At 35.7% G+C, this 144179-nt stretch overlaps 2 protein-coding genes across 4 annotated transcripts; one reads left to right on the top strand and one right to left on the bottom strand.

Annotated features, from left to right (window-relative positions):
* The first annotated feature begins 4857 nt into the window (after nt 1-4857).
* Nucleotides 4858-6030, top strand: LOC145689448 (uncharacterized). The gene has a single exon (XM_081763605.1). It carries the CDS (start codon nt 4858-4860, stop codon nt 6028-6030), a length of 1173 nt encoding a protein of 390 aa, XP_081619731.1.
* A 69382-nt stretch (nt 6031-75412) lies between these two features.
* LOC145688985 (uncharacterized) lies at nt 75413-131875 on the bottom strand. Of its 3 annotated transcripts, none has more exons than XR_014132048.1 (4): nt 131744-131875; nt 105504-105749; nt 88647-88892; nt 75413-75811 (listed from the first exon to the last, which is right to left on the bottom strand). XR_014132048.1 is itself a non-coding variant. In XM_081763137.1 (3 exons), the coding sequence occupies exons 2-3, from the start codon at nt 105746-105748 to the stop codon at nt 75718-75720; spliced, it is 339 nt and encodes a 112-aa protein (XP_081619263.1). In that variant the 5' UTR covers nt 105749; nt 131744-131875; the 3' UTR covers nt 75413-75717. The 3 variants fall into 3 exon arrangements, 1 of the variants encoding a protein (XP_081619263.1); XR_014132047.1 differs by having other exon boundaries at nt 88647-88845; XM_081763137.1 differs by lacking the exon at nt 88647-88892.
* Between the last annotated feature and the right edge of the window lie 12304 nt (nt 131876-144179).

Raw genomic sequence — 144179 nt, 5'->3', positions numbered from 1 at the left:
AATGCCCACCGTCTTCGACGCGTCCAACAAGACGATTAAAGTAGCTTCTTAAATAAAGATAGGACATGAAAGTACTTCGAGGACTAATGTGACTCTTTCCTTGCGTGTCAACTTCAATTTCAGATCATAAACTATGGGTTATAACAAACAATACGGATTGCCCACTAACGAAACGAACATGAGCTAGCTGTCGCTAAATAAACCTTAACTTTACCAAGACATGACAACTATAGAATAAACAATACGGAACGCCCACTAATGGGTCGGACATGAACTAGTCATAGACTAAATGGTATATTATACTTCTGCTCGACTTAAGAAACTAATTTCGCTTAATACAAGAGAGAAATGGTATAGACATCGGACTACCCCGTCGGCGTATGAATTGACTTACTGGATGGAGAACTCACTTCGGTTTACTCAGGCATGTTTCAGACGGAACTTATGATAATAGACTACATTTTATCAATTTATACTGTTTTGGTTTTAAGTGAATACACTAAGTAGCAAAGCAATGGATGAGTGGTATATTGTCTTTCTCTAGGTAAGATGATTCTGGACAACAGAGTAAATGCATGATATTGATAACACTTAACCAATTAGTTACGGACAGACTTAATATCAAACTGGAACAGAAGGACGGATCCTAGTGTCACTGCAGAATGTCTACACCGATAATATCATGATGAAACAATTAGAAAGCAGCGAATAAGACCAAACGGTAACAGGAAGAGACAGTTCCTGACGTCCTCCCAAGGAACGTCAACACTACGGACAAAATTACGGATGAGCTTTATAGTTTATCACACATTATGTGGATTTTACAATATCACTTCAATACACCATCCTCTATACAGAATTTCTTGACAAAAACTGGTTACATCACTACGCCGGTACAGAGAAACTTCGTCCTCAATTGATGGAACGGCGCACTATGAACTACATTTCGACGCCATAATTTCAGTACAGAGAGCTAGAACAAAGAGAATGCGCTTAGAGATCCCGCTCACTCTCTGATTGGCTGCTCCTAACTACGCAGCATAACCTTAAAACTAAATAAAGATTTTAACATAGACTTGAATATAATGAAACGAAAATTAAATTAAGATAGATCGTTATATAACAAATATACTTACAAACAAATTTCTCAGGCTAAATAAAACTACAAAACTACAATTTTCAAACCACAAACGCCATCTCGTGGTAAATTTAGAAAGTTCAAATCGATGCGGGCCATAGACTAACAAAGGAAGTAGCGTATTTCAACTACACATACTAGCCCAGTTGTCGAAAATTTGAATCCTTCAAAAGGGTCGAGAATTGGGGAAAATAAAAATGGAAAGAAAATAACACTAAATAAGAGCTAATTAAATGATTCTATAAAATAATCTCTTTGAGAAAATGTAACGAAGAGAACAACAAAAGAGGTCATTCCATTTAGAAAGTCATAATTTTATATTGGGTTGGCAACACTGTTCACACTGTTACCCAATACATGGAAAGATGTGCCCCTTCCTGTAGCTGCATTGTGCAAAGTTTCGCTTTCCCGTCTCTCTTAGTTCCTCTGTTATAAAAGTGGGGACATTATAAATGGCTCACCTAGTATGTATATATATATATATATATATATATATTAGATAGATAGGTAGAGAGATATAGATATTTATAAATCAAAGATACTATTTTTATAATTTAATAACTCTTGAACCACTTCACCAACCTCGATAAAATTTTCAACATACATAATACTCTGGTCTGGGATGCTTTTCATCATTTCACTTTCAAGATTTAACTTGGAGGGAGGAAGGGGGATATATATTGACAATAACCGATATTAGTGCCGAATACATAGTTTTGGGATTCCTGAGGTGAAAAGTGACACTTCTGATGAGGCTTAAACCTAAATTTAGCACTCCAACGTGGGGCAAAAAGGACATATATAAAAATGATAGCTAGTGATCGATCTTAGTGTCGAACCCATAGTTTTCGAGGTCGCTGAGATGAACAGTGGCACTTTCGATGCCGTTTAAATACAAATTCAGGCCAGTAACGTAGAAGCGGGTAGATATATAAAATGGTTGAAAATGATCTATATTGGTGTCGAACTCATAGTTTTTGGGGTGGCTGAGATGAACAGTGACATTTCGGATGCGCTGTAAATTAAAACTCATCCCTGTAACTTGGGGGCGGGGAAGAAGGGATATATATAAAAATGATCGAAAACGACCGATATTGTTGTCGCTCAAATTAACAGTGACACTTCTGATATCGTTCAAATCCAAATTCAGCACGCCAGTTTGTGGGAAGGGGTTGATATATAAAAATGATCGAAAATGGGCTGTATTAGTGTAGAATTCATAGTTTTCGGGGATGATGAGGTGAACAGTGACACTTCCGATGCCGTTTAATTCCAAATTCAGTCCCCATTAGTACTTATTAAGGGGAAAGTGACATTTAAAAGTAATTGAAAATGACCGATATAAGTGACGAATTCATACTTTATGAAAGTAGTTTGCAAAATGGCTTTCGAATGTCCATTGGATTCAAGACGTGTCGTGTCGTTTCGTCCCAAGTAGCATTTCGTCCCAGTAGCGTTTCGTCTCAATCTCGCCACATGTATCGTTTCGTCCCTAGCAGCATTTCGTCTCAATAGCCTTTTGTCCCAATTTCACGACCACAAAGTTTATATTTCCAGCCGCCACCTGATCGAGTAGCTCTTCGTCCAGTAGTTATCATACACACATACATACACACCCCCTCTCTCTCTCTTACACACACACACACACATTGATTATATTTACCGTGAATTTGTAATGCCCCACACGTTATGTTATGGCATTCCAAACGCTGATCGTTTATCTATTCAATATTTTTATGATTTTGTTGTTCTTATTCTGTTCGGGCCGATCGCCCTTCCTTGAAGATCTGGTCCTAAAATAGTATTTTTTCCTCCTGCAGAAGACTCCGGGCTTCACTTTTGTCAACCCTTGGAATTTCTTTCTTTTGGGCGGACAAGGGTATTTTTTAAAAAGTGTTATTAGACCAGTTGCTTTTGTATGTGTGTGTGTATCGGTGTGTGTGTAGCTATGATGTGAGCGTGTGGTCCTCAAGTGAGAGAGACACGCGACAAGTGTTTGTTCTTTGTGAGTGTTCTACATCTTTTGAGTGGAAAAATATCTATCTAAAACATAAAGAAACTTGCGTACAATTCAAAATTGAGAAGAGAATACAATAGAACATGTCGTTTTACATATTCAACTTGTATTCTTTCTTTAGCTGTATAATTTTGCTTCTATTTATAATTAAAGCTTTAAAATGACAAACTGTCGTTTGGTGAGAAGCTTAAACATAGTCCTCCTTTACTGTCGGATGAAGCAAAAAGTTCAGCTTCGGTGAACCTTTGTGAGTTTTAGTTTTCTTTAGTGTGAGTGACATTCAAAAGCAATTTAGAACTTAAACATAAAAACGTACTTTGAAAATCAAAAATTACACGACAGGAAAAGGCAGTGAGCCTGCTGTGTCAGAACAATGAGAACGTCATATTGGTTCATAGTGGGAAGGTCAATAAGCTACAACAAGACTCTTCTCAACTTTTGAACGAAATAGCTGCAGTTTCCAATGATGAAGAGTTTATCAAAGAAGAAGAAGAGCTCGCAGAAATGGAAGGCAGACTTGTAGCCCTAAGTGTGTCCCTAATGGATTTGCAAGCAACGACACAATAATGAACCTGAAGTGTGTAGTGAAATGAAATTACCGAAATTACAGTTGCCAACTTTTGGCGGGAACTTATTCGAGTGGCTATCATTTAAGGACTTGTTTACTGCATCGGTGCGCAACAACGAGAAGCTCTCGGGAGCTCAAAAGCTGCAGTACTTGAAAACAAGTTTAAAAGGTGAACCCACGCAACTAATCCACGCTATGCAGATTACTGACACTAATAATCTGGAAGCGTGGAACATTCTGAACTCTCGCTATCAAAACAAACGCGAAATCGTGAACTCGATTTTAAAGCTGTTAATCACGCAACCGGTCATTCACCAAGAATCGGCTAGCGCGCTGCTGAAATTAATAGATAGTCCAGTGTACGCGTTCATTAAAAGTGATGGAGCAACCCGTAGAGTATTGGGACGCTATTCTCGTGTATCACACTACCGAAAAACTCGATAGGAATCGCGTCGGCAGTGGGAACTAGCGCAAAAATCAACTGAGCAATCCTCATTTAAAGACTTAACGGACTTCTTGGATTATCATGCGCGCGCGCTCGCAGTCTTCAGTGTCAGCAGAGGGATGGCTACATCATCGAGTGATACAATGAAGCAGCGGGGAAAGAAACATGCAGTGACACATCATACAGTGACCCAGAGTGAACAGAGCCCCTGTGAGTTATGCAATGCTAAACACTCTCTCCATAAGTGCCCTGATTTTCAAAAACGCTCTGCAGCAGATCGTGTGTCGTTTCTGAAGAGTAAAGAGCTATGTTTTAATTGTTTACGCTGATCCCATAAAAGTACCCAGTGTTCTTCATCTAGTTGCCGTGTGTGCCATAAGCGACAGCACACATTACTCCACTATGATCACAGTAAGACTCAAAGCGCGCCGGATTCATCTGACGGAGAACAAACTCTTTCTTCACATGTTGCAGCCGAAAGAAAAGCTTCGCATATGTTGTTATCAACAGCAGTTGTAAAGGTGAAAGATAGAAACGATGTTTGGCGCCTATTTTGTGCAATACTCGATTCCGCTTCCGAGACGTCATTCGTCACGGAAAATTGTGTGCAGAAGGTAGGACTAGCAAAACATAAGACAAAAATAGTGATTTCCGGAATAACGGGTGCAGGTGTTGGCACCTCTCGTGCAATGACGGATTTAGAATTTCAAGCAGTAGGTGACGACAGCGAAACTTTCAGCACCAGGGCAGTGGTTGTGCCGAAGGTTACATCTAATCTACCTAAGACACCGGTTCCTGACCCAAGCTCATGGAATCACTTAAGCGATATCAAACTCGCAGATCCAACGTTCAATGTTGTGGGCCCTGTGGACTTACTGGTAAGTGGAGACGTGTTTCCTTTATTATTGTGTAGTGGAAAACGAGTGGGACCCATTGGGGCGTCCGTAGCGATAGAAACTGCCCTCGGTCGGATCGTCGCAGGGAGCATCGCTACCACTGGACGTAGGGTTACCGTTGCTTCACACCATGTATCTTGTGAGGTTGAAACCAGTCTGCAGAGGTTTTGGGAAATAGAAGAGCTTCCGCCCCAGAAATATCTCACACAAGAGGAGAAAAGGTGTGAGCAACATTTCAAAGATACACACTACAGGGACGAACACGGAAGATTCACAGTAAGTCTACCCTTCAACGCTAGTGCAAGGACTCTTGGTGCATCTAGAGACATTGCTTTTAGGAGGCTTTTGCACAGCAAACGCAAGCTTGCAAAGTCACCCGCCCTCCAAGAACAATATCGGGATTTTGTGAGGGAATATCTCGAGCTAGGTTACACGGAAATTGTGCCAACAAATGAAACAAACGTTCCCTCAGAGAATAGCTGCTACTTGCCTCACCATGGAGTGATGAAGCCAAGTAGTTCAACAACAAAATTAAGAGTTGTGTTTGACGCGATTGCCAAAACGTCATCTGGTGTATCATTGAACGATAAACTTATGATCGGGCCCAAACTCCAAGATGACATATTCCCACTATTAGTGCGATTTCGAGGCCACAATATTCCCATGTGTGCTGATATAGCGAAAATGTATCGTGCTGCGTTAGTAAACAATGTGGACAGAGATTACATGAGAATTGTGTGGCGTGAATCGTCCGATTTGCTCATTCAGAACTTTCGTTTACGAACTGTAACTTATGGTACTGTAAGTGCGTCTTTCCTGGCCACATGGTGTCTACAACAGCTGGCACAAGATGAGGGTGAGCACTTTCCCCTGGCTGCTCCAGTGGTCAAGCAAGATTTTTTCATGGATGACCTCTTTCAGGGGCGGCCTCGGTGTCTGAAGCCATCGAACTTCAACAACAACTGATCGAGCTATTAAGAACAGGAGGCTTCGAATTGCGAAAATGGGCATCCAGTGAAGCGGAAGTGTTAGAAGCCGTACCGTCGCATATGCGCGAAGTGTCCTGAAGTGAGAGAGAGACGCGACAAGTGTTTGTTCTTTGTGAGTGTTCTACATTTTTGAGTGGAAAAATATCTATCTAAAACATAAAGAAGCTTGCGAACAATTCAAAATTGAGAAGAGAAGACAATAGAACATATCGTTTTACATATTCAACTTGTATTCTTTCTTTAGCTGTATAATTTTGCTTCTATTATTAATTAAAGCTTTAAAATGATAAACTGTCGTTTGGTGAGAGGCTTAAACATATTCATTCAATTAATTATTCAATAATTTGTCGTTAATTTTATTTTGCATTTCAATGCAAAGCATATGTTGGTTAAATGGTTCAATTTCTTCGTGAAAAGGAAAAGAAGTCATCTTATATACTTTAAAACAAACATATGTTATTAAGTATAAAAGAACTAAACAAATGGAAGTAAATAGTATTCTTTAGATTGTTAATTATCAATTTGAAAAGTAGTTTGGAAATGTACGATATTGCGAGCTATCAGCACAAATCTTTCGTTAATTATTATTTTATTTATCGTCCCACAAATAAGGAATTGAAAACTATGGAATGCTAATAAGTGGACCCACTCCGGGTTCTCACACACAACTTCCGATGACCATTTTTATGTAGTAAGGTTATTTTATATACCTTGCGTAGTAAGGCTATTGAAACCAATCAAAAATCTCAGTGTCAACAACATGTTATCTGCTCTATTGGTATCTGAGGCTGTTATACATTTGGAGAGTATCTGGTTTTAGAAGTCTGTGGATGCTTTATCAGGATATGCTACCTACATAAGCCTGCTGCTGACAACAAGTATCAGATATTGATATCCGTAGAATGCGTTGATTTATAAGATTGGTTACAATGTGTTACTAGGCGTAATTCAGGTATGTTGTATGTATAAAGAATAAGGAAAACGTCAAGAAAATTAATAAAGTAATAAATAATAAGAAATAAGATATGAAATAAATGGAACTTTATTATCGATAAAATAGTACAAAGTATATAACATTTAATTAAAGATAAAATATGAAATACAAGTATAAAATAGTTATAAAACAAAGGAAGACTGAAATACGTCTAAGACATTAAAAGCATATAAAACAGTACTGCTTATAAACTAAGTACTACAGCTATTATGAAATACTCTTAAGTATAGTCAACGAAAACTAATAACATATACAGGGGTGCCCACAAAGGGGGGCTATGACGCAAACTGCGTCATTGAAATATTTGGTGGGGGTTAAAAATCTGTATGTTTGACGGGATGTAAAAATTAATCGAAAGGTTTTTTTTTTTTCATGGAAGAACACCTACGGATAGACAATTTGGGGAGGTGCGTCATGGACATAAGAAGGGGCACCACTCACATATAAACAAATCTATTAACTACGGAATACACGAAGAAAATGATATAGAGGAAATCTAACATAACTACTAAATGATGCTAGCATATACCTAGATTTACTTGATTGAAAATATTTACAAATATAATAACTATAATTTCGAGCTCTATGGGTAAACTGTATACTAATTATACAACAATTACTGTTCTAAAATTTAAAATGACAGTAGAGCTTCTTGTGATGCAGACTGTCGTCCCACTTTCATGATGCGTTGGATGAATCACTGGAATAAGTTCAATATCTAAACGCAGATAACAAGTGTCTTGATAATATCTTTGCATGTGATTTTATGTATGTATTATTTATTTGAATGTTCTGCACTCATTTGTTTTGTTTCAGAGTATTGTTTTGTAATAATAACTTGAATTGTGAACTGTTTGCTGGTCATTGTAATATTATTATTTTCTCTAGGCCTATTATGATTATTCTTTGTTCGATTCCTTGGGTACAGTCTCTCCCCATTCCGTATCTGGAAGCGTTTGTTTGTGTTTTCTTGCTTGGGATTTATCCTAAGCTGGCGACTCGGGCCGTTCGCGTCGCCTATATCTGAGTGCTTCCGCGTTCACGTAGTGTGACGTGTCCTATTCTTTTCCGTTGCGTTGATTTGACTACTTACCCCACTCTTCATCTTGTGCTGCTTTGAAGAAAGTCCATTCTGTAATGACAATAGAAGATGCATAGAAAGAAGAACATGTGACTACATCGAAGTGGTGTCGAAAGAAGGGACGTGTCAAGTTAAGGCCCATTATCAGCACCAACTAGAACTGCGTGCTCTCTTTTATTGGCTCTTTTCTGACAGAGGTAGGGTTGCCATAAAATCTTCGCACTTAGCAAATACGAAAGGGAGTAGTAAGTAACTCACGGGCGCCAAGGACCCGCACGGTTAATTTATGGATTATTGTTTTAATTATAAACTAAAAAATCCATGGAATTGCCGTACTCGGTCTTGAAACTTAAGACCTAGTCCCAAAAATAAAATTGCAACCAGCATTTTGTCATTTATTAAATGGTATCCAAATATTCCTAACTTCCTTCAATATTTTCATCTATCACTCCTAACGGCTTTCACAAAAGTAAAATTGCAGCCAGCGTTTTGCACTTATTAAATGGCATTCAAATATTCCTAACTATCAATAACTTAGTCCAATATTTACATCTGTCAATCTTAACGGTTTTCCCAAAAATAATGGTTGATCGACGTGTGAGTCATCACTTGTATGTCGTGAAACTCTACTCATTAGCCTGTTCACTAATCAATAAAGGTAGCTCGAGACGAACTGTCACGGATTTGCATTGAGATGAAAGGCTAGTGGGACGAACCACTACTACACCGGGACGAAATGATACAGATTTTAACTTGGGACGAAACGCGACGAGACACTACGAAACCGATTCAAGATGGCATTTGGCTCCAATAAGTGAGATTTTATCGGAGTTGTGCACACGTATGCACAATGTTTACTCAATTTGTCATCTGGGGGCGGGTTAAATTTTAGTTGCAAAATTTTATTCCTATTTCGGAACACTGATGCTGATAATAATAATAATAATAATAATAATAATAATAATAATAATAATAATAATAATAATAATAATAATAATAATACATAATTGCAAAAATAATGATGGAGGATCTATCCCTCAAAACACGCAACGGAAGTCAAGTACAAATGCACTGCATATGTCACCTACATACAGAATTTGTGCTAAGTAGTAGAAAATGGATCGATCTGGCTCATACTTGCTCAATTCAGGAGCCCCTGGGAAATCGAGCACCTTGAACCGTCAACCCACGGTCTTTTACGACCTCCATTTTAGGGGTGTATTTGTTCCCTTTTATGAGCACTTTTTAGGGGGTGTATTCGTTCTCTTTTACGACCTCCATTTTAAGGGGTGATCTCGTTCCCTTTTATGAGCATATTTTTCAACCCTTATTTTAACATAGCAGAAATTACGAACACATAGAAGAACAGATAACACATAACACTACGTAACACACAGCAGAACAGATAACAGATAAGAATATGAAACATAGAAGGGGTGTATTCGTTCTCTTTTATGACCTCCATTTTAGGGGGTGAACTCGTTTTCCAACCCCTATTTGAACATAGCAGAATATGAACATACAACAGAACAGATTCGTTCCCATTTATGAACACTCTTTCAGGGGTGAACTCGTTCTCTTTTATGACCACTTTTAAGGGGTGAACTCGTTCCCTTTTTCAACCCCTATTTTAACATAGCACAGCTAATAAAAGAACATGGTTTATTTCAGAAATTACACTGAGACTACGTAACACACAACATCCTCCATTTTAAGGGGTGTACTCGTTTTCAACCCCTACGAACACATAACACTACGTAACACACAGCAGAACATGAAACATAGAAGGGGTGTGTACCCTTATTTTAACATAGCAGAAATCGAGCACCTTGAACCGTCAACCCACGGTCTTTTACGACCTCCATTTTAGGGGTGAATTTATTCCCTTTTATGACCACTTTTTAGGGGGTGTATTCGTTCTCTTTTACGAGCACATTTTTAAGGGGTGAACTCGTTCCCTTTTACGAGCATATTTTTCAACCCCTATTTTAACATAGCAGAAATTACACTGAGACTATGAACAGATAATACATAAGAATACATAACTCATTCCAACCCTTATTTTAACATAACGAGCAAGGATTACAGTCGAACACCCACGGTCTACAGATAATCATTTTAGAGGGTGTATTCATTCATTCTCTTTGATGACCATTTTTTCCACTCCTAATGAAATTACATAGGAGAGCAGATAATACATAAGATTCGTTCCCTTTTATGAACATTTTTTAGGGGGGTGAACTCGTTCCCTTTTATGATTACTTTTTCAACCCCTATTTTGAAAATTTTAACATAGCAGAAATGACATAAGCATGTCCTCAAACTACTGACCATCGTGAACAAAGGTCAAACTCGAAAACGAAACAACATATCGAGGTGCTGTTTCCACATTTAGCAATAGGTCATCAGGTACTACATGTCCCAAAATTAGTGGTCATCGAGGTCAAAAGCCAAAATACTTAAAACCAAATAACTCTTAAATGGATCCACGTATTGAAGTGCTGTTTCCACATTTTAGCAATTGGTCATCAGGTACTACAAGTTCCAAAATAATGACCATCGAGGTCAAAGGTCACAGTACTTAAAACCTAATTACTCGAAAACGGAGCCACATTTAGTAATCGGTCATCAACTACTGCATGTCCCAAAATTAGTGGCCATCGAGGTCAAAGCTCAAAGTACTTAAAACCTAATAACTCGAAAACGGAGCCACATATTGAGATGGTGTTTCCAAATCTAGTAATTGGTCATCAGGTACTACAAGTTCCAAAATAGTGGCCATCGAGGTCAAAGGTCAAAATACTTAAAACCTAATAACTCGAAAACGAAGCAACGTATTGAGGTGCTGTTTCCAAATCTAGTAATAGGTCATCAACTACTACAAGTTCCAAAATACTGATCATCGAGGTCAAAGGTCAACATACTTAAAAACTAATAACTCGACAACTGAGACACATATTGAGATGGTGTTTCCAAATTTAGTAATTGGTCATCAACTACTACAAGTTCCAAAATAATAACCTTCCAGGTCAAAGGTCAAATATTTAAACGCAAATAACTCTTAAACAGAGCAACGTATTGAGGTGCTGTTTCCAAATCTAGTAATACGTCATCAACTATTACATGTTCCAAAAGTACTGACTATCGAGGTCAATGGTTAAATATTTAAGCCTTAATAACTTTAAGCAAAACCTGTGTGACCTATTCAATTTTGTACCAAGCAGAGAAAAGTGAAGAATGAATAAATATGATTGGCTTACTTCGAGAAAGAAAGCAAAGATATTTCATTTTAACTATTTCAACAAACGAAAGGATAAATTTTATACCAACGAGAAATGCCATTTTATACCATTTTGTATTACTCCAATAAACGAAGGAATACCAGAAAAAAAATAAGTGAAGAATGAATAAAATTTAGGTGGATTATTTTCTTTTGTACCAACTGAAAAAGAGAAGAAGAGCTACTTTAACTAGCTCATTATGTACTGTTTAAACAAACGAAAATTGACCATTATGTAACTTTTGAACTACTGAAATGTTCTATTTTTGTATCAATCAGAAAAAACCCGAAGAAGGATCATTTTAACAAGTTCATAATTTCGATGTTCTACTTTTTATACCAACGAGAAAAAATGAACTAGCTGAATATACGAAATAATAAATTTAAGTGACCTACTCAATTTTCTATCAACGAGAAATGCCATATTTCACCTACCTCAGAATTTATGTCTTCTTGTACTAATTAAATAAACGAAGGAATATTGTACCAATGAAAAATGCCATTTTTTCTAGACCATGTTCTAATATTTAAACAAACGAAGGGGTGAATTTGAGTGACCTATTCAATTTTGCACCAATGAGAAATGACGTATTTTAAATCATTTTGTACTATTTAAATAAACAAACAATCGGATAAATTTAACCGGCTCAGAAGTGTACTATTTAAACAAACGAAGGTCTCTTGAGTGAGCTTTCCAATTTTGGAGCAACAAGGACTTTTCTAACTAACTCAGAATTTAATTTCATTTTTGTAATACTCAAATTTGGATGGAGTGTTTAGTTTTGTACGAACCAGAAACATTTGATTGGATTATTTCCTTAGGCACCAACTGGAAAAAGTGAAGGGCCATTATTCAAATAAACGAAGGAATAGAGTATTTAGTTTTGTACCAACTAGAAAAAAAAAGAAGTGAAGTATGAATAAAATTTAGGTGGACTATTTTCTTTTGTACCAACTGGAATGTTCTATTTTTGTATCAATCAGAAAAAACGAAGAAGAGCCATTTTAACAAGTTCATAATTTCTGTAACGAAAGAATAATTTCGATGTTCTACTTTTTATACCAACGAGAAAAAAATGAACTAGCTGAATATTTAAATATACGAAAGAATAAATTTAAGTGACCTATTCAATTTTGTACCAATGAGAAATGGCTCAGAAAAAGGGGAAGAAGGACTATTTTATATAATTTTACTACTCAAATAAACAATGGAGTATTTAGTTTTGCACCATTTTGGAGTATTCATATATATATATATATATATATATATATATATATGAACTTTCGAGGTAGACTATGCTGTCACTTTTTGGTTGAAATTGAGTTAACAATACTTTTTTAATAGACTATGTTCTTTCTAGTGGTGTAATAATGTAAGTTTGAAAGCATCTTACTACTTTGTAACTACAGTAAGTTTCAAAAACAGTACTATAGGTCTTAGTTGAGAAACCGGTTTTTCGCTTCTCTAAAATTACGAAATTATGACTTGGTTTAGTTTACCTCCGAGGTCCAGATATAATAAAACCATCACCATCATCATAATAAACCATTATCAATCCATTGCTGGATGAAGGTCTTTCCAAGTCTTCTCCAACAACTATCTAACTTGGGCAATTCTTTTCCAGGTTACTCCTAAGTGGTGCTTTATTTCGTCACACCTTGTATGCGGAAGTTTCCTAGACTTTTTGTCTCGTGGTATCCAGTCTAGAATTGTTTTCGTCCGTCGATCATAATTTCTTCTTGCAATACGTCCAGCACATCTTCCAGCTCATATTAAATTATTTCATTAGCACCATCAGTATTCATTTCTATATATTTGGGCTTCAAATAGTTCGAATTCGCTACTTTCGGAGTACAGACACTCTACTTTTTAATCTTCGGATCTGGCAACACTGAATGATTTAAATCAACACAATGTGAGGACCTCCATTTGGTCTAGCGGCTAGCACGCTTGATTTCGGTTCGCCTGGTCCCAAGTTCGATTTCCGGTAGGGGTAAAGTTGAACGACCGAAGTGGTCCGGATTCTACTATAATCATTCGCTCCACGCCTCCTTTAGCCGCCCTAGCATAACTGTGGGACGTTAAACTAAAACAAAACAAAACAAGAATGAACACTGTGTATTACTAACTGTAAGTTTTTGAATAATTGCATATAGGTATATGGTATGGATCGAGTTTGAGGTCGGTGGTCAAACTAAAACAAGTGAAATATAATTAGGGTGTAATTAGAACCTTTAATTGAGCACGGTCTTAATATAAAATGTACACCAGGCCTAAGGCTTAGGGGGAACAGCTAGTGTTACTGAAAATGTATCAGTTACATTTAATAAGTAGCCCAAAGACTATGAAAATCGTCGTCTCTTGAAAGTATTCTTGCACCATAAAACAAATTACGAGTAATTCTAAAATATTTTGCAGTTTATCTACGTTATTTGCACATATTTAGAATAATATTTAGCAATTTATTCAAGTGGGTAACTCTGCTTAAAATAATGTAACTGCGACTTCTTGTAATTAAAACCACCAAAAAGTATTGTTGTAATGTTATAGAAGCAAAGGAAAGCAATAATCATTATAAAAATTTAATACAAATACGTCATTTTAAGCAGTATAACAATCACTACCAATGTGTTTGGTATCTCTGAAACGATTTGAAATAATTGTTGTAAATGGCGTTATAAGCATTTAAGTCTTTTGGAAGCATCTACATGATGAGAAGTGATATATCAGCGCGTTTTCGGAAGTGAAGTCTTTAGAAACATTTAAATTTTCCATTTCTTGAAGTTTTGTTTCTTCATTCATTCGAAATGTATTATTCCATGATCATAGTATTTGACGCTAAGATACAGTTGATGCGCATTGCACCGGCCATGCCATTTGAGTTATTAGAGATCTCCAAAATGTTGTTGTTAGTGATACTGTGTTGTCCTTTGTTACACTAAATAATGTATGGGCTATTGTGGTTTTGTTAAATAACTAAATTAGAAATATGTAATACTTTGTGTAGCGCAATTTGAGAAAATACAACTTTATTTTGCTTTAGCAACATTGCTTGTTTATCTAATATTGCAGAGTATTTAGAAGAATTTCCCAACTTGGTACAAAATTTCAGCATTTTTAATATATATATATATATATTGGTAATTAGAGTTATCAACTGATATATATACAGAATGGCCCATTTTAATCTTTCCACGGAGATATCTCGTAAACGGTTGAATATAAATGAACCGAACAAAAACTCAAATAGGAAATGCCATGGGGCACACTGAATGGTGTTGTCGCGCCGCCTCCCGAAATTATGAACTTGTTAAAATGGCTCTTCTTCGTTTTTTTCTGATTGATACAAAAATAGAACATTCCAGTTGGTACAAAAGAAAATAGTCCACCTAAATTTTATTCATACTTCACTTCTTTTTTTTTCTAGTTGGTACAAAACTAAATACTCTATTCCTTCGTTTATTTGAATAATGGCCCTTCACTTTTTCCAGTTGGTGCCTAAGGAAATAATCCAATCAAATGTTTCTGGTTCGTACAAAACTAAACACTCCATCCAAATTTGAGTATTACAAAAATGAAATTAAATTCTGAGTTAGTTAGAAAAGTCCTTGTTGCTCCAAAATTGGAAAGCTCACTCAAGAGACCTTCGTTTGTTTAAATAGTACACTTCTGAGCCGGTTAAATTTATCCGATTGTTTGTTTATTTAAATAGTACAAAATGATTTAAAATACGTCATTTCTCATTGGTGCAAAATTGAATAGGTCACTCAAATTCACCCCTTCGTTTGTTTAAATATTAGAACATGGTCTAGAAAAAATGGCATTTTTCATTGGTACAATATTCCTTCGTTTATTTAATTAGTACAAGAAGACATAAATTCTGAGGTAGGTGAAATATGGCATTTCTCGTTGATAGAAAATTGAGTAGGTCACTTAAATTTATTATTTCGTATATTCAGCTAGTTCATTTTTTCTCGTTGGTATAAAAAGTAGAACATCGAAATTATGAACTTGTTAAAATGATCCTTCTTCGGGTTTTTTCTGATTGATACAAAAATAGAACATTTCAGTAGTTCAAAAGTTACATAATGGTCAATTTTCGTTTGTTTAAACAGTACATAATGAGCTAGTTAAAGTAGCTCTTCTTCTCTTTTTCAGTTGGTACAAAAGAAAATAATCCACCTAAATTTTATTCATTCTTCACTTATTTTTTTTCTGGTATTCCTTCGTTTATTTTAGTAATACAAAATGGTATAAAATGGCATTTCTCGTTGGTATAAAATTTATCCTTTCGTTTGTTGAAATAGTTAAAATGAAATATCTTTGCTTTCTTTCTCGAAGTAAGCCAATCATATTTATTCATTCTTCACTTTTCTCTGCTTGGTACAAAATTGAATAGGTCACACAGGTTTTGCTTAAAGTTATTAAGGCTTAAATATTTAACCATTGACCTCGATAGTCAGTACTTTTGGAACATGTAATAGTTGATGACGTATTACTAGATTTGGAAACAGCACCTCAATACGTTGCTCTGTTTAAGAGTTATTTGCGTTTAAATATTTGACCTTTGACCTGGAAGGTTATTATTTTGGAACTTGTAGTAGTTGATGACCAATTACTAAATTTGGAAACACCATCTCAATATGTGTCTCAGTTGTCGAGTTATTAGTTTTTAAGTATGTTGACCTTTGACCTCGATGATCAGTATTTTGGAACTTGTAGTAGTTGATGACCTATTACTAGATTTGGAAACAGCACCTCAATACGTTGCTTCGTTTTCGAGTTATTAGGTTTTAAGTATTTTGACCTTTGACCTCGATGGCCACTATTTTGGAACTTGTAGTACCTGATGACCAATTACTAGATTTGGAAACACCATCTCAATATGTGGCTCCGTTTTCGAGTTATTAGGTTTTAAGTACTTTGAGCTTTGACCTCGATGGCCACTAATTTTGGGACATGTAGTAGTTGGTGACCGATTACTAAATGTGGCTCCGTTTTCGAGTAATTAGGTTTTAAGTACTGTGACCTTTGACCTCGATGGTCATTATTTTGGAACTTGTAGTACCTGATGACCAATTGCTAAAATGTGGAAACAGCACTTCAATACGTGGATCCATTTAAGAGTTATTTGGTTTTAAGTATTTTGGCTTTTGACCTCGATGACCACTAATTTTGGGACATGTAGTACCTGATGACCTATTGCTAAATGTGGAAACAGAACCTCGATATGTTGTTTCGTTTTCGAGTTTGACCTTTGTTCACGATGGTCAGTAGTTTGAGGACATGCTTATGTCATTTCTGCTATGTTAAAATTTTCAAAATAGGGGTTGAAAAAGTAATCATAAAAGGGAACGAGTTCACCCCCCTAAAAAATGTTCATAAAAGGGAACGAATCTTATGTATTATCTGCTCTCCTATGTAATTTCATTAGGGGTGGAAAAAATGGTCATCAAAGAGAATGAATGAATACACCCTCTAAAATGATTATCTGTAGACCGTGGGTGTTCGACTGTAATCCTTGCTCGTTATGTTAAAATAAGGGTTGGAATGAGTTATGTATTCTTATGTATTATCTGTTCATAGTCTCAGTGTAATTTCTGCTATGTTAAAATAGGGGTTGAAAAATATGCTCGTAAAAGGGAACGAGTTCACCCCTTAAAAATGTGCTCGTAAAAGAGAACGAATACACCCCCTAAAAAGTGGTCATAAAAGGGAATAAATTCACCCCTAAAATGGAGGTCGTAAAAGACCGTGGGTTGACGGTTCAAGGTGCTCGATTTCTGCTATGTTAAAATAAGGGTACACACCCCTTCTATGTTTCATGTTCTGCTGTGTGTTACGTAGTGTTATGTGTTCGTAGGGGTTGAAAACGAGTACACCCCTTAAAATGGAGGATGTTGTGTGTTACGTAGTCTCAGTGTAATTTCTGAAATAAACCATGTTCTTTTATTAGCTGTGCTATGTTAAAATAGGGGTTGAAAAAGGGAACGAGTTCACCCCTTAAAAGTGGTCATAAAAGAGAACGAGTTCACCCCTGAAAGAGTGTTCATAAATGGGAACGAATCTGTTCTGTTGTATGTTCATATTCTGCTATATTCAAATAGGGGTTGGAAAACGAGTTCACCCCCTAAAATGGAGGTCATAAAAGAGAACGAATACACCCCTTCTATGTTTCATATTCTTATCTGTTATCTGTTCTGCTGTGTGTTACGTAGTGTTATGTGTTATCTGTTCTTCTATGTGTTCGTAATTTCTGCTATGTTAAAATAAGGGTTGAAAAATATGCTCATAAAAGGGAACGAGATCACCCCTTAAAATGGAGGTCGTAAAAGAGAACGAATACACCCCCTAAAAAGTGCTCATAAAAGGGAACAAATACACCCCTAAAATGGAGGTCGTAAAAGACCGTGGGTTGACGGTTCAAGGTGCTCGATTTCCCAGGGGCTCCTGAATTGAGCAAGTATGAGCCAGATCGATCCATTTTCTACTACTGTGCTACATATAATAAAATCATTAGGAGTCATGAAGATGTAGATATCTTGCATTGCTGTGAAAAGTCATTCAAAAAACTAATATTGAGTGTTCTGTAAGAAAACAGTTTAAGTAAAATGTATCATTTTAATTTAATATTCTATATTCAAGCATATCATCATCATTATCATAGGTATTCTGCCTTTATTGACAGGTCACTTGCCGCAGCTGAGAAGCTTCCATGCTCCACGGTCCTCCGCTAACTTCTTCGTCTTCTAAGTCTTCTAAGTATTCAAGCATAAGGTTCGTATAATTTAATTTTAGTATTCAAGTTTTTACGTTATACTCTAACATTATGTATTCAAGTTCATGCCTAACATTATGTATTCAAGTCTAACATATGTAGTCACTGTAATTCGGAGATAATGCCTATTGTGTCGATAAATAAATAAATGTAACGCACTATAAAGATAAAGTATGGTAACTGAGGTAAAAATTCATTATCGAAATGAAATATCATATAACAGAATCATGCTCGGAATATTTCTACTCTGGACTAAGAATACTATAACGAACATTATATTAGAGAAACAATATCGTTGAACTTCCATAATACTTGTAATATACCTGCCCAGGCCCGTATCCAAGGGAGGTCTACGAGTACCGGGCCCCCCTAAAGGTTTACTGGTCCCCTCAAATTTTCATGGAAGGCTTGAAAATGAACTATAATATGGTGATGAACTTTAATATGGTTGGATCGGGCCCCCCTAATTTCTACCGCCTCCCCTACATTTTTGGGCTGGTTACCGGCCTGAACCTGCCACCTTAATAAATAAAATGTTTATATTTGAAGCTTTTCGAAAAGTAATGTTTGAAATACACTTCATGCTGTGCTAACATTAGAAAATTTTCCACAAAGTTATGTAATTGGTTATTTCCTAAGTCAATAATTGTACTGAAGGAAAGTAATATTTGAGCGTTCAGAACCCAATGCATCCAAGTTCATTTTCAATAATGTTCAGTCTTGCTAATCAAATGAATCCTATTTCAAAACGGAATATCTTCGCAGTCAAGAATCCGAAATGATTGTAATTAGAACCACATGAAAGAGCGTGGGATATAGGGATGCGCACGAGTCGAGACACACTTTGTAAAATTCGAGACGAGTCGAGACAAACGTATTTCTCGACTCGAATTTTCGAGTCGAGGCCCGAGTCGAATCGAGACAGCTGGTAAAAATCTCGACTCGACTCGAATGTCTCGAAAATTTTTCTATAATTTTTAATCTTATTTTGAAGAAAGTACTCACTCGGAAACACTTGGCACGAGAATTTCGGAAACTGCAGGACTTGTCAGGTGTTCGAGGAGTGCTGTAGTAATTGTCTTCAACAAGTGGCGAAACCAAGGGAAAAAGACGCCCAAATGTCGAGAGGTTGGGCACCCTCACCTCATTACAGATGTCGGACGTCGTAGGCTGGGCAGACTGATACAACAGGACACGCAGCGAACTGCATCGGAACTAAGATGAGAGTTTGATGCTGAGCAAAGTACAAGTGTGTCTGAAATAATGTCAAATTTCCAACATTTTGACCTGTTTTTTTTAAGTTTTTTCCCGATTTCTTTCCGGAAAAATTGGAAAAATTGAAAAAATGAAAATGTTTGTATTCATTAATAATTTTACTAGTTATGATTTAATTTTACTAGTAATTTTACTAGTTTTACTCCTCAAATCCATAGTTTTCGCGGTCGCTGAGATCAATGGTGACACTTTCATTTGCGATGACTTGCACACTCAGCTACCATTGCATGCGGGCCGGGAGTGAGCGGGGGGGGGATACCGAAACATGTAAAAGTAATACAAAATGACCGATATTAGTGTCAAATCCATAGTTTTCGCGATCGCTGAGATGAATGGTGACACTTTCATTAGTGATCACTTGCAAATTTTACTACCATTGTATGTGGGCCGGAAGTCAGCGGGGGGATACCGAGACATGAAAAGTAATCCAAAATGATCGATAATAGTGTCAGATCCATAGTTTTCACGGTCGCCGAAATATGAGGGTAATACTTCCACAAGCGTTGAATTCCAAATACTGCCCACATGCGAAGAATGCGTATATTGCGTATATTCAGCTTTTATAGATAGATAGATAGATAGATAGATAGATAGATAGATAGATAGATAGATAGATAGATAGATAGATAGATAGATAGATAGATAGATAGATAGATAGATAGATAGATAGATAGATAGATAGATATACTGGTCAAAAAATTAGAGGATCAGATGAAAACTCAAGTAAAACTTCTTACGAATAATGTGACAACACTGTATCTTGTCCACTTCAGATTAAAATTGACTAGCATGAAGGAACAACGTGAAAACGAACCGTTTGAAACATCTGTGCATATGATCGGTGACGTGGCACTACCAGAGATCATTTTGTAGTGTGGCACTGCCAACACATTCCAGCTCCAGGATACCTTTGTTCTCATTGTGTTTAGTGCTTCACAAATCCACGTAGTGAAATTGCGCAACAACGTGATTTGCCAGAATCGCTGGCATGGCGAGCTGTCGGCAGGTTGGAAGCTGGTCAGTCACAGTGGGAGGTGGCACATGCCATAGGAGTGGCACAAAGTGTGATTTCCCGATTGTGGAATCGATTTCAAACAACTGGAACTGTTCGAAGAAGACAAGGACAGAGCCGTCCACTAGCAACCAAAGCCAGAGAAGATCGTTATCTCTTGTTAACAGCCCGTCGAAACCGGCGTCAGAATGCAATTCTGCTCCCTCGAGCCTTCCGAACAGCAACAGGACGCACAATATCCACTCAAACGGTCCGCAATCGCCTTCGAGAAAGTGGCCTCTACGCACGTAGGCCTATGGTATGTGTCGCATTAACTGCACGACACCGTGTTGATCGAAGAGCGTAGGCGGAGGAACATCGTGGGTGGGGACGCAATGAATGGGACAATGTTTTGTTCTCTGACGAGTCTCGATTCAGTGTGGAGCCTGATAATCGACGTGTTTTCATCTGGAGAGAGTGTGGAACACGACACAATCCCATGTTTGTGCGAGAAAGATCCCAGTATCATGGTGGTGGACTGATGGTGTCGGGAGAAATCAGCATTGGTGGGCGTACTGATCTCCACATCATCCGAAATGGCTCTTTGACGGCTCTCAGGTATAAGGATGAGATCCTGAAAACTCTTGTTCTTCCTTATGCTGGTGCCATTGGTGATTCGTTCCTTTTCATTTATGACAATGCTCGTCCTCACAGAGCTCAGTTAGTGGATAAGATGCTGGAAGCTGAGGGTATCGCTCGGATGAAGTGGCCTGCATGCTCTCCGGATCTCACCCAATTGAGCATGTCTGGGACATGCTTGGCAGACGAATTGCCGCAAGACCAGTACCTCCAACAACCATTCCAGAGCTGGAAGTCACTCTTCTGGATGAGTGGCACAACATCCCCCAAGAACTCATTGATAATCTGATTGAATTCATGCCACGCAGGTGAGAGGCTGTGTTGGCTATTCAAAGTAATCATATGACATATTAAGGAACAATCAGAATTGTTGCCTTGCCTGTTTGTGAGCAGTTCGAGAGGTGTACACATAACCATCTTGTTTCATGAGCCACGTGAACAAGGTTTTCCGTGTCACAACACCAGTATGTGCCCCATTTTTCTAGTGTATCTTAAAGCATTCCTTCTTGTATGATATATATGAGTCAGACACAAGCTTATTCATACACTATCTTAAGGTTACTGTGCCCTCCCCCTTGTCCGAGCACTTCGCATTTTCGCCCTTAGATGCTCACTTTTTCATTTAGCAATCACTGCTGGCACCTCTACTGGGAAGAACTGAGGGATCGCAGCGCTCAGTTTGAATGTGGCCAGGATATCCACACTTGAAGTGGGTGGGGAAAGGAATCCAACAGTTTTCTTTTTAGCGTGCACCTGCAGTTAGTCAGAGTCTATTTTTACAAACCGTGTTGTTCAGCCGCAGGGCAAAACGTCAACCATTGACGGGTAACACAAATCGTTTATTTTTGCAGGTAGGAATAGAGTTTCTGTACGAAAAACGGGAATTAGGTTGCTGAGAACGTCATTCGCATCGCGTTGACAAATTTTCTTTCGTCCATTTATCACATAAAAGTCTTTTCTTTTTTTTCGATTGTTACTAGAATATGAGATTAAAAAAAAACTAAATGTTTTTTGTATACAGAAAACAAACAAACAATACTAATATTTTCTTACATATCAATATTATATGAATAACTACACAAAATTTCGCATATATCAGGCGGGAAACTTCCAAAACTTTTAGAACAAAGAAACGCGATTTTCTGAAAGCTAAAATTAAGGAACTTGAAGGTAATAGTAAAAATAAAATCATCCAGGACATGTATAAGGGGATCAGCGAATTTAAGAAAGGCTATCAACCTCGTGCTTATATATTAAAGAAATCTGACGGTACAGTTCTCACTGATACGGATAGCATCTTAAATAGATGGAAAGATTTCTTTGACGATTTGCTTAACACACAACCAAAAACTAGTGTGCGTGGAGAAAAGGAAATACACACCGCAGAACCGTATATTCCAGAACCCAATCGAATAGAAATAGAAACCACTATAAGGAAATTAAAGAGAAATAAATCTCCGAGTGTAGATGAAATTCCCGCTCAGTTAATTTTAGCTAGAGGCGAAAAATTGTGGAACAAGATACACAAACTCATTCTCCTTATCTGGAACAAGGAAGAATTGCCACAAGAGTGGAAAGAATCAATCATTTTTCCAATTCACAAGAAAGGCGACAAAACTGACTGTAATAATTATCGAGGCATTTCTCTTCTGTCAGCATCCTATAAAATGCTTTCAAATATTCTATTATCAAGATTGATCCCATACGCAGATGAAGTTATTGGAGATTATCAGTGTGGATTTAGACGAAATCGATCAACTATCGACCAAATATTTACTATTCGCCAAATACTCGAAAAAAGTGGGAATACAATAACCTGGTACATCAACTATTTATCGATTTTAGAAAAGCGTACGACTCGGTTAGGAGAGAAACATTATACAACGTTCTTACAGAACTTGGAATACCGAGAAAGCTAATTAGATTAATTAAGATATGTTTAAGTGAATCCCAAAGTAAACTCCGGGTAGGAAAATTTTTGTCCACGAGCTTTCACGTCGAAAATGGCCTGAAACAAGGGGATGCGTTGTCGCCATTATTATTTGTTCTGGAATACGCTATAAGGAAAATCAAAGATAGCAACCAGGGCCTAGAATTGAACGGTATTCACCAGGTTATGGCATATGTTGATGACGTAAATTTAATAGGGGATGATAGGAGAACAGTAGAAATAAATGGAGAGATCTTATTAAACGCTTGCAGGGACATGGGTTTGGAAGTAAATGCAGAGAAAACTAAATACTTGGAAGTGCTTCGGGACCGTAATACGGCAAATCGTGGAGGCGTTAAAATATTAAATAATACTTTTGATAAAGTGGATACTTTCAAATATTTAGGATCAATATTAACAGACGAAAATCGTATTCACGAAGAAATTAAATGTCGACTAAAAGCAGGGAATTCGTGTTACTATTCGGTTCAAAATCTCTTGTCGTCGCGAATCCTGTCGAAGAATTTGAAGCTTAAAATATATAAAACGATAATCATGCCTGTTGTACTGTATGGTTGCGAAACATGGTCTCTTACTCTGAGGGAAGAACATAGACTGAAAGTATTTGAGAATAGGATCCTGAGACAAATATTCGGACCCAAGAGGAACGAGAATGGGGAATGGCGGAAACTCCATAACGAGGAACTACATAGTTTATACGGTTTAACCAACATTGTTAGGGTCGTCAAGTCTAGGAGGCTTAGGTGGGCAGGTCATGTAGCTAGAATGGAAGAAAGTAGAAACGCTTTCAAAGTCTTGACTGGAAGACCAATCAGAAAACTACTATTAGGAAGACCTAGGTGCAGATGGGAGGACAATATTAAGATGGATCTCGCAGAGATTAGAATACAAAGTAGAAACTGGATGCAGTTAGCGAAGGATAGAAGTCAGTGGAGAGCTTTTGTGAACGCGGCATTGAACATCCGGGTTCCATAGGCCATAGAGATAGTTAGTTATCAGTATTATATGATTTTTTTTCTGAAGTGTATGATGCATGAAAAATGGACATAATGAATTTTGACTTTTCTATTTGCCCTATCCTTCTGAGTAGAGAGAATGCTGTGGCTCAACTAAAGGGCCTGCAGGGCCCGCAACATTGAGAGGTCCAGAACAGAAAGAGGCCCATTTCAGTTTGGAAGTTAAACTTTATAATGTTAGGGTGTTAAAAATTATGTGTTGTTCCAACTATATCTCATTTTTACCTGTGAAGACGGTAACACCTGAGTGATGCCAACAAAACTTATACTGACCAGCGAAAACATTATGACCACTCGCTACTTTTTGAACGAAATCATCGGGCTGAGAAAAGAGCTACAATGCATAACACAACCGTGACAAACGTGACAGGAATTTCACTCGATTAGTCAGTGTGGTGCTTGTGCCTTGAATGGGGAATGACGACGATATATCAGGGTGACTAAATGGCTGGGAGCTTCATTTCGGAATCAGCGCGACTTGTCGAGTTTTTGCGATCTGCCGTGCTTATGTATTTCAAAGGTGGGAAAAGGACAGTGAAACCAGCATCGAACCAAACAACAAAGACTGGGGCGACCACACGTCATTAAAAGTGTCGGATGCCGTAGACCCTCGTGGTTGGTACAGCAGAATAGGCGGAAACTATAGCACAATATAATAATAATAATAATAATAATGATAATAATAATAATAATAATAATAATAATAATAATAATAATAATAATAATAATAATAATAATAATAATAATAATAATAATAATAATGTGCAATTTTTTGCATATGAGGAAGTTGTGAGTCACTAGATAGAACATAGAAAGTCAAAACTGTTCTCTGTAAATTTTACGTGACTCATGAATGTGGAAAAAGGGGGTCCGTTTAACATTTTTGCGGGGAGGCCCATTCGTCCTTACTTAAGCTACTGAGAGAGAATGTAAGGTAAAATAATAACACCTATATATATATATATATATATATATATATATATATATATATATATATATATATATATAAACTCCTGGTGCAACAGTCCCTTGTGATCTGGAGCGGGCTTATGTTATTGGTCAGCACAACTACATCCAACGTCGCCTGCTGTCTAGATTGAAGTACGCTATCTTTTAGTTTCCCAACTTTTCTGTCGATGTTTGGTCAACACAGCAATGTTTGAGTGCCACACCGGCAGGGGTGTAGCCAGCAGGTTTGTGTAGGGGGGCCCGTCGTTTTTGAGGAGGGTCCAGCTACAATGTACAAAGCCAAAAAAAAAAATGTCGCTGCTAGTGTTTTTGAGGCCTGAGAGAAAGGAAAATTTTGGTTTCCTTCTCGAAGACTAAAAACATTATTTTAGTTTCTTCTTCTTCTTCTTCTTCTTCTTCTTATTATTATTATTATTATTATTATTATTATTATTATTATTATTATTATTATTATTATTATTATTATTATCCATAAATTATATTCAATATAGTTTTTATTATGCTTAATCAAGAACTACTGTTCGGGACCAAACGCTATACTTTTGTGCATAACTATAAAGGTAACCAAGAAAGTTCTGTCCCTTTTCGTGGAGGTCTGTATTCAATTGGACCTCACACTGTGAGTTGAATGCAAGTGGAGATAAGGCGAACGTCAGTTGTTGGTGTGGGTATATCCAACATACTACCTGGTTGTGGCAATTCAGACACACCGTGAACCTGCGTAAAGACAGAGAGAACATGGGACATCCACAGAGCATCATAAGAGCATGTATGCTGAACGAGTTCAAATGGAGGTGAAACGCCGCTGTAGCGGGACAGAAGATATGCCAGGCCTTTGGTGAGGGTGTCGTGACAACGCGGACAGTGCAGCGGTGGTTTAAAACACCCGAAAACACAACGTGCCAGAAGACCAACACGTATACAAAGAGGAACTGGGACTACAATTCAGTATGTGGTGAAACCATTCAGCAGCACATCCATCAACTTGTGAAACACTACAAGTTGGGTCGATGGGTCTCTCATATTTTGACTACGGGCCAGAAGGCAACGCGGCAGTCGCCTGTGTTTACTTACTGTTTCGGAGCCATTTCTGGACAGGGCGTTGACATGTGATAAAAAGTGTGTCCTATACGAAGCTCCACGGCGCCGTCATCATTGGTTAGCATCCCATGAACCGATTGCAAAACAGCAGAAACCAGCACTGTACCAGAAGAAGGTCCTTCTGTGTGTTTGGTGCATCGTGCATCGGGAACTGCTACCAGCTGGTCAGAGTATCAGTTCAACTGTGTGTTGTCAGCAGTTGAGCTGTGCTCAAGAAAAACTCAAAACTCTGGAGCCATTACTTCTGAATTGGAAATGGGTCCTCGTTTACGGGACAACGCTAAGTCCCACGTGGCTAGGATGACTCAGGACACGATTTTCCGCCTTGGATGGGAAACAATATTGCAACCACTATATTCCCCGGGTATTGCACTGTCCGATTATCACCTGTTCCATTCTTTGGAGAATCACCTTAGAGGACGCCAGTTCAAATCTCTAGTAAAAGTCCAAAATGCACCTCATACTTTCTTCGTTTCACGGCCCACCAAGTTCTACCGCGATGGATTGCATGGCCTTCCAGAACGTTTTCAGAAGGTCGTCGATGCTGATGGGACTATTTTTGATCTTCCAGGTTAGGTGACATATCGATGTTCGAAGGTTGTGGGTGAAAAAGCAACAAAACTTTTCTTGGTTACCTTTATATTTAAATTTAAGACCTTGTATACAGAACCTGTCTACACAAGATTGGTTTTCTTTGAAATTTCACTTAATTTCTTTATGGTTTCCTGACAAAAATATTTATTTATTATTCGTGACTAAAACAAAACTGTGTATTTTATTACACTGAGTAGAAATAAAAGAGAGCGAATGAAATCCAAATTGAATAAAAGCATTGTTTCTCACCAAATTTTCCATCCTCTATGTCTTTTAAAACACTTGTTAAAGCATATAAAATATACTGTACTTACAAATCAGTTTAGTACCTTTGTTTTATGGCTGTATTTGTAGTACCTTGTTAAAACGTTTGTCTTCAAACTGTCAAATATAAATCGCAGTAAATTGTGTAATCTGCTGTCACAAAAAAGTATCCTATTTTTCGATCGGTATAAGGAAGAGATACTAAACTATTTTTCGATCGGTATGGAAAAACAATATTTCTCCATACTATTTTCCCATAAATTATTAATTGTCAATAAACTTTGCTACTTTTAAATGAATGAAGCAGATAATTTTACTATGATGTTTTAAAAGTTGGTCAAATGGGGGGGCCAGGAAACCATTGGGGGGCCGGGCCCCGATGGGCCCCCCCTTGGCTACACCCCTGCACACCGGAAACTAAACCCTGGACGACGCACACCGTACCACTTTCTCTAATCATTTGGTCAAATTTAGGTTAGGGTAGTACTGAATTATTTTTGGAATATGCCATTTCTCATAAGGTAAAGTTCAAAAGTATTGTGACATAATTAAAAAGCTCATTATCAACCACGTATTTTTCCCTCTAATATCTCTAAAAGTTTTCGAGATATGTGTCAAAAATGGTTGAAACACTTGAAGTTAGTTTAGTAACTTGAAGAAGATAGTAGACTTATACATACTGTACATGATTAGAATTGCTCCAATTTTTATTCTTTGTTCTCGTAAAGAAATACAAAATCATAATTTCAACCATTTTGGTACATTTTTCATAATTTGAAGGGCGAACAGATGGTTTCTTTCCTTACGTTTTGAACTTGGGATTTATATTCTCCTTGTCACTTATCGTGAAATTCATATAATGACCTGGGTCCCAAAGTTAGAATATATTATGTGACAGAGGTAATGACAATTTTTGTCATTTCATCTCTCAAGATCTGTTAAATTTGACATTTATTGAACGATATCGGTTTTATAATACAAATAAATTTTTCGCAATAAGGTGCATATAGTGGTCGTAAGAAATGACAAAAGCTACCATTAACCTTTATAGTTAGACTAATGCTTTTCCGATCATGGTCTTCCCCTTAAATTTTGTAAGGGACAGTATCATTTTAATTATCTTGGCCTAATTTCCTAAAGCCTCTCATTCGTACGCTAAAAGAAAGATTTCTAATTTTTTTTATATAAGAAGTCGGGGAAGGCAAATTTATTCAAAATTCCTTTACAATTAAAGTCGGCTAAACAGATATTTCTTCGAGATTTCTGTGTTTTGAAAACAAATTCACGATTTCAGTTCTTTGTCTTTACTTGTTTCCATGTTTTTTATATCAATACTGTATGATCAGTTCCCAGAATTATTTTAGTTCCCCGGTAAATCAATTTATAACAAGCTCCAAATACTGCTCTAATTTTAATGTGGTTTCAGGAGAATCTGCATATCTCATCCTTTTGTTACTCTCTATATATTCATCTATTATGTAAACAAACATCAGTGAAAGAAACATTCTGAGAGCTAACACGTGCTCCGTGAGGAACGTTGTCATTCCTTTTACTGGTAAATGTAGAGAGTCTAGTGTTGCCACGAGACATGACGAGATTTCTGGCTGTGTCGTCTCGTCTAGAAAAATGTACCCGTCTCGTCTCGTATCGAATGGTTCTGTCTCGTCTCGTGGCAACACCAGAAAGGTTGAGGCACACAAAAAGAGCTCTTATACCAAGTGATTAAAATTACAACTTTTAACCAAGTTTGGTTTGGTTAACAGAGCACAACACAACACGACTGCAATCTTCCAGCAACGACTGCTTAGTTTCGACTGAACCAGTAATTACTTTGATAGGAACATTTGTCAATACCGTCAGTACAGCCGAAAGGCAAGATTTCCCCATTTATTCTGATATCCTTTTTTCAGAACCCCTGGCGCCACTTTAACAAATAAGGAGGCCTATGTAACTTTCCCATTTTAAAAAATGGTTTAACTTCGAATAACATCATAAAACAATAAAAAAAGATAAATTTTATTGTCAAAGCAGCATATTTTCAAAACTCAGTATCGAGAAAGGCTGACACGTTTCTGTTTTGGTTCGGAACGAGAAAGACCATGAAACAATTGTTAGTTACTGATAAAATTGCCACTTCTACTTGTAACAAATTTCTCAAAAGTAGATCCCCACGTTGAGCGGGTTTGCATATCCAGACTCCTAACTATGAAAACATTTACGATCACTCCAACCCCAATCATTTCACAGATTCAACCTGTTGTATATAAGTTATTAGGACGTAAAATTGAATATAATTTATACGAGAAAGACTTTTATGCATTGCAAGACCTGTAACTGCCAAATATTCACCACAAACTTATAGTCGTATCGACATAAACAAAAAGAAGTGTGGAGCAGGAAACTACTTTACACAAAAGTCAAAAGAGACGCACTGAAGACATACGAACTAGTCGAGCGGTTTGGGTCACTAGTCTATCAATTAGAAGTTTATGTGTTCAAACCCTGAAGGCAGTATTCGTTTTTTTTTAAAGTGTGTTCCTATTTTCATCAGAGTACTGAGAACATTCCTATAAATAAATCTTTGGCAACTACTTTTCTCTCAAATTCCATTAGAAGGGAACATTATATGAATTTCAAATGTAAAATCCACAGCTGAGAACAAAATATTATGTTCAATATTTCATTATTATCCTTTGATTTGTAATGAAAAACTAATTATAAGCATTGACGATTTCAGAAGATTCTCCCCCGGTAATGGTCAATATATGAATGAGAGAAAACTGATAAAACATTATTAGTCCACTTTGAGCATGATCGAAGATAACTTATGACCACGAAGGGGGAAATTTATATCGACAGAGTCACAAATTCTCCCACAGGTCATGCCCTGAAATCACCACTGTTTGAGAGGTTTCCTTAAAAAATAGAATATTACATTTATTTCTCGTTCTACGTTTTGAAATGGAAAAATCATAATTTTAAAGTGAATTATAATACAATAAGCATAAAGATTTATAGAACTAATGAAGTAAATATTCTTGTGTAAGTTATCGATTTCTAATCTGATTAAAACTCGAATATTCGTTTGCATCGCACTTTAAAGTAAATCCTCTCTATATATAGTTCTTACTGGAAAGTATGTTTAACTCCAATTACTTAATCAATGTTTTTAAAAATATATTTTTATTATAATACTTTTACTATTCAATGTTGTATACACTACATTTCCCAAAGCAAAACCTCGCAAATGTATAGTGGACTAGTGAATATTATCAAATAAATTATCATTTTGTTTACGTAAATACTGCATCGCCTCATTTGAAACTTCGTACTTTAAATAATAATAATACTAATACTAATAATAATAATAATAATAATAATAATAATAATAATAATAATAATAATAATAATAATAATAATAATAATAATAATAATAATAATAAAATCATAGCCATACCTTTATCAGAATTTCAGGCTTAGTCAATAAATGAATTCAACGTGGTCTCTATTCGAAGTTCTATTTAATCGAATCCGATAGAAATACAAAGAGAAACTTCGAGGACAAGTAAAAGAAAAATGTTACCTTGGTGGGACTGGAACTAACCTTTAAGAGTTCCTTTCAATTTACAGACAAATGCCTTAGGCACTTTGTTTCTTTTCTTTAAGTTAACTGATTCACCGAACGTATCTGAGTAACTTGTCTCTATTTTCTACTCGGTTATATACGTTTTACAATCATTTCCGTTAATCTTGAACGACAGGAACACGAATGCAAATACATCTAAGAGAATTAAAATTCCAAACTCCCCCACCGGAATCGAACCCGGGGCCCCATACACCTTAGGCACACGTGCTAGCCACGAGACCAGCGGGGAAAGCAAGTGAAATGCATTTTGTAGCATCTGATTTTTACACCTATTTAATCCAGCTGTAATAATGTTTACCGTATTCGTTACTTTGAGGAATGATATATGTTATTCATATAGGTTCTATTACATATTCGTCCGTAAATGTTATATAAATTATCAGAATTATTCATGATCTTCCATGGAAATTCACTGGCGCATGCACAGTTGACAGACAGTGTAATTGAAAGGTGAGTTCAACAGATATTATATATTTCGCCGACATTATTTAATAGCTATGTAGAAGAGATAGCAAAAATGAGTTTTCATAATGAAGATGGAATTTCGGTAGGAGGTAGAATGATGAGGTGTATACGGTTTCGGGTTAATATGATTGTTGTTGCAGAATCTAAAAAGAAAGTTAATAAAATGTAGAAAACTTGAGAAAGGCTTCTGAAGAATATGGGATGAAAATAAATGTTAGAAAGACAAAATCCATGGTGATTGAAACGAAACGATCGGTGTCAAATATAGAAGTAGAAGCGAAAGAAAAAACAGGTGACTAGTTTTTGATGTCTGAGTAGTATTATTAGTGATATGACATGCGAACGTGAAATAAAAACAAGGATAGAAATGGAGAAAGAAGCCTTTAGGATGAAGAAAATACTATTTTGTGGGGCCTTAGAGTTGAAAAAAAAGACTCATAAAATGCTTCGTGTACTGTATTTTACTGTATTTATAGGACAGAAACATGGACATTACGCAGAAATGATGAGAAACAATTGGAGGCTTTCGAAATATGTGCGTGGAGAAGAATAGAGAGAAATAGCTGGGTCGAGAGGAAAACGAATGAGAGGGTTGGAAATGGAAGGAGAAAAATATTATTAAGAAGAGGAAGAGAAACTGGTTGGAATATTGGTTAAGAAGGAACTGTATCATGAGGGATGTGCTAGAGGGTATGGTGGCAGGAAAGAGAGGGAGGGGATAACATAATTAGGCTATTGGCGATATCAAAACAGAAAAATCGTATGTGAAGAATGAGAGGTTAACTGAAGATTGTGGAGCATGGCAGCTTCTCAGCTGCTGTAAATGACCCGCTGGTAATGGCGGAATACTTCTGATATAATGATGCTGATGATGCACAGTAGAACAGAAAGGTCCACTTTACTGTCATTGCTAATACGAATCGCAATGCAAATTTCTACAAGTTGTCAAAATGCCTAGCTCTAAAGGCTGTAGAAAACTATCTGTTAGTCTGCGAGGAGAAATTATAGTCGAGTAAAAGTGGAAAGAACTCTCATTCAGATCGCTTGGGTTTTGGGCTGTGACGAAAAAGCAGTGAAGAAATTGATTTAGCGGTATGACAAATAATAATAATAATACTAATAATAATAATAATTTATTTCACAATTCATTTCTGATAGTAGCTTTCGCCCCCTTACTCCCACTTCATGCTTACTCAGGAGGAAGCTGCGCGTCCCCAGGTTGGCAACCACTACTTTCCATTAAGGAATTCTGATAGCATGTTAGAAATTTGCATTCTGACTAATATCAGTAAACTGCATTCTTCTGTTTCTACTGCGCATGCACCAGTGAATTTCCATGGAAGATCATGAATATTACTGATAATTTATATAACATTTACGGACGAATATGTAATAGAACCTATATGAATAACATATATCATTCCTAGTGTAACGAATACGGTAAACAATATTACAGCAGAATGAAATAGGTGTAAACTTCAGATACTACAAAATGCATTTCAGCTATTTTCCCCGCTGGTCTAGTGGCTAGCACGTGTGCCTAAGGTGTATGGGGTCCCGGGTTCGATTCACGGTGGGGAAGTTTGGTATTTTAATGCTCTTAGATGTTTTTGTATTCGTGTTCCTGTCGCTCAAGATTAACGGAAATGATTGTAAAACGTACATAACCGAGTAGAAAATAGAGACAAGCTACTCAGATACGTTCGGTGAATAAGTTAACTAGGTGCATTTCGCCAGCCCCCCTACCTTGAAGTTTCGAAAAAAAACTATGTCAATCGTTTGTGCTACGTTTGTGTCGGAATGTACAGTAAAAATTTTCGTTTGTACCACTTCCGGTACGAAGTTATACGGGGTTTTAAAGTGGGGGGCTGGGGAAACGGCAGCCCCCCCACCTTGGAATTTCGAAACGAAACCTATGCCAATCGTTTGTGCTACGTTTGTGCCGGAATGTACCGCGAAAATTTTCGTTTGTACCACTTCCGGTACGAAGTTATACGGGGTTTTAAAGTGGGGGGCTGGGGAAACGGCAGCCCCCCCACCTTGGAATTTCGAAACGAAACCTATGCCAATCGTTTGTGCTACGTTTGTGCCGGAATGTACCGCAAAAATTTTCGTTTGTACCACTTCCGGTACGAAGTTATAAGGGTTTTAAAGTGGGGGAGCTGGAGAAACGGCAGCCTCCAAACTTGGAATTTCGAGACAAAACCTATGGCAATCGTTTGTGCTACGTTTGTGCCGGAATATACCGCAAAAATTTTCGTTTGTACCACTTCCAGTACGAAGTTATAAGGGTTTTAAAGTGGGGGGCTGGAGAAACCGCAGCCTCCAAACTTGGAATTTCGAAACAAAACCTATGGCAATCGTTTGTGTAACGTTTGTGCCGGAATGTACCGCAAAAATTTTCGTTTGTACCACTTCCGGTACGAAGTTATAAGGGTTTTAAAGTGGGGGGGCTGGAGAAACGGCAGCCTCCAAACTTGGAATTTCGAAACAAAACCTATGGCAATCGTTTGTGTAACGTTTGTGCCGGAATGTACCGCAAAAATTTTCGTTTGTACCACTTCCGGTACGAAGTTATAATTGTTTTAAAGTGGGGGGGCTGGAGAAACGGTAGCCTCCAAACTTTGAATTTCCAAACAAAACCTATGCCAATCATTTGTGCTACGTTTGTGCCAAAATGTACCGCAAAAATTTTCGTTTGTACTACTTCCGGTACGAAGTTATAAGGGTTTTAAAGTGGGGAGCTGGGAAAACGGTAGCCCGCCACCTAGGAATTTCAAAACTAAACCTATGCCAATCGTTTGTGCTACGTTTGTGCCGGAATGTACCGCAAAAATTTTCGTTTGTACCACATGCGGTACGAAGTTATAAGAGTTTTAAAGTGGGGAAGCTGGAGAAACGGAAGGCTCCAATCTTGATATTTCGAAACAAAAACTATGCCAATCATTTGTGCTACGTTTGTGCCAAAATGTACCGCAAAAATTTTCGTTTGTACTACTTCCGGTACGAAGTTATAAGGGTTTTAAAGTGGGGGGCTGGGGAACGGACACTACCCACCTAGGAATTTCAAAACAAAACTTATGTCAATCGTTTGTGCTACGTTTGTGCCGGAATGTACCGCAAAAATTTTCGTTTGTACCACTTCCGGTACGAAGTTATAAGGGTTTTAAAGTGGGGAAGCTGGAGAAACGGAAGCCTCCAATCTTGATATTTCGAAACAAAAACTATGCCAATCATTTGTGCTACGTTTGTGCCAAAATGTACCGCAAAAATTTTCGTTTGTACTACTTCCGGTACGAAGTTATAAGGGTTTTAAAGTGGGGAGCTGGGAAAACGGCAGCCCGCCACCTAGGAATTTCAAAACTAAACCTATGCCAATCGTTTGTGCTACGTTTGTGCCGGAATGTACCGCAAAAAGTTTCGTTTGTACCACTTCCGGTACGAGGTTATAGACTAAGGGTTTTGAAGTGGGGGGCTGGGGAAACGGCAGCCCTCCACCTAGGAATTTCAAAAGAAAACCTATGGCAATCGTTTGTGCTACGTTTGTGCCGGAATGTACCGCAAAAATTTTCGTTTGTACCACTTCCGGTACGAAGTTATAAGGGTTTTGAAGTGGGGGACTGGGGAAACGGCAGCCCCCACCTAGGAATTTCAAAACAAAACCTATGCCAATCGTTTGTGCTACGTTTGTGCCGGAATGTACCGCAAAAATTTTCGTTTGTACCACTTCCGGTACGAAGTTATAAGGGTTTTGAAGTGGAGGGGCTGGAGAAACGGAAGCCTGCAACCTTGGAATTTCGAAACAAAAACTATGCCAATCGTTTGTGCTACGTTTGTGCCGGAATGTACCGCAAAAATTTTCGTTTGTTCCACTTCCCGTACGAAGTTATATGAGTTTTCAAGAGGGGCTGTGGTAACGGCAGCCCCGCACCCAGTAATTTCGAAATGATACCTATGCCCACTCTTTGCACTACTTTTGAACAGGAACGTTTCGCTAAACTCTTTTCTGCACCACTTCCGGTACAAAGATACGAGAGTTTCAAACTACGGGGCTGCCGTTTTCATACCCCCTCGGAATTTCGAAACGAGACCTATGCAAATCGTTTAACAACATTTGTGTCGGAATGTATCGCAAACATTTTTGTATGTATCACTTCCAGTACAAAAGTATGACAGTTTTAACTAGGGGGCTGACGTTTCCAGAACCCCTCATCTTGGAATTTCGAGATAAGACTATGTCAATTGTTTGTGGTACGTTTGTACCGGAATGTACCGCAAAAAAATTACGTGCCTGAAGTTGGCCCCCACCTCTCCCAAATTACACCAAACGTTGCACATCGTTAATGCATCGTTAGTGCAAGTTAGTGCATTTAGAACTAACGTTAGTGCTATCAGCGTTTACGAGATATTAAAGATTTTGGTGGGGGGCCAACTTCTTTATGCAGACAGATTTTCACTAAACTTAGCGCATCGTTAGTGCACTTAAACACACTAAGCACTACCGTAAGTGCTACCATATTTTGGGATTATTCAAGATTTTCGGTGGGGGGGCCAACTTCAAAAATATCAAATTTTATACAAATAGAGGTAGAAACATGGAGTTAACGGCAATCGTTATAGCGTGATTAGTGCACTTAAATGCACTAAGCAGTAACGTTAGTGTTACCACATTTTGAAATTTATTCAAAATTTTTGGTGGGGGCCAAGTTCAGAAATATCAAATTCCATACAAAATGTCAGTATTTTCAGGAATCAGTAACGAATGCACTAATTACTTTGTTAGTGCTTGAAGAGGGCGCAAATTCACGCTGACCACCAAAGATATTTTACTTGTAGCACCTACACTAATTGAGCACTAACGTTAGGGGTTGGTGCACGAAGAAGCACTAACCATGCACTAAGGATTGTACTGGAAATCATCATTAGTGCTTTTTAATTTGGCAGAAATTTGACACAGTGAAAAACTTCCCTTAAATTTCTTATGTGAGTTTCCTGAGATGTAGCTGGCCATAACTACACTAATAGTGAAGCACTAACGAAAACGGCTCTAATTTTTTCGTTATTGGTTGAAGTGGGGCGCCAAGTTCATGAAAGCTTCCAAAGGTGTTTTTACTTGTAGGACCTACATTAATGAAGAACTAACGTTAGGTGTTAATGCACTAAGAAACACTAACGATTTCAGTAGAAGAGGTCATTAGTGCTTTTGATTTTGGCGGAAATTTGACGCAATGAAAAATTCCACATGAATCTCTTATGGGATTTTTGTGGCATATAATTGGCCATATCTACATCAATAGTTAAGCATTAACGGAACTATGAGTGTTTTGCAGAAGCGCTAACGATACATTAACGAATGGACTTATTTTTCGTTACTGCTTGAAGTGGGAACCAAGTTCACGCTGGCCCGCAAAGGATTCTTACTTGTAGCACCTACACTAATGAAGCACGAAACTTAGGTGTTGGTGCACTAGGAAGCACTAATATTACAAGGAAAGAAAACTTTCGAATTTATCGTGAACTTAGCCCCCACTACAAGCACTAACGAAAAAATTAGTTTTATACGTTAGTGCATTGTTAGTACTTCTAGAAGATACAAGTAGTTTCGTTAGTGTTTCACCATTAGTGTAGAAATGGCCAATTATAAGTCTCAAAACTCCCATAAGAAACACATGGGGAATTATTCATTGTATCAAATTCTCATCTCATTCAAAAGCACTAATTACCTCTGTTAGTGCAATTGTTAGTGCATCGTAATTGCTTCTTAGAGCACAAACACCTAACGTTAGTGCTTCATTAGTGTAGGTGTTACAAGTAAAAAAACCTATGGGGAAGTCAGCGTGAATTTCGCACCGACACTTTAAGTACTAACGGAAAAAATAGCCCAATTCGTTAGTGCTTCTATAAAGCACTAACAATTTTGTTAGTGCTTCACTATTAGTGTAGTTATGGCCAATTACATATCACGAGACTCACAAGAAATTTAGGCAAATTTTTCATTGAATCAAATTTCCGCCAAATTCAAAATCACTAATGATCTCTTCTAGAGAGATCGTTAGTGCATTGTTAGTGCTTCTTAGCGCATCTACACCTAAGGTTAGTGCTTCATTAGTAAATGTGCTACAATTAAAATACCTTTTGAAGCCAGAGTGAACTTAGCGTCCCCACTTCAAGCACTAACTAAAACTTAGTGCCATTCGTTAGTGCATTGGCAGTGCTTCTGGAAAACACTAACAATTTAGTTAGAACTTCAATATTAGTTTAGTTATGGCCAATTACATGTAACGAAACACATAATAAATTTATGGGAAATTTTTCATTGCGTCAAATTTCCGTCAAATTCAAGAGTACTAATGATCTATTCTAGTGCAATCGTTAGTGCATCGTTAGTGCTTCTAAAAAACACTAACAGTTTCGTTTGTCCTTCAATATTAGTGTAGTTATGGACAATTACGTCACTAAACTCCTATAAGACATTTATTGGGAATTTTTAATTGCATCAAATTTCCGCCATATTCAAAAGCACTAATGATATCTTCTAGTGCAATTGTTAGTGGTTCTTAGTGCACCAACCCCTAACGTTAGTACTTCATTAGTGTAGGTGCTACAGGTACAATATCTTTGGAGGGCACGGTGAACTTGCGTCAACTTCAAGCACTAACAAAAAATTAATGCCATACATTAGTGTATCGTTAGTGCTTCTAGAAAGCACTAAATGTTTGTATGAAATTTGATATTTCTGAAGTTGGTCCCACCAGAAATCTTGAATAAATCCCAAAATATGGTAATGCTAACCTTAATGCTTAGTGCATTTAAGTGCACTAACGATGCAATAACGATTGTCTTTAACTGCATGTTTCTACCTCTATTTGTATAGAATTTGATATTTCTGAAGTTCGCCCCCATCTAAAATCTTGAATAAATCCCAAAATATTGTAGCACTAACGTCAGTGTTTAGTATTTTAAATGCACTAACGATGCACTAACGATTGCCGTTAACTCTATGTTCCTATCTCTATTTGTATAGAATTTGAAATTACTGAAGTTGCCCATCCCACCGAAATCTTCAATGAATTCCAAAATATGGTAGCACCAACGATAGTGCTTAGTACGTTTAAGTGCACTAACGATGCACTAACGTTTGCCATTAACCCCATGTTTCTATCCCTATTTGTATAGAATTTGATATTTCTGAAGTTGACCACCCCACCAAATTTTTTGAATAAATCTCAAAATATAGTAGCGCTAACGTTAGTGCTTAGTGCGTTTAAGTGCACTAATGATGCACTAATAATTGCTGTTAACACTATGTTTCTACCTTTATTTGTATAGAATTTGATATTTCTGAAGTTGGCCCCCCCACTAAAAATCTTGAATAAATCCCAAAATATGATAGCACAAACGTTAGTGCTTAGTGCTTATAAGTGCACTAACGATTCCCGTTAACTCAATGTTTCTATCTCTATTTGTATTGAATTTGATGTTTCTCAAGTTTGCCCCCCACTTTAAAACTATTATAACTTCGTACCGGAAGTGGTACAAACGAAAATTTTTGTGGTACATTCCGGCACAAACGTATCACAAACGATTGTCATAGGTTTTGTTTTGAAATTCTTGGGTGGGGGGCTGCCGTTTCCCCAGCCCCCCCACTTTAAAACCCTTATAACTTCGTACCGGAAGTGGTACAAACGAAAATTTTTGCGGTACATTCCGGCACAAATGTAGCACAAACGATTGCCATAGGTTTTGTTTCGAAATTCTAAGTTTGGAAGCTGCCGCTTCTCCAACCCCCCACTTTAAAACCCTTATAACTTCGTACCGGAAGTGGTACAAACGAAACTTTTTGCGGTAAATTCCGGCACAAACGTAGCACAAACGATTGCCATAGGTTTTGTTTCGAAATTCTAAGTTTGGAGGCTGCCGTTTCTCCAGCCCCCCCACTTTAAAACCCTTATAACTTCGTACCGGAAGTGGTACAAACGAAACTTTTTGCGGTAAATTCCGGCACAAACGATTGGCATAGGTTTTGTTTCGAAATTCCAAGGTAGGGGGTTGCCGTTTCCCCAGCCCCCACATTTAAACTCCTAAAACTTCGTACCGGAAGTGGTACAAACGAAAATGTTTGCGGTACATTCCGGCACAAACGTAGCACAAACGATTGGCATAGGTTTTGTTTCGAAATTCAAAGGTTCGAGTCTGCCATTTCTCCAGTCCCCTACTTTAAAACCCTTATAACTTCGTACCGGAAGTGGTACAAACGAAAATTTTTGCGGTACATTCCGGCACAAACGTAGCACAAACGATTGCCATAGGTTTTGTTTCGAAATTCCAAGTTTAGAGGCTGCCGTTTCTCCAGCCCCCCACTTTAAAACCCTTATAACTTCGTACCGGAAGTAGTACAAACGAAAATTTTTGCGGTACATTTTGGCACAAACGTAGCACAAATGATTGCCAAAGGTTTTGTTTCGAAATTCCAAGTTTGGAGTCTGCCGTTTCTCCAGCCCCCCCCCCACTTTAAAACTCTTATAACTTCGTACCGGAAGTGGTACAAACGAAAATTTTTGCGGTACATTCCGGCAAAAACGTAGCACAAACGATTGCCATAGGTTTTGTTTCGAAATTCCAAGTTTGGAGGCTGCCGTTTCTCCAGCCCCCCCCCCCCCACTTTAAAACTCTTATAACTTCGTACCGGAAGTGGTACAAACGAAAATTTTTGCGGTTGATTCCGGCACAAACGTAGCACAAACGATTGGCATAGGTTTTGTTTTGAAATTCCTAGGTGGGGGGGCTGCCGTTTCCCCAGCCCCCCCACTTTAAAACCCTTATAACTTCGTACCGGAAGTGGTACAAACGAAAATTTTTGCGGTACATTCCGGCACAAACGTAGCACAAACGATTGGCATAGTTTTTTTTTTTCGAAACTCCAAGGTGGGGGGGCTGGCGAAATGCACCTAAGTTAACTTAAAGAAAAGAAAAAACTGTCTAAGGCATTTGTTTGTAAATTGTAAAGAACTCCTAAAAGTTACTTCCAATCCCACCAAAGTAGCATTTTTCTTTTACTTGTTCTCGAAGTTTCTCTTTGTATTTCTATCGGATTTGATTAAATAGAACTTCGAATAGAGACCACGTTGAATTCATTTATTGACTAAGCCTGAAATTCTGTTAAAGGTATGGCTATGATTTTATTAATATTATTATTATTATTATTATTATTATTATTATTATTATTATTATTATTATTATTATTATTATTATTATTATTATTATTATTATTATTATTATTATTATTATTATTATTTAAAGTACGAAGTTTCAAATGAGGCGATGCAGTATTTACGTAAACAAAATGATAATTTATTTGATAATATTCACTAGTCCACTATACATTTGCGAGGTTTTGCTTTGGGAAATGAAGTGTATACAACATTGAATAGTAAAAGTATTACAATAAAAATATATTATTAAAATCATTGATTAAGTAATTGGAGTTAAACATACTTTCCAGTAAGAACTATATATAGAGAGGATTTACTTTAAAGTGCGATGCAAACGAATATTCGAGTTTTAATCAGATTAGAAATCGATAACTTACACAAGAATATTTACTTCATTAGTTCTATAAATCTTTATGCTTATTGTATTATAATTCACTTTAAAATTATGATTTTTCCATTTCAAAACGTAGAACGAGAAATAAATGTAATGTTCTATTTGTTAAGGAAACCTTTCAAACAATGATGATTTCAGGGCATGACCTGTGGGAGAATTTGAGACTCTGTCGACATAAATTTCCCCCTTCGTGGCCATAAGTTATCTTCGATCATGCTCAAAGTGGACTAATAATGTTTTATCAGTTTTCTCTCATTCATATATTGACCATTACCGGGGGAGAATCTTCTGAAATCGTCAATGCTTATAATTAGTTTTTCATTACAAATCAAAGGATAATAATGAAATATTGAACATAATATTTTGTTCTCAGCTGTGGATTTTACATTTGAAATTCATATAATGTTCCCTTCTAATGGAATTTGAGAGAAAAGTAGTTGCCAAAGATTTATTTATAGAAATGTTCTCAGTACTCTGATGAAAATAGGAACACACTTTAAAAAAAAACGAATACTCCCTTCAGGGTTTGAACACATAAACTTCTAATTGATAGACTAGTGACCCAAACCGCTCGACTAGTTCGTATGTCTTCAGTGCGTCTCTTTTGACTTTTGTGTAAAGTACTTTCCTGCTCCACACTTCTTTTTGTTTATGTCGATACGACTATAAGTTTGTGGTGAATATTTGGCAGTTACAGGTCTTGCAATGCATAAAAGTCTTTCTCGTATAAATTATATTCAATTTTACGTCCTAATAACTTATATACAACAAGTTAAAACTGTGAAATGATTGGGGTTGGAGTGATCGTAAATGTTTTCATAGTTAGGAGCCTGGATATCAAACCCGCTTAACGTGGGGATTTACTTTTGAGAAATTTGGTACTTCTATAACAGTTTTTTTTTTTATACGTAGATAGTATCTCCACCAGCCCCCGGAATAAAATCTTCTGAAACACTGATCTCAATGAACGCTTTACATTATATTTGAGTCTGGAGCACTATCACAAAATAATTAAACTTGAATCGATTGAAAAATGGAAGTGAAAGCTGTTTGTAAGAATCATTTTTTAAAAATGCTTTAGCTATTCTCTTTTTTTTTTTTTTTTTTTTTTTTTGTCGGATTTGAAACATTGAATCATTTGGATCATTTGAAATAATAAAAAATGGTATACATTTCAAAGGCAAATAATTTATTCCGAGTTAATAAATTTTTAAGCAAATTCAGAAACTGTGTTTGTATTTTTCGAGACACGAAACGAGTCATTTCACGAAACGTTTCGTATTGTATCGTGTCTCGCTTCAAAGAGTCCTGTCTCGTCTCGTTGCAACACTAAGAGAGTCTTACGCATTCTCTTTCCACATAAATGAGCTAGAAACCTGAAAAGCACATTCAGTCAATTGTTATCATAGCATATACTATGAGCATAGCCACTGATGTGTAGAAGGTGACACCGGCGGAATTTGTTCTTATGGAGCCCTTGGCGAGTTGGAGCCGTGGGGCTCTATTATTTGGATTGGAAACATTGGTTCAAAAATATTTTACATTTAGCATACATACTTACACACACATATATACATACACACACACACACACACGTACATATGTGTTACATATACTTTAATTAATGTGTAGACCTACGGAAAAGGTCCGGTTCGCCCGCCCAAAAAACCGCCTCTGGGAGGTGGGTTGGAAGCGCCCCCCCTGAAACATAGAATTATGCTAATCGTAATCTTCTGAGATAGACACCCCCGGAGGAATAAATAAATAAATAAATAAAAATAGTTTCGTAATGTTTATCTTCGAGTAATTGAAAAATTTTAGTGTCTCAATAATGAGACCCTGCATTCCTGGCGAAACTTCCCTAGTTGCGGCCCAAAATTTCACACTATACTCTCTTTCCGGTCTCTCCCCCACGATAGTTTTAAGAATTTTTATCTATTATCTACTTCCTTGGAGTAACTGTTGCTCTGTATTTTCACGGGCTTGCAACCGTCAGAATGAATATCCTGGCTGCTTTCCCAGCTACCCATTCAGCATGCAATAGATACATGCAATAACAATCAAATCCCACACAAACTACTCTACCCATCAAATATTTTAACGTGGAAAGTTCTTTTACGCGACGTATTTCGTTTGTTTAAAATGGAATAGACCTAAATACAACTTTTTTTAATGTTCTCCTGGAGATTTGATAGAGAGAACGCTCACATCAAAAAATGAGAGAATTAGAGCTCTGACAATCTGGTGGAAATACAACATGCCCTATATACATTACTGTGATTACATTGCTATTTATTCAATGATTATTTTGCTTAGAGCTTTCTTACTCTCCAGGGTACTCTTCAAGGGTATACAATTACTTTTCACTTATGTCGAAAAAAGAAAAATCAGCTTGCAAATTTATTTCGAGAACTTCTCATTCCCTAATACATGTTTATTCTCTCAATTTGTACGTACAGCCGACAAACTTACACAGAACCTCAACAGAGCTCAAATGTGAGGTGTCTGTTGTGAAACACAGGTCAGTTATATGGGAGGAGCTTTTAGAGTGTAATTCTAGGAACACTGTGCGCTTTTAGAGTGTAATTCTAGAAACGCTGTAGGGGGCCATCCCGCTCCACCTGAAACAAACAAAAACCTGGCGGCACACAACTAATTCACACTGGTTACAAACAGGCCCGGTGCACAGAAAGCCGTTCATTTGACATCCATTACCATTAGTCTAGAAGATTCACCTGTGATACGTTAAAGACTTCATTTAAATTCTTCTCCCGAGAGTTTATTCTGTGCTGAGACAAAGAGATCAATCACACATGTATATTCCTCTGTCTTTCGAATTCGAAGATTTCTTCTAACTTGAAAGATGTGCTATTATTTTTGATTGTTGAAATCTTGTACTTGATTGTTGTTCGTTTTCCTCATTCAACGTTTGATAAAATACTCGAAGGAATACTCCAGTTTCTTTCGGAGTCACCCTTGCGTCACCATTGCACTACATCTGATTGTACACTAATGGAATCTACGACTAAAATTAATGGACATTCCCTTTTACACAATTTCGATCCGACATTTTGTTCTCGAGTATGGCTGCTGTTTCATTTTCTCGAAAATTTTCGGGTGGTCATAGCTCAGAGGGATTTCTACACCCAGGTTGATCTATACTTTTTGTTCCATCTCGGTACCAGGAATCACGACCCGACGTTTCGTATATTAATTAAGGTACTATATATGGATATTAATTAAGTTACTATATATACAGGGTGTTTCAAAACAACACCGACAACGTTTTGAGGTGATTCCTAACACCAAGATAAGACAAAAAGTATAGACCAACCTGGGTGCACAAATGCTTCCTTTCGAAGTTCTAGGCTGCCAAAAATATGAAAAAGTAAACTTTGATAGCCCATATTTCCAAAACTATGGGACCTAACGTAGTTGGGTCAAGACTTCACTTAGAAACTAGTATGTGCCCTATCCAAATATCCAAGTTTCAGAATCTTGTGGTACTTCTGCAACAGTTTTTGTAGAGGTAGTTGGTGAGTACTTCCAATTAAATGCCTGTAGCCAAACCCCCTCTAAAAAATTGTTTCTTGAGTACCTTACGATTGTGAAATATTTATTTTTGGGTAGGACACATATTAGTTCCTAAGTGAAGTCTTGGCCCGACTACTGTAGGTCTCATAGTTTTGGAGCTAAATCATTCAAGTTCATTTTTGTCATGTTTCGGGCAGCCTATAACTCCGAAAGGAAGCATTTGTGCACCCAGGTTGGTCTATACTTTTTGTCTTATCTTGGTGTTAGGAATCACCTCCCAAATGTTGTCGGTGTTGTTTTCAAACACCCTCTATATACATATATATATATATATATATATATATATATATATATATATATATATATATATATATATATATATATATATATATATAGGCCCTACGTATTCACCTTTCTATGGGCGCCCTTTTGGTAGACTTGTCCACCGCCCTCCTTAGCGTCCCAGCACGGGCCTGGTTACAAAGCAGGCGCAACAAAGTTCTGAATGAAATATGTTTATTTTTTCATTATTCCATTTTCCGTACAATAACATTTACCGATGACCTGTTATCCCCTCCACCACAGCCACCATGAAAACAAATTCAATCGGAATTTCGCCAGCTCGTTTGATCACGAATAATTATCGTTTGATTTTTTTTTGTTTATTTAACAATGGTAGTCTCTAACAATGAAACTAACAACAATATGTGAAATCGGCAGGTACTATTCCCTACATATCTCAGTTGTAATCCGATGGGTGTGCCAAGTTTGGTCAGCTTCTGGTACAAAATATAGCAAAAAAAGTTGATTCTTTATTTAACGATGGTGGCCTTCAACAATGAAACTACCAAAAATATGTGAAAACAACACTACCATTCTTTAGATATTTCAATCTTAAATAAGTATGCAAAGTTTGGTTAGTTTGTGGTAGAAAGTATGTAAGACAAAGTTGATTTTTTATTTAACAATGGAGAAATCCAATGATTGTTTATTTAACAATGGTGGTCTTCAACAATGAAACAATAACAATGTGCAAAATCGACACGTACCATTCCATAGATACTTCAACCTTGAATGAGTGTGCCAAGTTTGGCCAGTTTCTGGTAGAAAGTATGGCAGATAAAGTTGATTGTTCATTTAACAATGCTGGCCTCTAACAATGAAAGTAACAACAATAAGTAAAATCGACACGTACCATTCCATTGATATCTCGATTGTAAATGAGTGTGCCAAGTTTGGTTAGTTTGTGGTAGAAAATATGGCAGATGAAGTTGACTGTATATTTAATAATGGAGAAATCCAACGATTGTGTATTTAACAATGGTGGCCTTCAATAATGAAATTAACATCAATATGTGAAATCGACACGTACCGTTCCCTAGATATTTCAATCTTAAATGCTTGTGCAAAGTTTGGTCAGTTTCCGGTGGAAAGTGTGGCAGATAAAGTTGATTGTTTATATAACAATGGTAGCATCTAACAATGAAACTAACAAAAACAAGTGAAATCGACACGTACCGTTCTATAGGTATCTCAATCGTAAATTAGTGCGCCGAATTTGGTTAGTTTGTGGTAGAAAGAGTGTAAGATAAAGTTGATTATTTATGTAACAATTAGAAATCCAACGATTGTTTATTTAACAATGGTGGCCTTCAACAATGAAAGAACAACAATATGTGAAATAGACACATATCATTCCATAGATATCTCATTCGTTCATGAGTGTGCAAAGTTTGCTTAGTTTGTGGCAGAAAGTATGGCAGACAAAGTTGATCGTTTATTGAACAATGGAGAAATCCAACGAATGTTTATTTAATAATGGTGGCCTTCAACAATGAAACTAACAACAATATGAGTAATCGACATATATCTTTCCCTAGATATTTCAATCTTAAATGGGTGTGCAAGGTTTGGCCAGTTTCTGATAGAAAGTATGGAAGATAAAGTTAATTGTTCATTTAACAATGGCGGCTTTAAAAATGAAAGTAACAACAATAAGTATATATATAGGTAGACAGATAGATAGATTTAGATATACATGATTGAAAATGGCCTCGAATCCATACTCGCAGAGATGAACAGAAGATGCCGTTTAAATCCACAAATTCAGGCCCATTAGTACTCTAAGGGGGATGATGACATGTAAAGATAATTGAAAATTGTCGATATTAATGTCAAATTCATAGTTTGGGGGGTCCATAAGTTCATTGGTGACAGTTTTGGTTCCCTTTGTGTCCAAAATGAAACGTATTATCCCCGTGCGAAGAACGGGTATTCTGCTAGTCTGTAATAATAACGAACGGAAGTTTCACATACTCAACCCTTTAATATATTTCTCGCTGCCCAAATTTACTCACTTGTGTGGTATATGTGTGTAAAGTAGAATTAAGACCTGTTGCTTTAAGTATTTTTTTTTTCGTTAGCGAAATACATTGTATATACAGTAGGACGTCGATAATCCAAACGTAAAAAATCCGAACGCAGTCCCTAGAAGCTTTTTACATTTTGTCTTAACGCTAGCGATAAACAAACAATAGCGTGTCCATCGACGTTATGTGAAGTCAGTGTTTTTACAAAAGTTCATTTACATGTAATTGTTTGTCATACATATTTTTATTTTTATTTTTTCTTAGGCCTATAAGTTTTAAGTGTGACTTACAAGATCAGTGTTATTTAGAGTACAAGCTGGTTCTTCAGAAACATTAAATGTACGTAGCCTTACGTATGGTATTGTAATTACTGTATGTACTGAATAACCACTGTATCGATAGAACAACATACCGTACAGTATATGTAAGCCTAAATGGCATTTTCTTGGTCATTTTCGAAAATCCGAACAATTTGAAAATCTGAACTACCTGTGGTCCCAATTAGTTCGGATTTTCGACTTCCCACTGTATATGTTGCAGACATGTTACAGCAAGTAAGATTACCAGCATCAGGCCAAGAAATAGTTTTTAAACTATATCTTCCTGTTTTTGCCAATACTTCCGAACAAATTATTTTTTTCTAATGGTTTCTAATGGTTTCCGTTTTTTTCACAGACCTTCACAACACTAGTCTGAACACACAGTGCATCGAACACTCCTAACGATGGGCCTCCGCAGCCGACGACCCATTCATGTGCGAATGTAACACCACGACATCGGCAACTACGACTGAAATGAACACGTGTCCATTGCCACTGGACCTTGGCACAATGGCAGAGCGTTGCATTGTCTGATGAATCCCGATATCTTCTTCATCATGACGATGGGAGGGTGCGAATCCGTCGTGCCTTTGCTCCTTGACCTCTGTACTGCGGGACGGAGACAAGCTGGCTGCGGCTTAATTATTATCCGGGGAACATTCAGGTGAGCATCCATGTGTCCAGTGGAGCTCGAGCAAGGCACCATGACGGCCGAGGCGTGTCGCACGCTGCTTGAAGACTACGTACATCCCTTCATGACGGCCATGTTTCTCATCGGTAGTGGCATTTTTGGACAAGATAATGCACCATGTCACAAGGCCAGGAGTGTGATGCAGTGGTTCGAGGAACACATGAGCGAGTTCCAAGTGATGTGCTGGCCCCCAAACTCTCCGTATCTGAACCCAATCGATCACATCTGGGATGTGATTGAACGTGGCGTGAGGGCGCATCACCCCCTCTCCGGAATTTACGGGAATTAGATGACCTGTGTGTGCATATGTGGTGCCAACTCTCTCCAGCGCCCCCACCGAGGAACATTGCGACCATGCCAAGACGCGTCGTCGTTATTATCCGTGCCGAAAGGTGAACATACTAACAATTATAGGAAAGGGGGGCAAGAGTACGCAAATTTCAATTAAACTTATATATTTTGGTAAAAAATAGTTACAACGGAAAACTTTTACATAGAACACAAAACTTGAACTCTCCTTTACGAAATGTGAACTCAACTTTTATATACCTCTGTCCATGGAGAAACTATAATGCATAAAATGAAAACATTCAAATTCGTACTCTTGCCCCTATATGTGGGGCAAGAGTACGAAATCAAAGAGGCAAGAGTACGCACCCAAAAAAGTATTAACAATTATCACAGATGAAGGTGCCTAATCCTTCATATGACGTGCATTTTTCATGCCACCATTCATGGCATCTTGCGCACTTGATCCAGTCTTCTATTGGTGGATCACTGTAGATGATATTGCATAATGGACACTCGTACACTAATTCCTCACTGACCTGAGGAGTTACCTTCGGTTGTAGCTTTCTTGGTACAAGTTGATGTTTGCCTTTGCTCTTTGGAGGGCGCCGTTTCAGAAGTAAGTTCTGCTTGAAAGGAGAGGATGTCAGAATCTCTGATTGACCTCTGGAAGATCAAGATTTTTTTGTTTGAGGGTTTGGTGGCAGTCGGAGGAGGACTGACAACCACCAAAGGAGTGCATGATGTGGACGGTCCACATGGGCCCCTGCTTATTTCCAGTGAAGATCCAGCTTTACTAGTTGGAGGTTTGGTAACCGATGAACGAGCAGCCGACAGAGGGGTGTTGGATATGGACAATCTGCATGAGTTCCTGCTTGCTTCTAGTGAGAATCCAGCGTTACTTATTGAAGATTTGGTAACAGATGAATGAGAACGAGCAACCGGTAGAAGACTGTTTGAAGTGGACAGTCCGCATGAGCTCTTGCTTGCTTCTAGTGAGGATCTAGCGTTACTGGCTGAAGATTTCGTAACAGATGAATGAGAACGAGCAACCGGCAGAAGAGTGTTTGAAGTGGACAGTCCGCATGAGCTCTTGCTTGCTTCTAGTGAGGATCTAGCGTTACTGGCTGAAGATTTCGTAACAGATGAATGAGAACGAGCAACCGGCAGAAGAGTGTTTGAAGTGGACAGTCCGCATGAGCTCTTGCTTGCTTCTAGTGAGGATCTAGCGTTACTGGCTGAAGATTTCGTAACAGATGAATGAGAACGAGCAACCGGCAGAAGAGTGTTTGAAGTGGACAGTCCGCATGAGCTCTTGCTTGCTTCTAGTGAGGATCTAGCGTTACTGGCTGAAGATTTCGTAACAGATGAATGAGAACGAGCAACCGGCAGAAGAGTGTTTGAAGTGGACAGTCCGCATGAGCTCTTGCTTGCTTCTAGTGAGGATCTAGCGTTACTGGCTGAAGATTTCGTAACAGATGAATGAGAACGAGCAACCGGCAGAAGAGTGTTTGAAGTGGACAGTCCGCATGAGCTCTTGCTTGCTTCTAGTGGGGATCTAGCGTTACTGGTTGAAGGTTTGGTAACAGATGGAGGAGAACGAGCAACTGGCGAAGGAGTGTTTGATCTGGATGCGCCACATGGGCCCACTTTTACTTCCAGTGAATCATCCAATGAACGATTTTGGGCTCTATTCAGGTCTGATGCTTGATTTGTTGCTTCAGGAATGCTTTCATCTTCAGAGCTGGCTTCTACATTTAAGTCTACCACATCCGCAATAGAAGGAAGAAAATCTTTTTCATTGAACCCATCTGGATTCAGTGGGACAACTCCAGATTCTTGAAGGCTGGATACCAAGTCTCAGTAGACAAACTCGCAGCTTGGAATTAGGCGGGATGGATGATTCCTTATCCATTTATCACACACTGTTGAATACCAGGATTTCAGTGGGTCAAAAAAGGAGCGATCTAATGGTTTCAAATTATGTCTAGTATGAAGTGGTATACTCAACATCACTATTACATTTTGCCTGCAGAAATCAATCGCCTCGATTGAAATGTAAGAGGTTTGATTGTCAAAAAGTAACAATACCTTTTTCGTAACCGAATTTGATCGCACATGTTAGTGTAAATAATATAACCATTCTACAAAAAGTTGTGAGTTGTTGAACCGGAATCAGATATCATTCCCAAAGAACCCAGCGGCGAGCCATCGAATAATTCTTGTTTCATTCGTTTTCTGGGAAATATCTGGGGAATAAAGGAACCAGATGCACTCACCAGGAAACAGCTGTTATGTTAACTCCAAAATCACTAGATACAGTTTTATTCACAACTGATTTTTAGTCGACTTTTGAAACTTTATGAGGAACCGTATTTATGCCAGTTTCGTGCATGTTGTAGATATCCCGTGGAGGAAAGCCGTTTTCTCTTACAAGATCTTTTAGACAATTAAAAAAGCGTTCAACTTGTGGCTTGGGCTAAAACCACGAGCCCTCCCCAGACCAATCTTTGAAGGCTGTCGCAAAGCAATAGTTAAATGTCTACGACGGAAAGACTCTGTCCAATCTCTTCCTGCCGTTCGATTCACATGGCTAAAGGATATTGGGCAACTAGTTACGTTCAGCAAAATTGTATGCCATTCTTCTTAGTTCTTTTAAAGTTAAGTCATAGAAGAATTGATCCAGTAATGTGATATATTCCACTAGTTCGTTCTCCATTTCTTCGGTAAATAGGCCTACTGGCTTTATTGTACCTAAAGACGTTGCAGATTCTCATTTAAAAAAAGGAAAGAAAAATTCTTAATTCTCCTTATATCAGTAATGGGAATACATAGGATACAAAAAAAAATCAGATAATATTTAGACCCTTTATAAAAATATATTTCCAAATTCAGTTTATTCCATCAGTTACAGAATGCTTGTCACCTACGAGGGTAACTTGAAAACTTCTCGAGCTATCTTTGATGAAGCTACATATTGTCAAATGTTAGGTTAGGTTAGCTTCGTATATCTTTATAAGATTCCATACCAATCATTGGACTGATACCGCCTTATGCAGAGTCGTTTTAACGTATAATTACTAAAGGACTGACTACTACAGGAAACATATGGTAGTCGAACTTTTTAGTATGGCGCTAATCACGCGTCAGAACGAGTCTGCATAAGGCCCATTGAAATTTATTACTGAAGACTACTGACATTTAAGATAAAAGAGGACAAAGCGTAGCATTTCTGAAACCTGAATAAAATAAGCAAGAGTAATGTTATTCAATAACTGCAGATTTAATTATCTCACACGTTTATCTGTTTCGAAAACTCAAACACCACCTTAGATACTGTTATGTAAGGAGTGGTATTTAGAATAACAATTTATCCCTCGTACATAAGAAAATATCAGGATTCTTTAGGATTCTTAACGTTAGAGGCTACATATGGGAACCAGTATTAGTAAAGTTTGCCGTCACTCTCTATTACAACGGAATCTACATTCTTTTTTGATTGTTAGATCTAAATAAAATTGGATTGTTTTTTTTTATATAGAACAGAAGGGGCAAGAGTACGCACGCGTACCCTTGCCCCGTCGGTATCTGCGTAACCTTGCCCCCTCACTACACAATTGACTTTCCCGTGATGTTGTACAACCAACTGTTGGAAGAAAGTCAACTTACTCCATCCTGTCAAACAATGGATATGTTAGAAACTAACGCTTTATAGTACTTTGAAATCGTTAAAAAATTGAGTAAGTTATTCCTTAAGTACTCATGTCCCAATATTATATCAAACTATTAGAAAAACATAAATATTTACCTAGATAGCTTGTAGTTTTCCGCAGCACACTCAAACTTGTTTAGTTTCTAGACGCCGTTAACATGAAACTCCACATGACGCATTATTGCGATACGCGAATATATTCACCTGATTTTAGGGAATCGTATTCTTACCCCCCACGTACTCTACTCTAGGTAGGTCGTCATAATGGTCTGGCTGATGTGTGTGTGTGTGTGTGTATTTTAACTCGTATACTTTGTCTCGACTCGAATTTCGAGACGTCTCGACTCGAATTCGAGTCGAGTCGAGACAGAGACTTTCGAGTCGAGACACGAGTCGAGACAGAAACATATTTTCGAGTCGAGACAGGCTTAAATCTCGACTCGACTCGACTCGTGCACATCCCTAGTGGGATACTTTCATATGACAGCCACTAGACAGGTGTGTCAGTGCGGCAGAAGGGCAGCTATCCCCACTTAGATCCTGAATTTCAGATTTTGAGAGCAGTAAGGCAGTTCTAGAAAGCATTTGAAAAGCAAAGTCCAACAGATCAAGTTTAAAAATGTTCTTACACCTAATAATTACGGAAGAAAATAGGATGATCAAAACTGGAAAGTTGATTACGCTTAGGATCCAGATTTTTAAGCAGGCCCGAAGTTAAAAATGGAGCCATCTTTGGAATCTTTGGGGCATGTGCGCGTACTACGTGGGTGTTCCGGCTCCGCACCCACAAGATGTTTAGTTTGAACCCGGGTTTTAACCTCTTTCTCTTGCGTTTAAGTCAGCCGTGTTGCCGACTGAGCTAGGGCAGTACCAACTTATCCTTATAGTACCGATATATTTTACTTTATCACTGCACAGCCATTTATGACAGTATTTATAAAAGATTTTAACTAAAAGTAAATCAATTAAATATCAAGATTTCCCTGAAAACGTAGGCTAACACGTCCCGCCATTGATATGCACCCACATAAATTTCCTAAAGGCGGCACCCTTGCAGAAGAGTAATATATAGCCTATAGCTCATTACGGACATGGGAAATGGATTTTAACTTATCAAAATCCGTATTTACACTGTTAACAATAATTTCTTAAATTTGTGAAACTGTTTCTTACCTGTGCACCGAGACAATACTTTCTTAGAAATGAGATTTGGTAATTCTCGTTCATAAGGAAAGTGACAGTATATTTTCTTCTTCCCCTTTATACAACCTCATCTACTTTTCTTCATTATTAAAAACGAGAGTTTCAAACTATTCTTTTTTGTAAGAAGAGATATTCTCGGTCGCATATAAGAATCGAATTCTCAGATATAAGAAAGTATTTTTAACAGTGTATTCGGCGTGAGGAATACAATTTTTTTCGTTGGATTTTCGTCGGCTAAAGGTTTCTATATCTGCATTATTGCCCCCAAAATCTGAAATTCAGGGTTTGAGGAAGGATTACCTCTAAACGGACGACCTCTCTAGCGTCAATCATATAAAACTCTAGGTTGCACTTGGTCACGTAATTTTCTTTCTTTGGTTTCTGATTTCTAGTTGCGAATATATGACGTTTTCCGTCGGTGTATTCTTTTTGACACACCCTGCATTTATTTAATGTAATTATACAACACTGACTATGACATTCGGAGCTTTACTTGTTAATCTTTCCCACTCTACAGCTTACAAAAAATAATGTTAATATCTTAAATTTATAAGCAGGGAGAGGGAAGGGGCCGCGGTGGCTCAGTATTAGAGTCTTCACCTGTGGTGCATGGGGTCTTTGCTTCGATCCCAACTTGCGCCAAGTAAACGTTGTGGTGGACAAATACCGTGTGCGTGGATTTTCTGGTTTTCCCGTTTCCTCCCACTTTCTTCATTCTAACGTTTCATTCATTTCTCATCATTACTGTCTCCTTTAGATTAGCCGGCATAATCGTCGGACGTAAAACTTAAAGATTTCATTTAATTTCATTTCCATGGACGGGGAAATTAGCCCTTCTGTTCTTCGTTGGAGAAACGCACTTGTCCAGCGGTTTTCCTATGTTATTGTTTTATTTATTTCAGACTTTTGGTTATGAAATACTACGTTTACTAAGCAGAAGTGAACCTTCTTGAAAATGAACTTGGTTGCCTTGTGCTTCGAAATCCCCTTATCTATTTATCTCTCTCTCTCTCTCTCTCTCTCTCTCTATATATATATATATATATATATATATATATATATATATATATATATATATATATATATATATATATAATATGTTTGTGTGTGTGTGTGTGTGTGTGGTAGGAAATCAAGGATCTCTAAGCAGGAGAATAAAAATTGTTTGTGTTTAGTATACTCTTCTACACTATATATATATATATATATATATATATATATATATATATATATATATAGATAGATAGATAGATAGATAGATAGATAGATAGATAGATAGATAGATAATATACTGTGTTTATTTTTACTGTATTATAGTAAATTAAGCAACTGTATTTAACAATATAATAAAAACAAAACCTAATAAAAAGTGCCTACTAACAATATTATTGGTTGGGGTCCGCACGGACCCTAGGTTGACATTAACGTAATCTTTGAAAAGGTTGGCGTCATAAGTATAAAATAATTATACTTTTTGGCTCACAGTAAAAAATAATTATTCTTCAAAGTATTGTGTGCAAAAGAGAGATAAATTAATTTCCAACACTCAACAATGCTGTGTAATGTTATTTTCATTGTTGAGAAAATTGAGTTATACAGTAGTACCGATACTTAGAGTACAGTTGCACTTGTGCAGTGTGTTTTTGATCGCCGAGGAGCAAACACGACAAAAAATAATGTCTCTATCAGACAAACCAAACTTAACAAAAGTTGATATAGCTGAGATTTTGGCAGAATCAGACTATTCTGTTAAGGATCCAAATTATGTATTAACTGGTAAGTAAAGTTTTAAAAATATATTTTAACTTCTGTTTCACATGAAGCAGTTACAAACAAGGATATGTTATCGATTTTTATGTCCGATCTGAAATGATGATACTCATGTTTGTTCTGCCCTAAGGCTAGTCTTTGACCCGAAGCGCTCTGAGCAGGATAAATCCATGGCGGTTTGCCATTGTCTTGCATGGGATAATAATGATGTTCTAAGAGGGGAGAGGGCTACAGTTTAGCATGGGATCCAAACCACCGGGAATTGAACCCGGGACCCCTAGATTAGTAGCTTAACTACTAATCTACGGGAAAGTGAGTACGTTCTTTTGGCATTTTCTGTGACAATTGTTTTCTGAAATCTATATAGGATGATATACGTGCATATACGCATATCTTGAAAATTGAAATAAATGTTAGCAAATATTGCAAATTTTCTCCCTATAGTTTTTCTAAAGAAAACTGAAAGTAATTGTTATTTACATTGTTGGAGAAATTGGTATCTTATTTAATCGAGAATCCATAAAATATTCAAATGTTCTCATATTATATATATGATATCAGGGCCATAGCAAAAGGACTCGTCGGGCTTACGTTAGCCCTATCTAAAACTGACAGAGTTCAACTTATTAAATGAAGCCTAGTCACGGCTATTAATTTACTATTGAAATTGGTGAGAAATCAAATCGGGAACGTTGGTATTGTTTCTGGAACAAATGATCACAAGCTAGAAAAAAATATTAGATATTGCTTTCAAATAATAATGAAAATGTCAGATGGAAACCTGGGCCCTGTGTCTCAGATAGCTTGATGCAAATTGCAACCCATGAAGTTTCTTCACAAAGCTGCAAATTAAGAGTTCTTGCATGTTCTGAAATTCAAGGGTATAACTCACATTTTGCGCATCAAAATTCACTAAGAAACGTAGTTACCTGAAATCAAAAATTTGCGAGTGAGTAACAGATCTTTCTCTGAAAGCAAGAGTATTTTGAGCTCTAGAAGTTGCCCGTGTTAGTTGAAATTAGTAGTGACGTTTGATGTGGAAATGGGATTTGTTTCATTGTACTTCCGAATATGCAATAATTATTGCTTGGAAACATTAAGAAGCTCTAGGGTTGATATTTGCATGTATATACCTGAAATACGGGTCCAGGCGGAGAGGAATAGTTATTGAGTTATCTTCAACTGAGAAGAAGAAAGCAAAATATTGAAAAATGAACTGCGGGACATTTTATAGATTCTGTTATCTGAGACGTTTTTCTGTTTTATTTTCAGATGAAGGTGAGTCATCCAAGGAGTCTGATGAGCTTGATGAGTCTTCAAATGAGTTGATGAGTAGCAAAATTCTTCCAGGACATGCCTCTGGATTAGGAGAAGAAACTAATAAATCACCAGAGAAACAAAAGGACAAAACCCAAGAAGACGAAAGGCAAATCCTCAGATGTGGAAGAAGAATGTCGGAAAGAGTAAGCGAGAGAGAGGATTGTCGTACATGAGTGTTTCGGGAAAACTTGTTTCTGCGAGAGAATCTCGTTTTATTGTTTGTAAACATACAAATAAGTGATCAGACAAAATAACCCGTGACTTATGCAGAATGTTTTGGCAAGGTTTGGCAGCTGATGTTAGACGTCGTGACTTTATATCATCGATGGTGTTATAGAATGAGACTAGAAAGAGGCCTAGAAATAAAGGAAAACGTACGCAGTCATTACAGTATTTTTTGACTGTAGACAATAATCGAATTAGAGTATGTAAAGCGTTCTTTATGACAACACTTGCTTGTTCAGATAAGTTTATCCGCAATTCAGTGAACATGCGCAATGACATGGGCATCACCGGTTTTACAGATCAAAGTGGCAAACATAAGCCATGGAACGCAACTGATGAAACTAAAAAAGAAAGAGTGTAGGAACACATTAGCAGTTTTCCAAGAATGGGACCTCATTATGTTAGAAAGCAATCTTCACGCGAATATCTTGAATCAGGATTAAACATAAGACGTATGTACAATTTGTACAAGGAATATTGCCAGGGAAAAGGATTACCTACGCAAGCAAGTGAATGGGTTTATCGTAACATTTTCAACAGTGAGTTTAATCTTGGATTTCACCAACCCAGAAAGGATCAGTGTGTAATTTGTACAAAGTTTGAGCCATCAAAAGGTGAAGAAAACACACAGATGAAATCACAATATGAGGAACACATGCAAAGGAAAACATGTGCACAGAATGAAAAGGCTAAAGATAAGGAAGCTGTAACCAAGGATTCTTCATTCGAGTCCTTCACAATGAATATGCTGTCTGTACTGTATACTTCGTGTTCTGAAGTTAGTGTTTTGTGTTACAAGCTGAAGTTAAATATATTCAACTTTACAGTGTACCAACAAAGCCCACCTAATGATGCATTTTTTTTATTTTTTTTATTTTTATTTTATTTTATTTTATTTTATTTTATTTTATTTATTTATTTATTTTTTTTTTTTGTGGCCTGAGTTTGAAGGTCGAAGAAGTTCAAATGAAATAGGAACGTGTTTGTGAAAGCTGCTTGGACTCATACCTGAAAACGTGCTTGATGTTTCATTTTTCTCCGATGGATGTTGTGGACAAAACAGGAACCAGTACATAACGTCTCTACTCTACTGCGCAGTTCACAGCAAGTTCAAAATAAATTCAATAGAGCAGATATTTCTTGAAAAGGGCCACACTTACATGGAGTACGATGCTATGCATGCTGCTATTGAACATGCAAAGAAAACTGTTAAGATATATTCTATACATGAGTGGGAAAACGTTATTGCAATGGCCAGGAAGAGAAATCCCTTTAAAGTGATTGAACTTTGCCACACAGATTTCATAGACACTAAACATCTGGCTTCCTCTTTGTCAAGTCATCTTTGGCGAACTGAAGACGGTGATAAGGTAAAATGGCAAAAAGTGATATGTATAAAAGTTTCGAAGAAACACGAAAAACGCGTTTTCCTTAAGTATGGTTACCACAGTGAATACTTACGAGTGGATATCCCTCAGCGACGAGGGAAAAACATTGAACATGGAAAAGCCTGCATATTCAACTAGGCCTAAGTTTCCAATTTCTCAAGCCAAGAAAACTGATCTTGTTCGGTTATGCGAAGATGGTGTAATTCCGTCCATGTATCAGCAGTATTATTTATCACTATCTACATCGCCATCGATCAAGGATCGTCTCCCAGAACCAGATATTGACGAATCTGATGAGTCTGATTGTATTGAGTGAAAAACAGGACTATGACAGTGACAATATTATAAATTTTGTGGTTTGTTACAAGAGACTACAACACTTACAAAATGTATAGAACAGCTATGGATACCCTATACCCCTATAGCACTGTTTTCTTTATAATCTCACATAAAACTTTCTGAACGTACAATACCGTATGATATAATGTTTTAAAATTAACACGTTTAAATTTATCGTCTAGACATTTTGTTATTCTTAAAGCAAAAAGGGCTTAACTGATTTTATTGGCTTGACCATTATGACATTGTTGGAGCAAAAAAGGCGTAACTGAATATATCTACAATTTATTCAAATTTATTGTCACTTCTCGGGACTCAAAATAAGTTTCTATGTTCTATTTCCTAAACTTGAACTATGCCTTAACCCCTTCAGTGTGGGTGGCGAGTTAACTCGTGTCTTCAAAACGCACCTGCTGTGCGGATAGCGTATATATACGCTTTCATTTTTCTTTGGCTATTTTGTATTGCGTATGGCGAATATACTTGCCCATAGTATGAGTACTGTTATCTCGACAACATTTAGCTAGTTTGTGCTCAGCTGGTTTCAATGTTGCTTAATTAAAAGAAGAAGAGGAAAAAAGAAATTAAAATAGTTTGTGCTTCGTCAAATAGTTTGCATTTTTTGTTTTGTTTGAGAGCAGACGGCACAGTAATAGCTTCAAAACGATATTCCAACGATGCTGACATCGAGGAAGAGCTATTAATTAGTGATTCTGATGTAAGTGATTTTGAAACAGATTTAGAATCAACAGGTTTGGAGTCGGTGGAAAGTGATGATGGCGCTTTTAGTGATAATGACAAAAAACCTACACTTTTTACAGCGGTTCGCATCTGAAAATTACGCACTGAAGGGGTTAAATATAGTTTTCAAAGGAAAACATAGCTATTAAGAAGATATTGTGAAAAAGAAAATAGCCACATTTTAAAACTCGATTTTCTCTAAACTAATGAAATTGAAGTTACGCCTTTTTGGCGCTCAACCATCGAATTGTTTCAGAAAATAACACTTACCATCCCGAGGGGGAAGGAACTCCTGGAATCCATAAGATAGTTTTTCCTTAAAAATTCCAATAACATTTTACAAGTCAGTTGATTTTTATACTTATTTGTTAGTTGCAGTTACTTAAGCCAGTGGTTTCCAATTACTTCAGAGCTGCGGACCCCTTTTTAATTTAAGGCAAAATAAAGACCCCATATCTTTAATTTTTGGTATCGGCGGAGTTAAAGTGTTTTTTTTTTTTTTTCAAGTATGATGTCCCGGAATAAAGAAATGTATTTTAGCATAAAGAAAACGGAATATAAATGAAAACGAATAATTGTGGATTTAATTTTTTTGGCTCTCACCGGGAATCGAAACTGAGACCACTTGCATCAGTAGCACACACGCTAGCCACTAGATCAGCTGGGAGGAATATTGGTAGTAATAGTCTGACGTAAGAATATACGTTTTTACCTTCTCCTCCACGTGTCTTCAAAATTACTGCGTTACTGCTAGCGATGTTTCTTTTACGTTTTATCAGAGCATTTAAAAGTGTCCGATTACCGAAAACAGTATGTGTTGTTTGTCTTTGCACAATCTTAACTCAAAATAGATATGGAAAGAACATCACTTGAAATTTGTACGATGAGACAAGAGAGGATTTTCATTTTCTTTTGAAAAACAAAATATTTCTTGACCCAAAGCGAAATACTTCCACACCCTTGAATTAACTGAATTTTTTCTTAGAAAGAGGGATATTTGGAGAAACTCAGAAGTGAATAGAATTATATAAGCAACGGAGAGTAGGAATGAAGTTTAGCAGCACTAACAAATATTTTACGCAGTAAACAGCGCCGGCTTAGCACTAAAATTGAAGCAATTTTTTTGAACAAGTAGCTGACCATTTACACGCTGCCAATTTGAAGATACAATAATTGTTTATATTTAGCAGCACTAACCAAAATGTTTAAGGTGTAAACAACAATAACAAGCCACTGAGAATGGACCAAATCTGATGTAGTTTGAAAACAAGTGACGAGCTATCTTCACGCTAATTACATTTTGAAATTGCTGTAATTCTTGAAGTTTACCGACACTAACGAACGAAAAATTTACAGCAGAAAACGAAACTAACGAAGCACTGACGACAAAACAAATTTGGTGAAGTATGATGAAAATGACTGTCTACGGGAAACTGGGTGTACACGTTTTGATGTTTCTGTAATTTATGGAATTTAGAAGCACTAACGAAAATTATCACGGACAAAACAGCATTACCGTAGCAGTAACAATGCTCAAAATTTGGTAAACTTTGGCGACCAGTAGCGGACTGCGTGGAGTTCACCGAACCCATTTTGAAGTTGGTCTACTTCATGAAGTTCAGCAGCACTACCAATTTTTCGGTAGAAAACGTCACTAACGTAACACTAACGATGGACCAAATTTGGTGAATTTTGGAAACAAATGATAAATCACATTCACAAACCTCTCAACAAGTTCCAATGCCGGGTGAAATTCTCCGTGTATATCGTGGATGGAGATCCTAGACTAACTGGATCGGCTCTTAGTATGTCGTCTTAAGTTGCAGAGCTGTACCGATACAATAACATTGTGCTTGAGATGGGAGCAGAACATATACCTAAGATATTTTCGGCTGCATTCTTGGCAAAATCGTACTCGCATGCAAACAGCGGTTTCAGAATATAAAGTGTGTGTTGTATCATTAATTTTAATTCTTCTAATGCATATTCTGAAGGTGATAAAATACAACGGGCATAGGATATTCTTTGTGTACACCGAAACAGTTTTATACTTTCAAAGTATGTTACGAATAAATATGAATAAGTAACTCCATTTACCCGATACCAGAGGGAGAAAAACACAAATACACAGCGTTCCAAGGATTGGTCCCATCTCCTTTTTATTCCCCTAATGACAACAGCTTTTCCTGCTGTCTACGTAATAGCTAGCACACTTTCTTGGTACACGTGGACCCACATTCGATTCCCGTTGAAACAACATTGAGCGCATTACAGTACTTCGGATTTCCCCTATCTGACTACCATCTCATATAGCCTCGCTGCTCCAAACGGACGCAAACTTCCACAAAATAATGAAAAAGCCTATTAAAACCCTAAATGGCACGGTCTCGTTTTAATAAACCAAATCTACGTAGGACAACAACTAGAAGTAAGAGCGAAATAGAGAGAAATGTTTCTTGACATGGACTCTGCTTCTCAAATATTTGTCATTTCAATTTTCAATGTTTGGACCCCATTTTTGGAGGTTCTTTGTAAGTTCATTGTAGATTTGTGAACTAAACTCATATTTTTTGTCTTATTCACATTTTACTACTTTTTTATCAATGTTCAAGCAAATTTCAAACCTCATATTCTTCAAAATACTCTAATATTGTTACATGTTGTCTAGCCTAAACCAATCTTTGACTAGTTAATAAATAATGTTATATTAATCCGAATGTGTGCCTGGAACATTTGATTTAATACTCATTTAGGACGTCTGCTTATATACTAGTGATCTTTGATTACCATCCATTGTTAGTTGTTCCTGGACAGGATGAATATTATTACATAATTACCCATTTATTATAAAGAATACTTTGCTAATTTATTGCATATGAATTTTCCTTGTATTTTTTGTTCACAACCTTTTGCGTTTTAATTTTTTATTTTATTTTATTTATTTATTTATTTTTTTGAGTGGTGTTTCCTCTTCTTCTGAAAGGTTAGATAGAAGGAGGTTTCTGATTGTTAATTTTTGAAAGCAAACTATGTACAAAGTATATCTTTCACTTACGGGAAGTTCCTTAATCAAAATCTCTTCAGCGGTATTTAATTCAGTATTCTAAATATTGTATTACTTTCGAATCTTAAGATAGAAGTGTGAACGAGTTACCTGGAAATGTTGAGACAAACATGGAAATTAAAAGTACATTAAGCATACAATTTCGTACCAAGATCGTTAATCGTACATATGAAGTAAAAATTTTCCTTTTCAAAATATACTTGGCAACATTGCACCACTGCTGTACAAGAAGACATTGCAAAACACTGAGTCATATTGCTCGCATATATTTTGCTTCATTTTCTCTGACTCACCAGCTGTGTTCGCAAAATAACTAAATGAACATAGATTTTTTTTTTTACATTAAGCCGTTTTGAGCTTGCTATATTGCTGTCTTGTAATTCATGTCATGTGATAACCATTGTACAGTCCACTCTTATCGAGTGAATTCATCCGGAGATATGTCTGGCATGGGTAAATCTACTCTAACTCGAAGTGGAAATTCCACCATCGATTAATAACTCGGTTCCATTTAAGAACAGAAACATGTTCCATTATTTACTAAAGCAGACAGTTGAATACAACTAATAGGAATAGAAAGAAATTATTCAAATTATGAATAGATTCAATCAACAATACATGAAGCAACATGAAAATTACAACAGCTCTTCATTCAACGTAGAATGAATAAAAGAAAAAATGCTATTTTAAAATATACTTTTTGTTATTTTTCTTTAGCATTACTTCCTATGGTACGTTACAAGTTGGTTAGACTATCACTTTCTCAGACTATCATGTTGTGCATAAGACCACGTTGTGCAGGGACGGATTAAAGGAGGCGTGGGGGGCAATCGCCCTCTCCCCCAAGAGCTCTCCAAAATATTAATATTACACACACTGCCGCTTGTAGCTTACCGCCACACGAACGGAAGTTAGGGATCACTCTTGAGTTATTTCAAAAGGTTTATTCTTTAAATTCTATTTAAAAATAGTCTCCGTTCAGCACGCCGCGTTTACGCTAACGATTACTCCAGTCATAATATCAGATATATCTCAGGAAGAAGGACGATGTTACTTGAGGCCGGAACATCTGGAAAACTATCCATGGTTGGTTCTTTCCCATAAGGAGTTTTTTTTTTTTTTTTTTTTTGTAAATGTTCACTGTTTGCAACTGGTTTGATTGGGGACTATCGAAGAAACATGCCTCTCCAAACTCTTGTGACTAAACCTTTGAAGAAATTCGCTACTTTCTACGGTATTTTAGAAACTCACAACAAGGCACAATATCACATTAACGCTGCTGAAGTCGGAAAAGCGTTTCTGAAAAGAATACTAGGAAACAGTGAAATCAGTCGAGAATCAAATCTACTCGTCAAGAAGACAAGTCATCCCAAATCGAGACAAACTGAAATTAATGTTGTAAAATGTGATATTCCTTGGAAGTCAAGGCATTGCTTTTCAAGGTCACAGTGACGATACTTGTGCGGATAATTGGGCCTCAGATGTGACGGTACAGAACGAGGGCAATTTTAGAGAATTGCTCAGATTTAGAATAACTTGTGGTGACGATGTCTTAAAGAATCAATGGAAGAAAACACCGAAAAGGACCATTTTTGCCTATAAAACCACACAAAATGCCCTCGTTGAGGGTTGTGGATGAGAAATCACGTCTGTAATATTGACAATCAAGTGCGGGAGGGTCAGTTTTATTCTATTATGTTTGATGAGACTACGGACGTTTCGCACACATCTCAGCTATCTTTGATTCCAATGTACGAACACATGAGTGAAATAAAGAGAAGACTGCTTCGGTTTCATTGATCCTCGATCAGCAGAGCTGAAACGTGAGGACACTGGTTCGAGCTCGGAATGCAAAGACGCAGAATCACCTGAACTCTCAGTGACTGGAGGGAAAATTGGAGAAATTGTTCTATCTTTGTTACGAGATTTCTCACTCGACCCGATAAGCTGCGTTGGTATTGGTACAGATGGTTTCGCCTTTACGAGCTCTCAAAGTCGCCGGGCACTGCAGGAGATCCAGAAGGAGGCTTCAAACGCGCTGCACTGTTCATATTGTAGTCACAGCCTCAACATGTCCATCTTTAGGTCGTCGTCAGTACAGTGCGTGGGAACTGTCTGGGAACAACGAAAGAGATCATTGCGTTTTTCACCGCATCTCAAAACGTAATACTGTCCTTAAGCTTACGGTTAGTGGCCAGTTGAAGACATTGTGTGAAACGAGATGGATTGAACGGAACGATGCAGTATTACAATTTCACATGGAATTTCAATAAATAAGTGAGTCTCTACAGTGTGTTGCAAGTGGTCCGAGTTAGATACAGCAGCCAAAGCATGAGCACTTCCTTCTGCCATGCACGACAGCGAGTTTATCGTAACTATTACGTGTCTTCAGGATGCTCTCACGAAAACCCTCCCCTCAATCGACTTTTGCAGAAGACAAATTTAGACATGAACGCAATGTCAGATGCCGTTCTGGACACTATCGCAGCATTAAATAAGAAGCGTTTAAACAGCAAAGAATTCAAGGCAACTTTCGAAGCAATATTCAGAATGGCTGCCAGTGTCGACGTGCAGATTAGAACTCCTCATGTCACCCAAAGGCAAACACATCGCACAAACTTCCCGACAGATGACACGACATCTTACTACTGAAGAACTGTTTACATTCCGTTGATAGAGTCAGTTGTAGAAGACCTCTAAACTCATCTTGCGCCGGAAGTTTTAAATGTATACGGACTCAACATTCTATTGCCAACACGGGCAACTGCAAAACTCTGAGCAACACCTCCGCGTTCTAGCACAAAGATTTTACAAATCTATCGGAACTGAAGAAAAGATGCTGTTTTCCCTCCTTAGTTCTGAATTTGCAAACTGCACTTCTAAATGGAAGAGAATTAAAGAAGATGGAACTCTATCACGGACTGCGTTGGAGACCTTGGCCACCAGCGACGAAGATCTTCACGTGACTATTCAAGAACGAAATTAATTCGTATTGCGCCGACTGAAAATGTGGTTGCGATCTCGTTCTGGCGAAAAGCGGCTCAATGCACTAGCACTTTTAAATGTCATAGGAGCATTGTCGTAGATCAAGACAATATTATATCGACAGATACGCCTTGGGTGTAGGGTTGCCAGATTTGTAAAATCAAAAAGGAGGACAACTTGACAAAAGAATCGCTTTTAACGAAACTTAAGTTTGCTTCCAAATTATATCAAACAGCATATTTTAAAGAAAACGAAAAAGTAATATAGAAATTAACACATTATTAACCGCTTAACGGTCGAATTTATTTTAGAGAAACGTCCCAAAAAGGTCATATTTTTTTATTTCATATTTTAAATCTATCATAAATGCGTGCTAACACGATCTATTTTAATTGTCATTCAGAACCAAATTTCGAAAGTTATAGCCCCTCAAAATACTACTTCTGGATTATCCAGAGTTTTTCCGGGCACAGTTGAAAATAAAATAATTGTAAGATTAAATGAATTTGCGTGCTGAAAAATATGTTTTATTTAAACAAAAGCTTTATCTGCTAAGTCCTGAACAGAATCAGGCCTATTAGGCTATTTAAAACGTGAAAACATTCAATCGGGATTATCCCGAAATATTTCGGGCACTGCAGGAGTAACACACTACCATCTGGTGTAAAATTCAATAAACCAAAACAAAATACGGTTAATTTGCTTGTTAAGATTTGCTGCCTGCACCTTTTCTTCTCACAACGAAACATTTCGCTTAAATACAGATTCGAACGGAAAAATATAGTTTCAACGTAATAACTCGGGATAATCAAGATTTACATATTACCCTTGAACGTAATAATTCGGGTAAAACCGTTAAGCGGTTAAAGTAAACTAACACAAAAGTACAACTACAAAATGATAGCTCACTAGCAGGCAGCCATGCTAATGATACTTTTTGTCCGTTTGAGCTGCTTCTATCAATGATGTGTCACTTAAGAACCTATTCAATAGCTCCGCCGAACAACTTTGCAAGTGACAATTTCTATCACATTGAGATTTTAACAGAACTATGGTATTGTAATAGAAGTTCCTATTCTATGTAACTTCATTTGATATAAAGGTAGCTTGAAACTGAAAAAGTAAATTTAAAACCTATACATAATCAACATTTATTTTTTTTCGATTTCTGTAAACTTGGATTGTTGTCACTTGCAACGTTGTTCGGCGGAACCATTCTATTATACGTTGTGCCACACAAACATGTTTCAGTATCACCATCACTGCTATAATTCATACATATTTGAAGTTCAGCCTTCACAGTATCAACACTAAGTTTATTTCTAACATCCGTCCAAAGTAATTTCATTCTTTGTACACAATATTCTTTCACATTCTGTATTACAATTCGATATGAAGAAAATTTAAGATAAGACGAACACTCCTTAAAAATCCGTGCATACTTTTCTTCATCAGATACAAGTTGCTGCAGATTTCCAGACGAAATTATTTCCTTCAGTAAACAATATTCATCATAGAATTCATCCATGATAAAATCATCAATTTTTAACTTTCTAACAGCAGACAGAAAGGAGTCAAGTGAAGGAATTTGGTTCTTTAAATCATGGTACTCATAACTTATTTATTCTATCTTCATTCTGACAATCTTGAAACTTTGTTGACCTGTTTTATTAATTAGTCTCTAAACTTGAAGAAGAGGACAAAAGCGCGTACAAAGCCGGACATCAATTTTTATGTCCAAAAGCCGGACGCCTGGCAACCCTACTTGGATGATATTCGCCGAAAGCGCGTTTTGCGTTGCAACTTCTCGTAAGTTCTCTTGTCCTTTTATTTAATTCATTTTACTAAAATTCATAATCATTATGAGCGTTCTAAGAAACGTTTAACCTGATATTTTTTCTAGCGAAATATTTACAGTAGTAAAGCATAGCCACGACCAGGCGTGCAGATAGAATATCTTTTCGGAGGATGGGACATTGTGGTGAAAACTCCGTAGCAATTATATCTTTTACCCTCTTTTCCCGAATCCCTTTTAACTTTCCTTTTTTGGACGGCGGGTAATTTCGGGGAACATACCCACTTCACAACAAAGAGCCCCTCCCCAAGACGTTTGGTTTAATCCGCCAATGACGTTGTGCAGAGCAAACGTACCTCAGTATACTGTCTCACCTCAAAGAGAATCCGACTTCAGAACCACGCTACAGATTTCAATCTAAGAGCTACATAAGTTGAAAACTATAGTTCTGCGTGAGAAATGATCTACATATGTTGAAACTGGAAGTCAAACTCGGGCCTAGTTTACAAAATCATCTTTAAACCAAAGATATCACTGACCATAAATCTTTCCAGAATAAAAAGAATCTTTTTCTAAAGAAACACATTAATATCCACACTAAAATGAAATTTACGGAAATCTTTGTGTGAATTGTCGTGACATTCGGGGTGTAAAACCCAAACATTAGCAAAACAAGAAAGAACTCGCGTCGAGGCAGTGGAAATGTGCTGTTTGAAGATCTAAGAAGTTTGTGCTGTTTATGATCAACATATGTTGTCAAAAGCAACATCCATTAGATAGTTTAGTTGCTTTCGTCCTGGAAATTTCGATGTACAAAATACTCTTTGCTGTGGGTTATCAATCACAGTAAAAGTGGATATTTATTCTAGCCAAAGTCGACTAATACGGGCACATAAGTCTTCATGACATAGCCAGTGACCTTAACATCCATCACCAAATAGTGTTATTCCAATTGGAGGAAGAAAGCTGACTACGGAAAGAAGCTTGGCGTTTGGATCCCACGTGATCTGACTCAAAAGCATTCGCTCGATCGAATTTCAACCTGATAATCTCAAGTGAAACGTATCAAACTAGAGACATTTTTGAAGCGGTTGATCATGAATGAATAACTTATGACACCCATATAAAATGAGGGCTTGGTAGAAAAGAGAAGATCCACAGTGTGTGACAAAACCCACACTGACAATCAGGAACGCTATGCTGCGCTTTTAGTGAGATTGTTAATTTACTTTGGAAACTGGTCTTTGATAACCACATACCACAATTTTTAGACAAGAAACTACGTAAGTTCTATATCAATGAGATTATGATTTTGCCGGAAAAATGGGAGACCATTATCGAAGAAAATGGTGTGTGAATTCTCAAATATTTTGAGTTGATTTTAACGTCCCTTGCAGAAGCGAGGCTATATGAGACGTGGACCTACTGATTAACGTGTAATTCGAAACATATGAACACCCGTCGGGAATCGAACTCGGCTCTCCCACGCCAAAGGCGCGTACGCTAACGGCTTATCCACAAGGACCTCTTCTCAATTTTGTCCTGCAACGGGTTAATACTTGTTAGACAACGTAATATTATAGATTACTCTCTTTACGTCTTTAGGAGACGAATTTTCGAAAAGACTGAAAATTATTCTTCTGTTTTTTTAATTAATTTCAGTAACGTTCCCTTATTTTCAGTTGAAAGTTTAAATACCGCATTTAGCGTTTCAAACTTAAGACTGTGTCCAACACTCGGAATGCGATGGGATTGCCCTATATAATAACATGGCATATTTCTTTCCAAAATATTATGAAAACTATTTATTTTATATATTTTGAAATTCGTCAAAATATTTGTTAGTATTAGTATTGCATGTTCAGTTTTAGTTTTTCTTGCTATAATAATATTAGAGCGCGCTAATAAAAAAATTAATTTTCTTCCATTTAAACGCTGTTTAATTAATGGTCATCTTGCAACAGCGCAGAACAGCAGATAGGAAACTAACCAGGTAGGTTTCTTTCATTCCTCCCCTCCCCCCCTTGCTAGGTCATGTGCGTGAACTTCAGGTTGTCCCCGAAGACAAACAAACTGATGGAATGCAGATTGACAGCAGATAAGAGCAAAGTCTCTTTTCTCTCTCTTCATAGATCTTAAAAATTTCATTGATTATATACAAACATCCCCGTGAATAATTACCTGTAGAGGCATATTAGAGTTAACAACGTACGAAAGTTTCAGAAAATCTGTCTATGATGCTTTCAAGTGAGGGATATGTTCATCTTTTAAAAATAGTTTCGAACTGTATAGTGTAAACTTGTTCATGTGTCGCATCAACTGACAAAAGTTTACATAAAGATTAAAGAGGATTTGCAATGTTGTGATGGATAGCGTACTGCAAAATAGTAATACATATAAGAAGAAAACGACAGAGAATTCATTATTCAAAACTGCCAAAGAAAAATCTCGCCAATGATCTGTTCTTGAGAGATATTGGAGCGATTTCCTTCACTTCCTTCATTCCACCATTTCATTCATTCTCATCATCACCGTCTCCTTTAGCTTACCCGGCATAACTGTGGGACGTAACACTCAAAGATTTCATTTCATTTCTAAATAATAACCTAATGCATCCTACAATGTTCTATTCTTGGCTAATACCCCAATAATAGCGTACAGATTTATGGTATGCTTGCAGATTGATATGCCATAAAATCGATTATTCTTGCAAAAAATGCACCAACATCTGCCAGGTAGTCACTTCAAGAAAGAGTTATATATTTTTTTCTTTCAGATAGTGTTCTCCATGAGATTAGACGAGTCGAGACAAGAAGTAAGGTTTCTCGTCTCGTCTCCTAAATTTACTAGGTCTCGTGTAGTCTCCATCCTAGAAGGCTTGTTTCGTTCTTGTCTGGAAATTTTATTATTCCTTTTTGTTAATTTATGTAATATATATATATGCCCTATTTTTTTCTTAATTTCATCTGGAAGTTACCATAACCGTTTCTCATCACGATTGGTCCACGAATAATGTGATATAACAACATTTAAACCATACCTATTATTGGAGTAAAATGTGAAATGTAAAATGTAAAATGACTTGCATATTTTAAAAGTAGATAATTGCTCTTGATTGCTTTCGTACCATCATTTTATCAGTTTGAAGTTTTTTACATATGAATCATGTATACTAACACTAAAACAGTGTTTGGGATCCATGACTTGGGTGAATTAATGTTATCCACGAGACGGGAGGAATTTCTCGTCTCAAAAACGAGACGATAATTGTATTTCTTGCCTCCTCTTGAATTTAAAATGCTAAAAAGGAACAATATCAAGTTTTTGTTTTTCTTATGCCACAGTGAAATATAAACTGTCAAGGCACTTGTAGAGATTTAGTTTCAAGTGCAAATTAACAAGTATATCTGACACTTTCATTCAAGAGGTCAGCCCTTTGGGAGTTCTTTCGGCAATACGACTACAATTATTAACATCTTATGTGTTCTTATTTCTGTGATAATTCAGGTTTGTACTTCCTATAAACTACTTCTACTTATAATATCGATTCAAATATTATCAAAAGCAGTGGCATATTTAGGATCTTGTTTCGGAAGGGGGGGAGCCTTCAGAACCAGTAGGAAGCATTTGTGTTGTACATATAATGCGAGAAAATAATAATGAAATTATTTCTGAGACCTTGAGCTCGATAGCCCCTAAATACGCCACTGATCAAAGCACTATTCTTATAATTATTAGTACAAAAATGTAAATTACCCTTCAAAATTTTACTAAATACGTTTGATCATTGCATTGTTCCCATAGAACAACAACATGGTCATGGAATAAACTTTTCAGTGGTGTTGAGTTACAAGTTACAGCACATAAATAAGTTCTTAGTTTCTAACTTCACATGTTTTCTCGTAAATTTTCCAAAAAAAAAGAAAGAAAAGAAAAGAAAAGAAATGAAAATAAAAGAAAAGAAAGAAAGAAAGAAAGAAAAATAAAAAGTGGCACCTCATTCCTTGTTCTGCACCTCTACTTAATTAAATTATATGGTGAACGTTAACTGCTAAGATCTCTTTTTGATGCAAGTATTACAGCCTATTAATAAGCCAGGAACTAACTGCTTATCTATGTTTCTTTCCCTCTTTTAAACATTAATAAAATTACTTATTATGTTCTGTCTTGTCGTTTATTTATAATAATAATTATTATTTTCCAAGTATGCAGTGAATATTTTAAATATATATATTTTAAGCATTCTAACAGAAGAAATCGCTACTGCAAGTTTTGGTCTCGCGAGGTTTTAGATGGCTAAATTTTATCTCGCGAGGTTCTCGCCAGTATAGGTTTCGTCCAGCAAGATTTTGATTATGCGAAATTTTCGTCCGCGAGATTTTCGCTAGGCGAGATTGTAGGCAGCGAGATTTTGGTTGAGATGTTTCGTCCGCAAATCATCAGTATTAACTCTTTGTGATGAATGATCAACTACAAAATAAAGTATGCACGAATGTGGATATATGGAGAAATATAGCTTCCTGTGGATATCTATATTTTTATTGATTTCGATCATTTCGATTTCTGATCATTTCAATTTGCGACAAGGCCATTACTGTTTATTGGCCAAATTTGATTGAGAGTTTGATAAGATTTCTCAGATGAAAATAATTATTCCAGTTTGCAACCAACCGATAATTGGTTCTTTAAATGAATCAGGAGAGTTGGTGTTATGAACTACGTAGGAAAAACAAGGATAATCATATCTGTTCAAAAGTGACACAAGTGTAGATTCCTAAGATGTAACGCAACGTTGGTCAGCAAACTGAGTCAAAATACTATATAATACACACTCACACATTATATATGTATATATAATTCTGTAAATCAGGTTTCAGTGAAAAACAAGTGAAAAAAATATTTCACGTACTTACCCTTGGAATACCAATATCGTGTACAAATGATATAGACACTCAGAAATATTGTAATATTGATTTAGTTATTTTGTATATTACTGTTACGTACACGCCTGAAATTCCATGATTTGTTCTTTCATCTTCCTAAATATTTCTTTTAAAGTTATGTTTTATTATTTTAAGTTACATTCTTTATTTTGGAAAGCAAAATATTGATGATAATGATTTTAGTTTTGCGTTCTCTTTGTCCGTGTCTCCACTGTTCGCCTTTTTCCGTTTTGCCTTATGATTCTTATCCCAGGAAACGTCAATCAAACATTGGTACTTAATGATTTGTTATCTTAAGGCAGAACGAGAATTCCCGTTTCGCCTTACAATAATTTCCATATACCTAGGTATTGGTAGACCCGCATGAACAAATACAAATGTAATTAAAATACTCAACAGATGGATATTGAGAAATTGGAAAGAAAGAAATTTCATTGTAAAAGAAGGTAATAATTTAATAAATTGGAATTCAGGACTTAGAATTAATGATCAGAGGGCAAGGGTGAACTAGAGAACTTTGGCCCATCATCAAAATTTTGAACCACGAAACCAACCATCATGACTCACGAATCCGGATTTTTGACGCCCTACTATAATTGACGGGACTAAGGTTATACCTAATCAAAAAAAAAAAGAAAAAGAAAAAGAAAAAAGAAAGAAGAACGGCATAAACGTAGTCCTACAAGTCTTGGTGTGCGTAAAAGTTTGTTTTTGTATGTATAATTTACATGCAGTAACAATAGCATGGAATTTTTCTACTTCGACAAAATTTTTTACAGGATCATATTTTGATCAATCGGCTATGACAGACAAGAATATTCCGTTCTTATTTCGACTCGAGGTTCAAACAAATATGTTTGCTTCGAATCTGCTGCGATTCTCTCAAATTCACGTTATCATTTTTCATTTCTCTTTACCGGAATTTTTTTCTTTTGCTGAATATAAACACAATAGAGTCACTTTTAACACTATCTACCTTATATGTATTCTATTTCTTTTAATCTATATGACAGTCGTTTATTCTATCTACAGAAATACAATTGCAACTCCTCGTAAACAACTTAACTCAGATCAAGAGTACAGAAAAGTTCCGAAGACTGAAAAATAAACCCTTGCCGCTCACAACTTATGTGTAAAGAAAAAGAACAAATTGAAACGATAGTTCTCCTAATTATACGTATGTTTCATTTATTGCGTAATGAAAACATGTTTGCAGAAACTTCGATTCGCAAACCTTCCTGGCCATCAGACACTCTAAGCCTAATTTTCATTAGTGTGCAAAAAGTTTCAAGCAAAAAGTGTACGACAATACTTAGATTAAAGAAAGGATAAACTTTTCCACAGCCCAAAGGGAGGATAGTTTTATTTGGTGAAGTTAACATTATAAAAGAAATGGAAGCAACAAGGAACTAACAATAGCGATATTTACAGGGGTAGCCGGAGAGAGGAATGGGAAGCTGGCCCTCCAAACAACTTTCTGCTAAATGGGATACGCTTGTTATATGTTTATTAAACTTGTTTAATACTTACAGCCAGGGAACATGAGCAGGAATTCATTTCGTGGGAAGAGTGTCCCAATTCAATATGAGGACAAATTGTATTAAAATTTTTAATATCGATCTTAAAATTAGACAAAATTTACAGAAAATTTGGGATTTTGGGGAGGAGGGTTCCGACCCCAGAACCCAACCCTATCTATAGCAAATGAAGAATGTTTGTAGTATTAGCAAAAGTATTATTTAATGAATAACGCCAATACATTAAAATAATTTAAAAAATGAAATTAATCATCCACTGTGATACTCTGATTTGCTAACTGGATGCACAGTTGCGAATTTATTGCTATACTACATATTACACTGTATAAATGTGTCTGTATACTAGAATATTATATTCTTTTCTATCTTTTTTCTTTCATTTGTATTCATTAAAATGCAAACCTAAAAAATAAATGAATTTTGCTTCCTTATTAATAGTTTATAGGTACATTTTGTATAACCTATTATTCTAGATTCACATACCGCGAAGACCAAAGCCTGAATAAGGTAGCATACGCAACACATAATACTAAATATATATATGAATAATAAGTATTTCCAATAATTATCGAAACTACTCATTATCGAAAATATAGAAAATACCAGGCACAAATCGAGCAGAGGGTTGGCACTCAAATAAAAGTGCTGAGAATCCTCACCTCAATACATATAGGCTAATTGAGTTACTGAAGCAGGAACAATCAGAAAATGCAGTTTCGGTGGCCATGCTATTAGCAGGACATGTTACAAGATACCAGAAATATAAGTGGAGACAATTAGAGATTCGCCAGCGTACTTTGAAATGTAAACTGAGTAGTAAACAGATTTATCTAACCCAATACTTAGATACTGTTGCTCACTGTACACTAAGTATACATATGGAAGATAAATAGAATCTTGTATAGATGTTCTGTACTTTTTGTAGTTACTATACTTATATTGCTATATGAATGAAGAAATCAAGTTTTATCTATGAATGTATTTGCAAGTCTACCAACATAAAATTCATAAGGCGAAACGGGAAAGTGCACATCGAGATTTCCCGTTCTGCCTTACATCAAAATGGAGAAGTGATAACAGGTTTTACATGAAAATTTTATTGCTATAAGTCATAAGGCGAAACGGGAAAAGGCGAACAGTGCAGGAATCTTCTCTGTTGTCTTCTTTTTTCACCGCGCAAGAATGAAGATTTAGAATCAAATATGGTTGGAAAATGAAAATAGGAAAAGTGTACCTTGTTTGACAAGGCTTATTATAAAATACAAATAAAAAGATGTGAAGATAGATAAGGTTGTCTCATTTTTGACAGCAGTCAGTCTCGCCTTCCGCTTCTCTTTCTTCGTCCGAAGCGTATGATCAGTTTGTCAACTAACATAGCTTCGAAGATATGCATTCTCCACATTATTAGATGAACGATCTTCTCTCATTTCGTAACTTGTTTCCTTCTCTACCAACTTTTAGAAGATCAGTGAGGAACTTTGGTGTGAATGAATCAGGAGAGATTGTATCTGCACCTCCACGAGTAGGAAAAGAAACAATGCTGATTCTCCAATACCTGAATTTGTGTATATATTTACAGCGCTGTCACATTTCTTTGTAAAAAGTAGTATTAATGAACTATAAGAGCTAGTTTAAAAATAAAAAAAAATGAACATGTAGTATTGGGATAGGTTAACATCTGGAGGAATTTTGAACTGTATAAGACAAACAGTTTTTATAATACTTTGCAAAGGAGTTTACCATGTTATTAAATAGGGATTGATGATTGCAGCTGAAAACGTTAGACACAGCCTTATGTGAATCTTTACTCTGGTCATTTTCTGAATAAATAATGGACCTCTTTAACAATTTAGATACTGTCTCTTCCCCCCTCCAAACCCTTACGAATGGAAATGTTGAAAGTATCGAAATTCGTATTCTATTATTTTTAGCTACTAGTTGAAATACTAAATGTCACACATCGAACTTAATCAAATTCTATTATATATTTTCTGAATAAAAAAAGGAAAATTAATATTTAAAAAACACTTCCTTCTCCCGTCCTAGAAGCTGAACAGAATTTTTGAAAACGCTAAAACAGTTATTTCCTTGTTTTTAATTATTAGTTTATATCCCATATTTCGAAATTCCTACGTAAGTATTCTTCTCATTTCGCACTTTATGAATAAGGAGAAACTTGAGCATTACAGAAATGTGCCCTCTTTTCCCTCGTAGAAGAGGATCTTCAATAAAACACTGTAATGCATTATTCCTTATTTTTAATGAATGGTTTATATACCGAGTTCCATCTGTCTAACTTAAGGGATTCCTGAGATGCTAAATTCCTAAACCCTCTCCTTTAACACCCTTGTTTCAAATAATCTGTTCTTATCCTTTGTTTCTATGACGAAAGGAGTAGTCTGTGCAATGAAGTAGAGTTCATGTATATACTGTAGTACTCAATTCTATTTTTTTTTTAAATTAAATTATTAAAATGACGATTGTAAAATGCACTGCAAACACTTTATTTAAAATAAGTATCTATTACAAATACGTTCCTGTTTAGAACAGACGGAATTAATACAGAAGTTTATGTAGTGTGCGTGAGTATCCACAATAAACTTTTAATAAACAAATTAAAAAATATATTTTCTTTAGTAATTGATTATATATAATTTTAATATAGATATGTCTGTATCTGTTGAAATGTAGAATGTAATTTTTTAAACATCTCAAAGATTATTATCATAAACCTTGAATATCACTCTACTGAGTTTGGAATATGGATGACTGGGAATTTCTCTCTCTTCTATAACTGTCTTGATGAGGTTACAACCAATTCTTTTGTCCTCTTCCTTCTTGTTTCTGTGGTTTTACTCGCTATTTTCCCGCAAGTCTTGCGCCTGAAATAGATAGAGAAAAGATATGAACTAATATTTTCAAACATGTTAGATTTATTTTATATTACTACTAGATAAACTCCACGTTTCTGGCACGAGGAAATTAGGATTACGGAAAATATCTTAACTCCTTCTCCTTTTACGATACGTATTTCAATGAAAGTTTAATGATAAAAACCCATTAGATACGCTTCTTGCTTCTGGTATAAAGTAACTTTGGTAAATAACTCCAGTCAGGTGTTAATATCATTTGAAACTTTGCACACTTCTAATATGAACACATGTTTCTTAAGTCGATCATCCATTGTAGTGTGGTATGCAATAGCACATGCATTTGTGTATACAAGAAACAATGAACAGTTAAAAAATGTAGACGTGGTTCTCGAATATCAATTGGAAAGACGTTCAATTTTCATCACTTTAAAAATGCAGGCGTACTGTTCATGTAACATTAAGTATTGAATGATGTTAACAATATACGTGAATTGATTTTATTTTCAGTTCAGTGTTCCTTTCAGCAGCAAGGCTGTATGAAATATGGATTTACAGCTTAATGGGTTCTGAACTACATGAACTACTGCCGAAAATTGAATCTGGGTCTTCCACACCAAAGGTGTGTAGGCTAAATGCTTAGCTACGAGGGAGCTCTATACGTAAATAGAATGATCATTATAAGAGTAGGGCATAAATAATATTGCTTCACCGTTGTTTCAGGTTTAGAAATGATACTCGAAACACAAGAATGATCTTCCTCCAAGTTGAACCTGCGGTATGTCATGTTAAGTCTACATCACAAAACAGGAATTTCGCACATTTCTGGAACACTTCAACGAACACTGAATTCCTCGCAGGACACTACTAATAGTAGATAATCATCGGAGCCATCTTAATATTACCATTCTGAACGCAGTTTAGAGTACGGCTATTCACCTATTATGTTTGCCTGCACATTTCACCAAAGAGATTCAACCACTTGACCGGGTTTCTTCAAAAATTTAAAAATCTACTGAAATGAAGCGGATGATAGCTATCGAGAAACATAACCCGTAAGAAAACTTTAGAAGCTGTATTTTGCGAAACTGTTCTCACCGGTTTAATTCATTTCAGCAACACTTCAAAACGTGAGTTCAGGCTCCAACGCTTCCTTCAAACGAAATATAATTGTTGATATTGCTTGGGTCCCAAATGATGTGTCAAATCAAGATCAATCCGCAGAAATACTATCTGACACACGATTTATGTCCGCATCTTCTAAAAGAATTAGGAACAGATTTTTCGGTGGACGTTTACTAACTGCCAGTGAGTATTGGTAACACATACCATGATTACAACAAACTACCCCTTTTATATTTTCCGGCAGTAGAAGCACAAATCATCAACAAAGAAGAAAGATAGAAACTTGTTTATTTCATACTTTGTGGGATAGTACTGCTATCTCAGCAGTCGTAAAAATTAGATTCACTGCATTTAATACAAGCTTTGGCTTTAGAAAGGGTGTGTCTCGGGCAACAATCATAAACGGTTGGTGTGGATTATGTAATAGACTATTAGTAGTGCATTGTTGCCTTCCTCTAACGAGTAGTGTTGCATATGGCTCAAACAGTTATACTCAAATGTTTACAATTCTGATACGAGTTACAATCTAAGTCATGTGTATTCAATTTGTATAATATTGAGCCAGATGAACTATTGTGAAGAATACTGTTTGTTTGAATTATAAAATGTATTTGCAGAAACAATAATACGTAGTGACATTATTTCTGGGAATGTCTGATAAAAACGCCTTTCCGTATTCACTAAATTTTTTTTGGTGAATTGACATGATCCTTGTGTACGCAATAAGTACTTCTGTTTCCTCATTGCATTATAGCAAAGAGTCCACTCTCTTGCCATTACAAGTTTCAAGGTTCTAGAAATAAGACCACCTGGTTACCAAACTGGTGGCACTATTTCTCGAAGTTACCTTATATTTTAACTCCCATACTGCATTAGGATATGTCCTTCAGTTAAAGCGATATGTTAAACACCTAGCTTCATAGAGTTTCTACTTTGTATTCATATCTCATTGTTCTTTGAGATTCATGCTAATATGATCATTCCATGTGCGTAGTCTTTCTAATGGTCTCCAATTAAAAGTTTGAAAGTGTGTCTATTATCTTTCGTATCTGACCTGCCCACCTGAGCCTCCTAGACTATCTACCTGAGTCCTGCCCACATGACCCTAACAATGCTAAGGTAAACGGAACTGCTACTAATAGTGACTATAGCACATGTAAACAGAACCAAGTAGTAATGCAGCTCCTGATGCAGTTATTGCTTCAGCTACAGTTGCTTTATACCTCTTTATTAAAGGAATTGATTCTCCTGGCAGTGACCGTGACTCCATGAATCTTGATTTACGGTTCCTGCATAGAACTAATGAAATACCATATTCATCATGCAAAGTTCTTAATTATGAGTGTGTATAGTGTGTCGACCGAAAATCTAATATTACAATAACATTGAAAGATTTAAAACCACAAACTATCACAATTCCTCCAGAGCAAGCAGCAGTAGTTCTAACAAGTCAATTTTAAGCAATAGTGGCCGATATATCTATGCAAATAATATGAATTTCTTTAAAAGAAAATTTCCTTAAGAGTCTATAATTCATCATATTGGCGAAAATACTAGGAAGTATTACTGCATTCATGACCCATTTATTCTATTCTTAATATATCCGATAATTTTAGAATTAAATAGGGCATGACTGCTTCTTGGTCAATACACTAAAAAGTCTTACAGATGAACAACAACAAATAAACACGAAAGAAATTTAACCAGTTGACTGATTTGAGACTTAGTTAATTTCACTAATCATAAAATAATTGCAATGCTACACCTATTTCAGATACACGAGACATTGACAAAGATAAGATGTCGACGCACCATATTGAAGTCTACCATATCGAAGAACCATACTGTAGTACACCAAACGTCATATTTCCAATTTACAAGTAACTACTGATTAGCTACAGGTTGCTCGAAAGATGTTCGAAAATAATTTTCAAATCTTTCAGTTGTTTTTCCGTAATGCAATCACAAATAATAGACAAATCCCATTGTACGTAGTGACAGAAATATAGAAATATCCTCCTCACTTAAAATATCCTACCTACAACCTACAACTTCAATATCAGAGAGCGGGGCCGCGGTGGCTCAGTGGTATGCGTTCACCTCTGGTGCTTGGGGTCCCGGGTTCTATCCCAGCCCCCGCCAAGTGAACTTTGGCGTCGACAAACACTGTGTGCGTGGGTTTCCTCGGGGTTCTCCCGTTTCCTCCCACTTTCTTCATTCCACCATTTCATTCATTACTCATCATCATGGTCTCCTTTAGCCTCACCGGCATAACTGTGGGACGAAAAACTCAAAAATTTCATTTCATTTTTTCAATATCAAAGAAAAAATCAAGCGGAAGACAAATCTCTCTGAAGCGATTAACTGGAACTATTTAAGAATTAGAGGCCAATATTTCATTAAATCATGTAAAGTTTCTTTGTCCATTAATCGTATTCTGTAACACTTGTATATGTTAGATACTTTGGCATGAGATAGCGTTTATTCCAATATTGCACTCCATAGAACGCTCCAAATGTTTAAATGCTAAGCCCTGACTCACACACTAAGCTAAACTACTTAACATTATATTATATTATAGAGTATTAACATCAATTGTAACGAACATCTATTATAACCTACACGCGCTATGTTAGCCAAATATTATCAATTACACATCTTGTTGTTATCAACAATTGTATTTATACTCTAACTCGCTCCAATTCTAAGGATCATAAAAGCACCTCATTACAATAATTAATCTCATAGATAGATCGAGGTTCTTATTGAATGCATAAACTACGTTTTCAATTTATCCATCATTTGCCATAAGTTGAATTCAGCATATTTTTGAATTTGCACCATACTGTTTATCCGCCCTTATGTTTTCCTCTTTTGTACAACTGTTCACTTAGTTATATTGATCTATTCGACTTTAATGATTTCTGCAATACAGTTAATAATTTCAACAATAGTATACCCTATACAATTTTAACACATTCCGATGTATCTTTAGCTTGGTGTTAGAATTTCTAGTTTTTCTATAATTTTACGAGTCTTCTGTAATGTTATTTGTTTCCATGTTGCACTACAAATCATCATTTTTGTTTGATTCATGAAATTATTTCTGAGTAAAATTTAAAATATAAAAGAATAAATGCCTATTACCTGCCTTTGATCTCTGCTGACATTGAACCCATTTTGCACATAAAATGACCTGTAGAGCCTGATAATTAAAATTGTTGGCTAAAGATAAGATTAACTGTAGTTCTAAACACTCAAATTATTAGTTTCTTCAGAAGGATTCATGATGTAAGTAATTCTAAAGCCTACGCACAAGCATATTACTTCATTCCAAATCAGTATAACTAAAATTTGCTGAAATATGATTATAGGTATGATGACTGCATATACGTTAAACGAACTATGTTCATACCAAGAATTTCAATAATCTCGTCAAATCGGCAAAGTGCTTAGAAATACAAGATGATTTTCCCAACACTGTTTCTTGTAATGACGTTAGTGAGTTCGTGAAACAAAGTATAAATATTGGAGTTGGAAAATGCGTAAAATTAAAGACCAAACAACAGTTACTCGTCATTTTATGTAAGTGTACAAGAAAATGAGTTGGAAATGTGTGGCCAGATAGTGTATTGTTTACTACGTTTATGGGTTGTCTAAAAACTGCAATAGTTGTTGAAGAATCTAAAAATGAATTGAACGAAAAGGAAGAAAAATCAAGTAAATAAATTTGTCTCTTTTAGTAGCTTAAAGCAAAATATGACTAACTTGCACTTATTCTATCAAAATGTGAATAGTATGAATACAAAGGAACAGTCTTTCATGAATGAAATAAACTGTGAAGATTACGATACATATTGTATCACATAAATATGGTTAAAGGAAACAAATGTACGTATCGTACAATTATCTAGTAAGTACAATATCATTAGGAAAGATAGGAACCTGGCGCTAGAAACCAAATCTATGGGAGGTGGATGTATGATTTTAATAAACAATAAATACTCGCACACATTGATACAAGTTCCTGACGATAGGCTAGGTGTAATATTGTTAAAAATGTTCATCCCTGACAATAAACCATTTTTACACTGCATTATTTTCCACCTACACTGAAGAACCATTAAAGAACTTTGCAGACTACTGTAATTGATTGTGTTGTTACTTGTTTAAAATAAACGGTAATTTTATAATAATAGGTGATTTTAATGCTGGAGGAATCGACTGGGAAACAGAGACTGTAACCGCTTGCAATTGTTACAATTGTAAGCTAAGGGAAAAGCAGAAAAGGTAATAGAAGTAAGCAACCTTCTCCAATTGAATCAGCTAAGTAAGTCATACGATGCCATGGATAAGGACAGAGTAGTAGACATGTTGCTGACGAATATAGAAAATAGTACAATAAACTTTAATGTTGAACCATTAGCAAAAATCGATGGTTTTCACCCACCATTTTGTAGATTTATTGAATATTATAAGAAACATTAAAGTACGATGTTTCTTATAATATTTCATGAATAAACAAATTACGGAAACTACAAATTATGAACGAACTTTAAGAAACATTAAAGTACAATAGTTCCAAAAAGAATACTAAACAGACCAGTAATTATGAGTATAAGAAAGACGATTCCTTACAGGTTTATGATCGAATAAAGAAAATAAATGAAATTAATGATCCTACCAACAATGTTGATAAAATATCTGAAAACTTTAATGAGAAAATATATGAAGTTTTCGATTCTCATGTACCAAAGAAACTGTATAATAATAATAATAATAATTCGACATATAAGGACCCGTGGAAGAATAGTGACTTTAAATTATTAATAAATAAGAAAACAAAATATTTGGTAAAGGCCAAACAACCAAATAATAAATTTGCTATCAAAGGTGCTCCATTAAAAATATCCAAGTAAAAAAAATTGTCAAAAAATATCTAGAGGCTAAAAAGATTTACTTTTAAACGTTGGAAAACAGTAATTGTAAAGACAATTTGTACCTCTAAAGAACATTGAAAACATCACATAACAAGTAAATACCAAAACAGATAAAATATAATAATACCAGAATGCTTTAAAGTTGTATTTCATGTTTTAATTCTGACTCTACTCAAAATTAAAAATGTAAGGTTATGAAACTGACAGAATATAATGATAATTACATGTCGATTTGTATTCCATCTATCACTCAAAAAGAAGTAATCGAAACAATCAGTAAAATTAAGGGAGTACTACATCTGGACCTGATAACATTCCATATTATGTTATTGAAGAATGTAGTAATGAAGCTGCGGCAAATTTAGCAATTATATGTAACGGATCGTTAAAAAATGGAGTACTTCCTTCAAAATGGAAGCAAATATATGTTGTGTCAATATATAAATCTGGCGATAAATATAGTGTTAAAAATTATAGACCTATTAGTTTAAGATTTTGGAATTAATTGTACACTAACATTTATATTTCAATGTAAAGAATATTTTAAGTAATAAGCAACATAGCTTTTATGAAGGTAGATCGATTGCAACAAATCTTATCCTTTGCACTAAAAAGCAGTTTACAGGTTGATGTTATACATATCGATATGTCAAAGGCCATTCACTCCATTTATCACAAATTACTTCTGAATAAGTTACCGAACATTGGTCTATCATTATCTTATATTAAATAGTTTGGAAGTTACTTATCAAATAGAACTTTTAAAATAAAAATAGGCAATGTAACATCTAATCAAGGTCAAATAGGAAAGGGAATATTTCAAGGATCTTCCCTGGGGCGGTTTTTTTCGTCAATAGTCAAGTACTCGAAAATACTATTATACGCAGATGACATAAAGCTCTTTACAGTAGTTAATAATGAGTATGATAATTATCTTCATTGGTGCGAATATAATTTGTTAACGATTAATTCTGAAAACAATGACATTTACTAATAAAACTCAATATTTTGTCATCAAATATAAAATTAATAAAGTAAAAACAAACGAAGTAGATCAAATTAAAGATCTTGTTATTATTTATGACAGATAATTGAAATTTGGTAATCGTAAAAATGATATAGTGCAATCAACGAGAAAAACAATAAGTTTTATCTTTAATCAATGACCTGATTTTTTAAATGATTATTCTTATGTGTACTTATAAAGGGTGTTCAGAAAGTAACTATGCAGTGCATAACTTGCCGTATTTTATTTTCCGTAAACCACTTTAAACAACTGAAATTAACTCGAAGCTAAACTTCAATGTCATGGAAGTTATAAGAGATGCTGAAAGCGATCCCCTTGCACTTGAAGACACAGTTGCACACGTTTCTGCACGTTCTTGAAGACGTTGTGCAGAGCATCGGGAGTTATGTTTGAATGTGACGTTTCAGTGCAGCTTGGAGTTCTTGTATGGTGTGCGGATTGCCTTCATAAGCCTTTCCCTTCAACGTACACCATAGAAAATAATCCGGTGGAGTCAAGTCGGGTGAACGCGAAGGTCAGAGTCCTCGAGAGATGATGCGGTCATCGAAGATGTCCTGTAAAAAGCTCATCGCCTTGTGGGCGGTATGTGCAGTCGCCCCATCCTGTTGGAACCAGGCATATTCAATTTCGTCCTCATTCAGTTCAACTAGGAAGGGCTCTAGGCAGGCACAGTGTCGTTCTGCATTTATGGAGTCCTGAAAGAAGATGGGCCCAATGATGCGTTTACGAGTCACGGCGTACCAAACACTAACCTTTTGATCATGCAGTGGGGATACATGAAATTCATGCGGATTCTCCGTACTCCACACACGACTATTCTGGCTATTCACGTAACCGGAGAGGTGAAACCATGCCTCATCCGTCAAAAACGTTTTGTCAAGAATCCCCTCACCATTGTCCTGCAGGAAGGACACGGACCAGCTGCAAAAGTTCACATGCGCCGGGCGATCGGTGTCTCTCAGTTCATGCATGGCACGACCGAAATTTTCACGGATATATGGACAGTGACTTCCGGAGAATCTTGTGAGCGGAAGCCACGGACACGTGGGCCTGCTGAGCTAGCCGTCTAACCGATTTCTTTGGACTGTGCAATATCACATCTTGCACCTCCGCCACCTTCTCTGCGGATGTGGCTGTGGATGGTCTACCTGATTTTGGAGCATTATGGTCTTTCGAAATTTGGTGATGAGGTTCTGTACAACATTGTGGTTAGGCATCTTCACTTCTGGGAACTTTGCTGCAAATGCAGTTTCTACTGCTGAGATAAACTTGTCTTCATTGCGGAACACATGCTCCACAAGAAACACTCTTTGTTCAATCGTCAGCATGATGACCTGGATCCCAATGATGTCACACAAGACGTTGGTCTTCAATCAAACCGGACTTGTGAACAAATACAAATACCTGGTCAAATATGGCTCAAATATGTTAAACAATGAAAAAATTTGTATTACTAATTGACAATCATATCAGTCATCACTTAGCACACCACAACATGGCACTGCATAGTTACTTTCTGAACACCCGTACAAGACACTTGTTAAATCCAAACTTCAATTTTGTTCAGTCATTCGTCTAATATACTTGTTAACAAACTCGAAGCAGTACAGAAATGTTTTACACGACTACTATATTATAAAATGAAGAAAGTACTACTATTCACACGAGTTCGAATATTGATTAACTTTTAGGGGACTTCAGTCTCTATCAGAAGAATGAAAGTTTATGGACAAATACTTTATTCAAATGGTATTGGATAATGAATATAGTAGCGATTACTGTTTGGAAAATACATGAATAATAGTGTAAGAAGTCAATCGACATTGGTCAATCGACCAAAGCACTAAATTCAAACCGTGGAATGTTGAGAAGAATGGCAATGTCTTATGACAATTTTCAAAATTAAACTGTTTTAACTTTATGACAAGGGACTTAATTTTATTGTTATTATATACTGTATCTTCAGAATATCTTTAAGAACCAATCTTTTATGCGAAAATACGACAATAAGTAAGTAGGATTTTTTGCATACCGGGTATGAAATTTTAAGCAAGGTTTAAAACGATATTTAAATGAAGCTTTAATTTCCATAATTTTGTAAATAGTATTTTATAAGTAGACTTCGGATTTTTGCATAATTGAATGTTTTTTCCTAATGTGATGTTGATATGCTCTTTAAACAGAAATTCGTTTCAGGTGTTTTGGGGTAAAATACCAGTGTTTTATATTGCATATATTTGCATATTTCGGAGTTAGTGCATGTTATGTCGTTACTGCATATAAATGCATATTTAAAGGAAAGACTAAACTGATAATTTTTAACCTCCAACAACTTTCTTCATAAATGAAATTTCAAGTTTCTAATATAAATAGACTCAAGATCTATAAGTCGTTCATTGTTGTCGCTTTAGAATATCTTCCTAGATCGTGTGAAAGAAGAATAAGAAAAAAGGGTGAGTGATTCATAATCCCGGCAATGATGAATGACTGTCACCTTTTTGGAAGAAGATATAAATAACGGTGTCAAATCACCTACAACAAAATTCCCACGTCACCCATCTCGGAAGTTAAAGTTGCTATTGTTGTGTGTGTGTATGTGTGGATTTGAAAATATTTGGTTCTGTGGCAGTATAAGAATACCAAGAGAAAAATCTGGGTCCATTTAGTTGTAGTACGACATCCTCAAATTTGAATTTTAACTAGCTCAGAATTTTGTCCATTTTTTGTCTATTTTTGTTCACCCAAGAAATTTGTAAACACTTAAATAAACGAGGAAGGGCCATTTCAAAATTGGTCCACATCGATCACCTGTAATGCAAATTCTTCAAACTTGAATTTTAACTGGCTCAGAATTTTGTCCATTTTTGTCAACCCAAGAAAAAATGTACCATTCAAATAAACGAGGGAGGACCATTTCAAAATTTCGGCCACATCAATCACTCATAGTGAGACAGTTTCAAACTCGAATTTTAATTAGCTCAGAAATGAGTCGAACTTTTGAACATTTTTGTACCACCAAGAATAAATTTTGAAATGACCCTCCCTCGTTTATTTGAATGGTACAAAATGTTTTCTTGGTGGACAAATATGGACGTAAATTGAACAAAATTCTGAGCTAGTTAAAATTCGAATTTGACGATGTTGCACTACAGGTGATCGAAGTGGCCCAAATTTTGAAATGACCCTCCTTTATTAATTTGAATGGTACAGTTTTTTCTTGGGTGCACAAAAATGGACAAATATTGAACAAAGATGTCGCATCAGAAATAAATGGGCCCGAAAAATTTTCTGGAAGTTACCTTCTGAAATAATGGATTAAAGTGGAAAGACGTTAACAATTCAAGGAGAAAATATATTTTGCAAAGTGTGTTCTAAACACTTAATATTTTCAAAGTAAGGAAGCTTGTTTTCAGAAGAGGACATTTCTACTTTGTTCGACAGCAAAAACTCAAACCTCAGCTGTGGCCTTTTCTTTCTTCTTCTTCTCAATTTTCATAGTAGTTTCAGGTAAGAAGTTTATACAACTACGAAATAACCCAATTTTTTTTCTTTAATTTTCATACTAGAGAGAACGGTCATCCCAAAGAAACCGTTGAAAAATGTATTTCGAAAAGAAATGAACAACCCTTTTGAAAATGAGCTCTAAATTAATTAAAATACTGTATTAACAAAATCTAAAACTTGTCACAGCAGTTACTTTCTGAGATAAGTTCCCAAGTTTTTCTTTAAAGATTTTATCAGAGTGTTCAAATCCAAGCTTGTGTTACTTTGATACGCACCTCGGTCTCTCGAAACGTAACTTTCCAATTAAGTGTTCTGTTATGTTTTAGATAGCTTTATCTTCTACCCATTCATGCTCCATGTTTTGCTCAAATCAGTCTATTCCATTTAAAGTACCAATATTATACATTGTAAATTATTGCTGTTTGAAAGATCAATGTTACGCTAGAATAAAATATTCTAGGATTTACAAATTAATGGATAGAAAAAGTAACTTCAAGTGGATTTATGTTATTTTAAACAAGGGTTTTTGAATACAGGCTTTTAATACAGAAGAAACTGCCTTTAACGGGCCCTTTATTAAATGTAAATTTATTTTAAACGGAAATATTTCATGGTCCCATGAATTTAAAGATAAAAAATTTGTTAAATTCTCTTGATTTAACCTGTGTTGCAAACAACGGATGTTACAATATACTTTCTAACGGAAATTTTCAAGTTCCGAAATGCAGCGTTTAGAATGAATATGAATATTAAGACTATGAACTACGTTGCCTGTAAAGGTCTCCGTTTACTTGTTACCCTACCCATTTAATCTTTAGTCTAGGGATGCGCACGAGACGAGTCGAGACAGAATTTTTCTGAGAAAATTAGACTCGAGACACAGCCCTTGTAATAGAGAAACATACATTTTTCGAAACGAGACATCGCTTTTACAGCACATTTTCGAGACGAGACAGCGTCAAATCTTGTCTCGTGCGCATCCCTACTTTAGCCCAACCGCCACATAAGGCCCTGGATACCGTGCGAGTTTTAGAACGAAGTGCAATTTACATACTTACTTCCAAATATCAATAACACGTTCTCTAGCTGATCTAGAGACATGGAACAAGAAGGACAATGTACACAATAGATCAAAACGGAGGTAAATGTAAAAGGAGGAGCGCAGAAAAGAGCATATAATCTACTTTTTGTCTTGGCCTTTGAAAAAGTATTTATATTCATTCTATACTACAAATTTTCTGGTCTGTTTTAAATGATTGTATAATGGTTTTAACATAGTGTTTTCTGTATTTGTCACTGAGCCGTTCACAGCACTGAAATTAAAGTTATTATTATTATTATTATTATTATTATTATTATTATTATTATTATTATTATTATTATTATTATTATTATTATTATTATTATATTTATTATTAATATTATCATTATTAATAATAATATTATTATATGATCACAGAAAGAAACATTCAAAAGGATGGCAATTGAGGAACATCACGGAAAGAGTGAACATTATTCTGAGAACTAATTGTAGATTGCGCAGACTGAAGATGTCAATATGCAGAGCTATATGAGAGTTACATATCTTTGAAAAGACGAAAAGCAAGGTCTTATCCAAATTCTTGTGTTGTCCCCACTTGCAAGCTGCTACTAATCAAAAAGTAACATGGAAACTGATGATAATCTTATATCGAAGATTATTTTCAATAATGAGTCGAACTTCCATTTAAATGAATAAAGATTTGCCATCATTCCATCCAAAATACCCTATATCCTTAGTTCGTCCAAAATATGAGGATATAGGAGATTGAAAATCTGAGTGTAACATGGAGGTTAATTTATTCCTACTTAAAGGCAACAATTCCTAAAAGATATCCCTAATTTATCGGTGAGAGGGTTAAACAATTATGAAACAGTCGTTCCTAATTCATTTATCACATGTTTCGAAACCACTGGCCAGGAAATTATTAAAAAAGAGAACAATTGCCAATCGAAAGACAATACTTTTTGTTAGAAAGATTTTAAGTTTTAGAATACTTCAGAAGCCATTACCCTTTATTCAACACTTTTTATGATATCAAGTTGATGTGAAATATTTCAAACATGAAGATAACTTTTAGAAAGTTCTACTCCGTAATTAATATCTAATCCAAACGGTAGAAAGTAATTTTATTTTACTATAAAGTGTATTAATTTTTATGCATAAATACATTACTCCATGAGCTATACCCACTAAGATATATTTACTCACCTTTGAAACAAAATATTACTTTCAAATGGCCGATGTGATTACCATGAACATCATTACAGTTCCTAATTATCTTCCTGAAATTCCATGCCACTGCTCGAAAAGTTGTAGTAGCTCCCATGCGGGCGATCGGTCATGAAGGTACGGAAACATGGAATTTGTGTTTGGTGGATGTATTAACTCTAGTTTCTTTCTTTCAGCTCTGTCAAAAGTATATATTGTATAAAATGACTGATGCCTGAAGAGACACTAAGTACAGAAAGCAAGCGGAAAAATATGTTGATATGAGAAGCAGTCTGGAAAAAAGGTTTCGAAATACATGCAACAAAGAGATATAGCCGTATTGATATCTTAACAAAGTAATATTTTGATTTACAAAATGTTAATGCAATCTATCTTAATTTGAAAAATCTTATGCTAGTGACGAAAATGATTATAAAGTAAAAATCATTACATCTAAAAATAACAATAAAACTTATACCAATCGTTAATGCTGGTTAGTGCCACAAGCACAAATTTAGTGCTCCTACGTATGGAAAGTTATTAACAAATTAATATGGTGATTTTGCCTTGACGTCAAGCAAAAATCGTCACTTTTACAAATAAGCTTTGGGAAGAACAAAAGAGGCATTATTCTTAGTGCTATGCTAGTGCTGGTCAGTGCTTCTACGTATGGAAAGTTATTAATAATGAATGTGACTATTGCGTGAAGCTAGAATAACCACTTTTAAAAAATAACCTTCCCAAGAATAAAAGATGTCTATCATTACAATTATGTTAGTGCTGGTTAACACTTACACGTACAGAAATGTAATAATAAATTCAATTGAAGATTCTGGTTTCACTTAATGTTGAAACGCCATATTTGCAAAACACATTTTCCGATTAGTAAAAGGATATTAATCGTTAATGTTGGTTAATGGCATAAGGGAAATAACGTTAATATCCCCTACTACCTAACGACGAGAATCTATACAAAAGATGTCGTCCCTAGAATCTATTCGATATTGATATATTATTTTCTCTTTCCTTGGCATCCTAAGCCCTGCAGGCTACTTTCCGTTCAGTAAACTTGGGTAATATATTGTAAAAGTCCATAACATCAAGAATCCAATTGGTATGTATACATACATATTGTATACATAAAATGAGTGAACTTTCTGTAGCGGGGAAATATACTTATTTTTTTATGGGAGCAGGAGGAGGTTATGTGTCTCTCTGTGCCGGAAATTTTATTTAGACATATACTGAGGTCAATGACACATGTACGTGCACGTACATCGTCAGAATTTTACAGCTTTTATGTGAAATTTTACTATTTGCAAACCAGTGCGTATTATCAATATTCAAGAATATTAAATGTCCGATAATGAATAATACCTCTGTACTGGAGACCCTGTTGGAAAAACATCCTGCCCACCCTGGCAATTTCATTGCGCCGGATCTTCCTGATGGTCAACACACTTTTCAAGGAGTTTCGATTATGGAGGTTCAGAAAGCAATTAACTCCTTTCTGTCAGGCAGCGCGGGAGGTCTAGATGGGCTTCGTCCTTCAATTCTTAAAGACCTTCTTTCTTGTCAAATACTGGAATCGAAGGAAAAACTGCTAAAATCCTTATGTGATCTATTTAATTTAATCATTTCTGGAAAAGTACCAACGGAAGTTCGCCCACTGTTCTTCGGCGCCAAACTTACAGCGCTAAGAAAAAAGGATGGTGGTATTCGGCCCATAGCGGTTGGGAATGTTTGGCGCAGAATATCGGCAAAAATTGTATGCTTTAGAATACGTGAACCAGTTAAGAACTTTTTATCCCCCCATCAGCTTGGTGTTTGTGTTCCTAATGGTGCCGAGGCAGCTGTTCACGCAGCCCGAGTTTATTTCTCTTCTACTCACAGTGCTACTAAGGCGATTGTAAAATTGGATTTTCGTAACGCATTTAATGAGCTTCGCCGGGATACTATGCTTGCCGCAGTGATGAATAATTTTCCTTCAATTTATCCATATGTTTATCAATGTTATGCTCAACCAAGTGATCTGTTTTTCAACGGAAACACTATTTCTTCTCAGAGAGGTGTACAACAAGGTGATCCCCTGGGCCCAGCACTTTTCGCTATAACTATTCACTCTTTAGTTAAATCACTGAATACCGAATTAAACATTTGGTACTTAGACGATGGAACAATTGGTGGTGACCCCGAGATAGTTCTTTCATCTTTAATAGAAATAAATAAGAAGGCATCACTTCTTGGCTTGCGTCTTAACTTTTCTAAATGCGAGGTGGGTTGTCTTGGAACAGATGAAACCGCATTCGACGAAATCTTTAGAAGATTTAATGAGGCTGCACCAGGCATACGCCCTCTAACAATCCAGAATGCATGTCTTCTAGGTGCTGCTCTCACGTCGGAAGCACTCACTAACGTGCTATTGAATAAAATATCTACTTTAGAATTGTTCTTGTCTCGACTTCCCTCAATTTCAGCCCATTCAGCCTTTTTCCTTTTACGAGCATCTTTATCAATCCCTCGCCTAACCTATTTTTTACGATGCTTTCCATCTTGGCATGAGAGTTCTTTGCTGGAAAAATATGATACTGTCCTGAAAACTGGCCTTGAATCAATTCTGAACTGCTCCTTAAATGACAACTCTTGGATACAAGCATGTTTACCTGTTGGTTTGGGCGGTCTTGGTATTCGACGAGCTGTGGATATGGCGATTCCTACATTCTTAGCGTCATACCACGGATCTCTGCGTTTAATCGAAGCTCTCCTTCCACAGGGTTATTGTTTGGACCCAGATGGTTCAGTTCAAGAAGGTTCTAATAAGTGGGCAAACTTAGCAGATACAAGCCTTCCGGAGATTAACAAAAAGTGTTATCAGTCATCTTGGTATACACCAATTGCATGTCAATTACATAATCATTTGCTACAATCTGTTCTTGTTCCAGAAGATAAAGCCAGGCTTCTTGCTGCCTCGTCTCCCGAAGCGGGTGCATGGTTGATGGCGATACCTTCTCCGCCTTTAGGCCTTCATTTGTCAAATGAAAGCTTTCGAATTGCTGCAGCCTTACGTTTAGGCTTAGCAGTTTGTGAGCCTCATCGCTGTCCAGCTTGTGGGGATGAGGTTAACCAACGTGGCCTGCATGGCCTTTCATGCATGAAGAGCGCTGGTAGATTCGCCCGACATTCCTCGGTAAATGATATAATACTACGAGCCCTCAACACAGCTGGATTTCCTTCAATACGGGAACCTTCTGGTTGCTGTCGTTCGGATGGAAAGCGACCGGATGGGATGACACTGATTCCATGGATGAGAGGTAAATGTTTATTGTGGGACTTCACATGCGCTGATACATACGCTCATTCAAGTCTCCCTCTGTCAGTAATGAACGCTGGAGCTGTTGCTAATCGCAGAGAAGCTGAAAAGCAAAGAAAATACAACAACCTTCTCGAAAAGTTTGTTTTCACTCCAATCGCTATTGAAACAAGTGGTGCTTGGGGTGCAAGAAGTCTAGAATTCATTAAGGAGGTAGGAAGACGCATTTCTTGTGTTTCCGGCGAAGTTCGCTCCACATCCTATCTAATACAGCGCATATCCGTTTCTATCCAACGTGGTAACGTCTCGTCGGTCCTTGGCACTTTACCACCTGGCAAGGAACTGGATGAGGTGTTTATACTCTGAGAAGAATTGTCTTTGTAGAAGAACGTAATCAGAATCTAATTGCTTGATATTGTAAAGATTTTAAATATATTTGAGATGACAGGAAAAGGTGTTGTAGCTGCTGGTGCTAAACGTAATTTCCTGTTGGTTGGTTTATATGACGTCCTTATCCTACCCCCCCCCTTCTTTCTGAAAAGTAATTTTCTATTTACAATTTGTTTCCAAATATTTTATATTAAAGGTCAGCATGTTAAAGGGAATATAGTCTGAGTGAAGCATGAACGAATATGTCATTTGATTTCTACCTTTCTATTAGTTTCGTTCTTCTACGGATGCAAGTGTTCTTTTATTGTATTTTTTCTCATCTTTCAGAGGATTTCATTTCGATTTCAATATTTTTGTTGTACTGATTATGCATGTAGATGCTTCCGTTGTTATATAAAATTGTATGTTATATTAATTTAATGTTATGAAGATATTTTATAGATAGTTTTTGTAATTTGATAATGTACATTAAATTATGAATTCACTAAAATTACATCAACGATGACTTGCGTCCTTTATCCTACAAGACAACACTGGACGTTAAACTAGAAGATGTCAAAATTACCAACCTTAAAGTATTCCTATCCTAAAGAACTTTTGAATTCTAATATCTGTAAATATAGACTGTAGAAACTATTTACCAGTTAGTAATGCCCTATCCGATCATAAATGTAATAGTTGTGCTGTGGAATAAATGTATTTAAGACTCTCAAAAAAAAAAAAAAAAAAAAAATTTATAATTTGTAAATTTTGTTTAACTCCTCATGATGATATAATAAATTTCCATTGTTTTCAAAATCACCAATACAATAAAATTTATTATCTTTAGGTTGTCAAAAACAAATTGATTGTTAACCTTAATTTTAAATGGATTAAATTGTTATAATAAAAACGGATATATTGTATCAAATTTACATAACTTTGTAAATCAATTATGTGTAATGAATGCAGATTTTCATTGTACACCTAAAGGTTCAGGGAAATATATTCGGATAAAGAGAATATTTTCATCAACGTACGTTGTGAGACAGTGTATTGCAGTAGAATCTGATTTGTCCAAATTTCTTAAAATGTTCAACCGATAGTTGCACAGTCACAGGAAGTTTTTCAATCGGGTATATTCTAATAACACGAATACGTGTTACTTTATCAGTTACGAACATAAAATACATGACAATTCTCTATATACAGGATATTTATGAACTGTAGTCTTATGTTCAAGAGCCGTTTAATTATTGGCCAGCAAATGTAAGTTATACAACTCAATATATCACAAGAGTCATGTTGGTTGCATAATCACTTTATCAAATTATTGAAAGTTTTACATCTTGTCCTATGAATTGTACGGGTTCAGTAAATTCAAACTGGAAAACACGAAAAATCATAAACCAAGAAAGAGATACAAACCAATATCTGTTTGGTATAAAATTCCTCTTACATCTCATTCTTGGGAATCCTCTAAATTGTGAGCCTAAGATATTCTACTACAATTTAGGACTTCAAATAAATCATTATAAAATTAAAGCGATAAATATATTTTTTGGATATGATATTAGTTTAACAATACTAAAAATTTATTATTTACAGAATTTATTTTTCTTTCTTTATATCGTATCAATATATTTGGATAGAAAACTTTGATAAGGCTTTCTAAAGACTTTTTAGCTTGAAATTTAACTACCTCAATAAATACCATGCTTATAGGTAGTTACAGCTTCTTTGCGATCTCCTATAGAAACGAAACTTTACGGTAATTAAAACTTACCCTAAAGATTAGGTAATTAGGAAGTTTTAGCTTACGTATAAGTTCTAAAAGATGTTTTTGTTAAATTAAATCTAGCTACTGCATTTTCAGAACATTTGTCCTAACACTATTAAATTTTCACTAAAACGTTTTTCTTGTAGTATACAAATGAGCTGTTCGAACAAGAACACTCATTGTGTCCATCGATTTGTGTTTTCACTTTCCTTTTGATTATCGATTATGCTTGATTAGTAAACTTTTTATATTTTTTTTTTCCTTCAGAATGCAGTAAATTGTTCCCTTTCCGTGTTATAATGGGAAATGAAAGCTGGAGCACATTGTTAATTTTTCATTAAAGTTGAAAATGTTCAAGAAAGCCCACAATTTCCCAAGAAACAAAGAAGTGAAAGAAAGTTTATCTCTCTTTTTTTTTCTTTAAAGCCAGTTACTTCTCTTGCCGTGACACCTCTACATAATTGTGGTTCTATTTATAGTCCCATAATTTGTGTGGTAGTGTAGTTTAAATAAACAATTTTCGTTTCAGATTGAGAAACTACGGTAAACTTTCAAATTTTGCGAATTTAATACTGAAACAGAAAATTCTAGATCTAAGATTTTCGGTTTCAACAAATGGATAAGGTCAGCGACGAAACCTGTTCTTCGGACGATAAATTCAAATCAAAAAAAAAGTTTCTCGCTGTGTCTTGCAATTATTAATATATGAGAATCAATATTCAAACCGGATGTAATTTATATTTCGGATTCTGCATTCGTAAAAAAAAATCACTTGTCATCTCTTACTACCATTATTGGTTTATGGGAATTAATATTGAGATACGAAGCAGTAGTAGATATCTACAACTTTCAGTTACAATAAAAGGATAAAGTTGTAGATTCAATCTATCCTTGTGGTACTGATCCCAAATCCATAAAAATCTAACTGTGTTTCTCTATGATGGTCTGTGTTGAAATCGGAAATCACATATTATCACCATTTTAACTTGAATAGCGGAATAAAGGTCGAGATTGTACTTATTCTTGGAACTCTGATACCATGCAAAAAGGTCATTTGTCACTATCTGTTACCGTTTTAATTTTGTGGACATCAATACGGGATCCAAAAGTGGTACTTGATCTCTGCTTCTTCCAGTAGCATAGAGTAACAGTTTGCGGACAGAAATTATTCTTGTGGCACTAAAGACGTATCAGAATACATCTTCCTCCCATCTAATAGCGTTTTTTTTACAATGACGATCATTATTGAACCCGGAAATCAGAGGTTCATACTACTTCTGATATGAATAGAGGAACGAACATCTAGATGACACTTTCTCTTAGGGTACTCAATTCATATCAAAAGACTTATCTCGCTAACTCGAAAAGTACTGTGATAACTGTTGAAACCGAAAGTGTGAGTTGATTTTTACACTCGTCAGTTGCTATTTGTCAGTTAATACAACTTAAAGCATCGATTACATATCAAAGAGTTCCTTCTCGCTATGTATTACGGTTCTGTTTCAGTATAGTGATCAATATTGACACCCGAATTTGTAGTATATATCTACTACTTCCGATTTTAGTAGAGAGATAAGGGTGAAAACCGTATCTATTCTTGGGACGAAGAATCATTTCTAGCTCGAGAAACCGATGCTCGCTATGCACAGGCATAAGCTATCTGTTCTATAATTTCCTTCATCCATACTAACGGCTTCAAAATGAAAACAATCAATAGTCTGAAGAGAATGGTGCCTAAAATGAAAGCTTAAGTTCTACAAGACAAAAATCAAGACGGCAAAACAGCATTTCACTTCCCCGATTTTGGGGCTTATAGTGATTCTTCAAGTTGAGCCTACTCTCCAGTTGTGATGTGAGGCACAAATATTACAGAAAAAATATCAACGAATTTGTCATCGAATAATCATATATCCAGTATATTTCTTACATATAGAATAATTAAGAAGGGAATGAAGACCAAAAATAACAATGTTGGGAAATCAAATAAAACAAACCAAATTCGGTTACTAAAGACTGGTTACTATTTCCTGCTTATCTCTGACTTCAGGGTTAATGTAGAGTACAAAATTTCATGCCGTCATGTTTTGATCTTCATTTCCTCCTTCAAACTAGCGATTGAATTTTAAATGCTCTCTTTAATTACAAGCAAACGTTACGCTTAGGTGAATTGAGTACGTGATCTTATGATCACTGATGACATTCCAGCTGCCAATGTTTTCAATGTAGATTAAAGTCGCTTGAAGAAGGAATTGCATTCGTACCGGACGTTGAGGGAGAAAGGATCAGTGAAGTTTAAAGCAACAGTGGGGTCTGTGAGTGCACAATCTCATTCCTACATGATAATGCTGGTTGTGTGCATGGAAGGATACATTCAGCGTCCCATATATGTTCTGGTGGCTGAACCAAACGGTAGGTTCCCTGCAGTAAAGCCAGCCGATCCAGCTAATATAACCTCATTTATTTACTGGTAAAACAAGCAGGATCGGAAGACTTTCTATTCGGACGTCCTGTGTTAAAGCATTCCAAGTGATAGGATGAAAGTCCTCCTGTTACTTGATTCGTGATCTACAAACAAAGATGACAGTCTTTTGTCATACTGTGTGCCAGAAAGCTTTGAATTGAGCAAACAGATTATACCTGATCGATGTAGTGGCATGATTCACCCCCTGGATGCTCACTTTTTCCGTCCATGGAAAGCCTTTGCACGTTTCATCACTGATATAGGAATAACAGGAAGTGACGTGAAGATTTCACATCGTGACAGGTTATACAATTTCAGTTGTTCACAATTTACCAGTTCAGTGCTTCTCGTTTTCATAACATGATTCGATTCGCTTTCCACAAGCCTGGATACTTGAATAAGGAGCCTGGAAATTGAATCGCTTATTACGATTACTGCTTTGACGGAATTATGAACGGCTTACGTTTCAAGTGCGATTCGATTTAGTTTGTCAGGTGTGCAGATTGTGAGCAGAGTATTTGTGCGAGGTATGCACTCTATTTTGAACTGCATATTGATTGTAGTAATTGATAACTTTTTATGCAATAACAAAATCACTTCCGATTTACGAAACAAACAACTTTCTCTTGTGTTTCATCACTTAAACATGCTGAAAACAAAAACATAATCTAGTTTAGAGGAAATACTAGGTATAAGACTCATCTCTTATGTTTTGGACAATGTATTACGACTATAACATGTGCTTATATGGGACGTTCTAGTAGCTGTATCTCCTAAACTCATTGAGCTTTGTACCTAAAACTTCCCTGATATATTAAGCACACTTAGTGCTACTCTATCACGTGTATTTCGGGTAGCAACTCAATTCACCCAAACGTAACGTTTACTTGTTAGTACAAAGAATTCAAGCTATTAAAGAAGTGAGAAACAATTCGTGTTGCCGTCGATGTCCAACCTATATCTTGATTTTGAATTTCTTAATCGATTCTGTAAAGCATTAGGTTACTTTATAATATTTATAAGTTGTAGAATAGGGACATACTAATATTTTCCTACTACATTGAAATTCAAGTATGCATTCGATCCCAATCATTTAAAGCAAACGGGTCATTCATTCGACAATTCATTGTCACGGCAAAGAGTACAGCTACTAAATCGAACGTACAGTCTTAATCACACATGCTTCTGCATTGAGTTGAATCCTAGTACCCTACTCTGAAGACGCGCCTGCTAAGCATATATTCCTCATGAAGCTCCAACATATGCATCAAGTTCCAAGTTTAGCAGAATTTGCAAACCTCCCGGGAGTGTTCCCCAGCGTTAAACTTATATAACTTGAAAACTGATTTAAATACACGATAATTTTGACCTTTAGCAATAGTAATTCATGTTTATGTGTTTGTTTTAAAATTTGAGATTTTATTTTTCAACATGTTATTATATTGAGGTGATGCTACAGTCTTTTAAAGAGTATTTAGTTTTAAAAATAACTTTATAATTACATATTGTTCTATGGGTCTACATGCGTGTTTCCGCAATAACATAAAAGGTAAATCAACTTAAAATATAGTCCAACAATAATCATTTGTTCTCTAAATGCTTGGTAGATACACAAATAAATATAAATAAAAAGATAAGTAAACACATTCAGATATTACTAAATTTCTAAATTGTAAAATTAACTAGGAAGCTATGGTATTATTTCCCTCGTATATAAGCCTTGTATTTGTATATAAGCCTCTCTAAGTAAATAATGATATAGAAATCTACTGGAGAGCTATCCAGCCCATGAAACGATACGAGTGTGTTTTTCTTCGTGGCAAGCATAAAAATCGCTCCCTTCTAGCCCACCTCTTTCTTCCATGCAGCTCGCGATAAGCACACAACTTACAAGGAACCCTAGGTATCTATCAGAGACCGATTTTCATAAAACTTTGTATATAGAGAGAGTACCTCGGGAAACTCGCACAGCCAAAATTGTAGCTGCAGAGTCCAAGACGTTAGACGCTAGGGCCCGAGAAAGGTCAAAAGTGGAACGGCAGTACATCAAGGACATGGTGAGAAAATGCACGTTTTTCTTTAAAACTAATCATTGTAGCGACACGAAATGAGCATACATGGATACGAGATGATCTGTTAAAAGTTATAAAAAGAATATAAGCCATCTTGAAAGAGGCCATGTTGAAACGGGTGTGATTGGTGTAAATGAGATGAGGGTCATCCGATGCATTAATTTTAACGTAAATAGCCACAAAAACCTGTTGTTGAAGTCTGTTGTTGGATTACATTATTCCTGTGCTTCTGGTAGAGTGGTTTAGGTACAAGATAAGCAAAGTGTATCTCATAACACTCGAGCAGATGCTGGGTATGGAGCGCTATAGGTGGACTGATATGACGTTCTGATTTCTGTTCGAATTAAGTCAAGTCTAATAAAAAGTTACAAGTTAATGCCAAGCATGACATTATTATGAAGATTAAACCCGTCATATCAGCACATCCATACCAATTACATGGTGACTGTGACACAAATGATGTAGAGCTAAAATTATATTTCGCTCGGTTTTCTAGTTCCACTGGTCCCACTCATAGCGCTCCATAATCTGCATCTGCTTGAGTGTCATAAGATACACTTTGCTCATCTTGTACCTAAAGCACAGGAATAATATAATACCACAACAGACTTCACCAATAGACCAGAACAACAAGAATAATGTAATCCAACGACAGACTTCACCAACAGGTTTATGTGGCTATTTACGTTAAAATTAATGCATCGGATGACCCTCATCTCATTTACACCAATCACACCAGTTTCAACATGACCTCTTTCAAGATGGCGGGTATCTTTTTATAACTTTTAACAGATCATCTCGTATCCATGTATGCTCATTTCGTGTCGCTACAATGATTAGTTTTAAAGAAAAACGTGCATTTTCTCACCATGTCCTTAATGTACTGCCGTTCCACTTTTGATCTTTCTCGGGCCCTAGTGTCCCAACGTCTTGGACTCTGCAGCTACAATTTTGGTTGTGCGAGTTTCCCGAGGTACTCTCTCTATATACAAAGTTTCATGAAAATCGGCCTCTGATAGATACCTAGGGTTCCTTGTTAGAGGCTACACCTATTTTCTTCCTTCTTGCCTTCCACTAGGAGATAGAAAATGAAAGTTACTATCAGTTAAGAAAAATGTGTAATTATGTTGTATGTAAATACAAGAGTTAAAAGGGCTTTTATTTGACAGCGGCGTACGATAGAAAGAACTAAACCGGAAATCATATGAACCGAGGGTAATATCGTACATTGTGACTTACGCTACGTGGCCAAATATCTCATGAACATCAATAAGAGTTGCAGACTCCATATTTTTTTTTATGTGTTCGATCATTCTTCATTTGTATACAGGAACAAATGTCCATAATTTTTAAAATTAGTTTTCTTGACTTCAATAGGGAACAAACGCAACTTTGGGACTAAATTATAGACTCTGTGTACTTTATTTCCGATATATGTTGTAAAACCTGTATAATGATTTAATTTTACGATCGTTAGATAAAAGAGTGACCAGCAAACAAAACAATGGCAATACAATAGAACCACTAACTATCGTCAATTTAAAGAGATAGAAACCTCAGAAATTCACACTGTATATTGTATAGTTAATGAACAAATATTAGTCCAGTGCAATTAGACAAAAAAATGGTCCAAACCCGGAATTTTATAACAACAAGCTGAAAATTGGTAGAGATGTTCAGATTATTGTTCTAAACAACACACTCAAAGTCCCAAAATATCCCACTTGGGAAAACCAAGATATGACGTAATCAAGATGGCCGACGACAGAATTTATCTCTTAAATTTTAAAACGTCTCATCTTCTCGACATTTTAAGGTAGAAACTTCGTTCTTGCTTCATTTTACTCAGAATAGATTCAAAATTATTATTTATAACTACTTCTTGTCATACACTAATGTTGTCTTTAAATATGGCGCCTTAAAGTGAAAGGAATGTGTATTTTCAATTTGTATTTATATCGTTAATTGTGAACAACTTTGAAACGAAATTATATACGGGAAAACGTTTTGAAGTAATCGTTATTTGCTGTTTCAAAATCTTTCCAACGAGCCCAAAACCATTGTTCTACCTCTAAAAATAACGGAGCTAGCCAATTTAATGCAGAACTCGCAGTAACCTATTATCTTTAAAAATGAGCGCATGAAAATCACTTATGACGTAAATGAACGTAATCGAAATTTGTGGTGCAAATAATAGTTGCAATATTCGGGATGACTTCTTTTATATTTCTATAATAAATAAGTGTGAAACATATAGCTTACGGAATGCTCTTAATAGGCAGATATACGTTATAATTTTTATAAAACTTAATTGTTCAATACTCAAAAATATTTCTCTATTTAATGATTCAATTGATCCATATTGTTTTTTTTAAACCATTTTAAAATAAATATTAACAATAAAAACAATACAACAATAAATTATATTTTTGCTTCAATTCTTTCTGGAGGACTAGAGTAGTTATGGGGCATCTAGTTCTCACTCATAAATATTCATGAGTGAGGACTTTTTTGACATTTTAGCAGTTCCTAATGCACGTTTGAAAAAATGGATACACCCTTTTTTACGCATACTAATGACACATAACGTATGCAGGTGCGGTCGGAGGTAACATGACATATAATAAATGTTCCCGGTGAAAAGAAATGTTAATTGGACAAGCAGAATACAGAAAAGACCTTTCGGAAATAAAATATGCAGATCACACACGTAGAACAAGGTAATTCATTAATATGCAGCACATGTAACGCGGCAGCTGCTGGAGAATATTCTAGAAATTTTGATCGTTGGAATGGGATATCACGTGATGGAAGAAGCATATTAAATAGCCAGTGTTTTTTAGTGAAAAGGAGTTATAGATTGGTTTTAAAGCATGGATTCACCGAAACCTTTGAATTATAGTACAAGAGGTGAAAATGATCTCGCAGAATCATCATCTTTGCCGGGGACAGAGGTTTTATCCCAACCGCTGGTGACCCCGCACTTTCCGCCACTGGAAACAGAAGTTACCCCGGCCAACTTGGATGTATTACCGGGAACAGAATTTTCATCCCAACCGCTGGTGAGCCCGCAATCTCCGCCACTGGAAACAGAAGTTACCCCGTTTAACTTGGATGTATTACCGGGAACAGAATTTTCACCCCAACCGGTGGTGAGCCCGCAATTTCCGCCACTGGAAACAGAAGTTTTCCCGTTACTTGATGCGGATCATGAAATAGAAGAATATCCCCCTACACCTTCACCAACAGTGAGTACATTCAACAAGTGCTTTTCAAGAAGAGTTCCAGGATTATGCTGCATACCACTTATTCCATTTGGGCGTAAGTATACAGTTATCGTTTCTAACACACAACTTTCACTAATGTTTTGTCCACAATTCTCACTATCACAATACATGATTACTAATAAAAGGAAATCAAACAATACACAATTTACCATATGTCCACGTATTTCCCATAATCTTTTTCTAGTAAAATTTTTAATAGAATGGGTCTGTATTCAAAGTCCCACACAAGATCTCGGAAACGTTCAATGAAATTCCATATCATCGCAAAAGGCTGTCCATGATTTTTTTCTGTAAATTGATAATAATTCTTCACGAACTTCAAATTTCGTTACAGCATCTATAGCTTTCCGTTCAAGAGATTCTGTATCCAAAACCAAACAATCATGTGTCCATTGACTGCCGTCTCCGAACCCGCAAGCAAAACAAATACATATATCGTCTGGTTTCCAGTATATTATACAGTCTTTTATACAATCCAATGATGTACGTTCCACAGTACACTCACATGGCAAATTCAAAAAATTCTTCCAACTCCCAATTCTCCACTGGGGAATTACTCACTGTTGGTGAAGGTGTAGGGGGATATTCTTCTATTTCATGATCCACATCAAGTAACGGAAAAACTTCTGTTTCCAGTGGCGGAGGTTGCGGGCTCACCCCCAGTTGGGATGTCCCCGATAAAGACGTCAATACATCCGAGTTGGCCGGGGTAACTTCTGTTTCCAGTGGCGGTGGTTGCGGGCTCACCACCGGTTGGGATAAAAATTTTGTTTCTGGTAATACATCCAAGTTGGCCGGAGTAACTTCTGTTTCCAATGGCGGAAAGTGCGGGCTCACCAGCGGTTGGGATAAAACCTCTGTCCCCGGCAAAGATGACGATTCTGCGAGATCACTTTCACCTCTTGTACTAAAATTCAAAGGTTTCGGTAAATCCATGCTTTAAAACCAATCTATAACTCCTTTTCACTAAAAAACACTGGCTATTTAATATGCTTCGTCCATCACGTGATATCCCATTCCAACGATCAAAATTTCTAGAATATTCTCCAGCAGCTGCCGCGTTACATGTGCTGCATATTAATGAATTACCTTGTTCTACGTGTGTGATCTGCATATTTTATTTCCGAAAGGTTTTTTTCTGTATTCTGCTTATCCAATTAACATTTCTTTTCACCGGGAACATTTATTATATGTCATGTTACCTCCGACCGCACCTGCATACATTATGTGTCATTAATATGCGAAAAAAAGGGTGTATCCATTTTTTTCAAACGTGCATTAGGAACTGCTAAAATGTCAGAAAAGTCCTCACTCATGAATATTTATGAGTGAGGACTAGATGCCAACAAACTACTATGCATACGGTATATATATATATATATATATATATATATATATATATATATATATATATATAAGTGGCTCTGAGGAAGACAGTGGTATGTCCCATTTTTTAACTTTCAGGGGAACTTGAAACTGAAGTGTATAATTCCTATGCAATGAAGTGCAATGACATATAATAAACAAGCTTCATCTACTTTTGGAGGTGAATTTCCGAAATTAAACTGCGTACATAATATTCTATGATCCGATCCCAAACCATTCTTTCCAATAACTCAATTTTACAGGAAATGACCCTTATCATTATCTTCACCTGAACCATTCTTATATATGATGGTTTGCAATATATTTTTCTCCATATATAGAAATATTGTAGCTAATTAGATAAACACTATGTACGAAATAACGAATGTCTCGTGAGACTAATTAACAACTTTTATGATTCTATTTTCAAAACTAGGGAAGACATGACATCTAGAAGTAGTGCCGAACTCTTCAAAGTGGAATACCGAGAATAGATGAGTTCCTACAGCTGAAGAGTGTGAAAATCAAAGAGATCTATGAAGAAATGAAAGTTATTTATGTTGACATCTAGTATCCTGAAGCACTATTAAAACACAGAAGAGAATGCTGAAATGTGGACTCTGAATTTGGACGACGAACAGAAAGATGTCAGGTCGTGTTCAGCGATTTCTAACATTGCAAGAACGTTACTCGTACTGATTACCTATCTACCGTGTGAGGATAGCGTGACTGCTACATACTACAGGAGTATGCTCGATATCTGCATGATATCCTGAAGGTAATGGTGTGCTCAGCAAAGTGTTCGCGTCTTAGTGGACAAAGTTTCCGCCCACTAAGTCTACGAAACCCTGAACATCGTACAGTCCCTCGGATACAAGTTATTGCTCTGTTCCTCATATTCTTCTCATCGTGGACCATCAGATATCCCCTGGTTTCTTTCTGTTGAAAGGAATATGATTTTATTTAAATGTGGAGGTTACGTACGAAGTGGAGTACCGTACTGGCGTTCTACAAAGAAGGACTATGGAAGTTGAAAGACTGGTTGCCAAAGTGTGTTACTTTGCACGTTGACTATGCAGGAAAGGACTAATAGTGTGTGTCAGTTTCCCCCTTCTAACCCCAAAGGCTTCATAGGAAGGACAGAAACTTATTGACGAACCCTCGTGTAGGCTATATGTATATACGAGGGTCGATCAATAAGTTACAGCGTATATACAGTAACAATGCTTTACACAATACAACATATATACAGTGGAGAGGGTATAAACATACAGAATGTTAACGAACTATACTGACAAACTGTAATAGATGATTTCTCACATCAAAATCAGAAAAAAATAGTTTTGTGGACCTGTGTTTCTGAGCTAGAGGTGTCTAAAATGTGGGAAACACAAATTGTAATACGCATTATTTCAAACATGAGGAAACATGGAGGGACAATTCATATCCTCTGACGGAAATCAACTTTGCTATCAAAAATTCATATTTCATTGAAGTGCAATAGGTAAGAAGGGGTTCTTACAGGGTATTATTCTCAGGTACGTTCCTAATATGATTGCCAGATATGCTTGGATTTAAAGATGAGTCCATTATAAGCAGTAGTGAATACATAATTCGTCAATGGGAAGTCGGAAGTATTAGACATCGCCTACTGCACGGTTTTTCGTGTGTATAAAAATGTGTGCCGCGATGTATTTTTTTCACGGTAACTTCCAAGTTATCTCACCTATGAGCGTCAAAGAATACATCGTAGCACACGTTCTTCCTAACATGGAAAATCGTGGAGCTTGCGGTGTCTAACATTTTTCTGGGAATCGTATCCTATGGAGAATTGTATTATGTATTCGCACGTATTGCACATTGATAAAATGTGCATTTTTGGATAGTGTATATGTGACTACATTTACGCCAATATGGACCGCCACTTCATGGTTCATCGTGTTTGAAATAACGTGTGTTGCAAATTGTCTTCCCTACACTTTTAGGCTGCCCTAACTTTGAAACTAGGCACTTTTTCCCATAGATCCACACAAACTCTTTTTTCTTATTTTGATGTGAGGAATCATCTCTTTCCATTTGTAGGTATTTTTCATTAACACCTTGTACACGTAAGCTCTTCATACATGTACAGGCAAGCATGCTCACAGTGTACGCCCCATATGTATTATTTTACTCGTTAAAATTCTATTATGTAAATGCGGGCTTATACTTACTTTTTCGGTTCGCTCTTTGCAAACATCTCCTGAAGTTCCTTTACTCTGTTACGAATAATTAGCGTTCTATTTTTTAATTTGAAAATAGCCCTGTCGGCTTCAACTGAACGGTACTTATACTTCTCTTTCATTTTCTGAAATTCGACGTTGATTTGGTTCAGTTTTCCCATCATGGTATTAACTTCCTCCTTAATTTCAGCCAGAGTTGGCTTTTTTCCTTTCCTGAATTTCCTTTTAGGTGGCATCCTGAAAAAGAGATATGAAGTTTGTACTAAACTTAATGACTGCTTAATATTTGAGAAGTTTAAATAGCTTATTTACAAGGAATGTAGTATGAAGAATATAGAACCTAGTCTTAGAAATACGAACGGGAAATACAGAGCGCAGGGAAAACTGGAATAATAATAATAATAATAATAATAATAATAATAATAATAATAATAATAATAATAATAATAATAATAATAATAATAATAATAATAATAATAATAAAAGTATTTCCATTTTATAGCCCATATTTCTACGCACTCTAAACAGAAATTGTTCCCGTTAACTACAGGCAGGCACGTAGCCAAGGGAGGGGGGGTCCGGGGGGTCCGGACCCCCCCTTCGAGACCAGAAATGAAAAAATTAAGGAAGGATAAAACAAAATGAAATGACGAAAAGAAGGATCAGCGTTAAAAATTAAAAAGAAAACTACATTAAGCTTTTTCTTACTCTTTCTTATTAGGAGATTTGTATTACTTGCAGTATGGTGGCGAGGTAAGCGAGATATTCTGGAAGAGTCAGGGAATTTGAAATTTCAAGAAAAGTTATGGAATTCTCAGAATTTCTGCTACTAGTCAGGGAGATTTCAAGCTTTCGAAAGCATAATGCCGTTGTGTAACAGCGTGGACATTTTAAATCATAATTTTTCGTCATCGCATCCTTGCAGTATCAAACATGTTATTTCAAGGACAATTTGCTATTGCTCCTTTAACCTGTCATTTGGAACCGACAATAGTTGACGGAATAATAAAAACAAAAATTTATGTTGAAAGAAAGTTCTGTTAGCATTTGATTCAACAGAAAAAGGAACGTATATATTGTAAAACTAGTTAAACATACACATGCTTCGCCACAGAGGCTGTATTTGGAAGTCAACACCTGTGGGAGTATCACCATGGATCTCAGCGACGGCGAAAACTATGGATTTGATACTAATATCGGTCATTTTGGGCTATTTTTTTTACATGTCTCGGTATCCACCCCCCGCTGACTCCCAGCCCGCATTCAATTGTAACTAAATTTGCAAGTCATCGCTAATGGAAATGTCACCATTGATTTCAGCGACCGCGAAAACTATGGATTTGACACTAATATCGGTCATTTTGGATTACTTTTATATGTCTTGGTATCTCACCCCCCTTCCGGTGACCCCCGGCCCAGAGCCGAATAGCGTGAATTTGGAAGTTAATGCGATCCAAGTTTCACCATTGATTTCAACGACCGCAAAAATATGAATTCGACACTAATAGCTCAAGTGGTAGAGCGTTGGCTTCGCATTCGAGAGGTCGTGGCTTCGAATCCCGCTGCCAACCATCATGACTGAGATTTTCCAGGGTTTCCCTCAGTCCTACCAGGCAAATGCCGGGATGGTACCTACTAAACAGGCCCTGGCCGATACCTTCCCAAATCCATTCCATTGTTAATGTTGTTGGATATCCAGTGTAAAATGGCCTCTGAGCGGTATCTGGTGATTGTTAAATAAATAAATAAATATCGGTCATTTTCTACTACTTTTACATGTCCCGGTAAACGCCCCTCTGAGACCCCCTCGTTCGAATTTCGACAAAAACATTTAACTCTGGTCTGGAGCCTGAACCAAGGTATACGTGACTAAAATTTGGTAACTCTCGGTCAATTTGTCTGGTTCCGAAGCCGGTTCCGGTAAACGCCCCCCTGAGACCCTTTGTTTAGAAATCTAAAATAACGCTTCGTCTTGATCTGGGGTCTGGGCCTAGGTACACCTGACCAAAATTTGGTAACTCTCGGTCCACTCGTCTGGTCCCCAGGCCGCACACAGCCAGACAAACATACAAACAAACTCTTTATTTTATTTATATTAGAAGATAGTTTACATACAGTATTGAGTATGTACTTTTTTATAATAATTGAGGTCATAACGAAAGGAAAATTGTTATATTTCAATAAGCAGGAGAAGGACGTAAATATTGTAAAATCTTTTTCAATACTTTTTTTTATTTTGCTCAAATTTCTTCATAGTTTGTTATTAAAATACTTGCCAACATATCCTCATTTTATTGTCCTAACAACCCAATATATGTTGATAGTAAAGTAGTTTAGATTGATCGAGCTTCTGTGCCTTCAGAATTTCATGTCACTCTGCCCCCCCCCCCCCTACCCGTTACGAAATCCTGGCTAAACGAACCAATATATGTTCCAGTAAAATAGTTTAGAATGACCGAGTCCCTTTTGGGATGACCACAGTATTTCATGTCACGGACCCCCCCCTTCACGAAATCCTGGCTACGTGCCTGCTACAGGTTGCATAAAACTTCAAGATAGCTGAGGTTCAATTAGTGAAGTGTATGAATACCGTAATAAAACATGTATACCAGAATTGTTTTCAGAGATAAATGATATATTATTTGAAAAATGAAATGAAATCTTTAAGTTTTACGTCCCACGGTTATGCCGATTAGGGTGAGAGATTAGTGAAATGGGGAATGAAGAAAGTGGGAGGACACGGGAGAACCCCGAGAAAACCCACGAGCACGGTGTTTGTCCACCACAAAGTTCACTTGGCGGAGGCGGGGATCGAACCCGGTACCTCAAGCACCAGAGATGAACGCTCTACCACTGAGCCACCGCGTCCCCGATATATTATTTGAGTTCAATTATATTAGTAATAAGTATTCAATATACATGATTGAATTGTTTATTAGTAGAAGTATTTTCAGCTTTTCACTATTATATATTAGTAATGGACTATAGTCTATTACAAGATGGAATGATCTGAAGTAGAGTGGAGAAGTATACTGTTTTACCGTTAGCAAAATACTGCGAGACATTGCTAAAGGATATTTTTTCTCATGATTGTAAAAGTACGTAAATTTATATAACTATACAGAAAATAAAAAAGCAAATTTACAAGGACCATTTTATGAATGACTGGCCTAAATGAGTACTGATCAAAGATATAAGCTAAAGAAAGGAAACATTTACTGTATACTTTGTAACAATCCTAGTAGCAGAAACAACTTGCAAACCGCGTGCTGTAAGCTTGACTTGCAAATCGGTCAGGCTTGCATCCAACTTGATGGAAAAACGTGCAAACATGTCGCAAGTTGGATTCCAGTAACGAAGTTACATGGGAGCAACCTTGCAATCAGTGTTCCATTCAGTGTTCTATATAAGCTTGACGCAAGCGTTTTACAAGTCAAGTCTATAGCCAATGAACGGACAGTGAGCTATGACGCTCCGCAAAGGGCCTAAAGCATCGCTTCCAAGTACAACAAAATGCAGATTGTATGAAAGCATGCGTTTCAAGTGCAAGCGTAGAAAGCCAAAACCCAAGCACGTGCCAACTGGCCGAAAGCTTTCTTGCTACTAGGGAAATAAATCATTCATCTGAGAACAATAGGTCTTCGAAATAACAGGCCCACACGCTCAAAAACCACGTGATTAACTTGGTGCTAACATGGTGGTTACATTCTAAACGTGCATTGTGTATTACTCTTTTAATTATATTGCTTTAGAAAGAAAAAAATATTGGATTGGTTTAAGAAGATGGCCGTTACAGATAATATGGTAAGTGTAAGATGTTAGTGGACTGTCTTTATAATAAAACTCGATCGAGGCAATTGCTATATCTGTTTATTGCAAAAGACTTAATTGAAGAAATTGCTTTAGTTCAACAGTTATCATGTGTACTAACGGACAAGTGTACATCACGGTTACCCGTTAACATGCTAACAAATTGTCTCCATTATCAAATTTACCCAAGATAATTGATATAACAATTATTTAAGAAAACTCGCTGTTGGTCATGAGTTATCGTGTGAAGTAGCAGACATATGGGCATAGTAATATTTCAACGTCATAGTAATAGTCCCACTAACGTCGTCCTAATAAACTACTCGCGTAAGAAATGCCACATCTGTGGGATACTGGTAGAAACTTTTGTGTATATTTTATTTTAGGCAACCAACATTTCTTTGACACTGTGAAGGTTGCATAAAAGTTAGGGAATATTTGATATATCCCTAAAGTTATTGTTAAAAGTTAAGATGTTAACATATTGACTCCATTAATTTAGCTCGACAGACATGATTGTTTGAGCTGTATATTACAAAATCAGAATTCAAAATCTTGCTGTCGTTCAAGAGTTATTGTCTGACCTAACGGGCGGACGTACTAACAGTACAATATCATTGTAAGTCACCCTGTGTGATCCTAATAAGTAATTACACTATATAAATTTAACAGATATGTGTAGGCGCAAACCTAAGCACTGGAGATAATTAGTTCAATTAAGGTATAAAGAAACAGCACAACAAACGTTTGTGCTGCATTCATGCTTCTAAAAGTGAGAAAGGACGTTTATTAAAGCCTATATATTAATTATTGAATTATCTCATTTTCGTTTCATTATTTTATGGTGAATAAATTCTGCTTCAGAAACTTAACAAGCGTATTTGGGTCACTTCTAGGAGTATATGTGTCACTGTTAGAAATATGCGTGTCATCGACAAAAGAAGAAAGATAACAGATTCATTTTATTACTTTACAGCGTATTTTTTTCATATACAGCACATTCATAAATAACAATCTATTCCCACAACATAAAATCTATTATCCTTTTATTGTTACAAAAAAATAGTTTTTTCTCGATTTTCTTGAAGCTTACGCATAAAAATATACCCTAAAATTGTCATTTTGTTCAATTCAATGCTATCTATTGCTTGGTTTATCTTATCTTTGGACAGTATTATCCAAATCATCGCCATAGTTAATTCAAATTCAAGTTATAATCAGTCATAGTTAAACCAAAATTAAAGTTTAAGAGCTAGACATAATTTTGGACTACAGAAGGTTTTTCGCTTTATATCCCACCATTTTTGACGGGTACTCGCCTTAAGACCCTTAGCACACTACGACACTTCGTGTGTCGAAGACGCGCCAGAATTTTTTTTTCTGTGGCAGGTTTTCTGCGGGGTAACGAATTCCAAAATTGTTATAATAGATGTGGCGAAGGACATTCACAAACTATGCGAACAAGCGTGACTCTGTGGCAGGCTTGTCGCGGCAACCCGCCACCTGACACAAGCTAAGATCTTCGTACAATACGCGACTTCGTGTGTCGAGGACGCGCCACAGCGCCACAATTTGTCTTTTATGGAACCAGATACTCATTCTGAAAAATTAGCTCAATGGAAGCTTTCGACACAGAAAACACAGACGCTTTCATTGTAGAAATTCAGGTACAACTTAGTATTCCAGCAATCATTCCTATAGCAACAGAATTGGAAAGACGAAAGCATGGAGAAAAGTGTGTTGTGAATTCCATAGTGGCTGTTTTGGAACGATTCCCATGCCATCCAAAGGTAAGAATCGTATCGGTTATTACTAGTGGTGGGTACAGAAACCGGTTTTTCGATTTCCGGTTTTTTTAGAAAAACCGAAACCGGTTTTTCAAAATTATCAAAAAACCGAATTCGGTTTCCTCCAAAAACCGGTTTCGGTTTCTTCAATGCCGGTTCGGTTTTCTCCAAAACCGGTTTCGGTTTTTTCACCGAATCTGGTTAGGTTTTCTTCAAAACCGGTTCTTTATTCTTCAAGAACCGGTACGTTTTTTTTTACTGAAACCGATTTCGGTTTTCTTCAAAGCCGGTTCACTTTTTCATCAAAACCTGTATCAGTTTTTCCAAGACTGGTTCCATTTCTGACCAGAATAGTTTTTCGTTGTTCTCCGGAAACCCATTTTCTTTCCACAGATAGTTTTATGTGTTTTCCAGAAGTTTTGGGTTTTAGTTTTTACTAAAACCATTGCGATGTTTACCGAAACCGGTATTGGTTCCTTGAGAATCCACATTTGTTTTAGATCTTCAAATCGGCTTAGTTTTCAATCAAAATTGGATTCACTTTTCATCAAGAACTACCTTTGAGCTTCTACTTAAATCCAGTTTGAACTTTCATCAAAACCCAGTTGGGATTTTTGTTATAACGGTACTTTATTATTATTATTATTATTATTATTATTATTATTATTATTATTATTATTATTATTATTATTATTATTATTATTATTATTATTATTATTATTATTATTATTATTAGTTACGCTTAAAAACGTTTTCCTTCGATTCAATATTCGCTCTTCTGTAAATCTCTAGTTGTTTGAATACAATTACCTTCCTAATTAACAATAGATTTTCAGAATCTGGATTTATTTTAATTAGACTAGCTTAACCTGCACTCTCTACACAGCGTATCATTCACATATGAGCATGAATCTCCTTGTTATACCTCACAACATCTGTACATGTCCCCTTATAGACACAAATGAAAGACGTCTTGATAAAAATCGGCAAGAGGTACCACAAAGGAGAGACTTTTTCGATTATTTTTTTCAATATCTCGCACCGTTTGCAAGATTGAACCTACTTCTGGTTGGAATTTCGAATTCATGTATGATCAGTGGTTTCTTTCTTCTTGCATGCAGTATGTAATAAGCAAATACATTACATACACAATTAATTATAATGCCAGTGATATATGGTGTTCATTAGCAAAACATTCTAAATATTAAAGATTCTCCATCACTCGGGAAATAGTTTTCTTCGATTTTCATTATGAATTGGTCATGAAACAAACGCCTGAGAAATATACAACCACTGTATACAAACCTGTTGTGTTGGAGTATATAACTTATAGAATGTGTTGTTTTTTTAAATGTCAACACTTCCAGTGTACCCTAAAAAATGTAATAAAGCAATAACGGCCACGTTTTTTAAATATTCAATTGGAGCTGGACAAATCTACACAAAATTTGGAATCGACCAGCAAAAATGGCACAATTCTAGCACTTGTGGTTTTCGAGATCTCATTGTCAAAAGGATTGGACACAAACATATAAACTTTTTTGCACACAAACATATAAACCTAGCATTTTAATATATAGATATTTATAGTCACAAATGATCAATTTAATGGGGAGAATCCTGAAATGAAATACTATGCCCTGTATGATAGAGTTGCGTAATATTATGTAGTAGATAGAAGGAATGGTAATACTAGTACAAAAATTGCTTGATTTATTGTCTTCACGAATAAAGACAGACTCGTAACTTGGCATTCCTACGGAGGCCCGTCTACCGCCTTTTCAAAAATTACTGTGTATTGTTTCTTTGAAACAGCTCTTAGTACCGTCGTTGAATTAATCTACTATAGCAAACTTTTTGGCTTGTTTGAGAACTGGATATCGAAAGTCCGGATAACTATTTACCAGTAAGAAACTGGAATGTATGTAGGCCTATTGGTGTTCATTTCCTGGACTCAGAGTACAAAATTATTGTATAAATCAATTTTTTTCAAGAGCCCTCATTCACTAGCAGTTTTCGACTTCGACACAACGTAATATTTGCGTTTAGTTTGCGGTAATGAAAATAAGCATTAATAAATAGTTTTTATTTTTTTTTCAATTTTGTGTTGTGCTGATGTACGCACATTTTGCTTTGCATGAACACAAATCGCTACAACGCAGTGGTCTCATGCAGTGACACACATCACAAATGGAGTGTTATGTCGAAGCTTCGGTTTCTTAAGGATGATCCTATTTCATTCCTGTACAGTTAATGGAGAAATTTTGTGTCTTCTTTGCAGGTCAAGTTGCTATGAGCAAAAATACAATAATTTAAACCATCTAAAATGTTCTAATTTGGGGGTTATAAAAAGGGGTAAAAGTGGATCTGAAAATGTAGGAGGACGGTAGGTAGTAGCATGACGTCACGCCGTTCCCCCTTCCTATCTTTGTCCATTGTATTTATTTTTAGGAACTGGGCGACGCCTACATATTTTTTCGAAGTGGGGACGGAGTCCCCCCGCGTTTAGAATCTATACCCTAAGTTACTGTTTATATATATATATATATATATACATATATATATATATATATATATATATATATATATATATATATATATATATATATATATATATATATATATATATATATATATATATATATATATATTATAGATAGATAGATAGATATAGATATATCAACGCACGAAATATCAATTTAACCTCTCATTGTCAAACAGTTTTGAACAATGGAATAACAAGGCTCCCTCTACGCGGTATGTTCTTCCTCATATATGTGTTATTTTCTCCCTTAGTGTGATTCTAGGAAAGTGAAGTGTATTTGATTTTAAAAATAGGAAAATAAAAAATAATAAATAAGTAAAATAAAAATATTAGGTTCATTGTAGTTCTAAGCTGGCTATGATATGCTATACCACCAGTTACAGTATCAGATTTAATTTCTTGGAGAGGCAATCGGAGGGTGGATACATTTTATTTGAGGGGGGTTATACTGAAAAAGTTAATTTCACATTATTTGCGCAATATTAATATATACTACCAGTCTGGGGTGCATGTATAGCCTACTAGTAGCGCCCGCCTCCTTGGCCCCCTTTGGCAATGTTACTTGTGCCAGATTTGAATAACAACTCCAGGTAAGGAAAGTTCTATTAATATTTTATTTTGTTTAAGAGATGCTAGCTTAAAACTGTTAGCTTAAAACTAAAATATTGGTGTATTAAAAGATGTTTCGATATGCACATTGTTAAAATATACTGGTAATCAAATGTACGAAAATGTCATTTTCTGTAATATATAAAACAAAATCCTAAACAACGTTTTTGATAACGTATAACGTCCATAAATGTACTTTATTCTAATTTGAACGTTTTGGAACCTAAAAGTCTTAAGTCTATACTGTATTCCACCTTTTCATCAGAGCACTTCGTGCCTCGATGAGGCTCCTCTTCACCGACTCGACAACTTGCTGTGTTGTCACTTCGTCATAAACGCAGAATTAGACAATTCGTGTAGTTACTCGTGCGAGGGAGAGCGAGGGCGACCTGGCTGAGGCTCTGCTGTGCATAGTCATCGAGTTCGATTCAACTGTAATTTATTGAGCGCAATGATTTGAGACCCACTTTATAGAAAAGTGCAGGTACTTTTCTTATGAAATGCTATGTAATACTGGATAAGAAATTTAATTCATTTACTCAAAATAAGACGCTATAAGGAGAATTAATTTTGGTTCTGAGAGCAAGAACGAACGAATAAATAAAACACCTTTTTGGGTATACCCGCATAAAAGCCAATTTATGATATGTAAAGTGTATATATCAATCAGACCACTACAGTCAATATATGGGAATCAGACACCGGGGGAAATAGCGGTGTCCAGAAGGAATGGGGTAGACTCGTAGCGCGTCATGAGTAATTGAAAAGAGCATAAATATTACACCTGATTTAATTTTCCGCCTAAAGTTACAAATATATATACAGTATTCATATTACAGTAACTGGTAAGAATAATACAGCTGAACTACCTCAGCCATTAGCATTGCGAGTGATTACAAATATTCAGAAAGATAATGTTTGATATTTGAGGGGATGGCTTCAGGTGTGTAATAATATCAAGAGGTTAATATAACGCTGTTGTTAAATTTTAAGAATCTATGGTTTTACGATCTAAATAAAGATGTGTTATGCTACTCTTTCCTCTCCAAATAATAATAATAATAATAATAATAATAATAATAATAATAATAATAATAATAATAATAATAATAATAATATCCACCCTAAATTCCCTTGAAAAATTCATGTACTTTCCGCCTTATAGTTTCCTGGGTAAAACTGTCATAAATGTCGACACCAGGCCGGTAGCCAGCCCAAAAATGTAGGGGGGCCCGGCCGAAGTTAAGAGGGGCCCGATCTACCCATATTATAGTTCATTTGCAAGCCTACCGTAAAAATTTTAGGTGGTCAGCGAAAATTTAGAGGGGCGCCCCAATAGACCCCCCTGGATACGGGACTGGTCGACACGTGTCATTCGCTTTTAACTTTTTACTTTTTTGGGAAAAACCGAAACCGGTTTCGGTGAAAAAACCGAACTGTTTTTTGGAGAAAACCGAAACCGGTTTTGGTGAAAACCGAAATGTCCGTTTTTCGGATTTCGATTTTTTAGAAACCGGTTTCCGGTTTTTATAAAAAAAACGGTTTTGCCCATCCCTAGTAAGTACACTGCATGTTGCCATTTTTAATTTCAAACATTTTTTAAAATTCTTTACTAAGCCAATGAACTGGTTGGTGAAAATTGCAACATAAAACTACATCGCTTCACACACTTTACTATTTCAAATTAAACTTTAAAGTAGCACAAATGACCAGATATTTCCAAATATATTTTACACATTCATGAACTGCAATGCCACGGCCAATGTAATTTTATAACATTTCGTTATTTTTAAAATGTTCTGTGAATTTAATATGTATACTGTACAAAAATGTGAAAAAATAATGTTTTATAAGCATTTAGGCTAACGCTGATGCCTCGTGGCACTCCATAATGAAATTTATAAGGAGAGGCCGCGAGGCATGAAGGTAATATCTCACATCCTGCGAATTTAGTAATATTCTGACTAGGCTTTGGATTTAGTCCGCAGCTAAAGGGGCAGCACAAACTCCAGACTACATACATACTCCTTATGGATGTGCTTGCACTTTACACTTAAAGAATATAACAGATTGTTCAGTATTACGGCAATTTAAAAATTGCATACCACAAACTATATAAAGTGCATTGTTTCTTTGTTCTGGCTAAAAAAAAAAAAAAGTGTCACATTCCCGCAACAGGTGTAGTAAGATCTAGCACCTGCGGCGTCGCGGGTGGGTGTCGAATATCAGCGACGCGACGACATAGCCTGTGATGCGTCTTCGACACACGAAGTGACATAGTGTGCGATAGCCCTAAGAGATATTGCGTCGCCACAATTGTTCAGCATTGTCGACTATCACGTGGCATCACAGTTTCCATTGCAGCAAGCTCCGGCATGGGCCTGGCATGGGAATTTTGTCTCACTCCTCATTGCACGTTTTCCGTAGACCATCCAGGGTGGCCGGGCGGTGATGTTTAAAACGTCGTTTCAACAGTCCAAATGCGCAAAATTCCATTGGACTGGGCTTTCCACAGGAATGTCTATAACGGAGTAACACAAATTTCTAATTCCTGTGTCATTTCCTGGTAAAAACGTAGTGATGTTTTGACGGTGTGATTCGAAGCCTTGTCCATATGGATAATCATTTTGTGAGATGTCTTTTCGATAGATAGGTATCAGAATGGATTCTTGGGAGTATCTTGCATTCACCTTTATGTTTTTGTCCACCTTGCGTATCAGCAACCTACCCTTATATCCGAATTCATTAGCAATCATAAAGCCATAATGGAAACTGCCACTGAATTGACGAACAAAGTTGCTGCGCCACTTGCTGTCAATATCACGGTATGTAATCGTAGGTGGTGTACGGTCCTTCCGCAATCACTTCATACTGAGGTGCTTGCGAATTCTTTTGTTCACAGTTGATGGTGCGAGATGGAATCTGTGGCCCATATCATGTTGCGTCGGATTATTAGCACGCCTCTTAGCACTACAGGTGTCACTTGTCTCCTGATGGTTTTCGTGGGTGAATGTTTCACAAGGAAAGCCTGTTCTGTATAACGGGCCACAACAGCTTTCGCAGTATTCACCCCGAGTGCCATTCTCCCGACACGGTTTTGCAATGGGTACGTACTTAAACTTAACATCGGAAAGAGCCATTACGTAACCCCCAATCCCAATATCGGTTGATTTTCGTTGCCATTTGATAACACTCAGTACCAACACTCACTCACATACAAGGTCAGACACAACACTGCGGCCAGCAAACCCATAGTCCCAGCATGATACTCCAGGGGCACCACCGAATCGAAAATGGTCGGATACACAGCGAACAACTTTCTATATCTCATTACAGCCATTTTGTAAATGTCGTAATGAGAAGCTCGATGAAGGTATAAATTAATACTAATTGCTTCAAAATTGCCGGAATGCTTATCGTTCAGTATCAATTTCTATTTCTAGGTTTAGAAAAATATTATATTTTCTTAATTTTCACGAGAACTACGCAGTAAGTTACTACTACCCCTTACAATAGGACGCACTCATGAACAAACTGTGATATAGAGAATAAATCTTAGTGTTGTAATTACACAATCACACAAAAATAATAAAGTTTGTATACAGGACCACAGGGTATAGATTCGATGTATTTTATTACACAAAATACAATTTTCGAAACCCCAGTATATTTTACGATTGATTTATTGCATCTTTAATTAAACAGAAAATAAATTAAATGTAATACTGTATTTATCTCAAGTGCATAATGAAGCACATAACATTTTCAAAATAAACTTTTACAAGCGCTGAGTTTCATATATCACTAGTATCTCGTATATGGAGATGGCTTTTGCAGATTTTGTTTAATTTTGTTTTGATGCATCTTTATAATCGTTATTCTTTCCTGATCTGTAACGAGGATTACATTGGCTTATCGTGGGTAACCGAGAGTATGATCAGCTCTTGGGAGATACTGAACACTGCTATTGGAATTAAAATATTATATACATATATATATTATTTCTTGGAGCTTTCACTGCGTATTAACACACCCAAACACACACACACACAAAATAAAAGTTCTGTATACAGGACCCCTGGATATAGATTCATTGCATTTTATTACACAGAATCCAAATTTCGAAACTCGAGGACGATTGACATATCAATTTTGTTTTATGGGGTTTAAAAAGTTGGATTCTGTGTAACAAAATACGTCGAATCCATATTCTGAGGTCAATCGTCCTAGGGTTTTGAAAATTGTATTCTGTGTAACAGATTACATTGTATTCATACCCTGGAGTGCGTTGCACAGAACGTTTCGTTTTTGTATTGCTATGTTACGTATATCCTCTCTATCCAAAATTGGTCAAACGTTTCGTCCATAATAGAAAACGGATACGGTCAATCGTTCTGGAGTTTCGAAATTTGGATCCTGTGTAACAAAATACACCGGATACATACCCTGGGGTGCATTGCACAAAACTTTTACTTTTTGTGTCTGGCTGTGTTATCAGTATGCAGTAAAAGCTTCAAGAAATAAAAAAAAATCCGAGAGCAGTGTTCAGTATCTCCCATAACTGAACATATTTTCGATTACCCACGATAAGCCAATGTAATCCTCGTTGCAGATCAGGAAAGAATGAAGATTAGGATTAGGATTTAGATTTCTGGGCTTTCGACAGCTAAGGCCATTTAGTCCGTCATGTTTTGAGGAATGACGATTATAAAGATGCCTCAAAATAAAATTAAACAAAATCTGCAAAAGCCATCTCCATATAAAATACTAGTGATATATGAAATTCAGCACTTGTAATAGGTTATTTTAAAAGTGTTATGTGATTCATTATTATCTTGAGATAGATACAGTATTATTACATTTAGTTTATTTTCTGGTTAATTAAACATTGGCTCAGGATAGAAGTCACTGGAGAACTTTAGTGAATGCAACATTGAACCCCCAGGTTCCACAGGCTACAGTGTTAGACAGTTAGGTAGGTAAGTTAATAAAATATACTTTGTTTGCCAAATGCTTCTATTTCAAATCGATGAATATCATGACAAAGTAATTTTGCATGTATTAGCAATGTCGTTGAAATAATTGTGTAATAATATTAATATCATAGTTTTTGTTTACAATGTGTCAAATGAAGCATCTGATTGGTGAAATTAAGCATTTCTTGGTCTGAGGGATTGGTTAGTCTCGACGAGTCCTTGGATTGGCCACTTCACTTCCGTATTTTATTCTCTGATAGCACTTTCTGATTGCGGTTGTGGTCAATTGTACTACCGTATAAGATTTTATTATATGTATCTTACACCGTTTTTCAAATCATAAGCCACTTGGCTTTGAGCGGGCTTTCTGCATTTCCCAAACGCAGTTGTCCAGTGTTGTCAAAATGAAATGAAATTATTGAGGTTTATGTCCCACTTTTATGCCAGCTAGGCTAAAGGAAACGGTGATGATGAGAAATGAATGAAATAGTCGAATGAAGAAAGTGGATAGAAACGTGAGAACCCCAAAGAAACCCACGCACACTGTGTTTGCAATGTTCTCAATTTGCGGCAAGCGATATTAGTATTTACTGATTTTTCGCACTACTACGAATGTTGTCAATATCTGACGCGCTACCTCGAGATATTGTATTACTATATTAATTGTTCTTTTTAGCAAGTACTAAAATGAATTCTGTAAACATAAGTGCAAACAACGTGTTTCTGTGTCAACTGGTTATCATGGCACAGACTTTTAAGTGTTTCCATGTAGTACAACTGTGAAAAATTTAGATTAAATTGCCTTGCTTACAAGCAGTGGCGGCGGTTGGACGTTAAAAGTGGGGGGGGCAAGACATGATCTGAATCTTTGATATCAATGTTAGTTTTCCTGGCTGCTTGTAACACTTTGTTTGACGAAAGGTTGTATAACTATTAGGATACTGTCTTTTTCAGTTAAAATACCGTATATCTTGTTTCATATTTATTAAGTAAATTGACAAGAGCAACGCAAGTAGATACTAGCCCTTTGTACTCTTAAACAACGAAGGTGTAAGAAGAGATTATATTCCTTGCTCATGAATATCTGTCTGGAAAATTAATTAGGGTCCTATTTAATAACAAATTTGCAAAACAAATAAACAGAAAGGATAATATTAATCAAATAATCATAGTAATAAATAATGAGGCTTGTTTTGCAGAAGTTATATTGAAACTGGAAATTAATGAACAACTTATATTTTTAATTCCACGCATGCTATTATATGTGTTATTACTCCTACAATGATAGTGAATACTACAAGCATATGCTACGACATTTAAGGAAATACACTTGCAGCTTCCCGAAACATGTTCGCTGCGATTAAGTACAGTTTTCACTTTCTTGGAATATGTCAAAACTCAGCAATACTTAGTCACTCCACATTTCAGTTATACAAAATAATCCTAAAACCTAGAATTATGCTGAACTCACTAAATTTAATTGTATATACAAAACTGTATATGTACACCCCTTAGCTCGTATATTACACTGCAAAATTAATATTCCTTACTGAGCTCCTTCGTGGCTAAGCGGTTAGCGTACACGCCTTTGACGTGGGAGATCTGGGTTCGATTCCGGGGATTCGGGGCAGCTCACGTGGTTTGGAATCCACGTTGATCATTAACTCCACTTCTCATATAACTTCGCTGCTGAACAGGATATTAAACTAAAAAAAATCAAATCAAAATATTCCTTATTTTTAGAAAGAAAATACATTTTAGGAACTGTCGATTTTTGTGCAATTAAAGAATAACTTGTGAAGGATTTCTTTTCTTGCAAAATGTTATCTCAATTAGTTCCAGAGAGGCTGACTTAACATATCGAGCTCTTGCAAGAAGAAATGAAAGTACGCTCGAATTGTGGCATTCCAATAGGTTAATTTTTAGGACATTTTTAGTGGAAATTCAAACGCAATTCCTGTAGCTTTCTTAATTTCACGGGAAGACAAGCAATACGTACTCATGGAACGACAAATATTTTATGGCACCATTTTTGTTCTATGAACCAATAATACATACAAAACTATATATTTCCATATTAAACTATATATATTAATGGGTAATTTCAAAAAAGTGGGGGGGGGCAACTGCCCCCCTTTGCCCCCCCTAATCGCCGACCATGCTTACAAGTGTGAGTAGTTTCGCACTTGAGCTTTTGTTTCCTATATTATTCTTATAGTAAATCGAAAACAACCTATTTCATGATAGTAGACAAAATACTTTATTAGCTGTACTTTGGTTCTATTTGCTGCTCTTTGTATGTGAAATTGCATTTTTAGATACATTTCCATACGTATAGTACAAGTACTTTAAAGAAAGAAAGTAGTAACATCATATTTAGTAAGACATAACGCAAACACTTCTTCATCTGATACAATCATTATGATTTGTTTCAAAGCTTCACGTTCAAGTTAGTATCCATTTCCGTCTTCTCTCTTCTTTTCAACACATGGACTCAATATTGCTGAACAAACGTGTAAGCACTCGAACGATTCAATAAATTATCACACTAAAAACAAATGAAATAAAATGAAATATTTCAGTTTAACGCCCCACAATTATGCCCGTTAGGCTAATGGTGATGGATGAATTGGTGAAATGAGAAAGAGAGAGAAACTGGGGGTACCTCGAGAAAGTCTATGGGCATGATGTTGTTTACAACAAACTTACTTGGCCGGAAGTCAAACCAGAGACCCCAAGCACTAGAGGTAAGCGCTCTACCACTGAGCCACTGTAACCCCCTACTAGAAACAAAGTCCACTGTTTCGAAACATATATGAGTCAAGGAAAGCTGATATAATCGGTTGGGAGAACATGGCCACTTACTTTTACCCATACAATTCGAATTCTTTGATAGTGAATAAAGTTCGCATTATGTTGAGTTGATTTTGAGCAGCGAGGCTATATAAGACGGGATCCACTGATTAACGTGGAGTCCAAACCCCGTGAGCTCCCGCCGGGAATCGAACCCGGGTCTCCCATGCCAAAAGGCGCGTAGGCTAACCGCTTAGCTACGAAGGAGCTCAGTTCGCATTATGTGTTCTCGTGAGCCATGGGAAATGTGTTTTAAAAATTTACCACAGTTTTCACAATTGATCTCACTTACGTCATATATTTATGCTGAATCAAGGAAGTATTCACAGAGGGAGGCCTCTCTAAAACACCGAGAAGCTAATCATGTAACAGGAATACTCAGTGGTCGAAGTAAGACTGTATGCGGTGGTATGCCATACCACCTCTGGTTTTACAGTAATGAAGTCATACCTCCTCTAGTTTTTCGGTGATCAAGACATACCATCACTGGAGAGTAGATGCTAAATACCTTTAATAAATTCATTTCTATATACAGTAATTGACGAATAGCTTTGCACTTAAAAAGAGTTTATTTCTTATGTAGAAATAATTTCTAAGCTGACAACATCGACATCTTTATCTTACCTTTTGTTTTTCAAAGAGGTGTCTTCATAGACGTTCATCTAGTTCATATTTTGATGTTTTATACTGAATTGTTTCTTTCTTATGTATGTGTCTTCTTGCCTTAATACATATAAATGTCGTCTTTTGAGCATGGGTGGAGTTAGGGGTTGTTTGCTGTGGGGAGACTCTTCCGGGGGTTTGGAATACCCCTCAGTCGAGGAAGCTTTCCTGCAGGAAATTGTTATTATAAAAACTCGATTTTTGAGCATTTTCGTGTATAATTCTCTACAACACAACGTAAGGGGATATTTTTTATTTATATATTTTTTTAGAAAGTTGTTGGCGAGGGATCAAAGTCTCGTAATTTCCTCCTAAACAAAAGCTCTCCAGTAGTTTTCAGTCATTATGTAAATAGAAATGCAATCTTTTAGGCAACATGCCGTTAGTGTATTTCAACGTTTAGATAGCCGAGTCAAAGTCGTAATAAAACATACCGCCTCTGCTTATTTTCCACTTCGAACACTGGGAATACTATGTATGATCTTTTGAACAGCATATACAAAACTTACAAGAAAGAGTTTCCAAGAAATAATGAATAAGAAAATTTGGAACATATTATAATTAATGTAAACTATGCTCAGCAAGCAACAAAGTACAAACTATACAAGACCATAGTGGAATGAACAGATCGTAGACTTGTAGCAGTTCTGGAATAAATTAAAGGTAGTTAATTTATTGGATATTTATATTTCTAGTATGAAAAAATGTTCTACCTTTTACTGGAATACCACTTTTGATATTATGGATAATGTCGTTATATCATTTACAATAACGCTAAGTGGGGAAACAGGGAGGGGGCAAAGGAGAGTCTGCAATCCGGCAACACTGTACTAAATTTCGCGTACCAGTGTCTACTGCTTATGTTGCTTCTCATCTAAAAAGAACTGTAGTTTCTAGCATTTAATGTTTTTTCACTTTACTTAATAAATTAGCATATTTAAGGAAAATATCATTTTAACTATTTAGAAATATTCATTTGATTAAAGAGAACTAGAATGTAGAATGTAGAGTCTAATAGTTACATAAATGAAACTGCACGTTACAGCATACTTTCAGTTTTGGCAAAATTGACTTCGATCTTGATTATCACGTACTCGCCCACGCTTTATTCATAAAATTCTTTTCCACAGAAACAGCAGTAGCTGTCAAAGGCTATCCGATGCAATGCTGTCAATATGTGTACACACGTGTATAAAAAATCCCGTTCAAAAACATATTACCGCCAGTCTAAAACATCCGTTTGTTGATTGGGTGGTTATACCATGCGAGAACTAAGTTAATGTCCTACGTGACTTAATGAGCTCGACGCACACTACTGGTAACTTCACTGAGAATTAGTTTTATGTGAAGAACAATTTGTACAGCTTCTGTAATGGAATGTATTTGTTATGTTTCCCGAAAAAATAACGCCGTTGGCGGATTATTATTATTATTATTATTATTATTATTATTATTATTATTATTATTATTATTATTATTATTATTATTATTATTATTATTATTATTATTCATAATAGCAATGATTGAGATTCTGATCAAAGACTTTACAACTAAAAATAAAGAAGAAAACTATTCAAGTATAAATAAAGTGGAAGTATACAAAAGAAAACATGTTTAATTTTACTGTAAATTTCAATCATTTTCTATAAATAAAATTGCATTTTATGGTTTGTTCTTTATACAGGGTATTTCAAAATAACACCGACAACGTTTGGGAGGTGATCCCTGACACCAAGATAAGACAAAAAGTATAGACCAACCTGGGTGCACAAATGCTTCCTCTCGGAGTTATAGGATGCCGAAAACTTAAAAAAAAAATGAACTTTAAAGGTCCATAGCTCCAAAACTATGGAACGTACCGTAGTCGGGTGTAGACTTCACTTACGAACTACTATGTGCCCTATCCAAATATCTAAGTTTCAGAATCCTCAGGTACTTCCGCAACAATGTTTAAAGAGGTAGTTGGTGAGCACTTCAAATTATATGGCCATAGCCAAACCCCCTCTACAAAAATTGTTTCGTGAGTACCTTAGGATTCTGAAACATGTATTTTTGGATAGTGCACATATTAGTTCCTAAGTTAAGTCTTGACCCGACTACGGTAAGTCCCATAGTGTTGGAACTATGGACCTTTAAACTTCATTTTCTCATGTTTTCGGGAGCCTATAACTCCGAAAGGAAGCATTTGTGCACCCAGGTTGGTCTATACTTTTTGTCTTATTTTGGTGTCAGGAATCACCTCCCAAATTTTGTCGGTGTTGTTTTGAAACATCCTATATATGACCCAGATATGAGGCACCGAAATGTTTTAAGTATGCTTAGGGTCTCTAAGGATTTTAATTCGGCCCTGATTGAAGTTGAGATATGTGAACTCTATCTGGAAAAGGTTTTTGTCACTCCTCTATTTCTCCCTCCCCACTTTCACTGTTATCATTTGTCAAGTCGTATAGTAGTATAGCCAAAATGTGAATATTACAATTCCTAAGTTGCAATTTCAGGAAAAAGTGTGTCTACATAACTCTCTGTTATTGCTTTAGCATAAAATTGACTGTTCTTTCATTCATTCCTTTACCAAAATGCATGAGTCATCGACATATATTACAAACTAATAATGGAATGTCCTTTCTTTTCAGTACAATACAAATAAATTAAACGTAATAATGATAAGAATACGTTTTGTAACCTAATTCCATAGTTTCGAGAATCAATCCAGTAATTCTTTCTAGGCATTACAACTGAAACAAAAGAAATTATTATTCTTGTATACTGTTTTTGTATATTCATATTCTCTTACATAATACGTATTCTCCTGTATATGGACCGCTTAGATCCCAAGTAATATAATTTCAAAATCGATCCTTTTCTGGATAGTACTTTTAAGTTCAGTATCACATGAAAAAAAATATATTTGTTTTATGGTTGCAACCAAAATATATTAAGTTCATTTTCTAATCCTGATGGTGATTAACATTCAGTTGATGCAATTTACATGATATGTTAAAGTTCAATGTTCTTTCCTGGAAAATTTTAATTTTGCAGTTATACGTTTTGGGATTCAAATGGTCCATATTGTTAATTACTAAGCACATATTGTCTTTCCAGGCATAATTGTATTTTAATATTTGTCATCTGCTGTCTAAGTCATACACCGAAATTCAAATTTTTCTTAAACAACTATTCAATGATTACTTTGTTCCGCTTGTAGAAAATTAAGACTTCCCAGCCTTTCGTTTTATTCACTACAAACTTTGAAAGAAACAAGTAAAAATAACTGTTGCCATAGTAAGTACTTATAACTACCAACTGTAAGTGGTAAAGTTTATCAATAAACCAGACTTAACGATTTCGAGAAGATTGATGTAGCACGTGTGCGACAAGAAATCAATTTAGTTATGACCCGAACTTGAAAATAATATCTCGAGAGCCATAGATGGTGATTTGTGATTTTTTTAAATCTGGCAGTATTATAGAAATCTACAAAGGGACTTAGGTAGGTACCAAGTTTGTTGAAAGTTACTTTAAAAACGTATGAGGCAAATTAATTGCAGCTATTTCGTAATATTATATCGAAGAACGTTTGGTGCTTGAAGTCAGCTTAGCGAGCGAGCTTTGGAGGAAACTAGTTTAGAGCTTGGGTTGGGTATATCTTGGGAACGTCGTCCCTGTACGAATTTAAAAGATGTTGCTGAATTCTTGTTGCAATCAATCTTCAAATACTACGTAGAAACTTAGCAAATAGATACTTGAGTCTATGGAATTTTGTGGGCGATAGTAAGAAAACTCGTTTTGAAAAGAGAAGTTGTGTGGTTACCATAAGAAATAATATAAACTTCTTTATCTCAAAGACAAATCGATAGACATATAGAGGACATAGAGAGAAAAGGTTAAAATGATGCATTGTTTATTATAAATTATTCCCGTTGTACATATAAAATGGAGTTATTTTGGTACTTGGTACTTTGTTCTGTATGGTTGCAAAATATGATCGCTTACTCTGAGGGAAGAACGTAGGCTGAAAGCAGTGGCGGCGGTTGGACGTTAAAAGTGCGGGGAAAGACATGATCTGAATATTTGCATATAAATGTTACTTTTCCAGGTTGTTTCTAACATTTTGATTGACGACAGGTAGTATAACTAATAGGATACTATCTTTTTCAGTTAAAATACCGTATATCGTATTTCATATTTTATTAAGTAAATTGACAAGAGCAACGCCAGCAGGTAGTAACCCTTTGTACTCTTAAACAACGAAAGTGTAAGAAGAGATTTGATTCCTTGCTCATGAACATCTTAAAATTCTGTTTGGAAAACTGAGTGATCAGATGATTGAATTACAAATTTGCAAAACAAATAAATAGAAAGGATAATATTAATCATAGTAATGCATAATGAGACTTGTTTTGCAAAAGTTATATTGAAAAGGAATTAATAAAAAACTTAATTTTTAATTCCACACATGCTATTAAATGTATGTTATTACTCTTAGAAAATGAAAGACAGTAAATACTACAAGCATATGCTACGACATTTAAAGAAATATTTGCTTTTGCAACTTCCCGAAACATATTCGTTACCATTAGGTGCGGTTTTCCCTTTCTTGGAGCACATCAAAACACAACAATACTCAGAATAACTCCATACTCCAGTTATACAAAATAATCCTAAAACCTAGAATAATGTTGAAATCTCTAAATTTAATTGTATATACATACACTCGTACACCCCTAACACACCACTTCACTCGTATACTACACTACAAAACAATGGAAAAGGTAGAAGTTGTTTCTAATTACGCTTTTTTCTCTTACATTTTAGGAACTGTCAACTTTGTGCAAGTAAAGAATAACTTGTGATTTTTTTTCTTTTTTTGCGAAATGTTCTCTCAATTAATTTCAAAGCGGCTGATGAATATATCGAGCCCTCGTAAGAAGTGAAAGTATGCTGAAATTGTTGTGCTCCAATAGGTTAATTTTGGGTTATTTTCTGTGGCAATTAAAACGCAATTCCTGTACTTTTCTTTACCCCACGGGAACACAACCAATACGTACTCGTAGAACGGCAAATATATGGCACCATTTTTTCTATGAACCAATAATACATACAAAAAGTTTACATTTCTAAATGAAACTATATACATTAATGTTTTACTTCAAAAAATGCGGGGGCAACTGCCCCCTTTGCCTCCCCTAATCACCGCCCATGGCTGAAAGCATTTGAGAACAAGATTCTGAGACGAATATTCGGACTCAAGAGGAACGGGAATGGAGAATGGCGAAAACTTCATAACAAGAAACTACATAATTTATACGATTTACCCAAGATTGTTAAGGTAATCAAGTCGAGGAGGCTCAGGTGGGCAGGTTATGTAACCAGGATAGAAGAAAGTAGGAACGCTTTCAAAGTCTTAACTGGAAGACCAATCGGAAAGTGACCATTAGGAAGATCTATGATTAGATGGGAGAACAATATTAAGATAGATCTCGCAGAAATAGGACTACAAAGTAGAAACTGGATCCATTTGGCAAAGGATAGAAGTCACTGGAGAGTTTGTGAACGCGACATTGAATCTTCGGGCTCCATAAGTTAGTTAGTTAGTTAGTTAGTTAGTTTCACTTATTTACTTGCTAGGATATACAGGATGGACCAAAAGTAGGTATAAACCCCTTCATTGATCAAGTATAACATTTTAGTTTATGGATTTTTTATTTGCTTTGATTGTTCCGGACTTATGTTATAAATAAAAAGACGTTAAGAACAAATAATAAAGAAACTAGGTCTACCTCTTTGATAACAATAAGAAATTACATAAAATACGGGACGGAACTGTATTTCTACTTTTTGGCTACCCTGTATATGTGGGCCTTAGGGAAACATAATGGTATGTCACATGTACATTTAGTAACTTTGGAGCAAATTGGGTAAGAAAGTTAAACATTCCCAAGCAATTCAGTGTAATGACATACCAAAGAAATTTAGTCATCCTTGGTTTTTCAAATTACAAATCAAAAAATATTTTTTTGCATATTTGCGTTTATGGCTGTGGTACCAAACAACTCATATTTGTTACAAACTTTCTTTCCTTCATTGTTTATGTATGTATTATTTTTTTACTTTCGGCGTGAGTTGAATTACGTCCCTGAGATGTCCTCTTTGCAGTGCGGAGAATGGTAAAAAAAAATTATTTTTTATTTAATAAACGAAACTTCATTGAACACGTAAAAAAACCTGTTAGTATTTCAAGCTCTGGTAGTCATAAAGAGGAGTAGCTAAACTGTACTTTTTTATATATATAAAACGGCAAACAGTTTCACTTTTTCCTTTAATATAGACTAACAGAAGGCCATGAAGGTGAAAGGTGATCGGTAGGAACATGTGTATAAAAAAAATCCAAGTTAATTTAGCAACAGGAATTCTTGCCTATGAAAGCACAGCTATTGATAGAAAAACTGGGCCACCATGGTACTCATCTCCGTATTTCAAGAGTCTTCTCACAGCTGGCCTTATTATTCATGAATTGTAAAGTAGAAGCTTTAACATATTTTTCTACGTATTTCTTATTTAGGCGAAATCTGAACGTTCCATTATGTGCACAGTAGTGTGGTGTATATATATATATATATATATATATATATATATATATATATATCAAGAAGTTACGTAGTTTAAATTGCTATGCAATGTGCTTTAATCATTTCGATGCGTGAGTCAACTTTTTTCGACGGATAGAATATTTTCCTAACTTGCGAATATCGACTACCTAGGTATTATCGACGTTTTAAAACTTTTTGTCAGTATCTTAAATTTGTCTACAGTATTCACAAAAGGTGTTCCGTTCGATTTTTTGCGTTGTATTGTTTTCGAAAAACAATGGAACGCAAGAAATCACACGGAAAACCTTTGGCGACTACTTAGTAAAAGGATTAAAGAAGTTTGGTAACAAATCCAAGGGAACGATAAGGCAAGAATTGGAGAAGTAATGAAATGTTAGAAAGGGGCAGATGGCGAGAAAATCCACAAACAGTATATTATTCAAGGTGGACACGGTGGCATAGAAGTAGAGCGATCACATTTACGTAGTGAGAGAAACCTTGGTTCTATTCCTTACTATGTAAGTTTATAGTAGAAATCATCTTGTGCGTGCGTTTTTTCGAGGATCTCTTGTTTCGTCCGCTTCTAATTCCACCAATTATACCATAATCATTCAGTTTCCTTAATCAGTCCTCACCTTGAACCTATGTTGCTTAATCGAGAGGAACGTAGAACTACAAATTTTAGTTCATGTCATTATATTACTCATCAGAAACTTAAGTAACTTGAGATCATACTAGATATCTTTTACCCAAGGCGTGATCGATCATTTACGGATCTATAGTTTACCCCTCATTTTGATTATTTATTATAACTATAGTTCATGCATTGCTTATTTGTTTCTTTAATGAATTGTAATGTCTTTTGTCAATATGAAGGTTATATGAAAGATCAGCTTATAGTTTACTCTGAAATTCAAACGTCTGTAATGCGTTCAATGCTCTTTCATCGAGAATCGGACCTCGAGACATCTTGCACAAAAGGTACATCATATGGTACTTATTAAGATAGTTTCAACAAGAGATACAAATGCCGCCATTGATCGAATGGATAGCACGTGTGCCTTTGGTTCAAGTAATCCTGGGTTCAATTAGCGGTGGGATAACAAAAAAATTCACAATAAGCAACTTTCATTAATAATCGGTCACCTTTTTTGTAAAGGGTATAATTATGTAACGTTAAATTAAAATTTCATTTCAGTGGCTTGAAATGAGAATATAAACATTTTTAAAAATAAATTAAATTAAATTAAAACTGTATTAATGGCGTTTAACGAAAACGTCACTAACAGTCGATATATCTCATGAATCTGAACAAAATTATATTGATGAGTGTTAATCCTCATGCGTGGTTTTTGAGAACATGGAGAAAAACTTCATTTTTACAATCCTAAAAATTGATAACCACACCATCATACTCAAGCATATTCTCGTCAAGCTTTCCATTATGATACTAGAAAGGCAACGCGTAGTAGTTATGAGGCATTCCACCAAAATTATAATTAATTCTTAAACATTTTATTTTCGTCCAAGTAGAACATTGTTCAAAGACAAGGCTTATATTAATAATCAAATCACATCCAGTTGACTAGAATCAACTACTTGATGCTAAATTATCGTGCGTAGTATTCGAGAAAAACTTATGTTTATCATACTAAAGACTATGAAGTTAATTCCCTCTAATAATTGATAGTTTTTTTTTATGCCGCTGGAGAAAATTGTTCATTAATTTAGTGTGTGTATATGAGAAAACACTCTTTTGTATCTATTATTGTCTGTCTTCCTAAAATGATGACACACATACCTCCAGCATCATTTCAGATTTTTCTCTGACGGGGACAAAACCATAGATGTCAGTAGATTATCAGGTCTTCATTGGTATATTATTATCTCATATATTAAAATCTGTATAGATGTTTAACCAAGAGTGGCGCAGTCTTTACCCCCTTCCCCGGAGCCCCAAATGACACCCTCGACACATAGTCCTCACAGGAACGCACATAATACTTATAATAAATGAACGACACGAGAACAAAGGAAACAAAAAAGTTTAAAGGAACGCATATTCTAATTTGTAGATTAGTGGTCAGATCAGGGATGCAAATAAGCAACAAAATTTTACTCACCCAAGAAACAAGCCCACATCCCACAATAGAAATCGTTTACTTGGCTTCGGTATGATATTAAATACAAGCCCGCACCGATGAATCACTCGCCCCGGAAGAGTAGGCGAGTGCTTATTTGCATCCCTGGGTCAGATAATTTTGATACCTTTCTGTTGGACTTCTATTATGAAACTCTGCTACTCCAATATATTCAGTATTATTTGTGAATCTCTCTAGAGAAAAAGTTTTCATACATTCGAATTAAAAATAATAGACTTGAATAAGTAAGTCTTTACCTGATTACTTGTAAATCGTATCACAACACTGGCAAACCAACTTTTCTTTTTTCTGCTACTAAGGAGGCACTTAATGTCTACCACATACGCAAGATACCGACCATTAGGCGTAAGACACACTTGTAATTATAAATGGAAGTTTCCTCTGGACGCCGCCGCGGCGCTGTGATCTGTATCTCACATAGTACAGAGATATGAAAAAGTAAGAGTAGTGTGACTTCAGCCATTTTGGAGGATTAGGTAAGGATTAAAAATAATATTCCTTCTTTTGCATTTTAAAAAAAAAATCGAAATATGTTTCTTATCTGTTACACAAAAACGATATATTTGTTTGAATTGAACAGAAAAGCATTTTTATGGTATGTAAAGTTCTTTAAACGTCTTCATTTTACAGGCAAGCGCCAACTAGTTGTATGTACAATTCCAGAACATTACATTATGTCTACAATAAAACCGAAAATGTGGAGAATGACTAAACTTAAAAAAAATACACGTACTCGTTGCTGACTGGACTTATATATTTCATTTTCCTAGAAAGAGAAAAGTTACCGATAAACCATCGAAGTCTACCTTTCTTACAAAGTACATTAGTGAAGTGCTCCCTCTGAATTCGTGTAAAATTGATTCAAATGCAAAGTTATCTTCGGCCCAATATGTATTGTACTAATTTTAGTGGTCCATGCCGGTAAATTACGTATTTATGGAATTCAATATTCGGAATTCAATCACACTACTATAACGCTCGGAAACAAAATTGCTTTTAGTTTCTTCAGATTTATCTGGACATGAATGTAGGCATATGCAAAACAAATTGGATCAAGTGCTGGTTCTGTGACACATATTACTCGCCCCGACCGCCGCCATCTTGGATTCAACTTTCGGTTTTCCAAATGGGAATAGGTGCGAGTGATACATCAAATTCATATACAATTTTCTCGGAAATTCATTGGTGTAGTGAGTTTTATCGTGACTTGTGCCGTTTGCAATGTATTGCATGTTAAATATCAGCCACTTCACGAATGCTGAACCAAATAGAAAGTTGTGCAGGGTCCCGTGTGTGTATATATATAGTCTTTTACGTGATTTATGGTTGACGAAATATTCTCTGAGTGTACGTAGATATAGACACACAGACGTCAATACGGAAATGGAAGGTCTTCACGCAAACCTGGTCGTATCTGGATTTATATTACACATTTTGACAGTAATAAAATACTTCTTTGTGTAATGTAAGTAATAACAATCACGGACATGTAATAAGATTATGACACCAATACTGTAAAGAGTTTGTTTATACCTACAGTACTTTTCCAGCAAGAAATTGTTTTGATTTGTGAAGATCAAAAACGTAAACGTAACTGATATTACTCTGCATTGTCTGTTCGCAAAGTGCCTGGTCGGATTTAACATGCAATATCTTCCAAGCGGTTCAAGCTACAATAAAATTCACTACATCAGTGAATTTTCAAGAAAATTGTACATGAATTTGATGTATCACTTGCACCTATTTCCATTTGGAAAACCGAAAGTTGAATCCAAGATGGCGGCCGGGGTGTGTAACATGTGTCACAGAAGCAGTACTTGATCCAATTTGTTTTGCATATGTCCACATTCATATTCAGTTACATTTAAAGAAACTAAAAGCAACTTTCTGCCCGAGCATTATAGTAGTTTATGATTGAATTCCGAATATATGAATGCCTATAAATATGTAAATTACCGGTATGGGCCGCTAAAATTAGTATAATACACATTGGGATGCGGAGAACTTTGCATTTGAATCAATTTTATACTAATTTCGAGAGAACACTTCCCGAATGTACCTTGTTTGAAATATAGCTGAAAATACGGTCAATCACGTTCAAGGTGCTGTAATGGAAGAACTAAGTATTTGAAACCCATTGGAAAATATTTATATTGGAGTATAATATAAGAAGTATAATAAAGACAACCGACTTCTTTTTTTAAATTTTAAGGAAAAGCTAGATTTTCATATAACAACTAATACGTTCAAAATTTATTGAAACCGGCGGATCCCTCGGTAACACATCTTCATATTGGGAAAGAGGTTAAGGATTATAAAACAGGTTGATTTACCATTCCTTGCATCGTTCTTTCATTCTCATTTTCTTTTTCTGTTCCTTCAGTATAGCTGAACTCGCGGACAGTTTGGTGGAGTCTAAGTATAAAATGATTAATGGACTATATAAGCATTAAACTTATATTTCCAAGTGAGCTCTAAACAAAAGGGGGTTACCAAGAGCAATAAGACACACCTTTTGAAGTCTCTTTTAAATACTTCATACACAGGTATAGGCATATATCGGATGTGCCATAAGTTATAAAACTGATCTATTAAAATGGTTGGTCATCATTAAAGGTGTAGTAGGCACTGAAGTCAGTTTGTCATTAACATGCTACTTCCTTATATTTTATTTATCTTTTATTGAGTTTACAAATAAGACATTTGTCTCCTAGCAATTACAATTGTTATTTGCTATATATTACAAGCTAATATACATACGAGTATTACCAAATAACATTACAATGAAAATAATCATACTACATTGAAATAAATCAAAGAACACACATAAATTAAGCTATAAATCTTAGTAATGTGTTTTACCACACCAAATTCAACAAATGTACACAGAGACTTTAATTAACTATAATGATTTTCAGCTTGAAACGTAATTTATTTTATTTCAGCACTTAGTACAGTTTAATATACGCTCATCATTGCAGGAATGTATATTGACTTACTGGCTGACTGGCATCACAAACAAAACTATAATCGATTCTGTATTACAATCACAATCCTATTTATTGGGGAAAATGTGTTTATTGTCTACAGTAAATTTAAAAAGTTATTTGAAATGTCAAGTAAAATCATTGTTTCATACAATCCCATTAACCTACTGCTGTTCAACCAATACAAATTCAAAATTCATTATCATTGAAGAAACACTAACAGATAATACCAAAGCAAATCAACGGATTGAATTCTGTTGTATAGTAAAACATCAATATTAGTTTTAAACGCTATTACTTGTTGTTGTTGTTTATAACAAATACCTATCTAGGTTCTTATGTGAAATAAAAATATAGAGTACTGACAAGAAAGCATCATGACAGAAACAACCACATTTAGTGGTAATGGAAATTTGAATATCTTAAGAAGCTACTTCAAAATTGTTAGGAAAAGATTGTTCAGCAACCAGTTTTTGATTATACATAATATTCTGCAAAAATGGTTTACATCTTTAATTAATCACTTCCTAATCATCATTTAATCTTCAGAAACACTCTAGTGTTATAGTGTGATAAACTAGAGTGAATTACTACTGTTAAAACACTTAACAAAGTGTGTTAATGTATTGGACAAAAAAGAGATAGAGACTCGTTAATCTCCCAGGAACTTTTACCAGCGAGATCATACCAATTTATTTTTCTCTTATTGAACTTCAATTGCTCAATTAAACAGTTCATTGTTGTGTTACCAACAGGTGTTAGTTTACTAACTGTTCTGAATTTGTGTATATTATTAGTTGGTTTCTTTACTGGAAATATTTCATGATATTTTGTTCCACAATATATGGATAACCAGGTCAAGAGTGAAAATGCTATTAACAAAGAAGTGGTAACGTCGGTAAACAAGCAAACGTTGAGAACTGATTCAGCATAACACATGTCAGAACAGAAAAGGAGGAGAGCCGTGTGTCTACAGTGTGAAGAGTAGCAGAGGGAAAATTTGTTGCAGAAGGAAAGAAGTAAAAGATTCCTAGGTAACTGTCACAGTATGTTATGTAGTTTCACTTGAAGGTACAGAACTGGAAATATTTCGAGGAAAAGCTGTATGGGTTTAAATTTCTTATCAGTGGTGCGTAAAAGAAAAAATGCTCAGACGGGATATGGCTTGCAGTGATTGGATATACCTGAGGCGGGGCAAGCGTCAACGTTCACTCTTGCTCCTTGTGGTAAAATTGGGTAAAGAAAATATAGGATCCAATATGTAACATTGAGTAAAAGACATTTGTAGAGGTAAGACAGAAGTTTGCGGCTATAGACTTCTAACAAAACTTTGCATGATAGTTTAGAATTCCGCAGTCTGAGTTGTTGAGCACATGCTATGTCGCACGCAATATCGCACGGGAACACAAAAGAAGCTAGAAACTTCAAATAAGCAATTCGCATCAAAGTCATCCACACAAACACAAAGCACCACTCATCAGTCAAATATAACTATAGCAAACGACATGATACGCCCTGCCAATTCTGTGGGGAATTGCTTTCAGATACTCCAATCGGTTAAATGTGGATGTTTTCTGTATTATATGCAAAAGTGGTCTCATGAATAGTGTTCCAATTTTAATCAAAGTAAGTCTGTGTACGTGTGTGACTACTGTATGCACCGCAAGTAAAATTTTTGTGCTTCGTGACAGATGTTGAACTGATTTTTCCTATTTTCATATATTGTAATTATAATATATATGATATACTGTACTGTAACCAGTGATGAAAATTTTCCGATTCATAAAGAGATACTCCACTTATTCGTACATCGTTGTTTAGCCGTGATGTGAAGTGCAAAATTTTTTTCTATATTTTCCGGAAAATTTTCCGTTTTAAACAAATACCAGTGATCAAGTAACAATTTCTCATTAATCATAAAAATGATTGAATTCATGTATAGAAATATTAAAAAGTAAAAGATCGTTTAAAGACTGAAAATTTTCATGGCTCAGACGATTTCCAGTACTATGTAGAAACAAGTGAAACAATTTTTCATGAATCGAAAAACTGAAAAACTTTTTATGAGTCGGAAAACTTTCATTGTTTTGAAGCAAAAGGTAAAACAACTTTTTGTAAATCGGAAAGGTTTATTCCTCTGTAGAAACAAGTTATAGGAATTTTCATGGATCGGAAAATTTTCATTGCGATGTAGAAACAAGTGGAAAAACTTTTCATAAGCCGAGCAATCCCAACTTGAAATATTAGAAAATTTTCCGGTTCCCGAAAGCTAATTGGGAAATTATAATTTGCTGCTGACCAACATTTCTCTACAGAAATTCAATTTTGTATCTCAATGTGCAGTCAAATATAGTGGAAAATTTTTCACCTAACATAATATTCACTATACATAATATTCAAAATTGCCCGGCTTATGGAAAGTTTTTCCACTTGTTTCTACATCGCAATGAAAATTTTCCGATCCATGAAAATTCCTTTCACTTGTTTCTACAGAAAGTTGTTTTACTTTTTCCTTCAAAATTATGAAAATTTTTCGACACACAAAAACTTCTTCAATTTTTCCATAGAAGACAGAAAGTATTTTGATTCATGAAAAATTGTTTCAGTTATTCCTACATAGTACTGAAAATTTTCTGAGCCATGAAAATTTTCAGATTCTTTAAACGATCTTTCACTTTTTATTATTTGTATACATGAATTCAATCAATTTTATAGTTACAGAGGGATTGTTACTTCATTACTGATATTTTTTTTAGAACGGAAAATTTTCTGGAAAAATATAGTGGAATATTTTCCACCTCACATCAGTAACTGTAACATTTGTCGGCAACAGTTGTTCTCTCTTACTCCACCATATGGGGCAAGAGTACAAAATGTTTCCTTCGTCAAAACTGTTATTTCTCTATATCTTTTGCTTGTTTTGTCGTAATAGTGTCATATCAATACTATAGCAAATTATAGTGTCACAATAATCTCTATTGTTCGGAGTGTGTTGTCCAATAGTGTCATACCAATAACTATTGGACAACACACTCCGAACAATAGAGATTATTCTTAAAATGGATTTTTACTAGCATCAATTACACAACAGAATCCTGTTTCAGTACTTCATAGGCCTACCAACTGTCGTCTGCTGATTAGAATGCTAGCTGTAAATTGGATTGGATCTATCCAGACATTGTGATAGAAGCAAAACTACTGGAGCCAATCTAATGGAGCTACAAGTCAGGGACTACTTTTGCTGTTGACTGTACAAGTACTGATACACCCAGCAGTATGTATGAACTCTGGATCTTCTTACAACTGCGTTTTTATAACATGCTAGAATGATCATAATCAAAATTACTACACATACCATGAAATAATAATAGGACAATGTAGATTACCTCTCATGTGGCTTACTCTAGATTCTTGTAAACCTTGGAAGTAGAATTGTCCTATTCTTCAAACAATTGTAATATCAAATGTGTCCTCCTTCAGATGGCACGGTAATAATTTCATTCACTATACTGTTTTTGACATCTTGAAAACTGTTTACGTGTTAATTCAATACTTGAAAACTGTTTATTTGTTAGTCGAACAGCTAAAAAGTAATTAAATTTCACTGATAAATGTGAAAACTTTATCTTATCATGATATGTTGTTTCAATTTCTTAGTTTGTAAACTTCTATCTTGGAAGTTTGTTTATTCATTTTTTTTAGTTTCGAAATGTTTGTTCTAAAAACTTTAGTTTGAAGATTTTGTCTGAAATGTATTTGGTTGAAAAAATTGCACCCACTAAAATTTTTAGTTCTAAAAAAAATGTTTTAAAATTTCAGTTTAAAAATTTCTGTTCAAATCTTTATATTGAAATTGTTATTTGAAAAATGTTACACTCTCAAAATTATTTTAATTTTAAAACATTTGATTAAAAACAAATTGAGGTTTGTAAAATTTTAGTTTTAATTTTTTTTTCATTAAAAATTTATTTGAATGATTTAACACAGTGAAAAAACTTTTTGCACGAACTGAAAAAAATTAAACGCTTGGTTTGAAATCTTTTGTTAAAGAGAATTAGTTTGAAAATTTTGGTCGGAAAGGTTTTCAATTAGAAAAATTAATTGGAAAAATTTGTTTGACATTTTCTAATTTAAAATTTAATTTCAAATTTTGAACTTGAAAATTTCTCATTAGAATTTTAGTTTGAAAGTTTAGCTTTTTTGAACGATACTTGTATACGAGAAAAAGAACGTATACATCGTAAATGGATGTGATGCAATTTTGTTAATGTTGCATGGTCTCGTAATCTTGTTCTGACATGTATAATTACATCATTATGATGAAATTCTTTTGAACAAGATTACGAGATTTCTTTATTGTAAACTGCTAAGATTATTTTTTCATGAGCTACAAATTTTCGGGCAGTAAAAAATGTAAATAAAATTTTCGAACTAAATATTTCTTTCAAAAAGTGTTAAAAGCATTTCAATAAGTACAAACAACTTTTAAACTAGTTAATCTAAATTTTTCGATAACGTTTCCAATGAGTACAAAAAGTTTCAAACCTTAAAAATTTAAACAAAGGTGTTGAAACAAAAAAATGTGAATAGTAATCAAGAAATTTTAAACCAAAATTGTCAAACATTGAAAAGATTCAAGCAGTGATTAAGAACTTTAACTAAAAACTTGACATATGTAAGAAAATTTAAATAGAGAAAATTAGAAGTGATGAGCTGATCAAACTGTACCAACAATAAATTTCCACCAGTGACCTTAAACTATGAGTTGCAACCGATTTTAGACGCAAGGATCAACTAATTTTGACCAGAGATAACTTTCTCATCAATGACCTTAGATGATGTTTTGTACTCCATTCATATGATCGTATGTCTGATCTTTGGTGAGTCGAAATCCTCACAAATTTGAATTATTGGCAATGTTCTTAATCGCGCAAAGGATCAACGTGAAGCATCAAAATTGACAGAAGTATACACAAGTCCTAGAGAACTTTTATCAAATTTTATTTTTTGACAATTCCCAAATTTAAGTAATGGACGAATGAATACCTCTCCCAAATTTAAGATGAGAGGATCAATGCATCCATGTCTATGAAAGTGAATAGACTCTTGTACTCTACTATATAACCATATAACGTGATAAAGTTTAGTCTTAGTGAATTTCAAAGCAATACATTCAAAAATACGTCATGCTAATTCAAATTTACAGCCAGAATTTAAATTTTGCACCGTGTTGCTTACGTATAATTTTGAAATTATTTTATCATAAAAGCATACAAAGTGAACCAACCAAAGTTTAAAACGTATCCATTTACGTCCTAGATGACATTTACTAATTTTAGTTTTAAGACAATTCCCAAATTTAAGGGGTGGTTCTATATACCGCTCCCGAACTTAAGATGGGAGCATCAATGCACTCATGTCTTATGAAAGAGAATAAACTCCTATACTGATTCACATAAGTTATACGTAATAAGCCTTAACAAAGAAGATACAATAAGTCAAAAACCTTTAAAATTTATATTTTAAACAACTTCTTCGAAAGCTGGACCAACCAAATTTACATAATTGTTATTTGGATCCCGGGAACAGTTACCAATTTCCGATTTTATGCCAATTTCCAAATTTAAGGGGCGGTCTTATGTGCTCCTCCTAAAATTTAAAAGGGTTGCGTTAATGCAGCCATGTATGGTGAAAAGGAATAGATGCTTATACTTGCCTATATAACCATATAAGGTAATGAAGGTTCATTAAAGAAGATAAATTAGGTCAGAAACCTCCGAACTTTGATTTTGTTTGTAATATGTTACCCATAAAAGGGAACTAGATGGACCATCCAAGGCTACGGAGATACATACCCCGGTTCTATATTACCATGCGGAATTCTTAGCTTTGGTAGTTTTTTAAAATTTAACATAGGAAGTCCTATATATCCCTCTCGAAATTTACGAGGGGTGCCCAAATTTAGAGGGATGCTCCTATGTACACGTAAGTCGTTAAGCCTGGGCCACTGACCATGGTCCCCGAGCCAGGAACCCAGGGGCTCAAAAATTTGCTCAAGTCACGTCCATACTATTATCTAAAATATTATCCCTCTAGTTGAACAGGAAGATATAGATCTACCGCTTATGGTTTAAATATGGGAATTGCATAGTTTGGAATTCATATGAACTTTAACAAATGTAAAAGGAAACTTTTAGTATGGAAGGAACACATCTTCGCACTTAATTATATTAGTATTGCTAATCAGTTAAAACTACAATATGCTCGTAGTTTTCAAAGATACCGATATATTAGTTTTATTACCTTCTACTCGCCTATATATATATATAAAATAGAAAAGGCAATATTAATACTGATCTTTATAGTTTCAGACAATATAGGTAGAAATTTGATTCACTTATGTAGCATATCCATCGCTTGAATAAGTCCACTAATCCAATTGCTAGAAGTAATATAGTGGTGCTAGCACAGAGTATTGATTTGTACATTGAAACTGACTATTATACTTTCACTATTATTTACACTATTATTTACACTTTTACTACATACAAACTGGGAACAAAATTTTACAAAGTAAATTTCATTGTGCAATGTTTAGTGACTGTTTCCACATGACAACCATAATTCCTGTTTAAGGCAATTTTCTAAGCTAATTCCCACTCATTTAATATTTAATATTGACCAAAAACTTAAATATAAAGAAAATATATTTTTAAAAAGAGCTAATAAGGAATATAGTATCTTCCAAATGTTATAAAATAAAGTGATAACTGCTTTCAACAGACTTGTTACGGAGTTTACGTTATAGTAGTTGGGTTCCGAAATTTAAGATATATGTGAAAAATCTTTAAAATAATTACTATTTTATGTAATAGTATTTTGCAGTTACTATCTAGTTTAAATTCTTTCTTTTTTATTTATTTTTGAATGCTTTATTGTCTAAATTATTCATTAAAACGTAAGAAGAGGTTGAGCTTAGCGAACAAACTTTCCAAAAAAATTATCAAATTCTATCTACCTAATAGAATTCATGATAAAAAAGAATCATACACACCAAGGAACAATGTTATGCAATATTTATTTTCACTAGACAATTATTTGATTCAATCCGATTTTCTGCTTACAAGGAAAGGCAATTTAATCTAAAATAACACACAATTCGCTCTAAAATGAGCTCAATACAGAACAGATTGAGTGTTAATCATAACTAACTACCATTAATCTGAAAATGGTTCTTATAAAAGAATTTTTCACATACATCTTACTACAGATAAAATAGTTGCAGAAATTCGTGAATAAGTGGTTATAAGTATTTAAAAATGGTTCAGTACAAGGATCGTGGTAATCAACACATTTTAAGAATTTGTCACATTGCTCTAAGAAACCCACCAAAAGGAACGCCTTTACGTATTATTATTCTATCACTATTGACTTATTATAATAATGTATCTTACCACTAGAGCATAGGAATATCATTCATAAAATTACAAGATATACCATTTCCTCGTCTGTTATGTATTGTGCAATACATGTTATATAGCTGTAGTATGTGAAAACTCATATCTCTTTATTCTCATCAGGGAATCTGCAGTTCAGTGACTAACAGGAACTGTTCTCTTATCTTCTTCTGTTCATTCCTCTAATTCATATTCATTAGATACCATCTTAGGAAAACGAGATGGCTCCATGCATATCGCTGCTCCAATTTCTTCTTTTATTGGTACGTCAAAGCTCGATATTCCATAAAACTTAAACAAAATAAAATTTAATTTCAGAATTATAGAGAAAATGTTTAACTGTATTGAATCTTACAGAGAAAAACACTACAATTGAATAGCTTTAAGCATAGAGACGCAATAAAATTATACTAAAAGTTATTAAACAAGATCAAAAGAACAGCAGCTTTTCCTTTTTCTCTGCTTCTTATTCAACTACTTTTCTACTTCATTTCTTGATCTTCCACGTTTTCTTGAACCTGACTATTTAGCTTTTTATAAATCATGTGCTTGACGTATTTCTCCTCCAAAGAAGCCAGGCGTTGACGCACACTAAATCAAATAAATGGAACATTATTTTATGGTACCTCTTCTTTGATCTAATATTGATCCTATAGTACAATAGCATTGATTCTAAAAGATCATCACCACCCATATGAGTAGTGTAAAGGGAAATTGAGTATGGGCATGGAATCATCTTATAGGTTTTCTGATTCTGAAATATCCTTTTCTCACTTGTAGGCTTGCTCACTGTGATGTCGACAATGTATTTACAGTTTTGTTAACGTACTATATCACAAGTGGACTTTCAACATCTTCCGCTACAGTCACTTTTTATTTCATTGAACCCCGTTTTTCTCTCGATTTCAGATTCAGCAAGAACATCACAATTTTGGATACGATTCGCACGCACTGTGCCTAGGGATAGAATGCCTTCCTTCTTGAGATACAATTGTAAGGGTACACTTGTAAACCAATTTCGAAGAATATTTTGTGGTTTATATTTCGAGGTACAGATTGAGTCAACCAAACATCAACGTTATTATTATCGCCTAAGTCTGGAGCCGCAGTAGGATCAACATTACTTTGAGCCCCAGTAAATATTTCGAAATCATAACTGAAACCTGAAATTCCACTCAGAACAAATGCTTTATAACCCCATTTATGAGGTTTCTTTGTATTATATTGTTTTGTCGATGATCTACATTTTATGGGAATGATTTGATCATCCACTACCAAGAATTTTTCTTTGAAGACTTCTCTCAGACGCTCTTGTATCTGTTCAAGAAAAGGCCTAATCTTATGAAGTATGCCATGGGCAAGTTTTCCTACAGGAACAAAAGTTGAATTGGCATTGGTGTGAATAAATTGTTTGATCTCTTCAAACCGATCACAACTCATCACCTGATTTACCGCATCATGACCAAGCCTTCCGTTCCAGTAATGCCTAGTAGCTGCGAGTTGAATAATTGACATGTTGGAAACCATACAATAAACTGTTCAAGTTTATTTGTAGTTATACAAAACGATTTTATTGGCCGAACTTGCGTTGAATATAGGTTTGACTGGTAACTGCGTAGTGAAGAATCCCATTAGTTAAAAATAAGTACTGCAAATATTCAATAGGCGTTGATAGTCTTTTTATTATTTAGGTAAGTCCTGAGGTCCTTGAAATTATACATCTTGGGACTTTTCCATGTTTCTACAGTGTAGGCCTCCGCTTGATGTTTCTCAAATCGCTCAATGACGTAAACCTACAATCTGAGAATTATTTATAAGATAGAGAGGGACATCATCAGCATTTCAATTCATTGCATCATCAGAATTGGGTATGATGATCCACTCAGGGGCAAGATCAACAGAATCCTCATCCAAGTCCGATAACAAAATATTGGTATTTCTTGGATCTAGCGCTGATTCATCTTCGGATAAATATGATAATTCACTATCTTCACCATTTAGAAGTTGTCTAACAGCTATTAATGAACGACCATCATACAAAAGCCCTGGATCCATTGCTGTAACAGAATTGCAGAACGACTATAGTAGTTGTCACTTCCGCACTTCAAGGACATAAATGTACCGGTAAACGCATGGTGTGACACAACGCACATACGCTTTTTTCCACATTCCTCCAATACGAACATATAAAATGAATATCATATAGTTGGAAATACATCTCAAAGTAC

This window comes from Thermobia domestica, chromosome 7, assembly GCF_964235325.1.
Source record: "Thermobia domestica chromosome 7, izTheDome1.hap1.1, whole genome shotgun sequence".
NCBI lineage: Eukaryota > Metazoa > Arthropoda > Insecta > Zygentoma > Lepismatidae > Thermobia > Thermobia domestica.
Note: the sequence above shows the minus strand (reverse complement) of the source record. Positions and strands in the feature narration are given on the sequence as shown.

Excerpts from the sequence above, each read along its gene's own strand:
- LOC145689448 (XM_081763605.1), top strand. The coding sequence starts at position 4,858 with ATGACGGATTTAGAATTTCAAGCAGTAGGTGACGACAGCGAAACTTTC.
- LOC145688985 (XM_081763137.1), bottom strand. The coding sequence starts at position 105,748 with ATGCCACCTAAAAGGAAATTCAGGAAAGGAAAAAAGCCAACTCTGGCT. Across the intron at positions 75,812-105,503 it reads GCAAAGAGCGAACCGAAAAA|GCGCAAGACTTGCGGGAAAA; the intron begins GTAAGTATAAGC and ends TATCTATTTCAG.